Source organism: Chironomus tepperi, unplaced genomic scaffold (assembly GCF_022539635.2).
Source record: "Chironomus tepperi strain 1889 unplaced genomic scaffold, CSIRO-AGI_Ctep_v1 contig_421, whole genome shotgun sequence".
In the NCBI taxonomy this organism is placed as follows: Eukaryota; Metazoa; Arthropoda; class Insecta; order Diptera; family Chironomidae; genus Chironomus; species Chironomus tepperi.
The window spans coordinates 581,257-721,950 of NW_027226543.1; the positions used below are offsets into that span (position 1 = coordinate 581,257).

The 140,694-nt window shown below is 31.6% G+C and overlaps 20 protein-coding genes and 1 long non-coding RNA gene across 26 annotated transcripts; 12 read left to right on the forward strand and 9 right to left on the reverse strand.

Moving 5' to 3' along the window:
- Nucleotides 1–360: 360 nt before the first annotated feature.
- On the reverse strand, nt 361–3,211 carry Sse (extra spindle pole bodies like 1, separase). The gene is made up of 4 exons (XM_070649215.1): nt 2,827–3,211; nt 1,262–2,677; nt 1,056–1,199; nt 361–955 (listed from the first exon to the last, which is right to left on the reverse strand). Exons 1-4 carry the CDS (start codon nt 2,936–2,938, stop codon nt 786–788), a joined length of 1,842 nt encoding a protein of 613 aa, XP_070505316.1. The 5' UTR covers nt 2,939–3,211; the 3' UTR covers nt 361–785.
- A 640-nt stretch (nt 3,212–3,851) lies between these two features.
- SCAR (wiskott-Aldrich syndrome protein family member 3 SCAR) lies at nt 3,852–13,055 on the forward strand. The gene is made up of 7 exons (XM_070649194.1): nt 3,852–4,145; nt 9,308–10,577; nt 10,639–10,828; nt 10,923–10,985; nt 11,116–11,233; nt 11,345–11,425; nt 11,499–13,055. The coding sequence occupies exons 2-7, from the start codon at nt 9,469–9,471 to the stop codon at nt 11,675–11,677; spliced, it is 1,740 nt and encodes a 579-aa protein (XP_070505295.1). The 5' UTR covers nt 3,852–4,145; nt 9,308–9,468; the 3' UTR covers nt 11,678–13,055.
- A 3,360-nt stretch (nt 13,056–16,415) lies between these two features.
- On the forward strand, nt 16,416–23,020 carry LOC139097356 (low density lipoprotein receptor adapter protein 1-like). 2 transcript variants are annotated; one of them, XM_070649163.1, is made up of 3 exons: nt 16,416–16,725; nt 21,566–22,127; nt 22,647–23,020. In XM_070649163.1, the coding sequence occupies exons 1-3, from the start codon at nt 16,677–16,679 to the stop codon at nt 22,891–22,893; spliced, it is 858 nt and encodes a 285-aa protein (XP_070505264.1). In that variant the 5' UTR covers nt 16,416–16,676; the 3' UTR covers nt 22,894–23,020. The 2 variants fall into 2 exon arrangements, with proteins under 2 accessions (XP_070505264.1, XP_070505265.1); XM_070649164.1 differs by lacking the exon at nt 16,416–16,725 and adding an exon at nt 19,331–20,249.
- Nucleotides 23,021–23,154: 134 nt separating this feature from the next.
- On the forward strand, nt 23,155–25,666 carry Nup75 (nuclear pore complex protein Nup75). The gene is made up of 3 exons (XM_070649162.1): nt 23,155–23,496; nt 23,567–24,037; nt 24,096–25,666. Exons 1-3 carry the CDS (start codon nt 23,467–23,469, stop codon nt 25,599–25,601), a joined length of 2,007 nt encoding a protein of 668 aa, XP_070505263.1. The 5' UTR covers nt 23,155–23,466; the 3' UTR covers nt 25,602–25,666.
- A 1,008-nt stretch (nt 25,667–26,674) lies between these two features.
- On the reverse strand, nt 26,675–32,549 carry LOC139097383 (segmentation protein paired-like). 2 transcript variants are annotated; one of them, XM_070649196.1, is made up of 7 exons: nt 32,187–32,549; nt 30,284–30,340; nt 30,088–30,218; nt 29,582–29,684; nt 29,249–29,380; nt 27,565–27,954; nt 26,675–27,503 (listed from the first exon to the last, which is right to left on the reverse strand). In XM_070649196.1, exons 1-7 carry the CDS (start codon nt 32,260–32,262, stop codon nt 26,860–26,862), a joined length of 1,533 nt encoding a protein of 510 aa, XP_070505297.1. In that variant the 5' UTR covers nt 32,263–32,549; the 3' UTR covers nt 26,675–26,859. The 2 variants fall into 2 exon arrangements, with proteins under 2 accessions (XP_070505297.1, XP_070505298.1); XM_070649197.1 differs by lacking the exon at nt 29,249–29,380.
- A 16,487-nt stretch (nt 32,550–49,036) lies between these two features.
- psidin (phagocyte signaling impaired) lies at nt 49,037–52,777 on the reverse strand. The gene is made up of 9 exons (XM_070649187.1): nt 52,687–52,777; nt 52,311–52,532; nt 51,760–52,252; nt 51,593–51,698; nt 51,261–51,530; nt 51,005–51,200; nt 49,806–50,935; nt 49,534–49,744; nt 49,037–49,445 (listed from the first exon to the last, which is right to left on the reverse strand). Exons 1-9 carry the CDS (start codon nt 52,727–52,729, stop codon nt 49,222–49,224), a joined length of 2,895 nt encoding a protein of 964 aa, XP_070505288.1. The 5' UTR covers nt 52,730–52,777; the 3' UTR covers nt 49,037–49,221.
- A 403-nt stretch (nt 52,778–53,180) lies between these two features.
- LOC139097389 (zinc finger protein 780A-like) lies at nt 53,181–55,096 on the forward strand. Its single transcript, XM_070649208.1, has 7 exons — nt 53,181–53,228; nt 53,330–53,481; nt 53,546–53,862; nt 53,924–54,098; nt 54,159–54,334; nt 54,521–54,610; nt 54,678–55,096. The coding sequence occupies exons 1-7, from the start codon at nt 53,211–53,213 to the stop codon at nt 54,950–54,952; spliced, it is 1,203 nt and encodes a 400-aa protein (XP_070505309.1). The 5' UTR covers nt 53,181–53,210; the 3' UTR covers nt 54,953–55,096.
- A 102-nt stretch (nt 55,097–55,198) lies between these two features.
- Nf-YB (nuclear factor Y-box B) lies at nt 55,199–55,921 on the forward strand. The gene is made up of 2 exons (XM_070649171.1): nt 55,199–55,338; nt 55,446–55,921. The coding sequence occupies exons 1-2, from the start codon at nt 55,278–55,280 to the stop codon at nt 55,829–55,831; spliced, it is 447 nt and encodes a 148-aa protein (XP_070505272.1). The 5' UTR covers nt 55,199–55,277; the 3' UTR covers nt 55,832–55,921.
- On the reverse strand, nt 55,828–57,057 carry Polr2C (RNA polymerase III subunit RpII33). The gene is made up of 3 exons (XM_070649169.1): nt 56,793–57,057; nt 56,171–56,733; nt 55,828–56,101 (listed from the first exon to the last, which is right to left on the reverse strand). The coding sequence occupies exons 1-3, from the start codon at nt 56,876–56,878 to the stop codon at nt 55,923–55,925; spliced, it is 828 nt and encodes a 275-aa protein (XP_070505270.1). The 5' UTR covers nt 56,879–57,057; the 3' UTR covers nt 55,828–55,922.
- A 313-nt stretch (nt 57,058–57,370) lies between these two features.
- Ip6k (Inositol hexakisphosphate kinase) lies at nt 57,371–68,200 on the forward strand. The gene is made up of 7 exons (XM_070649231.1): nt 57,371–58,290; nt 58,998–59,115; nt 60,140–60,216; nt 63,156–63,236; nt 63,357–63,419; nt 63,537–63,774; nt 64,250–68,200. Exons 1-7 carry the CDS (start codon nt 57,825–57,827, stop codon nt 65,334–65,336), a joined length of 2,130 nt encoding a protein of 709 aa, XP_070505332.1. The 5' UTR covers nt 57,371–57,824; the 3' UTR covers nt 65,337–68,200.
- Nucleotides 68,201–77,254: 9,054 nt separating this feature from the next.
- On the forward strand, nt 77,255–80,161 carry LOC139097373 (uncharacterized). 3 transcript variants are annotated; one of them, XM_070649185.1, is made up of 7 exons: nt 77,255–77,384; nt 77,448–77,560; nt 77,623–77,723; nt 77,834–78,700; nt 79,237–79,428; nt 79,483–79,604; nt 79,725–80,161. In XM_070649185.1, exons 1-4 carry the CDS (start codon nt 77,258–77,260, stop codon nt 78,294–78,296), a joined length of 804 nt encoding a protein of 267 aa, XP_070505286.1. In that variant the 5' UTR covers nt 77,255–77,257; the 3' UTR covers nt 78,297–78,700; nt 79,237–79,428; nt 79,483–79,604; nt 79,725–80,161. The 3 variants fall into 3 exon arrangements, with proteins under 3 accessions (XP_070505286.1, XP_070505285.1, XP_070505287.1); XM_070649184.1 differs by having other exon boundaries at nt 79,495–79,604; XM_070649186.1 differs by lacking the exon at nt 79,237–79,428 and having other exon boundaries at nt 79,495–79,604.
- Nucleotides 80,059–81,570, reverse strand: LOC139097372 (osteopetrosis-associated transmembrane protein 1). Of its 2 annotated transcripts, none has more exons than XM_070649182.1 (3): nt 81,307–81,570; nt 80,956–81,239; nt 80,059–80,893 (listed from the first exon to the last, which is right to left on the reverse strand). In XM_070649182.1, exons 1-3 carry the CDS (start codon nt 81,378–81,380, stop codon nt 80,277–80,279), a joined length of 975 nt encoding a protein of 324 aa, XP_070505283.1. In that variant the 5' UTR covers nt 81,381–81,570; the 3' UTR covers nt 80,059–80,276. The 2 variants fall into 2 exon arrangements, with proteins under 2 accessions (XP_070505283.1, XP_070505284.1); XM_070649183.1 differs by having other exon boundaries at nt 81,303–81,570.
- A 724-nt stretch (nt 81,571–82,294) lies between these two features.
- LOC139097379 (leucine-rich repeat-containing G-protein coupled receptor 4-like) lies at nt 82,295–83,610 on the forward strand. Its single transcript, XM_070649191.1, has 2 exons — nt 82,295–82,936; nt 83,605–83,610. The coding sequence occupies exons 1-2, from the start codon at nt 82,295–82,297 to the stop codon at nt 83,608–83,610; spliced, it is 648 nt and encodes a 215-aa protein (XP_070505292.1).
- A 44-nt stretch (nt 83,611–83,654) lies between these two features.
- Nucleotides 83,655–85,051, forward strand: LOC139097369 (chondroadherin-like). The gene has a single exon (XM_070649178.1). The coding sequence runs from the start codon at nt 83,661–83,663 to the stop codon at nt 84,903–84,905; it is 1,245 nt and encodes a 414-aa protein (XP_070505279.1). The 5' UTR covers nt 83,655–83,660; the 3' UTR covers nt 84,906–85,051.
- Nucleotides 84,952–86,662, reverse strand: LOC139097371 (brachyurin-like). Its single transcript, XM_070649180.1, has 8 exons — nt 86,553–86,662; nt 86,278–86,490; nt 86,087–86,209; nt 85,961–86,032; nt 85,852–85,898; nt 85,355–85,798; nt 85,266–85,278; nt 84,952–85,206 (listed from the first exon to the last, which is right to left on the reverse strand). Exons 1-8 carry the CDS (start codon nt 86,620–86,622, stop codon nt 85,037–85,039), a joined length of 1,152 nt encoding a protein of 383 aa, XP_070505281.1. The 5' UTR covers nt 86,623–86,662; the 3' UTR covers nt 84,952–85,036.
- Nucleotides 86,663–86,851: 189 nt separating this feature from the next.
- Nucleotides 86,852–88,298, reverse strand: LOC139097370 (glutaminase kidney isoform, mitochondrial-like). Its single transcript, XM_070649179.1, has 3 exons — nt 88,025–88,298; nt 87,318–87,972; nt 86,852–87,256 (listed from the first exon to the last, which is right to left on the reverse strand). The coding sequence occupies exons 1-3, from the start codon at nt 88,204–88,206 to the stop codon at nt 86,852–86,854; spliced, it is 1,242 nt and encodes a 413-aa protein (XP_070505280.1). The 5' UTR covers nt 88,207–88,298.
- Nucleotides 88,299–88,458: 160 nt separating this feature from the next.
- On the forward strand, nt 88,459–94,784 carry LOC139097380 (uncharacterized). Its single transcript, XM_070649192.1, has 8 exons — nt 88,459–88,632; nt 88,720–88,806; nt 89,096–90,436; nt 90,491–90,953; nt 92,376–92,410; nt 93,131–93,150; nt 93,211–93,342; nt 93,403–94,784. The coding sequence occupies exons 1-8, from the start codon at nt 88,611–88,613 to the stop codon at nt 94,579–94,581; spliced, it is 3,279 nt and encodes a 1,092-aa protein (XP_070505293.1). The 5' UTR covers nt 88,459–88,610; the 3' UTR covers nt 94,582–94,784.
- Nucleotides 91,408–92,980, reverse strand: LOC139097367 (chromosome partition protein Smc-like). Its single transcript, XM_070649177.1, has 2 exons — nt 92,595–92,980; nt 91,408–92,534 (listed from the first exon to the last, which is right to left on the reverse strand). The coding sequence occupies exons 1-2, from the start codon at nt 92,893–92,895 to the stop codon at nt 91,627–91,629; spliced, it is 1,209 nt and encodes a 402-aa protein (XP_070505278.1). The 5' UTR covers nt 92,896–92,980; the 3' UTR covers nt 91,408–91,626.
- A 1,881-nt stretch (nt 94,785–96,665) lies between the features above and the next one.
- On the forward strand, nt 96,666–101,225 carry LOC139097403 (uncharacterized). The gene is made up of 2 exons (XR_011545062.1): nt 96,666–99,713; nt 100,223–101,225. It is a non-coding gene; the product is annotated as an uncharacterized lncRNA (long non-coding RNA).
- Nucleotides 101,226–109,882: 8,657 nt separating this feature from the next.
- On the reverse strand, nt 109,883–112,189 carry Gs1 (Glutamine synthetase 1). The gene is made up of 6 exons (XM_070649230.1): nt 112,036–112,189; nt 111,426–111,900; nt 110,963–111,289; nt 110,556–110,873; nt 110,449–110,476; nt 109,883–110,365 (listed from the first exon to the last, which is right to left on the reverse strand). The coding sequence occupies exons 2-6, from the start codon at nt 111,603–111,605 to the stop codon at nt 110,028–110,030; spliced, it is 1,191 nt and encodes a 396-aa protein (XP_070505331.1). The 5' UTR covers nt 111,606–111,900; nt 112,036–112,189; the 3' UTR covers nt 109,883–110,027.
- Nucleotides 112,190–125,544: 13,355 nt separating this feature from the next.
- Nucleotides 125,545–140,688, forward strand: LOC139097364 (ras-related and estrogen-regulated growth inhibitor-like protein). Its single transcript, XM_070649172.1, has 5 exons — nt 125,545–126,045; nt 134,581–134,700; nt 136,721–137,034; nt 138,321–138,489; nt 138,561–140,688. Exons 2-5 carry the CDS (start codon nt 134,625–134,627, stop codon nt 138,698–138,700), a joined length of 699 nt encoding a protein of 232 aa, XP_070505273.1. The 5' UTR covers nt 125,545–126,045; nt 134,581–134,624; the 3' UTR covers nt 138,701–140,688.
- Nucleotides 140,689–140,694: the final 6 nt, after the last annotated feature.

Here is a 140,694-nt window from a genome sequence, read left to right on the forward strand (position 1 = left end):
TAAAAATTGTATATTACTTACTTACAGCAATCATAATCCTGCTTGGAGCCTACGTTGCTACAAAATGTTTAACATCTGACTTTATTGCAAGCCGAATCACAAAGCTTGTACAAATTTTCAGTTTTGACATCTAGATGAGATTCCTTCAGAAACGTCCTAATCCATGATGTATAAACTGTAAGTGCGCACTTAGTACAGTGGTCGGTCTGCTGCGCCCTTAAACATTTATTAGCCGCGAATCGCCCTAGAGCAGCTCAGGATCACTCAATTAATTGCTAAGCCGTACAGAGTAAGTCGCACTAACTAAATGCTGTTGAAAATCCATAAGATTTGATTAATACGAATAAAACAACGTCTGTATTATTTTTTTACGCTTTTAAGTTTATTGAACACAAAAGGATCTGTTTTCTTATGATCCTTCACATTTTCTCAGCTTTGCTTCCTTTACTAAATATCTTCTTATTACTTTATACATTTCTTTCTTTACAGAAAAATTGAATATTAAAAAAAAAAATGAAATAAAATTTGCTAGAAAATAATCGTTAAAATGTAAAAGATGAAGCGTATGATTGATGATTATTAATTATTTTACTATATATAAAAAGCCGTACGTTGCGTATTTTTTTATTATTTTTTTCAATTCATTTAATGATTTGTTTTAATTTTTTTAAAAAAAATCTGTTGAGCATATTAGAACCAAACAAGGCTTTTGATTTCTTATTTTTTCAGTTTCAATTCCCGTATATTTGAGTTTTTTTTTTATTTCCTTTTTTTCAGTTGCTATTTTAGTATTTAGTGTAGGAATTCTGTATTGAACTATCACTGGCAATAACAGGTAAACCACGATAAACTAAAGACGATCTAATTGAAATCGGAAGTTCAGAATCGCTGTGCATTTTTGTGATAATTTCTGATAAACTATCTGATGAGATGATTTCGATAGTTTTTGTGAAAGCTGTAAATTTGTGTCAACAACAAGTAGACGATGGAAGAGAAAGGAAAATGTTATTGACTTGGGTATTAAAGAGAGATTTAATTAAATTAATTTTTCTCACCTAAATTGCCGTTCTTCTTCCATAATGATTTGTCGATCAACTGCCAATGTGGCTTTGACGATGATGATTTCATCCACGAGCTGAGAATTCTTGTCGCACAAAGATCCGTATTAAAATCCGTGACGGTCCATAAAAACCCGATTACTAATAATTGGAAGGATAATTAGATTACAGTGTTATTATAATAAAGTACTAATTTGCATTACCAGTCGGACAATTTCCCAGATGATAGAACATGTGAGAGCCTTTCAGTTCACTGTTCAATCCAATTGAAGTTAGACCCGTTGAGCCACAACCAAAGAGAAATACAATACCATTTGTTTTAATATCATAAATATTTTCATTAAATGAATAATCAAATCCAGATCCGTGACCACAATAAGCGAAAATGTCACTTTGTGACAAAATATCATGAAATTGCTCTTTTGATGGCATTTGATTGTACATGACTTTCCATGATGGGAGCCAATAATTGAAAAAATTCCTCATTCTATCCTCCATTTTTGGAAGTGATTGATCGGGATTTACGATTGCTTGGCAATTTGCTGTTGGTGTCATAATATATCCATTAATAATTGAATTGCAGTGATGTTCCCACAGCTGTTTAAGTCCAGTAAACGAGCAAATACGTGTAAATTCCTGTTGTGGACTGATCATTTCGAAAGGCATATGGTCAAGAAGTTCATCTATAATTAATATACAAGGGTATGTTGAAGTATCTTCATATTTATATTCCTGTTTAATCCAAGTAAGGTGATCATATAAGTCATTGAGGTCAACATCGTTATATCCAAGATTAGACTTATCTTGTAGAATGTATGTTATTGCAACAAATATTTGCTGATTAGACAGGAGATCAGTACGACGTGCAATGAGGTGTATTAATTTCTCTTGATAGTCGGTAAATTTCTTCTTTTTAAGGAACTCATGTACATTCTTTCTAATTTCATTTTCTGTCTCAATAGATTTTCGATTCTTAAAGTTACCCGTCATCAGTGCCTTCCATGGACCAAAGAAGGCCGTTAACAATTTTATAACATCCTGAATGTAACTTTCAATTTCCTTTGAAGCTCGCCAATATTTTTCCTTATTTTCTTGCTTTTCTGCTGCAGATGATAATGTTGTAGTACGAATGATTAAGCTTTCACTTATCTTCTTATTGATTTTAAAGGTCTTTTCAAATATATTCTCTAATTGTGATTGTTTCCTTACTTCCAACATAAGCATATCTTTAATAGATGAATGTTTAAAAATTGTCATCGATATACCGGTATTAAATTGTAATATATCCTCATATTTACTAGAGAGCGTTTGAGGATTAAAATTTTTACATAATTGTATAACTGTCCATTCTTCAGGAAATTGATGTCGACATGTTGATGAAATTTCTCGTTCGAGGTATTTATTAATATCTTCAAAATTAGAATAATTATATATGCTGGGCTTCTCAATACTTTGATAACTTAGCTCATTATTTATTTTCTCTAGATAACTGGATAAATCTAAATTTTCCTGATGAGACAATGTCGATGATAAACAGAAGGAAATTGTCTGATAAAATATTGCGTATTTCTCATTCTTGTGTATATTCCAGTGCTCCCATGCGCGCTGTAGTAAAATCTCTAAAAATGATAAACATAGGACAAAATACGTCAAATACGAATGTGTGATTAATTAATGTTCAAGATATTTTATGTTATGACTAAGAAAGATGAGTGAGTGAGAGAGAAAAACAGACAGAAAAATAAAGCTATTTTTTTATATAATTTACGTTTTAATGCTGGGATATTTAATTCATTTAATGCATCGCTTGCTGGATAAGAAATTCCTGGATCATCTAACATTGGCTGCATTGAGTCACTTGTTGTTCTATTACGCGGCATTTTTAAGCTATTTTTGAACTAATTAAGCCTTTTCCAAAGAATTGTTTTTCCTTGAGTTATTTTTTATTTTTATTTACACGCTTCCTTTATTTATTTATGCTATTCCAGTCAAATTTTTGAAACTTTCCAATTTTCACGATTCTTTTAAATCATCTGAACTTATTTTTCCTTTAATTTATACATATTTTGCACAAATTATCCTTCAATTTGTTAATATTTTTTTAATTCCGACTTTTCTTTGCGTTAAGTAGTTTTTCTGTTTCGTTTCGTGATTTTTAGCATAAATTTCACTGTCTTGCACATAATATGATCACTTTGACTTGTTATTTTTCTTCCATGTTGAGATTTCCGTTGAATTTTTCAAATTTTAAAAATATTGGAAAAAATTTGCTCAATTTTGCTTGTTGCTCAAAACGTTGAAAATTGCTCAGTGAATTCAGCGGATATTTTTGACCGGAAAATTTTAAAAATAACCGTTATTTAAAATTGAGGCCGCAATTCAGCACAATTTTCCACAATTCAGCAAATTTAATTTAATAATAGTACAGTAATCATTGAAAAATTCATCGTGATATATTATTAGACGTTATCATAATAAAACATTAATTAACCCGGTTAAAATGCGCTTTGTGCAATTTTCATAACAAGAGTTCCAATAACTTTAAGTACATCATCATTTCCTTCGAACTAGTTTTAGAACACATTTGAATTTTTCCAATAATCCGTTGAAGATGATGCGCTATATAAACATTAAATTTGGGCCTTTTGGATGCAATTAATTTAACTAAAACAATGGTTTTGTTCATGGAATTTTGTTTTTGGCACAATTGCCTTGCGAAATAGAAAAAGAAAATTAATTAGGTAAACCGTTGGAAGTTTAACGGTCAAAATAAATTCAAATGGGTAGTAAAGTGAAAAAACAAGATCACAAAAAAGAACAAACGAAATAAAAAAATTATTAAAATTGCTTAGTTAAAGCATTTTAAAGTAGATTCCATCAATTTGGAATAGATATAAACGCACATAAGTAGTCAAAATATTGAATAATGATGAAGATAACATAGAAATATTGTTTTAAAGGTATAAAATTGTGAAATAAAATAAGAGTAAAAGTGAGAGATAGGAAAAATTTAAAGTTGTGAGAATTTTAAGTGCATTTTGTGATAAATAAACGAGTTACGACGTGGAGAGATAGTTGATTTAAATGGTAATTGTGCAAAAATAAGTCAATTTAATAAAATGAGTGAACATTTGCGAAATTGAACATTAAAATCTTGCTAAACGCTACGTCACTAGCGACTTGAGAATTTAATTCTACAATGAATCATCTAATACGTGAAATTCTTATTATTTGTCGAAAAAAGGGAGGATATTTATTGTGACGAAATATCAAGTTGGATAAATTTGCATAAAATATACTTTTTACGGTTATAATGGGAAAGTCTATTCTTTTCGGAACTTGTGAAGAAAATATGAAAAGAGATTATCATCATATTAATTTCCTTTCTTTTCATCGCATTCATTCCAATTTCTTCATACAATTATTATTCTGTACATACACCGACAACGAAAAAATTGAATGAAGAAAAAGACGCATCAAACAAACAGAAAATTGGAACTCTTCATTAAGTTTTTTGGTTGCTGTGAATGCTAAGTGAGCTATCTAAAGTGATAAAAATGATGGCTACTTCCATATCACTTCCTTATTCCCATAGAAAAGCGAAAAAAATAAAAAATCGTTTATTCAGTGTGCGGCACAATTAATTTTAGAGTCGGAATGAACAACAGAAAAAAAAAACTTCGTGTGGTAGCGTAGAGACGAAATGGTCATATATATAAGAATAAGATGAAGGAGAGAATAAAGTAAATGAGATGATAAAAAAAAATTGTATTGTGGGATCCAAAAAAAGAATATTCACATGATTTAATAGCATTATGTTTGACTTCGACAAGTTAATAGCGGACGGCGTATTGAGAATTGGAAGAATTCTTTTACATTAAATTTTATCGCCCTTGAACTTGCTTGTCTAGCATGTTCATTTTTTGTGCTGACGACATTTATCTGAAACCTATAATTTTAAGTGCTATACATAATTCCGGCATAGTTTAGAACAAAAAAATAACTCAATTTTTTGAATGTGCATGTTTCTGTCCTGAAAAAGCAAGATTTTTTCAATATTTACATATTTTTGCCGTAACAAACACATGATGACTGACACGCATGCATACAAGAGAAACATAAAAAAATATGCTGTAAAATTCATGCATAAAGAAAATTGGTGCATTTCATGCATTCCTTCAATGAACACATTATTGTTTTATGGTAGATTTAAGATCTAGCACCATTAAGCAAATATTCATAAGTTTTTACAGTCTTGCTTAAAATAACATAATGATGAACATGAAATCAGTTCCTCTTATTTGATTTTTTGCTTGTTTTTTTTCCATCTTATTCTTAATAATATTGTGCGTTCAGTATGTTTATGTAGCAATTCATTGGGCTTTATATTTTTGCGCACACATATGCATAGTCGAGAAAGTTGTTAAGTTTTACAAGCACTCATCCACACATTTTTTGCTGTTATCAGTTTAGCTGTTCATTCAGATAACAAATATAAGTAACATAAAAAATAATTTACACCAACTCTAGATTGATGGGCGTTTTCTCGCGGCAATAAACTGTATAAATCATTTGCAAAAAAAAATGAAATTCTTTTTCCTCGTCATACTATTATTATTATAATAAAAGCTCTTAAATCGAGCACATAATAAGAGGCGGATATGTCATGTCATGCGGGTGGTTAATGAAAATTTATCATTTTATACTTTATATTATAAAGAAAAAGTTTAGTCATTATGCCTTGAACTTTGATCGAAATGATAAACCATCCCTTTCGCAATGGACGAGAATTTCATAAAGTTTTCTTTCCTGATAACAATCTAAGCGTGCTTTTTTATAGAATTTTATAATGTTTTGACCGGCATCATTGTCATAGCTCCAATCTATTTTATTATATACCTTAGAATTTAGTGAATTTTCTGTTAAAACGTGATTAATGTTTTTGAAACAAATCGTCAAAGGGTTGAAATCGGGACATATTTCCCAAACCATTATACATACCAACCTATCAGAATTAATTAAAGAGTTATTGCATTCCGTAAAGTTTTCATTAGCAATATTTCTGCTATGTTTGCTTGTTAACAATCCTTTATTTAATTTTAGCTCGGTATGACTGCATAATATTACGTCATAATATTAAAGTTGTGTGTTTTTGTTTAATAAATCAATTCCTCTTGTTGTTGTTTAATCAATACCAAAATATATAGTCGGTGACATTCGACCTATTGAATCAATTGGTTGATTTGATTCTAAACGAATTACCATCAATTTTATTAAATAAGTTCTATCAACATTTTTATTGTTTTTACTATTATTATTATTTCAATGTCGACGATTTGAGACTCTTAACATTTTCATCAGCATCTCTCATAAAATAAAAGTGATTGCAGTGCTTTCGTAAAAAGAAAATCGATATTCCATTCACTTGAGAGAGGAAACAAAGAAATAAGAAAGAGTATCTTTTTTGGATTTTTATAAATGTGGAAAATTTCTGCTATTCATAATATTTTTATCGGTCTTACATATTTTACATTCTGTAGAATATTTGCGTGAATAAGAAAATAACTTAAGCTTCCTCATAAAAAATATAAAAAACATTTTCATTATTATAAGCGTGAGAGGAAGTGTACTTTATGTACAATATAAAAATAGTGATGTTAGCACCTTTCATCTTTTGACACATCGGTAATTTCATTAGAGCTTGATTGTTAAATATTTAGTTTAAATTAGTGGAAGCACTAAAATCACTACTTTCAATAGACTATTCACATATTTATCTTTACTATCAGATGTCTTTACATAGAAAGTTACATTGAAAAGCTTTTTGCAGTGTTGAGAAACTCATACCAATGTCTTCCAAAAAATCATAGTAAAGAAGACACAAAAATTAGGTAGATCTGGTGTAAAAAAGATCAAATCAATTTAATTACGCTCGAAACAGTTATGTAAGCGGATGAGATTCACAACAAAGAACAAAGCAACTATTTTCTCATCCCGAACAGCACAACGTGTTTACTAGGGTACCGCGATGTCGCCTTATTAACAAAATGGCATTAAATTAAGACACAAACCAAGAGCTTGCACTCAAGAGCAGAGTAAGCTGAGAGCAAAGCTCACGAGCATGCTCATCTAGTATATTTAAAGTGAGCAAGCTCTCGAGAGCACGTCCAAAAATGTGTTTCGCCATATTGTGCCGCCCGGGCAAGTTTTCATTAATATCTTTGTGGTAGAGAATTTTGCATTTATATTAAATCGTGAGCATCCATAAGCATGAATTGAAAATAATGAGTTATATGCAAATTCACGGCGAACAAGCAATTTTGAAATGATACACATGCTCACATTCATATTCGCCATGATAAATTAAATGCAATAAATTGACGGGAGCCACAGATTGTGTATTTTTATTAATAAATAACTTTATGATTCATAAGTTCAATTCTGATCGTTGTTGATGTGAGGTTGAAAAGATTCATTTCAATGTCTATGTTTCAATAATTTCATGTTCTTATTCAAACATGAAGCATTTAATGTTTAAGTACAGAACCCGCATATTTATTCTACTATTTAGGGGAGTTGGTAGTATAATAACATTAAAACGTACTGCCGTAAACAAAAACGAGTAAACAATAATATGACTAGATAAACGTAATTATTGCGGAAAATGTGTAGCGTATGCACACATTCACTTCACGGTCTAATCAATAGAATTCTCACAAGCTCTAATGACCTGCTAACCTAGAAAGTATTCGGAAAAATAAATCGTATAGTTCATTGATCCAAAGTAGTAAGCTTTTAAAGAAATATAGTATTATACTGAATCACAACTTTTCATTCTGACTACTAATTGCTTTTTAATTGATCATCTTGTTATTTAAGGATTGCATGTTCAATGTAAATAAATTTTGATGAGAGGAACTTGTGCTGTTCTATTATTTTTATTATTACTCTGATTATAATATGTTCCTATTTGCATTATTTGTGATATGATGCTATTATAATGCGAACACTTAGCATGTAAAATATTATTTTAGTTTCTCTGCCAAGTTTAATGTTATTATAATGTATAATAGAGCCTAAACATAGCATTCCTCTTGTTGTGTATGCATGTGACAAATTGTATGTGTTATTATGATAAATGACACCCCAAATTATAGTAAAATTAAGCTTTTTTAAGGGCTCCTTTTGTTATTTTGACTAAACATTTTTCATTGCGATTAAGGAGCACTCATGTTGATGATATGATGGAGTAATGATTCGAAAGTAAAGCACAGTCAATTTAGAATCTAGAGATATTATCTCTGTTTTTATTGTATTCATAGTTTTTACTTAAAACTGATTATAATCCAGATTAGGACAATGTGCTCGCTAGGGCAACGCTACGTCGCCGTATTAACCGTAAGACCGGAAGTTGTCCTAATGACAACATGACGAAGAAAAATGCGATTAGCCAAATTCTGCTTCTCTGGAATAATAATTAGGATTTAATAATTTAAGCAAATTGGAAGAATAATTGACAATATACATTTCAATTGGTAATTGATATGCGTGTCATCGGGGAAAAAAATCCTTTAAACCAGCACTTGTATGCTAATCATACAAAAAATATCAAATTACCAAAAAATTAAATACTAAATTTCACCCACTTGATGGTTTCAACTTGTTCAAGCAATAGACGTATTGTTCAATGTTAAATAAAAATGAAAATCATATTATTTATTGTGGCTTCATATGAATCAAGTGACATTTTACATGGAACTTATAAATTCTGTTTTAATTGACGCTTACATGCATGTACTTATCTTTCTATTACATAATTGTGGATGTCTGTTGAATGCATTCTTATATTTTACGACACTTATTCATCTTTTGTTCTTGTGGAATTCTGTTACGCATTCATTAGGAATTATTTCTATGAAAATGATTCTATATTTAACGATGATTCAGTCAAAATGCCTGTTTAACAGCATTTTTAATGATTTCAATCTTTTGAAGTGGGGAGTCACTTGTATGTGACGTCTAAAATTTGATCAATAATTCAGTAACATAACTAAATGGACAAAATTATCCGCCCACTAAGATGTCATAAATCTAAAAAATATTCGGTCACTTCCAACCCTAGTCACCTGAAATTTAATAATATTCAAATCGACATGACGGAAGTATTCATTCATTTCAATCAATCTAAATGTTTGCTCGTCCCAAACACACATATTCACAATGATTTTCTTTCATTTATATCATTTTAGTGATCAACATTTAATTCATGATGTAAAAGGAAAAATCGTCAATTTGACACCGAAACCGAAAGAAAAACATTGAATATAGGAAAGAGAACAAAAGAAAAGTCAAATCAAATAAATATCAATAGTTGATTGAGAGGAGACAGATAACAAATTAGCAATTCATCATGCCATTACCGAAGCGTGTTATAGAACCAATTTTTGTCGCACGTTCTGTGTATGAACGTAATGAACTTCCAGGAGATTTGGAGACAGTTACCAATACGACACTTACGAATATAATGAGACAATTATCGTCACTTGCACGACATTCTGAGGATTTATTTGGAGAGTTAGCAAGAGAAACGAATAATATGGCTGATCGAGCAAATTCATTGCAAGGTAGAATAGATAGGCTATCGATAAAAGTGACACAACTTGATAGTGAAGTAAAGGATGTATCTCTAAAGGATATTCATAAGAAGAAAGCTTTTAAGAGTGCAGTACAATTTGATCAAGATATTTTCTCTCGTGCCACAATGCCAACGGCAATGCTTGAGACATATCAAACGTGCGATAAACCACCACCTTTAGATAAACTAAATTGCTATCGTGACGATGGTAAAGATGGCTTAAAATTCTACACAGATCCAAATTATTTCTTTGATTTATGGCGACAAGATATTTTGCAAGAAACTGAGAGAATGAAGAATGATCGCTATAAACAGAAACATAAGCCAAAATCGGAAACGAGTAGTGGCGGAAAGCGGCAAAATAAGCGACCAAGACAGCCAACGAATACGCGCGAGAAGCAAAGACAGATAGCAATTGGACATGGGGAAACATTGATGCCAAATAATGTAATATATCGAACACCAAATTCAATTGTAAATCAACAAGAAGTTCCAATTTATAGTACTACTGATTATTTCGATGGACGACCAAATCGTCCAAATTCAATTGAGTTAAGAAGAAGTTATCCAGAAGGTGGATCAGATGGATATGCTCCGCCATCGCCACATTATCAGCAACAGCAAATGAATTATCAACAACAAATGAATGACGATTCAGCTTATAATTCTTCCATGTACGGTCAACCTCAACAAATTGAAAGTCCTTATGCGCCAGGAACTCCATCGAGAGGCGGTAAAATCAGGCCAACACAGCCCCCACCAGCACCTCCATCATCTAATTCAAATTCAGGCACTCCAAATGCATCAAATGCTAATACACCAACACGAGGACGAAGTATGAGTCAAGGACGTGATGTTTTACCTCCTCCACCGCCAATTCCAAGGTAATTTAATTATATTTTTGATTTAATTAATGACTCATAATAATTTTTTTGTTGTAATCAGCAACATTTCGTCACCGCTTCAAGTTGCTACTAATGGAGGCATAATGAGACAACAAGGACGAACATCGATGAATCAGCGAGGAGACTCTCCACAGCGAAATGATTTAAATAATCATGTTATGGCACAGTTAAATAGTCAAATTAACAATATTGATATTAATGACCTTCCGCCACCGCCACCAGTTCCACAAGTAATTAAAAATGTTTCATCCTTCCTTCCTCTTTAAACACTGAGTCAGTGATTACTAGAATATTGACTTTATATCCTTTTTATTATTTTTTTAGTATCAAATGTCACCACCACATAGCGCGCCGAATATTCCATCCAATGCTCCTCCCGCACCACCGGTAAATATTTGGTTTTATCCTCTTACTCCTCCTCTATATCTACTTCTTTTGTTCTGAAATTAACATTCAATTGGATGAATTTTTTAATCCTAAAAATAAGCTTATTAAAAAGTATATTCATAAATTTCAGATGGCACCGCCACCTCCAGCAATGCTGAATGGAAATTTATCAAATGGAATCGCAAATAAGCCAAGTAATATTATCACGCCACCTAATCATGCTGGTCTATTAAAAGAAATAGAATCAGGTAATAAATCACAAATTATACTCTTGTTGTTTTTATACACAAAACCTACCCAAGAAGATTCAAAGCGAATGAAAAATGTAATTTGTGTGTTTGATTTCACCTCTATGACAGGCATTTCGTTGCGTAAAGTTGAGCCACAACAAAATCGTTCTACATGCAATCAAGGAGATTTGATGCGGGAAATTCGTGAAGGTGAATAAAATCAATATGAGAATTAGCAACATAATAATAAGAGTGGCTACTAATGAAAAATTTTGTTTTTTAGGCATTAAATTACGTAAAGTTGAACAAATGCGTGACGACATACGCCATCAAAAGCAATCTAATCTACATGATGTTGCATCTATCCTTGCTCGTCGCGTTGCAATTGAGTTATCAGATTCGGAGAGTGATAGCGACGATAGTGACGAAGAATGGATGGAACCAAATGAAACATCTGCTTGACCAAGCGAGAAATCTGAAAAGTCAAAAGGTGAACATAAAAAGAAATAGTTTTCACTGTTTCGTGGTAAGAGTACGAGTGATGGAAATTGACCTAAATTAAATATCCTAAGTATTAAGAATATACTCCATTGCTCACAATCAAGCATTTTTCTGTACTTTGCATCGAAATGATAAATTTATTAAGATGTATATGCAATGCATTCATGAAAAAGACACATACACACACACATTTATAGGAAAAAAAAATTAATAATATTTTATATTGTGAAGAATCTTCCCTTTTATGATGACTGTGTCAAATGATAAAATAAAATTACCAAACCTACCAGTTAATAAAAATGTAATAGTTTTCGGCAACATACACATATTAGAAATTTTAACAAGTCATACACTTTTTGCTTAGAAATTGCCATTTTAATAATTTTTTGATACTCGAAAGGGAAATTGGCACAAATCTTTTTTTTTTACAACGAAGTTTTTTTTTAATTCGTAATTACGCTACTGTGTTCTTATTTTGCTTAGTTCTGCATTAATGCATTTACTGCATGAGATTTACTTGTTAATTCAAAAAGCACAATAATCTACATTTAAATGCATTCCATCAAAAAAGCTTCATTTGTGTGACGACTTATGTGTCGCATGCTTCATGTGACAGACAACAAGTTTCTGTTGCATCAACTGTTTACTTTCATATGAATTGGAGTTCCAGTGAAAACTATGTAATCAATATTTGATTTGTTTAATAGGAACTGATTCCTAGATTCTTGTGCTGATTGAAAAGTATTTCTTAAATTTGACTTTTACCATTTGAGACTTTTAATTTCAATTTCTTTTAAGCCGTGCAAAAAATCAATCTAAATTTATTTGTAAATACTTGAATTTGTTTAGAATTGAAGAATGAGACATTTAAAAATTGTATAATATTGAAATAATTAAATTATATATATATGAAAAAAAAATGTAATGAAATTAAAAATTCAACAATTCAATGCTTTAAGCTTTTTTGAATAGTTTGTAAATTATATAGTAATGGACGTATAAAGTCGAAGGAAATTATAAAATGAGAAGAAACTGAAAAAATATAATGATGGAAATGCTTAAAATAAATGTTAAAGCTCAATAATTCACAATATATATTAAAGGAACTAAATGTTAGAATGAAATGAAATTTTTTGACAAAAGGTTCTTAAACTGAATACTCTAAAAAAATGGAGATGGATGATAATTTTCTAAACATTTTGTATCCAAAATTTTAATTTTTGGTATGTTCGCAGTATGATAATCAAAATAAACTTATGGGCTTGTTTAGGGTCATTCATTTATGCTGTCTAATATTTTTGGACATCATTGATGAATGACCCTTTAATTTTATTAGTCATTGAAGTTGTTTGATCAAAATTTAAATGTTTTTAAAATCTATTTCACAAAGAATGAAGACAACAATTAGATAATGCTGCATCACTCAAAAAGATTTAAAGTGTAATCTTATGCTACAAACCAAAGGAATCAACATTAAAATTTCTACTATCTAATTGTCACTGAAGCTTTTAATATAGGTTAATTGCAAGCTTTAAACGAAAAATTCACAAAATTCCTATATTAAGGACTCTTAATAGTAACCAAAATATTAATGCACAGCATAGAGAATCTTTATCAAACATCTTCAAGACTAATCAAGTCCTTCCCATTAAACTCGTATCTTGAATATTTCCATGAAGTTTCATAACATAAACATTACATAAAACAGCACATAAGTACCCAATAATATCATTATTCTGGAATATTTAAAAGCTTATCAATTCACAATAAAAGAAACAATGATGAAGTATAATCTTGTCTCCATCATCATTAGATTTTTTTTGGAAATGAAAAACCTATATTATCAATAATCATTTTGTAATGAAGATTTTGATCAAAATTGAATAATTAAATGAAAAAGAAATTAGTCATTTTAAACAGATTGAAATAAGTAACATTAATGAATAATAAAGTTTAAAAGATGAAAATTTTCAATAGGTGACGACAAAACAACCATTTTTAGACATTAAACGCTAATAAAAGAATTATTGAAAATAAATTTTGGTGTCTTTTTTTGTCAGTTGTGCTGACTTTTATCGCGAATATCACATGGAGATAAGGAATTGCAACCTTTTTAAATCAGTCTATATCTATTTTATTAATAAAATAATTTTATTATCGTCGTATGTCCATTAGATTTTAAAATATCGAAGTTCATAAAGCATTTGACTAGAGATATCAGAACTGAAATATATGCAGTACCGGGACTGAGTCCTTCTGAAGAAATTTCATCTCCGAGCTAGGCAATGTGCGGTAAAACAGGGACGAAGCGATGCCCTAGGGAATATAGTGTATTGTTCGGAATATACCATAACATAGAAGAATAGTTAACGACTCATCAACGTCTAATATTAGTAAAATATTCAACTGCCTGTAAATATTCGTGCATCAAAATTGCTCGATGAATAAGAAATTTATTCTAAAGTAGATAATTTATATACGCCGTAAATCAGCTACTGCATATTAAGCATTAATCTATAGATTAATTTCTGATCCGCCGATTATTTTCAAATCAAGCGATTCATTTCGATAAAGTCTGTGCTGTTATAATTATATGAATCTAGGTGTAAATTACAATTCTGTGGGTAATACGCAGAATATATCACTTAATAATTTCGCAGTAAAATTAATATGAAAATTGGCATGTTTGTCTATAATGACGTAAAATTGATGCACTTTACTTTATGAATGTAATTTCTTGCATCGCATTCTATCCAGCGAAATCTAGTTCAGTTGTCTGACTCTTAAAATTCAATTTTATTTGCCTTAAAGGCTAATTGTTATCAGTCAATAATTTATTGACAATGACCCAGAAAAAAATAAAACGATGAGTACGACTTTTGGAAGCGGAAATCTTCTATGTGCTTACTATATTGTATACACATGTAACGTAGCAAAAGAAACAAATCTAATAATAGGTGATGCGCATTTTATGAATTCAACGACCCATAATGAATAAGTATAAGAGGTAATGATCACAAATTTGTTTTACAAACAATTTGAAAGCACGGTACTTGACCATATAAGATAATTACTTATTTTCTTTATGTCGCACTTGTGAAAATGTTTGAAAGAATTGCGACGTATTTGTGATTTATTAATGATTTTTGTGTATTTGTAAGTTTTTTGGGCCAAACAATGAACTTGTTGAACTTTTCGTGTATTTGCTGGTTATGCTGAATTCATAGTTTTCTTTAAGTTTCAAGTTTTAAATTAAATTGATCATGATGTGTTTGACTTCTGAGATTAGTGACTTTTATACAGTTAACTACATTCATATACCATAGACATACATACATTAGGGACTTATTTCTGAAAGTGACGTACAGGGTGACATAAAATATCAAAGCTTTCGATGGACGTCTAAATCAGCCGTCAAGGTACCTACAGGTCAACTTGAGTCTTACAATTAATACGGCAACATACTAATACCCTAGCACAGTGTGCAGCCTGGGAACATCTTCATTACTTCAAACACGCCGATTTACGTCTTTAAATTCCCCTTATTATCGCTAGAGAACATGCTGATAGAGAAGAAAATTGAAATAGGTCAATGCATTTGAGATTCTGCTTTTAAAAAGGAGAACTTAAAATGCATTCCATTTCATGGCTAGTAATTATCTACTAAACTGCAAATTACCGGTGTACGCTGTAACTGATCATGCAACATAAAAATATTGCATCAGCATCTTATGTGTTCGTCAGTTACTTGTAAATGAAATTTTTTTAAAACTAATTATTAACGCATGTATATTGACAATTGTCTATAATAATGCTAAGTAAAAAGCTTTGCAAAATGGTAAAAGTAGCATGTTTAAAAAATAGGGGGTCTATGGTTTGAATAATTGTTTGGGATTAGTCAAATTTGTGTTTAAAAGTTCCACTATGGATTTTTCTTACATTTTGTAGCAGTTTCTTCGTTTTTAGGGGGGAAAGGTATGGCGGTCTGTGATTTGGTATGAGTTTTTTGTGTGACGTAATAAGTTCCAATAAAAATGTTTTTAAGGTCTGATTTTGTAGTTGGCAAAATATCACTTGTACGAAGACTGTTGATAGAGACAGCAATGGACTTGGTATTGACAAGCGTTAACGAGCACCAAACACCATCTAAGGAAAGCCATGGATTACAATTGATCTAGAAATTGGACAGAAGCTTCAAAAGCTACTTGGCGCAGAACAGTGATGAAAGAATGTCAGCTCAACGTGCGGACAGAGAATTTCTACAAACTAGATTATAGAGCCAGCAAAACAGTCAGATGGAAAGCCTTTTATTGTAACCTAAGCTCCACATAGGAACATGTTTGTAGGCAAGTAAGTAAAACTGAAATTATTCAAACCAAAGACCCCCTATGTGTGCTAACTAAACGTTGAATTTCAGTCTTGCATAAGACAAAATGAAATGCAAAAGAAGTGAGTTTGTAGTTAGTCTAAGAAACTAATCCGATGACGTTTAATCCCTAAGAAGAAAGCTTTCAAATTCTCGTCACAACTGAAATGAAAACTTTCAGGGAAAAATTTCAAAACGTGACTAAAAAAGGAACTAGTATTTGACAAATATGCAATTACAAGTTCCAACTGCTGCTGCTATCAGTGTCGTTTAAGTGAAATAACTTGCTTTTTATTTTGAGATGAAAAAAAAAATCTTCACAAAAAAAGCATTCAACATACGAGTTTCAAAGTGATCGGTCGCGTATTTCAGTCATTTGAGTCTTATTCAATGTTAATAAATTACGAAAGTTGATCATTTTTCAAGTGCAATTCAGTTTAATTGAAGCGATTTTTTTTATGCAACCGCAAATTTAGCAAGTACATAACACATTAGAAAGTATAAATCTAGTATACAGTTACCCCAGGAAGCACAAGACTTTTAGATCATTTTGAGGTTTTCAAGACAAGCTTTAATTATCTTGAATTATCCATCATGTCTTTTTTGTTTAAATGGAATAATAAAAACAATTGCAAGCACAAGAGTAAGTATGAATACCAAATGTGGCCCTTTTTAATTTGTGGCCAAGTGAAAGCACTTCTTTTGGTCCAAAAAGAAGAATTAATTTAATTAGTGAATAATTGACAGTATTGATTTAAAAGATATGAATATGTGCCTATAAAGTCTGATTCAACATGACAAATAAAGCATTTGAAAGTGGAAGTGCTCAATTAAAATGTTTACTGCAAAACCATTAGCGGCAAGCAATATAAGTGATTGCGTCTTTAATTGTAATGCACAAATTTAAAGTTTTTGTGTGCGGCCTTCAATTTTTTTTTTGGAAATGTCATGAACCAACCACATACCGTGTGCAGTTGTTCGCCAATACCCTTTAACAAACGCTCAATGCTGAGCTATGAAGCGACTCAAAATTTATATGGAGTCAATTCGATTTTTCCATACAAAATTCGAGTCGCTCAAGCTGAATTAAAAGTTCATTGAGTAAGTTTCTACTATCCATCACTTTTGTATCATTGTTAAAGCAGTTGTTCCGTGAGTTTTTATTTCTACATCGACATCTCTTAGCATCTAGAGCTTAGAGTGGTCGAACTCAATTTTTGACTCCAATTCCTTTTTCATGTCTTCCGGAAGGGACATGTCGTAGAAATTTCTGAATATCCGAACCCAGCATAGCATAGCTCTGACCCTAGATCAGATTCGATTAAATTCAGGCTCAAGCCAGAGTCAAGTCAATCTGAGGTCAGATTTTAGACCATTTCTAACCCATGTGCTTTCCGGATTTCCTTTTAAATCAATTTATTTTCTTTGAATTCCAAGAATTTAAACGACCTGTACCTCAATGTTCAACCTCAACACTAAACGAAACAAGTCTAAATTCCAAAGTAGTTGATGTGATTGATTGACATCAGCTTATTTCATCATCATAAAAATCAGTGAATGAGAATACGCACGTGATCCATGCTAGAAATATGATTAATGTTCTTGACTCCTTTATATTCCGTAAATAATTTATTATCATAAACATTTTCATTAATTCGCAAAAAAATCATATCTTGACCTTATATTGTTCCATTCTCACATGTACTGACAAACAGTAGCATGTGATGTACGGTGATAAAAATAGAATTGAAAATATAAATAATAAACAAAATAGCGTATGAATGATTCCTCGTCAGAACATAACAAACAGTAAATCAGCTGACAAAAAGCAGATTTAATACGTAAATTGAATCTCAAGATTAAATTGACTACATACATTATCAATTGGGTCATATATGGGACATACATATACATACTCACATATGTTGGCATTAAACTAGATTTCAAGAGGAATCGAAGAAGAAGTAGGAAGAGATTATTGCATCACACAACCATCATAATTGCAATAATTTTCAAATTAATTGTGCCTCACGAAAATATATTAAGTTGGACTTGCAATCATGTGGATACATGATTTACATACTTTTTAAGACGTAGCTTAATAATAACATAAAAGAGAAAGGCTATCGTCAATGCAAATTAATTGCAATAATATTGTGATGAAAAGTTGTCATTGGAAGTCGATTTTCAGCGAGTTTGGAATAACAAGAAGACAACAGCAATGAGATATTTAAATGGCTTTTAAGGCTTAGACAAAAACATTGAATAATGTTTTTTAAATAAAAAGTTATTGTCGGTAATTTGCGCATTACTGGTTTGAATGATTTTAGAGTATATTTTGGGACTTTAGAGATACACTTGCTGAAATGGAGTGAATATATAATTACATAAACAATATGATCAGTATGCCGGAAATGGGTTTTAGTCATGAAAAATGGCCTTTAGCTGTTCTGATCTAGAAAATCCATAGCTCCACAAAAGAGGCCTTAGGGAAGGTTCGCAACTAACTTTTAAGAGCGAGGATTTGCTTAGATTTCAAAACTCAGATCTACATCCGGAAAGCACATGTCGTCAAGATTTCATCGAATCAGACTTAGACTCAGAGTCAGACTAGTCTGAATAAGTTTTTCGACCATCTAAACCATGTGCTTTCCGGAACATTATATAGTGAAATTCAAATTACTCCTTTAACGGCATTATTATTGACTGGAGTCTTCGATGCGATACTATGAAACGCATTCCTGTATTACTCGAAATTTGTTTCATGGCACATCTTTTAACTTTTTCATACTGTCGTGGCCGCACATTTGTTGCGTTCATTTAACTACAATGATTTCTTTGGTAGGAGGGTTGAGGTGACAAAGAAAGCAACATTTTATTTTTTAAGTCGTAATACAGGAACAACCTTGAAATTCCCCAAAAATAGAATTTTATTAACAAATAAGCTTGATCTGTGGTAAACAAGTGGTAAACATTTAAGTAAATATCAATCTATTATTATCAACCTTAAAATCAATTTTTAGATTTTGTCTATTGAATTATAACGAACGGTCCTATTGCAGAACTGTTCTTTTTTTTCCAACTCCAGAAAATCAAATGCAAAGAAGCTAGCTGTGTCGTATGCGATGTGCGAATCCTTGTCATATCGACAGCACTCTATATAATGATTAAGAGATCTTTCTCTGGTGGGAATCGAGCCCACGTCCTCACAAAAGAGTGTTACTGATTTCTAGTCTGTTACCTAACCACTCGGCCACAGAATCCTAACTCTTGCACTGGCACATTTGCTAATATATGACTCGATACCCCAGATTCCTCAAAGCCTAAATAGAGAATTTAATTTTGTATCAAAATATTTTAGAAAGAACAAAAACGGAATCACGATGTCTGAATATCTCGAGATGTGTTGACAATGAGAATTGGCCGAGATTTAAACTACGAGAATCAATAACATAACCTTAAAAATCTTCTTTTTGATAAAGGAATTTTGACCTTGAAAATAATTTTCATTCATAAACTTGAATAGCAATTTTAGCACACAAAAAAGTTGATAAGGCATAGTAAAAAATGCTAATAATAAATAATAGACTAAGTACATAAATCACAGACTAAGTACCTTTAATCAAGTGTCAATTTTATTATAGGATATGGCATTGTAAAATACATTTAATTTAATCGTTGCACAATCACAGTATCCATGCATGAACAACGTAGAAAAGGTGCCTAAAATATGAATGAAAACAAAAATGAGAATAGACTTGAAAGAAAAGTGATGAGAATAATCTCAGAAAATTGCATTGCATGGAACAAACTATTTTATTTCATATTCTTCTCTATCTATCGCGAGCATCGACGTGAGTCTTTTTTTTCTGTGTATGAATAAATCGGTATGAAAAAGAGAAAATCAGAATAAGTTTAGCGAGCGTGCTGTTTGGACGTATATTTTTATTTCGTTGTTAAAGTAGTTCCCGTACCTAAATTGAGCTTATAAGAAAAGTGTTTTGAGTCGCAATTCACTTTAATTTGCCATAATTTTAAAGTTCTCGCCAAAAATAATCTCGATCATCTTTATATGATCTGTGCCTCTTAAACAGTCACATCAACTAATCAGGAAAGGAATCATGTCATTCATAAAATCGATGCTAAAGATCAGTTCAAAGCACAAAAGTAAGTCAATAGATTAGCAAAAGCTGCATAGTAAGCAGCCAAAGAATTTGTATTTTTTGTGGCTATGACTGAATAATATTTAAAAGAAGAAATAAATATTTCCGAAGGTCATACAGAGTGAGCCGCAGAATAATGGGCAATATGAATTTTTCGACGTCATTATTGTGCTAATTGCTTTTGTAGTATTGAATTTTTTGTTAACAATTGCTTATTTTGACATCGTCTTGGAACTTGCAAATTTTTCCTTTAAATTTTTCGTTTCCATTGTTGGAATTTCCAATTTGTAATTTTCACAAGTCACACCAATCATCATAAAACCAATTATTATTGATACGCAAAATTTGTCATTTTAATGACTTACTGATGCTTATTTTAAAGTTCGGCCAAAAGCCACAGCCCTGAATTTTAGATGCGTAGGTCTGCAGTACCTAGAATTTCGGTTGCATCTTATAGATAGTTCGTCCAAGTCAACAGATCTGAATTTTTGATGTCCTTACTTGCAGTTTTCGACTGTACCTTATGGTTTGCTTAAAGCTGCAAATTAGCAGTTACGGAAGAACCTTAATATATTACAGTGTTCCAAGTGTACTAGGATTTTAAATGATCAAATCGACTTTTCCATCCAAAAATTGAGTCTATTTCGAGCTCAGGTTTATTAAGTATATACAGGCTTTACCAAATGGGCAGTGGTGGACAACCTGTATTCCGCGGCACGCTAGTTCCTTTGGAAACATCATGAACCGTATGACGTGTGCGGTTTCGGTCGAGACATACTTCCAAGTTGTGCCGCGAAAATTAAAATACTGCCCACCACTGCACTAACATCTTAAAACTGCATTAAGATGAGCTAATTCTTACCCGGTACAAGTCAGTCATAACCAACGATTGTTACATTTTGAATTTAATTAAAAATTCATTAATTTTGAAATTTAATGGAAATGAAACTGTTGATCATGCAAGCTTATATAAAATTGGCGTTATGATTTTCAATGATTACTGATTTACTTATAATTAAATTTGTATAAAGTTTACATGCAATGTTAGGTATAATCGTGGGAATAAATTATTAAAATGTGTCAATAAAATGTAGGATTAATGCTATTAATTAGGGCTGCAAATAAATTGAATTGACTTGTCATAACTTCACAATGAAATCTAAACTTAGCAAACTACTGTCTATTTTTATAACCAGCATATATTTACTTTAGATTTCCTTAATGGCGTGTTATCATATTACGTCTATACTCCAACCAGCAATTAACTTTTATGAATGATAATCAGCATGATTGAAATAATTTATTCTTATCACATTTCAGAACTAAACGAGGAACTTGCACTTGCTAGCAGTATTAAAGATTTTACTGAGAGTCCACTAGATTTAAATGATGAGGAATTAACTGACGATGCTGTAGTTTATACATTGAAATTTCTTGGAAGTACGCCACTATTGCAAGCCAAACCGGAAGAGACAAAGAAAACAAGGTTTAGCAAGAAACCAAGTTTAGCAACAACAAGTGCCATTAAAAAGGTCATTGCAGCCTCAAAAAGTCAAAAGAAATTGACCGATGTCACAATTTCAATCTCACCAAAAGGAATCGATGTTTTTGATACAGTGACAGCAGAACCTGTCCTAGAAATTCCAATTTATAAAATTTCATACTGTTCCGTTGATGCCGCACATGACACAATATTCTCCTTCGTCAGCACTACAGCCGATAAAGAAGAGAATTTTGAAATCAATCAGTTTGGGTCACCAGATTCTCCCATTGGTCAGCTAGAATCTTCTTCATCTTTGGATGATGATAATGACCTTATTCTGCACGCATTTCAATGCAACAAAAGAAAACTAGCACATACCGTAACATTAAGCGTTGCAAGGTAAAACTTAATAATTATTTAATTATTTTATTGACAAACTATTGAAGGACTTTGAAATTAATTGTAAACCTGCTTATCATTAATCTGTTTTGACTGCAAAATTAATGCAGGAATCAATCAGGAAGACGTCATTAATAATGTCGACGTCTATGAAAAATGGGATTTTCCCATCTTTCCCCTCTCTGAACTTTACTCCTTCTTTCTTGCTAGACATCATGTCAAGGGTATTTCAAAGGGCATCAATTAAAACCCGAGCAGCAAAACGTGTTCGTTAGAGAATCACTACATTGTCGTACTATCGGCAAACCGTGTGGTGGCCTTGGCGGCATTGTGACGATTGATTTCGATCCATTGTCGCGTTTCCCATTTCGCATTGTGCTGCTCGGGATAGTAAACAAACTTTCGGAACATTCCAGATTTATCTTACAGAAGAAATGTGAAAATTTATTCCGTTACTTTTCATGTGAATTAAATTAATTATCGCAATTATAATTATTTATGAACCTATTTTCATTGTAGATCATTTGAGCGTGCATTTCAAATCTATCAAAGTGAGCAGTTTTTGAAAGAAATTCGCGAAAAGAAGACAAACAAGGAAAACCTTGTATCCAATAACACAGAAAACATTAAAAATTTAATTCCTACTGGTGACAAAAATGATGAAAAGTGTTTGATTGATTTGGATGATGGACCACATATGAACTTTTTATACTCAAAGGAGAGGAACAGAGAGTTTTTACAGAACACATGGGTATCCTTCGAATAGAGATATTATGAGGCTTATATTTATCCTTTATATCAGTTATTTTACGTCTTATGTTGCTTTTAATATATTACAGTTTATGTAATCTATTCATAGAATTTTCCAATAAAAAAGACTTTAAATGTTAAACTAAGAAGCTGCCTAAAAGATTTATTTTCAATGAAATGTACTATCCTTGGGATAATTTTCGTTTTTAGTCATAACGGTCAAAATTAAATTTGAAAATTTTTGATCTTGGGATAAAGAAATTTTCAAGATCAAAACAACAAGATCATGTTGAATGTTTTGGCGAAATATTGTTGGAATTTCAAATCAATTGAATAGCAATTAAACTAGAATTTAAAGGAACCTTTAATCAATACTCTCACTGCTTGGTCAACAAAGAAGCAATCTAAAGACAAACAGTGCCCTAGAATAAAAATATTATTAACGGTTGCATAAAATTTAAATTCAAATAAAAACAACCTAAAAACTGATTTTTTTGTTTTCAAAGTATTTTTTTAATAAAATTAAATTTCTAAAGGAACGAAGACGTTTTTTATCCAGGTATCATAAATAATACAAAAATTAAGCATAATGTCATCGAATGACGCAACAGTTTGTCATGTAAGTATATAAATCACCAGAAATTATGAGTTACAAAAATTTGTGCAATTATGCCGCTCGATTTTTTCAGATTTATGATAAATTAAGTGCAAAAACTGGATTTGTTGGCAAGTTTATAACAAATGAATCAGTTTCACTACATGGATTTCAACCAGTGTTTTATTCAACAAAAGATGCTCCCACAAAGTATGCCAATACAGACGATATTAATGTAATTCATGTTTCGGAGAACTTTATTCTGGATGATGAGATTTTGAGAAGCTTAGTAGCTGAATCTTGCAACATTTTTTACAATCTACAATCTCTTAAAACTAAATCAAATGATTTGTTCCTGCAAACGTCAAGAGTTTATCGTTCAGCAATTAGAGCAACACTTAACAAGTTACAGGAAGCAGTTATTGATGATTGTGATGAAAGTGACATCAAAAAGTATGAAAGCTACATTACAATATTCTATTCTATTGAATGCTTATGGCATTTGTGTGAATTTCTCTTAATTGATCGATCGACCATGTCTGTTGTACCAAATTTACTTGAATGGGTAAGAACTGATATATTTTTAATTCTTTTAAATGTACTAATTAAAGTTTATTTTCCAGACCAAATTCCACTTTCCAGCACCAAGTCAATCAGCTGCAGAAATGCTCATCAATAAGGATCGAGATCTAGAATTCCGTGAAAGTTATTGGGAGAGTATCCGAGGACTTATTTTACAAGGTCAGATAGATATAGTTCGAGCATTATTAAGATTGCATTCATCGTCTGAAACAATGACCTTCCAACTTGCCGAAAAAGAATTGCAGACAATGCCAATATTTAGTTCACATGGAGGACTTTCGATTCAAAAGTTCCGTTCTCAATGGTCGTTTTGGTCCAGTGCATTGGAATCAAAATTAGATTCTGGTCTATTTTCAACTGAAGCGGAATTGGAAAATATCATGAAACTAATTGTTGGAGATAAACAGGCATGGATGCAAGTATGTCAAGATTCAAAATGCTGGTATGAATATTTTGCTGGATATCTATTTTTCACTCAACCAGCAGTTCGTTATTTTGAGTTGGGAACATTTGCTGATAACTGGTTAAGCCAATGGTCAAGTACAAAAGGAATGAGAGGATATACTGAATTAAAATCGTTAGATCTAATGGTCTTGGCAACACTCAAAAACGACATGGCAGAACTTATTAGTTCAATTCAGGATATGGGAGACAATAAGTGGTTTGTCGTTCACTTAGTTGATCTTCTTGTCCATTGCGATCAATTGAGAATCAGTGATGAATCAAATGGTCCATCAGTAGTTGCTTTACGTGAATGTCTGATTTTTGATTACGGAACAATGTTGATGTCACATGGAAATCTATGGGAAATTGGATTGGATTACTTAAAATTTTCTTCATCTGAAGGACTTGGTGCACGAGAAGTATTGCTGCAAAGAGTTCCAATTAAAAATGACATTCAGGCAATGAAAATCATAGAAATTGCTAGAGTTAATGGAATCACGTCAGTTGAACAGGAAGTGTGTCGAGTTATGGTCAAACGTTCACTTTTACTTCAAAATTATGGAAATGCACTTGAATGGTCTATACGCTCTCGTGACAATATCTACGTGACTAAAGTTGCCAATATTTTCCTAAATCATTATTGCAACACTGGAAAGATGATGCACAAAGATCTTCTAGCTAATATTGGTGCAAAGATGTTTATTGCTCCAAGGCTACTTTTCTTAATTAAATACTTTGATTTCCATCAGTTTTACAGTTCGAGAGCCTTTTCGCAAGCTGCAGAACTGCTTGTGAATTTACTCGACTCAAAAATTATTCCCGAATTCTTTTGGCCATCATTACTAGCTGATACAATTCCCTTGCTTGAACATAATGAGCCTATAATTCCGACAAAAGAAACATACATCATAATGCATCATTTAGAAAGCGATCTAATTCCGTACCTAGCTAAAACAAAGAAGGAACGTGAAAATAATAAACAGCAAGAAGGCGAGTTGAATCTTATGAACGCTTGCTCAGATGATCTTGTTCAACTTTTGAGATTGGCATGTGCGCGAAATTTATCAAGAGCTATGATTATTGAAAATACATTAGTTCGTTAAATAATCATTAAGTATTCTTTTACTATCCATTAAAATGATCAATAAATGTTTTCTTTTAAAAATTATGTTTAAATCGCAGGAAGCTTCTTTATTTAATTAATTTTTTCTAAAATAATCTCAGTAACAAATAAATTGTAATTAATTAAATTTTAATCGAGAAAAATGATGTAAAGGATGAGAACTGCTTGTGGTTATTCCTCTGACTCAGAAGTTGTGAATCGACAAAAAGTCCGACGATCATTGGAAAATTTGTATTTAAAGATGAAGACTCAAAAGATGCTTGGTATTGGCGACGGATTCTCAAAAGAGTCTCGAAATGTGAATAAAATGAAAATTAAGGACGAGATGAAATTGGACTTGAAGCTAACGCCAAGTCGGTCAGACAGTAATCGATCAAGATATAAGTTATATCCAATTGAAGAAGTTTCTGAGAATAGCAGTAATTCAGAGACAAGTAACAGTCGTTATAGAATTGAAAGGGATGCTGAAATACAAAGAATTATTCAAAGTAATAAAAAGCTTGGGATGAATCGGCCAGGAAGTTCGTACCAGAAGTCTAGACCAGTCATTGAAATACAAGAATTGAAGCCCGTCACTTTTAATGCATCAGAAGAGTCAGTAATGGCATCAGTTTTTGAGGACAGTCCAAATGATGAAACCAATAACGATAAGAAATCTTCAGAATTTGATGCTGATCGAAAAATAGCGGAACTAAATGCCACAATGGATGGAATTTTGCAATACAAACAAAGCCAAATTCAACGACTTTTTGTCACTTCTTCGTACGAATATCACAAAAGGATGTTAAGGCAGAGCATGAGTAAAACAAGTTCCACAGAACCACTCTCAATGCCTAGAACTATATCAAGAGCATCAACATTTCACAGCTTTGAAACAACATCATGCTTTGGCAAATTCTTCTGTCCATTTAGGAAATCCCGTCGCTAAACATCAGTTCTTTTATTTTTTAACATTCCTTTATTAATAATTTTTGATCATGCTTAATGCAGTGCACAGAAAATTTATATTTTTGCTTTATATATATTTACAATTCCATTTGTTTGTGCATTTTAAAATATATATTTTGTATAGGAAACTACATTGTACATACATATGATTAAAATCTACAGCTAAAAGTAATATGAAAGACTATTTTACAGACATGCTTAAAAACTATACGAAGTAGATAATATTAATAATTAAAATATATATTATGTCCAGCATTAAAATGTATATAAGATATTCAGCAATATTTCCTTTAATACCAAGAATAGAATGGCTGCGACATTCCAAAGCTCTTTCCTGAATGTGGATGTGCAAAACCTGAGATATTTTGATGTGGCAATAAGGACGACGATAAATTATGATGAGCACCATATAAAGTAGCTGAATGATGATTATAAGAACTGGAATGTATTGGTGAATTTGATAATGGAAGTTGATGATGTCCAGTTGTAGCACACCATGGACTGTAATTATTATTATTATTATTTGCAATTATTGTTGCATTCTCAGTTGGCGATTCATTAATTCCATTCGTTCCTTCATTACTGTTGCTATTTCCAGATGTTGGTCCCATCATAGTTGTCACCAAACTATTTGGTGTATCAGGCAATTGGATGTTGTTGTTATTATTATTAGGTGTAAATTGATCAACAGAATTTGGACTTTCATTTCCATTCAAGGTTGATCCACTTTGATTGACATTTTGTGGCGATGAATAGCCAGCATTTGTACCTGAATTTTGACTAATTGTAGCTGCTGGAGACGAATGATAATGATGATAATAAGAGCTTGAATTTTGAAGAGCATTTGGTGATGCAGTATGATTAGATGGCTCTGGTGGTGACTGACGAGCTTGATTTGCCATTTGATGAACATGCGATGAGTAAAAGTCATGCACTGTAAGAAATAAAAATTGTTAGAGAAATGCCTTTAATCATTATTAACTGTTAAGACATACTTTGTGAAGATGCTGAACTAAATTGCGATGCTTCAGCCAATGGTTGCAAAATGGAATATCCAGATGATGATGTAGAATAAGCTAATGGATTAGATCCCATAGATGAGTAGCTCGATGATGATGGAATAACAACCTGTTTACGGAGACGAGCACGTCGATTGCTAAACCATACTTGAATTCTAGCTTCCGTTAATTTTGTACGTTGCGCAAGTTCCTCACGTGTATAAATGTCAGGGTATTGTGTACGTTCAAAAGCCCGTTCAAGTTCATCAAGTTGCATTGCTGTAAATGTCGTTCTCGATCGTCTCTGCTTACGCTTCAATGGAATGCCCGGTTCACTATCGCAGTCCGATAAATCACCATCTGATTGCTTCATAGCATGATTTTCGCCTATCCAATAGAAAAAAATGAACGAAAACGGAAATTAATAATTTTCCATTGATTCTCTTTTGAGTAACCGAAATAAAAAGTTTATGAATGAAATGAATGGAGTAGTTGGGTATGTACAGCATGATGAGCATTATGAAAGTCAGATAAAATTGATGTATTTCATGATTAATTACATTTTATATCGTCGGTAATTGTTTTATTGGCTTGGGGAGAATCATTACTATTGGGATGAATTTAGTAGTTCCGAATCAATATGCAGTATGAAAAGCTTCTGCAAAATCATTACCGTCAATGATTGACAAATCCCATCAATCATTTTCTTGGTAATTTAGGTTCTAAATAAATTAGATTTCCTTCTTGAATTGATTCTTTAATAATTTTTTTTATTATTATTCTTCAGACAATGAAAAGCACGGCGGTAACAATAGCTTTATAGCTACTTGATTTCACTTCCCCTATGTATAACTATATACACTTGTATATTGTACATTTTGATGATGTTTTTATTGTGTGCTACTTTTTTTTCTATATTGAAACTGTAATTATTTCTTCTTGTGCCTTTATGTGCCATAGAGGACTTTCAATTCATCATTGCTACCTCTCTCTCTCGTTCCTTTCATTTTACAGTCTGTCTTCTTCTTACAAAACCTTATTCTAATTGCCTCCGACTTGACTTGACTGACTGATAAAGAATAATAATGTTTCTGACTAATATAGTAAGTCGCTACCGCAACAATCAATGGATGTGTTGTGTGTTCATAAAAGAGTCATTAATAATAATCAACAAAAAAACAGAAAGAAATGAGATTTCACAAATCATTCTTGGCACCTTTATAAGTTTTTCATTTTATTGTAATATTCTCGATTCCTTTCGGGTCTTTTTATTCTTATTCTTATTGCTATTGTTGATGGTTGTTTTGTATGTTTGTCGTTATTTCATGTAAAAAATGAAAAGAGAGAAGTCGGCAAGTAAGCAAGTGGAAACATGAGAACAAATTGATTGAAGAAAGACCTTGATGGAAGGCAGTTCGATAGGTGCTAAAAACTAATTTACTCGCTTCTTTACAAGATATATTTTGGTCTGTTTTTATTTTTTTCGAGGGATCAAAAGGGATCATCCGAAATGGGAACTCAAATGGAACAAAATAATTTAATTGGATTTTTTTTTCTTGATATTTGTGAATGATCATGCTGACTTTACATTACGAATACGATAAGTTCAGTGACGAGAGGGAGCATTTAGTAAGATAAATTATGTCATGAATCATGCAAAATGTGTAAAAACAAAGCATACCGTTTTGTGAGGATCTCTTTTCATCATCGCGGCCTCTCAAGAGGCGGGATATTGCCGAAACAGAAGGTGCTGTCGATCTATCGCAAATTCCTTCTTTTATTAGACGATCTCTTATCTCCCAACTGAATATGCCTGTTAATTGAAATATTTTTGGATCAGTTATTAGGTTTTGGGAAGATTTTTTTTTTGTTTCTGTGCCTACATAGACTAGTGAATTTATTTTTCCATCATTTTAGTGAGTTTTTAAGGAAAACTTGTCTTCAATCAATTTTCAAACATTTCATTCCAAACATAAACATTTAAAGATCAGAAAAACTAAAAGGAAATTCATACCTGGATTTTCTTTTTTGTAGTCCTCGATACGATTTTCAATTTCTGGTGTAGCAATTCTTGGTTTAGATCCACCAATTACTCCGGGTCGAATAGATCCAGTTTCCTAAATTAAAATTAATATGTTAATAATTGTTTAGATAAATCAAGGTTTAATGGGGATTTATGATGTTGTATTAGCTTCCGAACTGCTTTTTTACGACAAACTGATGTCTTAAGTAGGAATTGATACATCACTCATACTCAATAATTAATACAAAAGCTATTCAATGTTTATTTTTTGCAAAATCTGTTAATTCCTATATATTAGAGTACTTTAAAATGGATCGAGTATCATTCCTTACTCCTTTTAAAAATAGTTCAATCAATCTTTGCCTTATACAGCCTTAAAAGGATTGAATGATCAATTTTTGAATGCAATTGAGGTTAAATAAATTTGTGTAATTCCGGAAGCTGTATCAAATCTTGTGATAGACAATCCAATAGCTGAATAATTGAAGTAAGCTTACCTGATATCGGTTTAAAATTTTCGAAACACATCCGTGAGATACGCGCAATTGTCTAGATATCTGACATGGACGAACACCGGCGGCAGCTAATTCGACAATTTTTAGACGGATATGCGAAGGCAATGGGCGGCCTAATAGGATATAAAGATTAATATTATTAGTTATGTTCATATTTTCATAATTTAATCAATTTTACCATTTATAAAGACTCCACCGAGTTGGTTAACTCTTCCTTGGCCGGCGGACATATCTCCTGTAAGCAAGAAAAATTAAACTTATTACTACATCTGCATGCCATAAGGGTATGTATATTTCGATGAAATTTTGAGCAGCATAAATTAGAAGTTCTGGTGAAAAATCAAAATACATCATAAATCTACTGTATATGAAAATTTTCTCATGTATGCAAAACTGAAGCCTAAATATGCACAATTGGTAAATCAGGTAAGGCTGTAAAATCATAAAGAGGACTTTCAAGAAAAACTACGTATGCCTTTATGACTTAATGGCAGTCCAAGAAGTCGACTTCTAATGGTGCAATAAATTCTCTTCATCATTTCCCTATGATTCTCCTGAAAATTTCCAATTTCATGCTCATTTCTTGTTCCTTTAACTGACTTTTACTCTTGCAGTGCCATTCCATTCCATTGAAATTGTTCATTGACAACATGTCTGTAATTTTTTCTGGTTTCTTCTTCCAACTTTTGTTCTTCATTCTTACTTCTTAAAATTCAGGACTACTCGAGAACCTTTTTTCTTTCCTTCTTTATGGATCATAAATTATAAACACAATAGACTAGGCTGTACGTTCTAAAGTGTTAAATTGAGGGGTCCATTAGGATGATAATTTGTCAAAAATCATCAAATATCATTTAGAATGGGATGTGATATGATTTATAAGATTGTTGACCTCAACTCATCCACGGCATGCATTAAAAGAGAGACTTAAATGACCGATGAGATTGAAACTTAATTTAATTTTTATGCAACCTTCACACAATTTTTTTCTAATTCTTTTACATTCTTAATTGGATAGACTCTTAATTGATATCACGTGGAGCATTAAAAAGAAGCATACTTTTTTGAATTGGCAAGTAATTTGTAGCATTAATTGCAATGAATACTTCGGAGTGAATTTGAATTTATTTCCATTTAATTCATAGATTTAGAGTTGCGTAAACTTGGTATTCTGTTTAATTTGTTTTTAATTCTTGCTTGTTGATTTTTTAACAATTTTAATTCCTGTCGCTAACTTTACGAAATTAGAAAAACTTCCTTAAATTGTCTGTTTTGGTCAATAAATCCGAATAGATAAGGAACATGGAAATAGTCACAAAATTGAACATGCTCAATTACATAATAGGTGAGTTATGAATTTTTGTATCCTTATTTTAAATTTAAAATGATGTTTCCGAGTGTCAAGACAAGAATGCGTTTCATCAATTGATTAGTTGGGAAATCTTAGTTGTGATATCCCTTCAAATCCATTTTTAAAGATATTTTGATCAAGTTTTATTTGAAATTAGATTTTGAATTTTGACATCATGCCGACGTTTTTGAAATCCTCAAAAGAAGTTGTTGCTCAATGTCAAATTAAATTTTGTCACAATTAAATCTAGAAAATTTCATTTTTAATTCTTGTTGTCGAGGCCGATACCAAGATTTCCTAGTGTAGGTCTAGAGCAGTGCTGTCCAAAAGGTTTTATGCCACAGCACACCTTGGTCCACATAAGACATTCGATTCATGGCGTTTCCAAAAAATGTCGGCGGCACAAAGTTTCACTTCAAAAAGTATATTTGAATCCTCAGTCTCTCGGTCTTGGTCCCGAGACTAGAGGAAATCTTAATAGCTAGACTTGGACTTTGTATAGAAAAGCCGACTCGACTCAATATGAAATTTGGATCGATGTCGATCTCTAGTTTGAAGAAAGCAAATAGCTAAGCTGAATTGTCTTTGTACTGTTCATCTTTAGATATATTGATTGACCCAAATAAATCCTGTTTAGACTTCTATCAACATTGTTTTTGAGTTTAATCACCGATGTATAATAACTTGATGCTTTGAAAGTATTCATCGATATTATGATCAAGATCCTTACCTTGTAGAGAATATCCATTAAAACAAGGTCTCATTGCGGCACTTGAAAAATTATTTGTTATCGTCATGTTTAACATTCACACAATCATAAAAATTTAACCACGATATGGATTTAAATTTTGTTTTTATATATAATTAGTTCCTTTAAGTCACTTCAATATTTTTGATATTATTCAATATATTTTTAATATCTTATAGCACTTTGTCTTTATCAAGTAATGTCTCTTTAAAACTTCATAATATTTTTTTATTTCCAACTGATGATTATCCAAGTTTTTTAATAGAATGTGCAACTGCGTCAGCAAGAAACAACAATCTCCAAAATAAATAAATGTTCTAAATACGATAAAAGGAGGCAATGAAATTTACGTCCGAACACGTTGAAGGCACTTTAAAAACTAAATTAAAGTTGAAAAGAGAAATAACCATAAATATTTTTTGTTGCCTGGCATTGTGTAGTCTGTTTGATGAAAGAAAAGTCAATTCTAAATAGCTTTAAGCCAAGCACTGCCATGTATACGCCCATTTTCAACAACTTCATATTGCAATGAATGTTGGATAGAGTGAGACGGAATGTTTGTAGCACAGAAATGTGAACATTTCGCTCACACTCATGTGACTATTGCAGTCATATAAAATTTTATAGATGACTTACGAAAATGCATTGTGGAAACGCTTATGAAAATTTTTATGAGAGAATAAAATAATAAATTAATTGACTTCAATTATGGCCACATCATCCTAGATAATTTTATGTTCTGGTTAACTGCTGTAAGTTGACAATTTATGGATAAACTTGAGATAATGTTGAAGACTGTAATTTGTAAATTAATTATTCCTTTCACTTCGCTGTGTAATAACGTTCATTTGGAATTTGAATAATATTTATTATACTTAGTTGAAACCCCCTTTTCATGTAAAATTTTCAGTCTGTTTTTGATCTCGGATAAATTAACATCTCATTTATTTCAAAATCCGTGAAAGCAATTACAAAAGGATATGTATTGATAATCATATAGACACATTATAAAGGTAATATTGCATTTTTTAATTGTCAAAAATTTGAATTTATTGTAAATACTAACACTGAAAGAAAATTGTCAACCTCTTGAATTGCAAAATTATTTTCTTTAAGTTGAAAACTATTAGTACAGAAACATTGTAAATGCTGGATTATTTATTAGTCTAACTATCTCATGTTTAAAAACGATCAAATTATTGCTATTTGTCTGAAATTTTAAAATTTTATATTCACAAATTTAGTTTGCAAAATTTCGTTCGAGTGTACTTTGTATGTACCTTGATTTGTCATGTGTTTTAATCACACCTCTGTATCTTAACTTAATGTAGAGAGATTAATCGTAAATAAGCTCCTGCACGAGTATAAAACGATCTCAGCATGATAAGAATGTCAAAGAAAACGTAGATTAAATTATAACAGTAGATTCAGTAAAATTATGTATGTCTTCAATTTATTGTGAAGGAACTACGATTTGCCAATATAACTCATTGGATGTGCAGCGATAAAAGCACTTCAGAAAGGACTTTTGTGTGCAAACAAGCATGGTTATTAGAACATTTTTAATTTCATCAAGGAAATATTTAGATTGAAGCAGATCAACGATCACAGTAGCTATTCATTTTGGCGGATCCAGAAGTATTGTCTATTCTATTTTATAAGGAACTCAAAGCCATCAAAAAGATTTTTGTTTGATGTTTGAGTACAATTCATGTCTTTGGAAGTGGATTTAATGCTTCAACATGTTAAACAAACGACTTTACACATGATGAAGTTAGTTAGAAATTCGCATGCATTTAAAATGATCAAAAGAAGTGTAAAGAACCTTCAAAATGCATATATAGAATGCTGCAGAAAACAGTATGACAAGAGAAATGAATCTGTAAGGCCTCAAAAATTGCTTCTATCCAGAAGAAAATCGCGATTTCACACTCCTCACCAAAATCAGTCATTTACACATTTTTTCCCTTCTTATTCTTTTCATTTTAATGTCAACAATATCCTTGAATATTTCACAGAATCCCTCATTGCTTCTATTCTGAGACATGATCAGCCAATAAGGACTTCAATATTGTGAAAATATTTGCTAGAATGAAAACAATAGAAACTGTTAACAGAACTCAATGTGAGAAATTCCGATTCGTTCCTTCTTCCATGAGTAGTTCATGAAAAAAAATCCAATAATGTTGTGACCTTCTTCTCAGCTGGATTGATTCTGTTGCTCCTTCTTTATGGGTAATGCATTAATGTGCATATCAGATTTTTTTTTTTTTTTCATTTTCTTTCGCTCTTCGAAATCGTTAAGGAAAAAATCATTTGCCTCATCAGTTCCTTTAAACATTTTTTTTTCCTTTCTGCTACTTCGTATATCCTTTTAAATGAGCAAGAAAAAAGAAAACTCAAAGAATAAATCAGAAAAGCAATTAGGCAGTACGAATGAGTCGAAAATAAGAGAAATAAAAAGCCATAAAACAATAAATCATTGACCCATGAAACTGAAACAAGGACAAATCATTTTTGTAATAATTTACTCATGCCAGGGATGAAGTTAGATGTTGTAATAGAATATTTATGAAAATTGTGCTTGAAGAATTCGGTTCTGTTTTCAATCCTTTCATTGGAAAGAACAAATTGGGTATTTAAGAATGGCCTGCAAAATTTAGGAACCAAGCATACTAAAATATTGTGATTCTTTTTGATATAATTCAAATCTAGTGCTTGATTTTAATCTAGGGGACAATATTATTGGAAAAAAACATCTCCCACCAAGCCATTTTGGCCCCATAGCTTTGAAACAACTAATAATTGTAGATGGGAAGAGGGTCAGAAGTATCAAGATGCAACTCCCTAATAGGCATGCTCTAAAAAGTTTTCTGTTATTGTTTTCATAAGCATACAAAATTTCGCATCAAAGTTGTTTTCCCGTTGGCTTTCGAAGTCAAAAATCACAAACCCACCATCGCCCCTAATTAAAAAACAATTCAGAACCTATTCTTAGAAAAAAATATGTTTACATCTCTGACACTACTCCAGATTGATTTTAGCAAATTAACCTTAAAACATTGGCGATCAACCTTTTTTCCGCGGTACATTTTAGTTGAAATCCTCGACTAAACCAATTCAGGGTATACTGTTCAGAGCATTTCCAAATTAATTTATCGGTACACTAGAGTACCGCAGCACATAGGTTGCCCACCACTATCCTAAAAGATGACTAAGAATCACAAAGCAACTTTGATCAATTTAAATCATACAAAAACATGATTAAAAAAAATTCAAAGCTTTTTGTATGCCGAAAAAAGTTGAATGCGGGATCTCATCAAAAATGCATGGACTTCTCAATGTGTTACAAAAGAAGCACTTTTTACAAAATAAAGTTAAATTATTCATTACGTTTCACTGACGTTGCTCATGTTTTCTGTTATTTTATTTCTTTCAATAAATAATTAGAAACTGATGACATGGCAAGTTTTGGAAATATATTTTTTTTTCTCATTTTTTCCGAGCTTCCATTGCCTTCCAATCATCAAGTCACTCAATAAGTTTTTTATTTTTATTTTTAGATCGTTTCGATTTCATTTCAGTGATCATAGATGGATGGATGGAGTCAAATAATAAAAGAGGAAGGAAAAGAAAGAAAATAAATTGGATCAAAGATCATGTCCAATAAGAAAGTTAATTAATTTCACAAACTTTTATTAGCTACCGTTTGATTTTTGAGTTTTGCCGATCATTCCCTGTTCCTGGATCATCCTTTTCTGCATTCAATCTCAGCACTTGAAAGTTTAGAGAATGTTCAATATCGCACAAGTTGAGCAGAATAAGAAGCAGAAGGAATGAGAAGCAATTTGGAAATTATGAAGAAAAGTTATTACTTGATAGACGTGATTGTTATTTTCTACTGTTCATGCACGAAATATGAATGAATGAATGGAGTGTAAGTAAGTAAGCAAGTAATAAGTATGAGGTGTGAGGTTTTCAAAAAATATTTCTAATATCTATGTATGAATGATGTGGTGAGCAGACAATAAAACAGTAGCTGATTGAAAATTAGCCGTGGAAGAATTTTTTCCTTCTTCTCTTTGCCTACATATTTTGTTCATACAGCCAGCTATGACTTGATTTGATTTTTTTCGGTTGTCGAATTTCTCAATTGTTTAGAATGTTCAAAAATGAGTTTTATGAATATGGCATGTTGTGACTGACTCATTCGTCATTCCATCAATCGACTGCTACCAACATTGTACTATAACATTCATGTTATGTATCAATATCAATCTAATCTAAACTAAATTTTCATTTTCATCAATGACTGAGTATTTTTTTCGATACAATTTCAATTCTTTCTATTTTGCTGCTGCTCATCATCCGAGATTGGAATTTTTCATTCACAAAATCACTTGGTGATGATAAATCAAGAAAACTTAATCAAATGTCCATCTTTACAAAGTCAGCGCCGACATTTTTTCATTCATTCATTCATCCACTCACATCAACTTGACTTCTACAGCTTCAATTTGATCGTTTTTCATTTGAGGACTTGTATGATGAATATTCAAATATTATGGAATGTTAAGGATCTCATGAGGAATGAATAATCATGATGATGATCACACAAGACGTGTGAATAAGAATTTACATGAAGATTGTCATGCATGAAATTAAAATTCTATCAAGGAACACGATATTGTTGTTTATATGTAGCTACTGTCTATGCCTTAAGCATGTAGATATATAAAATAAAAGCTGTACGTGATAATGTTTGATGAAAAGCATCAAATGATGAGGAAATGATGATTGAGATTGAAAAGAATCAGAACAATAGAAATGGCCGTGCTGACAATTGATGATCATTAATGTTATAGACCTTTCTTTTGTATTACATCCATTGAATGTTGTGTTGACGACGAAAGCAATCCAGCAAACAAAAGAAGCTATTTTTTATGATTTTGTCTTGAGATGAAGAACCAACCACAAAAGTCATCAATATTATTAGTTCTATTTCCTCCTGAAAATTTTCACATACATCCCTAGCTACTTACTCGTACTCATAATGATGATCATCGGTAGCATCGACAATAATTTATCAAATGCAGATAAAAGCTAACATATGTGAATCATGTAAAGCGTCATGCTGATTAATTTCATCGGCAACTTCTATTACCTTCCATATCCTGCTGTCATTTTGTTCATAAACCTACTGCCGGAAACTTTTTTTCACTTCACTTCTAGTGCTGCCCGTTTCTTTATTTTCATTTCATTTTGAGATCACGAAAATTGAAATTAAGATACGTGAGAAGAGCTGAAATCACGTCGATAATGATTGAAAAATTTTACGCAATTTTGTAACTGGAAATTTGAGATTTAGGAAAGAAATGGAATAGAAACATCCCAAAAGCACCTAAAAGAAAAACTTCCAAACCATGCAGAAATTGAAGGAGATTAGTCAAGCACAATTTGCACAAAAACGAGAGTGATGCACGCAAAATTTATTTCAAATGGTTTTCATGCCTCTAAAACAACATAAGAAAATAAACATTTTAAAGCACCGAATCGTTGTCGACAAGAAGAAAATAGGAAAAAGTATGGTGTGTGGTCGACAAATTAAGAGTCAATGGAAGTAGCATTTCACTTGAACGCATCAAATTCTGGCAAGCATAAATCGTCGCCGCATAGCTAGCTATGCTTCAACTAAATATTCTGACGAAATTCCATTTATCATTTAAAGCTGTGATCTTAGTCATGTTTTAGAAATTTTGACATATTTAATTTCTGGACCATTAACATGACAACACACATTAATGCTGCATACTGCTGCTGCTTCTGCGGTTCTGATGGAGGAATTTAAATCAAATGAATTAATTTCAAGAAGCATAACTGTGCTGAAAAGTGTCGAGTAATTATCACTCGATTAATTTTAATAATCGTCAACCGCAGCAGCAGCAACAACAACAACCACAAGAAATAGTAAACAGTATCATCCCAAAAATTATCAATTAACAAACATTTCGTGGTCGGAATTAATAAAATTGACTGCGTAAGGTCTTCATGGGAAAATTTAATTAATTGATTGATAATACATTAAGGAAATTTCTCAATCAGTCAGCATCATTGACTTTCGTAGGCAATTTCAGTTGATCTCAATAAATAATGATGCTTGAAGATGAATTTAGTTCCGCTACTGTTCGATTTGAGCCATTTGATACACAGCAGATCTTTCTCATTCGCCCAATATTGTTATTATCATTATTATTACAATTTTTACACTTGATCCAACATGTACATCGTAAACAACTACACACCACAAATCATTTAGTCTGAGACTTTTTCAAAACTATTTCGAATTTCTTTCAAATAAGCAATAAGAAGAAAATTAGATAGATTTTCAATAAGTCTTGTAGATGCACGAATCACATTAAAATGTGAGATATATGGGAAATTCGAACGTGAGCAGGCAGTGCTACTTTTCTAGTCAGCTCTAGTTATTTTCAGATATTCCAGTTCAGAGCAACCAATTGAATCCTATCCGTTGATTCAAGAATACGAAGGATCAAGCGAGCATTCAGAGTGAAGGAATGAGGAACAAAGAATTCAAAAAGATCAAAAGGAAAGAAAGTAGCTTGAAGGATAGAATCGAAAAAGACTAAAAATAAAATAATTAATGATCTATTTATGATGAATCACCCGACTAACACCGTTTTTTTTAATGTTCCTCATATCATATTGTATTATGTTATATTATGTTGGTGCTGTCTTGAAACGCGAAAATTAATGAAATTTGAGATCCAAAAAGAGCGATGGAAATAAAATTTCTGATGTGAAATGAGCGATTAATTAAGTTAAAATAAAACACTTTGTAGTTTGTAGCTGCTTCTCACTGACGTTGGTTTTTTATGATGATGATGAGAAGAAATGAGAAGCAAATTATGTAATTTGATATCTGATCTGCTTGGTGTTAGTCACGTCATACTGAAATGAATTTTTAATGAGCACTGCTGAATAATTTCTATTTAAATGACAAATTAAAAGATTAATTAATGAAATCAATGCTTGCTTGCCTGTTAATTGACAGCAAATTAACTCGAAAGAGAAAAAACAAGCAGCAGGTCAAATAAGAGTGTGAAATAAATATTATTTACAAAAAGGAAGACTTAAAGAAGGCAGCAGAAAGGATGAAAATATTTCGATACTGCAGTATTGTCTTATTTATTGGATTTTCATGTAAATTCTACTTTAATCTCATCTTTCTGTATGGGATTGTTAGAAATGTAAATATACAAATATTTTATGGACGTAAAGATTAAGGTGGTCGATGTTGTATGTGCATAGTAAGAGGTAAAGTGCATAAATTGGTTCAAAAAAGATTGTAGGTAGATAAATTTGAGCAGAAAAAAGGATTGTCCCATAATAAAAAGATTATCTTCCATGATTTGTTGGTTTTAACAGTATGACATCATCTGCTGACTTTTTTCTCAATTATGCCGAACTAATTTTCATTCCATTTGTGAGAAGTAGAAGTGATCTTTGAAGCTTGAAATCAAACTTTAATCAGCAGACCTAAAGTCAAGATCACATCCTTCATGATTCATAATAAATATGTTTTTATAGCTATACAATTATATTCATGAATATTGAATGGCAATAAGAAAATCATTCGACTGGAACTTGTGGCTTTTTTGCGTAATTTTTTGTTTTGTTTTTGTTGTTCCTTCATATAATTATTTTTAATCTCCTCCAAACTATTCTTCTGCTCTCATTGTTTCCAATCATCAATTTCAATTTGCTGTACATTTCCAATAAAGTCTCAATGTGCATTTCTATTGTTATAAAATTTCTATCGTTTCTAATTCCAACAACAACACTCACTTACTCAGCCTTCTTTTCTTCTCATAATGCTCACCATCCATTGAAACAAAAGAAGAAAAACTACCGTACCATAGTTTTAAAACAATTGCTATTTACTCATTTTTATTTCTCAATTTATTGTCACGTCCCACTATTCTTCCAACTCAATCATGCGATCCACAATGGACGATTATTTTCATTTTCATTCTTCTTGTTCTTTATCTCATTTATGGTCGGTCCACTTTGCAGGTCAATTTCCGTTATAAAGGCATTCGTTTAAAATGGATTTGAAAATTCTGAAATTGGTGCCAAATTTGTTTGCTTTGAATCTATCATCAATAGCAGTGATAGAGCATACTGATGTGCCGTAAATATATTGATTTTTACCACTGATCGAATGTAGTAGAATAGTACGAATACTGCCGGTTTGAGTCCTGCCATTAACATAAACATGCATTTTCAAGAGTATACTTATTTCACCTGTTTGATGAACAAGATGAAGACAAAATTAGAACTCTAGACAACATTTGATGAAGGAATGGGTCAGGTATTTAATCATCAAAAATTAAATTGAAATGTATTGCTAATTTTATGGGCAAATTAAATTATTCCGAATGTTAACTGGGGAATTGGTTAAGCCAAAGTCTGACTCCGAAGCTGACCAAATGTTAAATGTATTCCTTCTCGTGGTATCCCCTGATACCGCTAAATAAATCGTGCATCCGAGCTATATATCAAGTATGTTAAAAATAGTAAAGCTATCCAAATTATCTCGTCTGAATTATAGTAGATCTCAGTCAGATTAATGTAAGGTTCACTAACAAACATTGATTAACATAAAGAAAGCAACAACATAGATAAATACATGATAAGATGTCCATATCTATTTGATATCTTATTGATCCTGTATCTCTTTTAAAAATGTTAGAATCCTGTAGTAAAAATAATATTTTTGTTGCTTTTATCTCACGCATGCCTTTGTGTGGAAGTTAAAATTCACGATTCGTAAACATTTGTAAATCAAAAATGGATGTTGGAAGCTTAAAGTATAATTGGGCGGAGTTAAAGTGAAAATGAACATGAAAAGAGATAGATGTGATCAAGAAACACAAATATTTATTAAGCATACATTTTATGCATTCATTCTCTGATTTTAATCAATAGTTTGTTAGTGACACATTTAATGCTTCTATTGATAAGCAGCACGGCAGTTAGTAGCATATATATTAAACATTGAATTGTGACGAATTTAATTTACCATGAATCCGTTCACGACTTTTTCGTACAAAAGATTTGCATTTGTTTTTCATTCACAAGATTTTTTTAGCCTTATAGCTTCTTATCAGCACAACAAATGATTTATTTCTTAACAAATTCACAATTCAATATACATAAAGCTAAGCATAGATTAAATATCAATTTAAAATTTTATTTATTATGGACGTACAATACATTTAACAAGTGGAAATAATTTAATTGATGAAGCAAAACTAATTTTAAATTCTCATGCCATAAACTCATTTTTAAAAGGCTATCGTAGCCGACAAATATTTTTCATGCAAAATTAACAAGCATTGCATAACAACATAGTCGATAATTTCACGAGAAAAACCAAATCAAGAACTTTTGATTTCCTTGGTGATTGAGATAAGCATGTTTGTCATTTCTAAGATTAATGCTTAATACTTACTTAATCTTGTTGGTAGTTTAACAACTCTAGAAATTGCCAGACTTCATATCTCGACCTTAGAATAAACCAACATCAAGTAGGTAATAGCTTAACGGAAATTGACCTGCAAAGTGGACCGACCATAAATGAGATAAAGAACAAGAAGAATGAAAATGAAAATAATCGTCCATTGTGGATCGCATGATTGAGTTGGAAGAATAGTGGGACGTGACAATAAATTGAGAAATAAAAATGAGTAAATAGCAATTGTTTTAAAACTATGGTACGGTAGTTTTTCTTCTTTTGTTTCAATGGATGGTGAGCATTATGAGAAGAAAAGAAGGCTGAGTAAGTGAGTGTTGTTGTTGGAATTAGAAACGATAGAAATTTTATAACAATAGAAATGCACATTGAGACTTTATTGGAAATGTACAGCAAATTGAAATTGATGATTGGAAACAATGAGAGCAGAAGAATAGTTTGGAGGAGATTAAAAATAATTATATGAAGGAACAACAAAAACAAAACAAAAAATTACGCAAAAAAGCCACAAGTTCCAGTCGAATGATTTTCTTATTGCCATTCAATATTCATGAATATAATTGTATAGCTATAAAAACATATTTATTATGAATCATGAAGGATGTGATCTTGACTTTAGGTCTGCTGATTAAAGTTTGATTTCAAGCTTCAAAGATCACTTCTACTTCTCACAAATGGAATGAAAATTAGTTCGGCATAATTGAGAAAAAAGTCAGCAGATGATGTCATACTGTTAAAACCAACAAATCATGGAAGATAATCTTTTTATTATGGGACAATCCTTTTTTCTGCTCAAATTTATCTACCTACAATCTTTTTTGAACCAATTTATGCACTTTACCTCTTACTATGCACATACAACATCGACCACCTTAATCTTTACGTCCATAAAATATTTGTATATTTACATTTCTAACAATCCCATACAGAAAGATGAGATTAAAGTAGAATTTACATGAAAATCCAATAAATAAGACAATACTGCAGTATCGAAATATTTTCATCCTTTCTGTTGCCTTCTTTAAGTCTTCCTTTTTGTAAATAATATTTATTTCACACTCTTATTTGACCTGCTGCTTGTTTTTTTTCAGTTCTTTTCTTTCGAGTCAATTTGCTGTCAATTAACAAGCAAGCATTGATTTCATTAATTAATCTTTTAATTTGTCATTTAAATAGAAATTATTCAGCAGTGCTCATTAAAAATTCATTTCAGTTTGACGTGACTAACACCAAGCAGATCAGATATCAAATTACATAATTTGCTTCTCATTTCTTCTCATCATCATCATAAAAAACCAACGTCAGTGAGAAGCAGCTACAAACTACAAAGTGTTTTATTTTAACTTAATTAATCGCTCATTTCACATCAGAAATTTTATTTCCATCGCTCTTTTTGGATCTCAAATTTCATTAATTTTCGCGTTTCAAGACAGCACCAACATAATATAACATAATACAATATGATATGAGGAACATTAAAAAAAACGGTGTTAGTCGGGTGATTCATCATAAATAGATCATTAATTATTTTATTTTTAGTCTTTTTCGATTCTATCCTTCAAGCTACTTTCTTTCCTTTTGATCTTTTTGAATTCTTTGTTCCTCATTCCTTCACTCTGAATGCTCGCTTGATCCTTCTTGGATCAACGTATTGGAATCAACGGATAGGATTCAATTGGTTGCTCTGAACTGGAATATCAGAAAATAACTAGAGCTGACTAGAAAAGCAGCACTGCTCACGTTCGAATTTCCCATATATCTCACATTTTAATGTGATTCGTGCATCTACAAGACTTATTGAAAATCTATCTAATTTTCTTCTTATTGCTTATTTGAAAGAAATTCGAAATAGTTTTGAAAAAGTCTCAGACTAAATGATTTGTGGTGTGTAGTTGTTTACGATGTACATGTTGGATCAAGTGTAAAAATTGTAATAATAATGATAATAACAATATTGGGCGAATGAGAAAGATCTGCTGTGTATCAAATGGCTCAAATCGAACAGTAGCGGAACTAAATTCATCTTCAAGCATCATTATTTATTGAGATCAACTGAAATTGCCTACGAAAGTCAATGATGCTGACTGATTGAGAAATTTCCTTAATGTATTATCAATCAATTAATTAAATTTTCCCATGAAGACCTTACGCAGTCAATTTTATTAATTCCGACCACGAAATGTTTGTTAATTGATAATTTTTGGGATGATACTGTTTACTATTTCTTGTGGTTGTTGTTGTTGCTGCTGCTGCGGTTGACGATTATTAAAATTAATCGAGTGATAATTACTCGACACTTTTCAGCACAGTTATGCTTCTTGAAATTAATTCATTTGATTTAAATTCCTCCATCAGAACCGCAGCAGCAGCAGCAGTATGCAGCATTAATGTGTGTTGTCATGTTAATGGTCCAGAAATTAAATATGTCAAAATTTCTAAAACATGACTAAGATCACAGCTTTAAATGATAAATGGAATTTCGTCAGAATATTTAGTTGAAGCATAGCTAGCTATGCGGCGACGATTTATGCTTGCCAGAATTTGATGCGTTCAAGTGAAATGCTACTTCCATTGACTCTTAAATTGTCGACCACACACCATACTTTTTCCTATTTTCTTCTTGTCGACAACGATTCGGTGCTTTAAAATGTTTATTTTCTTATGTTGTTTTAGAGGCATGAAAACCATTTGAAATAAATTTTGCGTGCATCACTCTCGTTTTTGTGCAAATTGTGCTTGACTAATCTCCTTCAATTTCTGCATGGTTTGGAAGTTTTTCTTTTAGGTGCTTTTGGGATGTTTCTATTCCATTTCTTTCCTAAATCTCAAATTTCCAGTTACAAAATTGCGTAAAATTTTTCAATCATTATCGACGTGATTTCAGCTCTTCTCACGTATCTTAATTTCAATTTTCGTGATCTCAAAATGAAATGAAAATAAAGAAACGGGCAGCACTAGAAGTGAAGTGAAAAAAAGTTTCCGGCAGTAGGTTTATGAACAAAATGACAGCAGGATATGGAAGGTAATAGAAGTTGCCGATGAAATTAATCAGCATGACGCTTTACATGATTCACATATGTTAGCTTTTATCTGCATTTGATAAATTATTGTCGATGCTACCGATGATCATCATTATGAGTACGAGTAAGTAGCTAGGGATGTATGTGAAAATTTTCAGGAGGAAATAGAACTAATAATATTGATGACTTTTGTGGTTGGTTCTTCATCTCAAGACAAAATCATAAAAAATAGCTTCTTTTGTTTGCTGGATTGCTTTCGTCGTCAACACAACATTCAATGGATGTAATACAAAAGAAAGGTCTATAACATTAATGATCATCAATTGTCAGCACGGCCATTTCTATTGTTCTGATTCTTTTCAATCTCAATCATCATTTCCTCATCATTTGATGCTTTTCATCAAACATTATCACGTACAGCTTTTATTTTATATATCTACATGCTTAAGGCATAGACAGTAGCTACATATAAACAACAATATCGTGTTCCTTGATAGAATTTTAATTTCATGCATGACAATCTTCATGTAAATTCTTATTCACACGTCTTGTGTGATCATCATCATGATTATTCATTCCTCATGAGATCCTTAACATTCCAAGATATTTGAATATTCATCATACAAGTCCTCAAATGAAAAACGATCAAATTGAAGCTGTAGAAGTCAAGTTGATGTGAGTGGATGAATGAATGAATGAAAAAATGTCGGCGCTGACTTTGTAAAGATGGACATTTGATTAAGTTTTCTTGATTTATCATCACCAAGTGATTTTGTGAATGAAAAATTCCAATCTCGGATGATGAGCAGCAGCAAAATAGAAAGAATTGAAATTGTATCGAAAAAAATACTCAGTCATTGATGAAAATGAAAATTTAGTTTAGATTAGATTGATATTGATACATAACATGAATGTTATAGTACAATGTTGGTAGCAGTCGATTGATGGAATGACGAATGAGTCAGTCACAACATGCCATATTCATAAAACTCATTTTTGAACATTCTAAACAATTGAGAAATTCGACAACCGAAAAAAATCAAATCAAGTCATAGCTGGCTGTATGAACAAAATATGTAGGCAAAGAGAAGAAGGAAAAAATTCTTCCACGGCTAATTTTCAATCAGCTACTGTTTTATTGTCTGCTCACCACATCATTCATACATAGATATTAGAAATATTTTTTTTGAAAACCTCACACCTCATACTTATTACTTGCTTACTTACTTACACTCCATTCATTCATTCATATTTCGTGCATGAACAGTAGAAAATAACAATCACGTCTATCAAGTAATAACTTTTCTTCATAATTTCCAAATTGCTTCTCATTCCTTCTGCTTCTTATTCTGCTCAACTTGTGCGATATTGAACATTCTCTAAACTTTCAAGTGCTGAGATTGAATGCAGAAAAGGATGATCCAGGAACAGGGAATGATCGGCAAAACTCAAAAATCAAACGGTAGCTAATAAAAGTTTGTGAAATTAATTAACTTTCTTATTGGACATGATCTTTGATCCAATTTATTTTCTTTCTTTTCCTTCCTCTTTTATTATTTGACTCCATCCATCCATCTATGATCACTGAAATGAAATCGAAACGATCTAAAAATAAAAATAAAAAACTTATTGAGTGACTTGATGATTGGAAGGCAATGGAAGCTCGGAAAAAATGAGAAAAAAAATATATTTCCAAAACTTGCCATGTCATCAGTTTCTAATTATTTATAAGGAGAAAAACATGAACAAGTCATTGATACTGATATAAATTCCCTTAATGAACAAGCATGCCTGTATGATGTTCAAAATTAGCTGATGCATTTACAAAAAGTTAAAAATGTGAGAAAATCTAAATTTATTAATTAAATTTTGACAAGTCAAGTTTCTTTGAAGTTATTCATGTGCCGATTTTAACTTTGCTAGTTTTGTTTTAAAATTTTACAATTTCATCTAGGTATTTTCACTTTTTCTCAGCCGATATAAATAAAAAGGATAATTAAATACTATTAATATACAAAGTAAGAAGCTTACCTAAAAATTTCCTGAAGAAAATAAATTATTTTTTCTAAACCGACTGAAGTTGGCTGACTTTAATCAGCAAAATCCACAAAATGCGATCTAAAGTGATGCGAATTTTCAAATTTTATTTAGACGTTATATTTAGAATTTCTCTCATCCGATAAAAGGATGATAATTAGAGACAGATAAATTTCGCATCTATTTTTTGTAAATTTCGCATTTATTTTTTTTGAAAATTAAAAATTTCGCTGAAATTTCGCATCAATTAAAAAACATGAATTTTATTACCCTGAATTTACGTTATAAGCCACTACCCGTTACTAAGCCACTGAAGTTGGCTGAAAAACTTTAATCACTACCAAAAAGTCATTAATTAAAAGATAAAATAAATTTTCCGATTTTAAATGACAATTCGATTAAAAACAAACTATAAGGACTAGAAGAAATTAATAATTTTTAAGATTTCCATGAAAATTTTCGTTTTTCCTCATTTGTTTACATTTTTTACTAAGCCATTACTCGTTAATAAGCCTATTTTTGCGATTTTGAAACTGGCTTATAACGTAAATTCAGGGTAAATATTTTGGCAGAAAAAATACATTTAAAGAAATTACAAATCATTATAGCATAAAATTGTTGTAATTTCAATGTTATTTTCTTTTCTCAAAAAACTGTTACTGAAATTGATCCGAAAATTTTTTTGATGAGATAAAATTAAATTTTCTTACCAGAAATCAAAAGGATACTATTAAATTTATATTCATTCACAATTTGATTTTACAAAATTTCGGATTTTCGCTTTTATTTTAAAATTTTGTAAAGTATGATCAATTTCGTAAATACGAAATTTATCTGTCTCTAATGATAATATAATTATTTTGATCGAGTATGATCAATTTAAAAATTGTTTTCCCTAATTCATGTTGTTTATGGGCAAAAAGATCCTAAAAATTTACATTAATGCATTACCCATAAAGAAGGAGCAACAGAATCAATCCAGCTGAGAAGAAGGTCACAACATTATTGGATTTTTTTTCATGAACTACTCATGGAAGAAGGAACGAATCGGAATTTCTCACATTGAGTTCTGTTAACAGTTTCTATTGTTTTCATTCTAGCAAATATTTTCACAATATTGAAGTCCTTATTGGCTGATCATGTCTCAGAATAGAAGCAATGAGGGATTCTGTGAAATATTCAAGGATATTGTTGACATTAAAATGAAAAGAATAAGAAGGGAAAAATGTGTAAATGACTGATTTTGGTGAGGAGTGTGAAATCGCGATTTTCTTCTGGATAGAAGCAATTTTTGAGGCCTTACAGATTCATTTCTCTTGTCATACTGTTTTCTATAGCATTTTATGTACATTTTGAAGGCTATTTTATGATAATTTTATCAATTCTTAAAAATGTTTAAGTAGGTATAAATGTTAAGCTTCTATTTGATGGAAACATTTAATGAAATTTGCAAAAACTTAATCCTTAAATATTTTAACGATCTTTTAAAATTTAAATTTTATGTAATGAATTTGATCAAATTTTGAATTTAAAAACGAATATTCCGTTACAGCATTAAATCCTACAAATAGTTTTATGACTTTTTCTATACAACATTTATGAATTGAAAACCGATTATGAAGTTATAAAAGTTTATTACTTATTTAATTTCTCATAATTTTACCCGATTGTAAAAATTTTATTTCTTTACTTAGTGCCTTTTCTTCTATTATTTATCGTCTTTCTCGCACGTTTGATGATCATGATAGAGACACAAGATTTACTTTAACATGTTTTGTCTCTTTCTATTTTGACTCTCCATACTGAATAAATTGCAAGTAGGCGTATCCAAAACTTTTTCTTCGTCTTGCCATAAAACTGAACAATTTGCATTGAATAACGTAGAAGAATATGCATGAAATTTAAGATTTTCAGGAGAATCATTTGGAATATGATGAACAAAAATTTATTGCACCGTAGTTGACTTCTTGGACTGTCATAAAGCTATAAACTCTCATGGAAGTTTTTCCTGAAAAATCTAAAAATTTTTCCTTTCTTTTGACTATTTATGATTTTATGGCCTTACCTGATAACTTACTGATTGTGCATACTATGTAGATCTGAAAAATGACTTTCAGTAGATTTATGACATCGGTTTTGTGGAAACATTTAAGGCTCATCATCAGATACACGCATGCATTTTAGGTTTTAAAAATTTGAAATTTTATTTAAATCATCAAGCAAGTTCTTTCAATTTTTCATGTTTATGTCTTTCATGATAACATAATTAATTTATAATTGAATATCTTTTTTGTTCACCTTATTTTTTCGGGTTATAGAAAAAAGCTTATGCTACTTCTTAATGTTCCGCATTGAAACAAAAAACAAAAAGTACGAAAATCTCAAGATTTTCACATTAACTACCTTACTTCACGTTAATCAGTTTCAGTTTATCTTTTATTAACATTGAAATTTCCTTAACGCTCTGCTGATAATTTTCATCGAAAATAGTGTGAATGTCAATATTAACGGTCGTTATGACACTAGTTGTTTCACTATTATTAGTCTTATTAGATTCTTTCGGATTGATTGATAATGATGCAAGATACTCGTTCAGATTCTTCTCAACTTTCAATGGCTTTAATTTTTCTGTGGATTAAAAAGGATCAAATTAAGTTGGATGCTTCTAACACAGTCTGTGTCGCAGACTAATAGTCACTAAGAATCACAAACATACCTAGTGATTTTTCAGCTGTATTAAGTGCACTCTTAAGATTCCTTATTATTTCCGTAATCAATGAAACCTTTTCCTTCATCGTAATTTGCTTTGAATTTTCTTTAACTTCCGAATTTGTTTGTTGCTTCTTCTTTTTAGATGTAGTTTGTGCTTGATTATGATTGCACTTTTCATAACATAATGATAAAACAAATGAGCACAACGACATAATCTGTGGATATGAAATAGTTTAGAAAATATATTCAGAATTGATATATAAGCAGCACATGTACCTCAACACATCCAATGAATTTGGCTTGTAAATCTCGGTAATAAAATAAATTAGATGCTTCACTAACGGGTTCCAAGTTCTCAATAAAGGACTTCAAATCCAAAAAGGCTTGCTGTAAATCATTTCCTAGTTCCTTTGTTTTCTCACTACTCATCCATAAATTGTACACAAATTTCCCTAACAATGATATTACCTTATTGTAAGGCAATTGTAATATAACATGAAGCCTTGATGGCAATAAATTGACTAGAAATTGCGATGAAGTTGGTTGGTAATTAAGCATCTCTAAGAGTTTAAAATGTTCATCCCAAGTATCAATCAGAATCTTATGACTTTCGTCGCCATCTTCAACAGATGAATTTGAACTATGACCATTCTGCTCTTTGGTATTTAAGCTTCTGTATGGTGTATTAATCAATTCAACTGATGATGCAACTATTCTTAATAAAGTGGATCTAATCCGAAGAAGAACTACTTCTTGATTAAAACTTTCTTTCTCTATATCCTTAATCTTATCATAAAGTGATTCATTATTCTCATTTCTTATTGGATCCCATCGGAGCATTACATTCAAGTCACGATTATCTGTCAATTCTTCGTATTTTATACGATCTTCATTTGGTTCAATTTTCATGTTTTGAAATTGCATATAATTTTGTTGATTAGTTCCATTAAAGGCAACAATTTCCTGAAGTAAAGCTTCAACAGAAACCATTGAATAATGCAAACTATTTGATAATTTTTCACGAAAGTCCATAAATTCCTGAAGTTTTGAGAATGAGCCATATTTATATGACAATGCGAGATATTCCAAACTATCTTTATATGATGCAGTAAAGAACTTTAATGTTTGATCATAAATTGGCTTAGATAAAGTTGCTAAAGCAGTCGAAGGTAAATGAGCGCAATGAAGATATCCCATAGAATCTAGTTGGATATGCTTAATGTCCAATGAGTCATAAACTTTATGAGCTCCCATGGCACAACCAAGAATATGAAAGATTTGAAGACATAACAGCTTTCCATGAAAATTGCTTGGACTATTTTTCAATAAATAGTTGAGAAAATGAAGTGTTTCGATGAGTCGATATGATGAATTTGATTTGATTGCTATATCGTACATTATATGTGCTGAAATATAGAAATTTTGGTTATTATTCTGTTTAAATTCCCAGTTTCTTTTGACAAAACCTAACTCACCAGCTAAAATTGAATACTGATCTGAAGGTCCGATATCTGTTGACAACAAATCTTTCCCAAAAGCACTAAAGCTATGCTCATAGTGCAATGTTAATGCTGAATAAAGCGCTTGCAAATGTTCAATCGATAACGATGAATGTGACCCACATAATCGAGAGATTTGTAAGGAACAAATATGCTTTTGCAGTTGATCCTTCTGTAATGATATTAATGTCTTAATAAGTGCTACTTAAAATACAATGACTTTACTACTAACGTTTTGTGGCAAAGTAGTTGAACTAATTCCAGTATCTTGAAGTAGTTTTGAAGCAAGTTCTGAACGACGGTCAACAGGTAGATGTTCTAAAAACATTTTCAAATCGTTGACACAGCATTTCTTATTTCCAAAAATGCTAAAGTACTCAATCAACAGGTCTTGATAATCCCCAAATAGTGCATCTGGATCCAAATTATTATTTTTCATCCTTTTGTGCATTTCAATTCGAGCTAAGTATGGTCCCCTCACTTTGCTATTTGATTTTAGAATCTAATAGAAATATCAGAAATCTTATAAGAACTCCATAGATGCTTAAAATTCATTGAACTTACATTGTTGATGAAATTAAAGCTTAAATCAATGACAGAGTTGTCTCCTTCCTTTACAAGTTCGAAACATGCTAAAAGATAGTCTTGATAATAATCCCATCGATCAGGACTGAAATATAGTACAGAAATAATTAGTTAAAAGCACAAAAATTAAGTCACAGTATGCTTACTCTTCTTGAAGAAGTTCTTGAGACAAACTCATAAGATCCTTCCACTTTTTAAGTTTCTTGTAAATTTCAATTTTAATCGTAATAGGAGCGCCAGGAAATTTGTCTATACACACTTTGGATTGAAGGAACTCAAGAGCTTCTTCATACTTTTCCTGATATTCGAGGATACTGAGATATAACTGTACTTCCTGTTCGGCCTCGATTTTATCCTCCTTGATAATCTTGTCAATCATTTTTTGCGCAAGGGACAGTAGAACTTTTGCCTTTTGCTTATCTTTGGATTCTGATCCGCGTAAAGCTTGAAGAACGACGCTCATAACAGCCCAAAAATAGTACGGATTTTTTGGTTTCGCCTTGAATAATTGTAAAGCGACAGTTTGTTGAGATTTATAGTCATTGACACGTACATGAGCCATAAATAATTGTGTCAAGAGTTCTTCATTTCCCGGCATTTTCTTTGCAGCTTCAGTATAAATTTGACATACTTTATCCACTAAAATTGAGACAGTAAAATTATGTCAAGTATTGATATTTTCTCAACCAGCACTTACATTGATCTAATTCACGATAACAATAAGTCATAACTTGTAGCGTCGAATCATCTTCAGGATCTTTTTCCAGTTCATTAATAATCTGTTGACTCTCTTTTTCTCTCCCTAGTCTAATTAATGCTAAAGCTTTAAGTGCCAATCCTGTTTTCAAGTTTGGTGTTTTCTTCAAAACCTTCTCGACCTCTTGAAGTGCCTTCTTATTGTTACCCAAATCGACAGCATCTTAAATTAATTAAAATTATATGAAAAATCTTATAACCTCATACATAAAAATCAAATGTCGAGAAAATGAAAATTTTAAGTTAATAAAAAATTAATTTAGTGACATAACTGAACTGTATTTTATTATATTACAGCATAAGAAATTGTATCTTACCGAAAACAATCCTTAAACGCCTCTCGTTTACCGCGTTTTCCATAGTTTTTAATAACTTTATATTTTCTGCTAGTTTTTCTTTGATTTTGAATAATTTTTAGCACATATGAAGGAAAAATTGTTATTGCCAACGTTTTGTCTTTTCGTCTGATATTAAAATTATTTTTAATTGGTCACTTCCTCGAGTTGAAGAACATTAAAATTTTCAGTTGTGGCCTACTCAAATCTTGCGTAACGTAAAAAGTACGTTACGTTAAACTCTACGTTACGTAAACTTTACATGATGATAATTTAGGGATGTGGAGAAAACTTAAAGACGTTTGATTATTAAAGTATGTTGGCATTGGATCTGATAGTTTTCATTAATGAAATTATATGAGAAGAAAATGCGCTTTAATTCTTAATTAACTTGTTATGTATTCCATCCCTTGATTAATTCCGAATTTTCGAATTTGATTTTTCGGACAAATCGTTTGTTTTGAGTCTATTAAATGCTTAAAAGCTGCATGTAGCACACACTTTGAATGCTGTCCAACAAGCAAGTAATATTTTAAATGCGCTCTATGCGATAAGTAAATGAAACATAGAGGACTTTGTTTGTTTTTAAAAATTTTACTTGAAAAATTCAATTTACATTAATTAGGCTGTATTATCCATAAATATTATGGAATTTTTTGTGAAACCAGAACCTTTGGATTCTGAGGACTATCCTCGAGAATGTTTTTTGTGTGAAGATGGTCAAAAATATTATAACTTATTAATTAAACATTTTCAACAGCAACATAAAGATTACAGGTAAATTTATCCATTTCCATTGATATTTTTGTATTATAATTAATTAATCTTTGTTTAATTTTAGCATACATACAGACGGGCCTATTTTGCAATACTGTAAATGTCAAGAAAGTGTAAATTTCCAGCTACAAATCATAACACACCTATTGTCGCATTCTATTCTACATACCGAAGCATTTGAGTCTGTAGAAGATATTAAAGAAGACAACATAATTGAGAGTTATACAGAGGAATATTTAAATGACTCGTCGGATTATGACAGATTTGAAAGAAGTGACGAAGAATTTGAATCCACACCAACATCAAAAAGAAGAAAGAGTCGGAAGCGACGATCTTCTTCGTCTACAGGCATCAAAATCAAAAAAGAACGAAATTTGACATGTAAATTATTTGGAATTCTGTTTCATGATTTATGTTTATTAATTTTTATAACAATTTTAAGGCAAAGTTTGTTTAAAAGAATTTGACAACCCGAAGAAATATTATAATCATACAGCAGCAGCTCATCGTGACAAATTTCAATGTGACAAATGTGATCTCCAGTACAATTTCAAATATCAGCTCCGAAAACATATAGAAATTGCTCATTTAGACAGACCAAGAGTTCGTATTAACAGGTGAATGACCAAAATCTTTAATGATTCAAGGGAACTGATGTAATTTTTTCCTTTAAACAGGCCGAAGAAATTCCAATGTGATGTCTGTAGCATGCAATTCACGGAGTTAAGGATATTAAATGAGCACAAAAATATTCATTTAGATTTAAGGCCATTCGTTTGTGAATTTTGCAGCGAGAGTTTTCATAATAGCGCAAATTTACGATATCATAGAAAGCGGCATTTAAATCCTGATGGTAATTATTTAACATAAATGCCATGTCTGTTACAATATCTTGTTGCGGCAATATTTAATATGAATTCTAACGTATTTTTGTATTTCAAATGTCAAAATCTTGAAATACCTTGATTTGAATTGCAAAATTACGTTATAATTAGTCTGTATTACATGTCTAAAAATATTCATTGTTTCTATATTTTAGGATATAAATGTCCTGTGTGTAATGAGAGTTTTGTTAATCAACAAAGTTTAAGGAAGCATCACTTACGACAGCATGTAGAAGTTGATCTCGGTAAATTGATCAAATTAAGTTTAATTAGGTATTATTCTGTTATAAAACTAGTTTTAATTATTTTCAGATCCACATCGGTTTGTTTGTGAATATCCTGACTGCGGAAGTTCGTTTAAATATGAGGATCTCCTTAAACAGCATGTTCGAAAAATACACCATCGAGTTCTCGGGGAGTTTGTTTGCGAAATATGCAATTTCGTTACTAATAATAAGCAAAACTACTTCCAGCATCGAAGACGGTTGCATGACATTAGAAATCGAAAAGGAAATCGAGTATTTCCTAGCAGTTCTTCCTCCACACAATCACAAATGAACATAACAATTGATTCTGACTTTAATTAATGCTTAAAATCATGTTCCTCCCTTCATTCCAATTATTAAATGGAATCATCAGCCAATTTATTCAATTTATCTCTCAATAGAAACCTAGATTTGTAAGAATTTAACGGTTTAAATGGATAATGCGAATAAAACAAAATTAATAGATTGTAGATTCAATGAAATTTGTTTTTATTTAGATAATTTCTCTCAGTGTCAACTATTTGGCCGTTATTTTAAAATTCAAAAAAAGTACATAGTTTCGTATCCTCTTTTTAAATAAACTTTAAAAAGAAACAAAAATTATTAATAAATTGCTATAATAAAAGAAATATAGCTCAATAAAATAATGAATTCGTCAGATCAGTATGAAATGGGTGATAGCTACGTTCAGGACGAATCGGAATCAGGTACTTAATACGAGATATTTGAATTTCTATGTTTTAAAAACATTTATTGTTTATGAACATAAATCTGATAAAAATCAACATTAATTGAGCATAAATTGAAATTTCAGAACAAGGATTTTTGAGGGAACAGGATAGATTCCTTCCGATTGCAAATATTGCTAAAATAATGAAGAAAGCAATTCCAAACAACAGTCAAGGAAAAATTGCTAAAGACGCCAGAGAATGTGTCCAAGAGTGCGTATCAGAATTTATATCCTTTATTACGTCTGAGGCATCAGAGCGATGTTCAAATGAAAAGCGGAAAACAATGAATGGTGAAGATATTTTATGGGCAATGGAAAATCTTGGATTCCAAAATTACACAGAATGTTTAAGGATATTCCTACAGAAATATCGGGATGCATCGAAAAGTGACACAACAAGAGAGGAATCAAATGGACAGAATGAGGAAGCAACCTCATATAATAAATTCCATAATGGAAATCCATATTAAGTAAAATTATTTAAATTTTCCGTGTTTTTATTTGAGGATGTTCAGTTTATTAAAATTAAGGAATAAAAAACTAGCTTCTATGATTGTAAATTTAAATAGCTAGTGCATTAGTTTGTGTTTCATGACTGAGTTGCGTCTGGAGATTTGACAGTTTATTCTTTAAGACTTGCACTCCCATCAACACAATATTTTCTGGTTTTAAAGCTCCTGATGATTCAACATTAAAGAAAAACTTGTTCGGTTTTGTTTCCCAATTGTATTCAGCTTCGTCTGCAAGAAAGTAATACAAATTGTAATCATATTAATATCAACAAGTATAAACTAATGTGAAATACATACATTGATCATCTTCGAGGACAGAATGTTCACTTTTTGGCCATTCATCAGGTTTTGGGAACAATGTATGTCTCATCTCGTTATCAGGATCATATTCGAATGAAACACCAGCTGTTGGATTCCATTTTGCATGTTCCTTTCCAAATCCTTTCTTTGCATATGCTCTCAATTTCAATTCCTGTCCTTGTCGAAGCTTAACAATTAAAATTTCTTCGGTCTTTTCACCATATTCATTATCATCATCTTCACGATTTCTTGCCGTAACTGGAAGGACTCTTGGATCACTGGATTTGAGATCAGCAGTTGTCACTAAACGAGTCTGCTCATCAGAACATTTTACATCCAATGTAAACTCGACACTACATTCAGGACAAAAATCGACACATACACAATCTCTGCTGTATTGCATTCGGTCTACAACATCGTCAGAAATTAATGGAATTAATCCAACGCGATGAGCTATGAATTCATCAGCTAGAACTGTAGTGTTTGATTCCAATTGGACCCAATCGATTGCTATTGTAGGAGTTTCGGCAATAAATACTCGTCTCAAACTGTTTGCGACACTGTAAGTGATTCAAAATATTAACAACATTTAGTTCGATCGTAAAATAAGTTTACAAACCTTAGTTCTGTATCTTCGACGATAAATTTGACATTATCTCCTGACAATTCGCTTATTGTTACTACTGGTTGATTAGCAAATGGCATTTTAGTTGTTTTCTTGTCTTTCTATGAGTTTACTTTGATTTAATTTTATTCACTAATTATTTATTGATGGTTTAATTTAATTAAAGTGACTTGGTAAGTGGTAAATGTGCCGGAAAATTAAATAAAACAGCAACACTTTTTGTTTACTATTTGCGCTCCAAATACAGAGTTGTTAGCAAGGAACTTGTCAACAATTCTTGACCTATTCTATAGAATGTCAGTGAAATTATTAATTAATTAATTCTACTATTTTCATCATCAAGTAACCTCATTAGATGGAAACCTTTGGACTTAGCTATTATCTAAATCTTGCATGCAATTAAAGAAATATTGAATAACAACTCTGAAGCAGCGTGCTGAATTCGTTTTTTCGCGGATTTTCCAAATAATCCACGGCAATGATTTAATTTCTTGAGAAAAAATACTCAACTTAAAATCAGTATGAAAATTTTCTCTCTGTAATATTTTAGTTTTTTAGTATCTTTATAATCGAAATGTAACGCTTAAGTAATTTAAAGAAAATTTAATACTTTAAATCTAACAGAATGAGGATAAAAATGAGTCGAATATGAGATGCTAAAAGGAATAAAATTAAAAAATAAAAAATTGATTTTTTTGAAAATTCATTGTGAAAAAAAATTTTTTTGAAAAAAGGAAAAGATACACGATTTAAATAATATAGTGCTGCTTGCAAGATTATTTAGACGTTGTGAAAAAATATATAAAAAGAGTTCCACAGAAATAGAATTAAAGAATTGTGAGTCACGGATCGACGAAGTGTGACATTAATTTTATAAAGTGAAAGTTTAATAAAATATAAAAAAAATTAAGGAGCTAAATAAGACACATTAAGTGCAGTGATTCCAACAAAAGTTGCAAAAAAATATATAATAATAATCATTATTATTGTTATTTCACATTTTCGAGGCAAAAAAAGGCAGACTGAATGGTCTTAAATTCACTTATACCACTTATGGATGAAACGACATTGTCAGGAATATTAAGCAAAGAAACGCATCTTCAGCTACCGAAACCAATTTTTCATAATGATCCAACACAATTGAGTTCAATTTTTAAAGGCACAACGACGCAAATTCCTTTAGAATCTCCAACATCAGCTGATCAAGTCCATAATAGAAATCGTAAAAGTTTATCATCAACAAATAATCATCTTAATGAATTCTTAAAACCTCACAGTATTTTGACAAATAATAATTCATCCGAGAGTGACGACGACGATGCTAAGCATGACGAGATTAATTTATATCCACTTGCAAATCAAGTAGGGGGACACACAAGATTACTATTATTAAATGATAAAACTGTCATAAAGCCACTCAACATTCGTGAATTGGAATTTTATCAAAACATTCCCGGAAATGACATTCAGCATTTTGTTCCAAATTATAAAGGTATCTTAAATATACAGCAGTCAACTCGAAAACTATACAATTTCTATTGTGTTTAAAGTCGTCATTTCATGGTGACATGTTAGACAATAGCTTAATTTTTATGGTTTTTAAGTCGACGTTCGATCTGTGAATGATGTTTAATGCGTGCTCAAGATGATGTGATGAATCACATACGCAGAAAGGGGTTTTTCAGAGCTCACGCTCGAAATTTTCTTATTTAATAAGAATGATGAAAACTTACATGACATACATAAGAAAATTCGTATCTCCTATAATAATAAACATACAACAACACGTTCTGTGTATGAATGAATGAAAAGTTTTGTGTGACACAATGATGAAGGAATTTTCCCCATTTTCATTCACTCGCTTGTTGTGTTAGTGTAAATGAATGAATATATAAGGAGTGAGGAAAACAGTTTTCCTATGACTGAAAGAAATTGTGAACTCTATATGAACTGACTGTTTTTTATGTGAATGTGAGTGTAAGGAAGGAGGAAAATCATTGATTATATTTTTCCATTTCCACTAAGCGTAGTAACCTTTAAATTTTTATGGCTTTGACCTTGATATTCTATGTGCAAAATAATGTCTATGTGTGTTATGTTATGAAAACATCATCATTGAGGAGCATTCATGAAATATTTCACATCTCAGGAATCCAATTTATAAACGTGTGTAATTTCCTTGTCATTTCTGTAAATCAGGTGTGATGCAAGCTTCAACGGGCGAGGAATTTGAGAAACGCTACAGCCCAAATTTTAAAGTTGATGAATCATTAAGACGTCAAAGTTCTACAAAACGTAAACGAGACGAAGTCCTCCGGTTAGTATTATTGATCATGTGTTTATCATATAAATATTTTTTTTATATTTCATTCATCTATTTATCATCCTGTTCTTTTTTGTTATATTGTTAATTTATTGCTACAATCTTCATTGTTTGTTTAGTTTATTGTCATTATTTATTTACATATTCATTCAATCAACCAGCTGACTAATTAGGTTTGCCATTGAACTATTAGTTGCTCAATATGCTCAATTCTTTCCTGATAAGCTCTGCCAACGAGTCTGTGCTATATTTGCATACAAACATTTATATCAATTGCCTACAATAACTCGGTGCAATTTTCTCGACTTAATTATTGTTATAGCTTTATTTAATTAATATCCTCCCTCGTTATATGACCATCAGCTTTGTATGAAAAGCAAAAATATTTATAAAATTCTACATAACGCGGAAATGTATTCAAGTGTTAATTTAATTTTGCTTGTTAAAAGGAAAACGACAATTTTTCCATCCTATTAGCGTTAATTCTTATTTTTTGTTTATGTTCAAAAAGTGTGTTCTAATCGTGTATCTATAAATCCATTTGTACTACACATGTCAATTGATTGTTATGTGAGCCTATTTATAGCGTTTGGTGTGCTTTTGCATTTATCGGTATTATAATGTATGCTTTCAATAAAACGTGGTTTATGAATATTCAATTAAGGATTGGCTAATCTTACGTATAAACTTACCTGGTTAAACCCAAATTAACTTCCGTTGTAAATAAAAAAAATGCGTCAAAATCCGCAATGTTTTAATGACATGGACAATTATGCTGATCATACAGACAAAAAAAATTTTGATGAAAAGAACGCTCAAGTCATTTGTGTGGTCATTGACTATCTTTGCTTGTTCGTTTAATCTCACAATTTATTTACTCATATATTTCTTTTGTTTCGTTCTACATCCTTATATCATTTATTTTGTTTTAAGTGATCTCGAAAAAAAAAAAATACAAACAAATATTAAAGACAGTTTCTAATCGAAGACTTTTTCTTTTATCTCTATTTTTTTACAGAATGAAAATTCATAAAAATGGAAATGCAACAGAAGTACTGAAAAGTATTTCTACTTTCGACAACAGTAATAAGCAATGTGCGTATAAATGATTGAAAAAAAAAGATCGGGAGGAAAATGAAAAAACGAAAAATTTTCTGATTTGCTTAATTTAGGGCGAAAAAACAGAAGAAAAAAACTCTGAAAATTTTAATCGATTTTCAATGAGTTAGAGTTTCGCGCGTGTCCGTCCAAAATGTTCTGTTTACATGTTTTCAAAGAAATATCTCAATTATTTGTAAACACGTTGAAGGAAAATACACATTAGATCATCAATAGTTACTCACGTCATTTGTTGACTTTAAATTGAGATGAGATTTCATTAATTATCTGTTCTTCTTCTTGTGCTTCATGGAACCTCAAAACTTCTATGTCTGATGACTCGTTTGACGTCATTGTATCTCGTTATTTATTTAAAATTGAAAAGAGAACATTTAAATGCTTTGTATTGTTTATTTCTCTGCTGATAGAGTTTACTTAGTAGACATTACGTCTAGCATGAGAATAAGTCATAAAGTGAACACCCATTTAACCATTTATCGAGGAAAATTGCATATCATCATCGACTGTACTGTACAATTTGTCTCTTGAATGACTCTTTTTGGGGATTTCTCATTGAAAGCAAAACGAAGTATGTGCGATTTCGTGCATATAACTAAGATTCGATGATAATATCGCATGGCAAACTCTTTTCAATTTTTTGCACAATTTTGTATACAATTGTACTTCATACATGTTACGTATGTATCTCATTATTATTTTCAATCGTTTGCTTTCTCATTCTCATTTTTTTCTTTCAAATGGCTTCTATACCGCTCATACATACGTTTTGTGTCACTATGTGTCAGTGAAAAAAGCAATAATAATAATTTAAATACAAATCAAACATTTCTGTTACGAAAACAAAGAAGCGTCATACTCCATAAATGCTAAATCGATACAAATAATAATATGAAAAGGCGCAAAAAGAAATTTGTTTATAACATAAAGCAGCATGAATCATTTTGTCAAGACATCCATAAAGATCATCACATTGTATAATTTACCGACGAAAACATTTGTCAAATGATTATTCGCGCGCGTTCAAGATGTTTCAATTTGTGTATAAAATATTATATTGTATCCAATTGTATCAATCCGTTCCGATAAGTGATATTTTAAATGAATCTAAATAAAATGTGCTTATATGTTTATCTGGCTGTAAAGAGCTATATTATAAGCGAGGTCATTGTAGCTCTAAAGTGGTACAATTTCAAAACCTTGAACTTTTTTTCTCATTCTTGGCGTTCTTGATTTTTTTATTATTTATGTAAGCATGCTTTTTGTACGACTACTCTTTTCCGGATTTACTGACGCTGACGATCATTAAGTTTTTTTCTGCCTTTCTACTAAGAGTGAAATTAAATCCATAAATTTAAAAACAACACCTCAGCTTGAAATCAGTAGAATATTCACGAAATTTATAAAAATAAACAGACATTAAAGTTGTTTTCTGTCGACAGGTTGTGAACTGGAAACAGATGTTTTAACTCGAAAGCTCTCAATAAACACCCTCAAATTGATTTTTCGTGAAATTAGTGGATATTTCCGAAACAATAATTTCCCATGTAAAGTCAGTGACTATGAAAATTTATTGCTTTACACAGCCTACAATGATTTAATATCCATGCATATGATTGTTATAGTTTCGATCATATTACGTCCGACATTAAATTGACACTGTTAAAATTGTAATTCTATTACTAAGTGAGCAAGCATTGCATGAATCATTTCACTCTCATTTACATGCTGTTAGTTTCACTCGTGTATATATAACAAGTTGGATGAAGAAGAAAACTTACAAGGCAAAAATCCATATACATGCTATTATTTAATTTATTGGCACACTTTTGCATTGAACTTGTATGTTTAGATGATTCTATTATAGATTTTATTCATAAAGATTAGGGCTTCTGAATCGACTGAATTCTAGACCGAATCGAGGTACCGTAGTGGTATTTTGAATATCGCAGTGGTCTTTTGGGTACTGTAGCGGTCTTTTGGGAACCGTAATGGTTTTTTGGATATTTTAGGTATGGTCTTTTAGGTACCTCAGTAGTTTTTTAGGTTCCGAAGTGATCTATTAGGTACTTTAGTGGTCTTTTAAGTACCGTAGTGGTCTTTTAGGTACCGTAGTGGTCTTTTAGTTTCCGTAGTGATCTTTTAGGTTCCGTAGTGGTCTTTCTGCATCATGAAAGTAAGATCATTGCCTGATAAGGAGAGTATTCGAGGAAAATCCATTTAATGCCATAAAGTCTCACATTTTCGGGACAATATTAAACAAAGACGAAAGATATCGATTTGGGTATGCAATAAAAAAAGTTCAATGTAGAAATAAAATTGAAAATAAAATCTAATTAAGCTTTTCTTTTAAATTCCGATAAACGTCCATTTTACCCTAATTATAAACAAATCATCGACAGTTTAATAAACTTAATGTGATGCACGTGTATCTTTGTTATGCATTTACGTTTGAAATGCACATTTGATTTGAAAAATTAATTTTGAGTGCTGTCACGAGCCGAAAATTTGTTTATAGGTGATTTATAGGAGAGAAATAATATTTAGAAGAACTGAACGACGACAGCACATGAGAATTTTCTGAAACGAGTTTAACTTCACATTATTGTTGTCTGTCGTATTTCCAGCTGATCGTACGAAATAAAAAAAAGTTTCTCATACATTCACGCAGCGATGATGTAAAGCCTCTCTTTTTTTTGTATTATTCACATGCACACCTCCTAGCTCGATTACATTTTCGCCTTGCAAATCAGCTGATGGAAAAATTTACAATTTTACAGTTTAAATATTTAAATGTTTAACATCGAAAATAGCTACGAAAAGTACATAATTATTAAGCATACAAAAATCTTGGAAAAATGCATCGTGTTATCTTGTTTAATTAACGAGAAAATATTTGTTTTTCCGTGTACTTACAGATTTTTTGATGCTGGAAAATATAACATCAAAATTCAAACAACCATGTATTTTGGATCTGAAAATGGGAACGAGACAACACGGTGAGTATGAATCGTGCTTATTGATTCACACATGTTATCGTGTGCAACTAAATGCGGTGCACAAGAAGAAGACAATTTGTATCAGATAAAAATTATAAAACTCATGTCTTTCAATTATAGGCGATGATGCATCAGCTGAGAAACGATCAAAACAAATGGCCAAGTGCGCGGCAAGTACATCAGGTCAGTTAAATTAAATATTTTAATTTTGATTCAATTACTTTGTCGGTTTACACGCGAAATCCTAATTATTTTTTTTTCTTCATCTTCATCACATGCTTAATTTTCATTTATATGTAGGCTCACTTGGCGTACGATTATGTGGACTGCAAAAGTATAATTATCATGACAAGAATTTTGTGAGGCGCGATAAATATTGGGGTAGACAGTTAAGTGAAGAGCAGTTCAAAAAAGCAATTCATGATTTCTTCCACAATGGCATTCGTCTTCGTACTAAAGTTATTGAAAAAGTGCTGGCACGACTTGAAAACTTACATACTGTGATAGAGAAACAGTCTAGCTACCGATTTTATTCATGGTGAGTTGAACGCCGAGTAAAAAAAAAAGAGCATTGAGAGTTTGAATGTCAATGAAAAAAACTGGAACGCATTCAATTCAGCTGTAATTTTATTCCTTAAAAAAATAGTCAATGGTTGCTGTTCATATGTGACGTCCAAATTGAATTTAGTAGAGAAATTGTTTGGAATTTAGATTTTGTGGACGTCATTTGTGTACAAATTATTAGTGGAAACTAAAGGAATTTATTTTTATAACACCTCATCTAAACTAACTGAGTCTAAAGTTTATTCATTCAAAACGAGCTAGAGTAAAGGAAAATAAAACATAAAGAAAAGAATTCTAAAGGAAGGAGAAATTTTTTTGCGTTTTATAAAAAAAGAAAAAATGGAATTTTTTTGCGTATTTTAAAAATAAAAGTAAAAACTCTTTCTTTTAATATGTTCAGCATTCCTTTATATATATTTCTTATTTTCTCTTTTCTCTCTCTCTCACAGCTCCCTACTATTAGTGTACGAAGGAAGTGATGCTGAGTCAGAACGCGTCGAAGCAATAAATAATTCCAATTATGATGCTGACATTTCCAATTGTTCAATTGATTTAGAGAATTCACATCATCATCATCATCATCATCCGAATGATGAAAGTGAAAATGATGGTGGAATTGGTCATGAAGATGAATCAAATATGGATCAAAGTTTATATGCTGATCTTCGAGCGAGAGATTCAGGAAATCTAGAAGATATAGACAAGGAGCATATAGATGATGCAAAGTATCTTCTTTTACCCGAAAATCGTGCACCTTCGCCACATTCGATGGATTCGTGGATAAATTATAGTAATAGTAGCGATGAATATTCAACGCAAGAATTGATTGTACGGAAGGGTACAAAGTTGAATCTTCATGATGATGACGTCACGCAATGTAATGACGACGTGGATGTTTACGATAAGATTAATTTTGTCAATGCCAAATCTATGACTTCATCGTTTAAGAAATCGAAAATTGATAATGATTTATCATTGTCGAGGACAGAAGAGGACACTGCCAAAGTTCATGAAAATCCATTTCTACAATTATCCAAAGACAAAGATGATAAATTAATGACATCGCCGACATTGTGCGACGGAAATTCTAGTAGTAGTAAGACACATGAAACAGATGATGGTATTGAGGTCGAGGAAGACGTTGAAGAAGATGATCAGTTGTCATCACTTAGTAGTAATATTGACACAATCATCGTGAGTGAGAGCGGTGAAACAAAATTTTATAATGCGTCAGGTGAGCAAGAGGAGCATCCGAGTATAAAGAAGAAGAAATCATGCGATAATGACGTAATTATGGGCAAGGAACTCAAACATAGTTCTCACACAAACGGACATAGCAGTAGTAATAAAAATTCTCCACTTTTTGACGTTCGTATTATTGATTTTGCACACACGACCTTCACCAAAAAAGAACCATCACCATTTTTGGATGAGAATGAATCTAAATTGATTCATCACGGACCTGATGGTGGATTTCTCACCGGAATATCATCATTAAAACGAATTCTCTCTGAAATATTGTTTGAAGCTGTTTAAAGTGATGCTAATTAGACAAGGAACAAGAAAAGCGGAAAATTAGTCAACACTGCAAATGTTTCTGTTCGTCGTCGTCGTTTTTTTTGTTGTCGTTTCTTATTTTTTTCTTTCTTCTTTTCTACGATCATTTTTTACGACTAAAAATAATCTTCAAGTGGCTATCAACAGACATAAATAGCTTGGATATTTTCATCAATTTCTGATTAAACAGTAGCAAAAACTTGAATACACAAAGACATCTCCAGCGGCATTCGACTTATACCTAAACAAGCAAAATATAACAAAAAAAAAAGTGTTAAACAGTTGTTTCTTGTCCACACAAGTTTAGTCAGTCAGCTGATTGAAGTGCTGTTCAACCAACCTACTCACTTATTTACTTACATTACTGATTTTTATTTATTTGTATGTGAAGGTGAATCGGAATCAAATACTAATCTAAATTGTATTTCTTTTATCAATTTATGCGTCACTTTAACTATACAGTATGACAAATCGACGGTTAAAGACATGAAGACTCGTCGATGATTAGAAAATAAAGAAAAAATGTCAATAATCAATAAATTAACGACCAATAAGATGCACAATAGAGATATTTCAGTTAATAACCTCATCAAGCAGGTTGAAATGTAGATTATGTCCTATTTATTTTTTGACATCAACAAAAAAAAAATAATGATTGATAAGAATAATCAGAATCTTATGTGATTAAATGAGATGAAAGAAATAATATATTAATAGCAAGTGTGCTGCAAGTACTTTTGAGACTAGAGAAGTCATAAAGGATTTATTTGTTTTTTTATCTCGAGTGGCGTAGAAGTATAAAGGCACTTAAGTGATACAATATTGAATCAGCCAAAAAAAAATCTGATTATTGTAAGAATTTAAGAATAGCTTTAATAATATGGAAAGACGAATACTGACATGAAAGTTGCCATATACCTAATATAATAAAAAAAAATAGACGATATTAATATTGTACCTTAGGTAAATTAAACCTACACGATGAATGAATAAAGCTATTTTTTAAAAGAGTAGCTAAAGCCCTTTCTGTTTCTATGCCTTCTTGATGAACCTTGAGAAAATATTATCAGATTTTTTGAAAAAAAAAAACTACGAATTTATAGAAAAAAATCATTTGTCAAATTAAGAAGAAGTTGCGACTTATAAGTCCGTAGCCAAAAAAAATTCTTCATGTTATCGCAATTCTAAAAATATTGTGTCAAAAATCTAACAATATTTTCTCAAGGACAAATACTTAATAATAACATGTATGGAAATTTGAGAAATATTTGACTGCCCACAAGATTCATACAAGGCGTCATCATCCATCATGTGTTTAACAGGAGATATTCTCACAAAAAAAAAAAATCACAAATCTCTTCTCTAAAGTGCAAAAAAGAAAATAACAAGTATAAGAAGAACTTGTCACAATATGTGTATATGTATAAATTATTCTCGATGATTGATATGGATTTTTCGGTACTTGAACGTACTTGACATTGGCACGAGTTACAACAAAAAAAAAAATGAGAAAAAAATTAAACTGGAAATGATTTATTAACTACAATAACTTTTATTATTTAATTTTTATGTGATAAAAATTCAGCCTTGGAAAAGTTTTGCTAGATTCTTGCTAGACATTTGCCTCATACATTATGATTAATTTTTTACTCAACGGCTGCTCTGTCGCAAGTGACAAAAAAATATTTGTGAACATTGTATGAGTGAGTTCAAGACATCAGCCAGATGATTAATTTGCGTAGACCTTTGGTTATTAAGTAAACATTCCCGAGCAGCATAGTAGTTGAGCTCGAAGTTGAATCAAATTTTCATACATCGATATCGAGCTCTGCAATGTGATCATTATGGCACTGTTGCGTTGATAGCATGACATAAAGCTCCCGATCGACACAAATGACAAAGGCTCGGATCTTTTAAGGTTCCACCCTGGAACCTTCTCCTTTACTAATATTAAATGGAAGCCGCCTCCGATTAATAGTTATATGGACACTATCTGTCCTCCACATGCTGGCAGTTTCCATTTGGTGTTAATAAAAGTGGTTTAGCGGTGCCTTCTTCATTTGTGTCGCTCGGGGTTTGTCCTTACCGCTACATGATCGGCTTGTTTTTATTGGCAAAAAATTAAATTTTCCATTATCCCAGTGAAAGGCAACCTGTGTGCCTTAAAAAATTATTGGAAATGCCATGAACTATATGCCGTGTGCGGTTTCTGTCGAAGCCCTAGCTGACAAAGAGCGTGCCCTCAAGAGCAGAGTAAGCTAAGAGCAACGCTTACGAGTTTGCTCATTTAGTATGCTTAAGGAAGCTCTCGAGAGCATGCCCATTGCTTGCTAGGGTGTCGCCAAGAATAAAAGGTTGCTCACTACTGCGCTATCATGTTGTTCGGGTTTAATCTTATTTTATGGCTTGAAATTAAAGCAAGAATCTTGTTGAATTTTTTAACAAAGACTGCATACTTATGGAAATTTCATTACAATTAAAAAACCGACAAATTACAAATTAGGTGCATATAATAATATTAAATTCATAGAAATAATAGAATTTTTTTTTAAAAAATTTAATTAATTAATTAATAAATTAGCAAACGTTCTCCTCTTTATCATCTCTATCTCTAGTTGTGATGATTATATTCATTTTTTTATTATAAAAAAGATGATTTTTAATTATAATTTTAAAGCTGTCTTTTAGTTTCTTGCACTTCGTGTTTTTATGGAGTTACTCTTATCACTTTGTTTGTATTTCTTTATTTTTAAGTGATTTTTTTTTCTTCTTTTATTTGATTTGTACGTCATTTATGTATATGTTTGATTTCCTGATATATAAATACAAATATTAAATTGAAAGCATTTATTCTTTTTATTATTATCTCCACAACCTTTTTGTTTTCCTGTGCGTAATTTTTTATCAGTTCTTATTTTCTTTATCGTATTTTTTTGTAGGAGGAATATACACACTTTTTTGTGTGTCACTTAAGTTTGTTTTGATATAGAACTAAAATATTTGAAGTGCTCCCCGAGCGACACAGGTGATGAAGATGCCACCATGGAGCGTTTAATCCTAACAGGCAAAGATAACACTTTTAAGGTACATTAGTGGCATTTCTATATCATGAAAAGATACTCTTTACCTGTTGGAGAAGCAGAGTTGCAGAACCACTTGGCCGATTGTGGTACGGTATAGTATGTCCGAGCTCGAAGTCGACTCGAATCTTATATGGAATGAAATCGACTCAAGTCGATTTTTTACTACAAAATCCCAGTCGACTTCGAGCACTGGGCATGATACAGTACAGTATAGGTACACCACTGTTACACCTGGTATGGCAAAGCGGCGTACCTGCATGATACCATTACTACAAAACACCGATATTGTACCATTGCATCACTATGCCGTACTACCTGTGCACCATTGGTACGGTTTAGGTATGCCACTTTGTCGTACCAGGTGTGAAAGTTGTGTACCTATACCCCTCTGTATTGTGGCATATCGCACTGTACCACCTTCTGAGAAATCGGCTGCCAAGTCCCTGTGACAGACTCATGCGACAGTACAAAAATTATCTTATTATAGGCGGCTGACAGTTTGAGAATCTGCTAATAAGACTCCGTGACAGCACCTTCTACATTTGTATCGCTCGGGATGTGCTATTTCCAAGTCATTTCAATATTTTTCTATAAGACATCACTCCAGTTTGCGAAAAATAAATTAAAATTTGCGTGGAATACTTTTTCCGCTAACTCTTGTGAAGTATAACATTTCGTACAAATTTTAACCCGTTCATAGTGAGTTCAAGTCATCCTCAACCTCCGTAAAGTAGTTCTCTAGAAGTTTAAAAGATGAAAACATTGCGTAACCTCTTATCGTGTCATTTGTGAGACAAATTTTTAAAGGAATGCGTCACGTCTGACAGCAATGTGACGTACAAACATATTAAGGAATAACAAATAACGAAAAAGATTAATGAAGTGCTTGTACTTGAAAAGTTCAGTAAACTTTTTCATGACATAATCAAGCAAAAATAAAAATCCTAAATTATACTTCCCGATCATTATTTGTCCACCCATAGTGTTCCTATTTATTATCTTTTTCTATATCAATAAACTTATATAGCACGACTTTATTGTTGTTAGTTATACAAAAACAAAACTTTTTTAGATTCAAAGTACGATAACGGATTGAGCAAATCAAGAAATTCTTTGTGGACTTGAATGACAAATTAATTATGTCTCGTTCAACGGTTACATGATCTTTAGCTTATCTAAACTTTTTCTTTCTTGTTTTCACTTTGACTCAGTGGCGGGCAACATGTGTTGCGCGGCACACTAACGTCACATTAATGTTACACAAACGTCACATCAATGTGCCGCGGCACATTAGTGTCACACTAACGTCACATCAATGTGCCGCCAAGAATTCTTTCGAAATGTTTAGACTTGCAACTAAGGTGTGCCGCGAAAAATAAAAAGGTTGCCCACCACTGCTTTAAATTTAATGTTGTTTGCTATAATTAACAAGCAAAAAAAAAAAAATATCACAGTAATAACAATTAAGCGAAATGAGACAAATTATAGGATAATTCACATTCGAGTCATGTCATTTTTGTGTGATTTGCAAAGTTAATCACTTCCTAATTTTACACATTGATCAAAATTTGTTTTCAACACATCTAATTTTCTATTTTCAAGCAGGTACTTGTTTTCTTAAATACAATTTAATTAAATTTAGTGAATGAAATTTTCCTTAATGAATTATTGTCAAGGTGGATAAACTTTGAATTAATTAGAATTCATTACATGATCTAAAACTGTTTTAATTCTTCTATGATTCCTTTGTTTCATTCGACATAACAATACACACGTGTAGTACAAAGAACTTTCGTTCATAAAAGAGTTTGACACAATAATGTCTGACTTGACTTTTCCCGAGCATGCTAGTCGTTAGGGCGTCATTCCGTCATCATGTTGATGACAAGACGTAGGGGTGCATTTGAGGCTACTTATCAGTTGATCTCAGCTCATTTTTAAGATAAAGTGAGTCGGAGGGGTTTGGTGATGCAATGGATAAATACTTCGGTATCTTATTATAGCAATACCGATCCTGAGATCATTATTTAGAGACTCGACAACAGAAAATTTTTCAATTAGTTCTGTTTCGAATCATATGCCGTGGAAACCGCAGATCACAACCCCTAAAAGGCAAAGAGCATGATCTCGAGAGCTTGTAAAGCTCTTATGAGAACCAGATGAGAACGAGCTCTTTGTCTGCTAGGGAGCATTCATTTAACTGATATAGGCAGTATTGCCATATCTGTTAGATTTGTCCTTTGGTCCAATACAACGATTAGATCTGCATAATGACCATTGAATAGAGAAAGCATGTTTAATTATAGACTTTGTACCACGCAACACCACAAGCTCAGTGGTAGGGGCATGCGATGTTCCTGATCGGATTATGTTGTGGGGAGTTTTGTCTCTAGAAACTTAGAAGCAGCAAGATTTACTTAGAAATCATTCAAAAAAGATTGAGAAATTTTCAATTAAATTGGATGAAATTTGAACTAAAATTTAATTTGTTGTGTCTTAAAAACTACTTTAAACTTAAAGCATTTGCATCAGATCATAAAAGTTTGACAGAAACTAATTGCATGATATGATTCTGAAAATCCCCTTAGTTTCTTTGTAAATTACGCCATAACAATTAAGCTTGATCTACAATTATGAAATTGCTTATTACTACAGAAATCCCTTAATTCTAGTGAAAAGTATGATTATATGAAATGTCAATCAGTAAATAATGAGTCATTCAAATGTCTAGAATTGCATTGTTTGAAAAAATTCCTTTGTGTATTCCTTGTACATGTCAGTAGGACAACACGTGTTCAAATATATTAAACTAATTTTAAACAAAAATATCCAAAACATTTACTTAGAATAAATAAATTTGTAAAGTTGATCCACCTTGATTCCGCTAACCGAGAAACAATAATTTGTAGTGATATATAAAGTAAGAATGAGTGATGAAACACGAGAGTGAAATGACATTAAGATTTTGAATGAAAATTTCTCATTAAGTAGCATTTATAATGCAAAAAAATATATATTTGCAGCATACACAAATAATAATGTATGTAGGTAGTGTGTTAATTTACTTACTCAGAAATGAAAAATTTACTTAGTATCATTTAGTTCAATTAATACACACATTTTTAATAGGCTAACGTTGAGTCGTCATTATAAATGATGAAATAAAAAAAGGTCAAATTTTGTGGTGTTCATACTTTTTAGACGAATGAGTTACCATCAAATTATTATAATAAATGACATTAATGGAATGGAGATTGCTGGTTAATTCTGTTCCGTATATAAATTGTAAATGATCATTTTTTCGTCAATGTTATCGGAATTGAAATTTGTAACTGTTAATTCCTGTCTTTTTCAAATAAAAAATTAATAATAATCTAAACAACGTATAATAAAATTATCAACTGTCGTCAAGTGAAATGCACAGACATACGTAATGCAGGTTAATTAGCAAGTTTTTACATCTATGCAAATTAACGTTTCACATCAGAAAATTAGGCTTTTATTGCTCATGACAATTTCATTTGTGATTTTTTATTTCGCTCTCTCATTTTTTGGAGCAGCTAAATGCGTTTAAATATTCATTTTGGTTGATATACTCGTTATATCATGGAAATTTCCATTTAAAAAAATTATTCAATATTCTATTGTAAATGCCAAGCTTTTTTTTCATAATCGATTCTGAAGATGGATTTAAAATAACTCTTTTTTTTTGTTTTCATAATGCTTTAAACAAGTCTTAGTAAGTCACATTGGATGGTGTGTTGTAAGAGTTTTAAGTTACTGTTCGAGAATATTTTTAGTTGATTAAATCATATTTTGACATTTCATGGACATTCAAAAGAATATCCAAAAATCCAGATGCGCAGTATAAAATTTTTAGAGCGTATAAGGAGGGTCCAAAAGTTTATTTTCATACGTAGCTTAGCGTAGGACTCTCTGAAGCACGTTTTTTATTTATTTTTTCAACTCAATTTTAAACTGGATCTAATACATTGTAGAATCTTGAGTAAAGCTCATAAAAAATCTTATTTAATTTAAATTCACAAAGAGAAAATTTTAAATTTAAACTTTTAACAAATTTTACAATTTAAAAATTAAACTTTTAAGCAATTTAAAAATTAAAATTTTAAAATTATCAGATTTTAAGGAAGAAATTTACTAAGTCAAATATTGTGACTTATGGTGAAATGTTTTAAAACATTACATAATGTTTTGCTTTGAAAGCTTTGGAAAACGTAGTGAAACGTTGTGAATTGTGGTGAAGTGGTTTACAACATTGTTTAATGTTGCGCCACATCACAAAAAGTAGTAAAACATTGTAAATTGTCAAGAAGTGTTTCAAAACATTGTTCAATGTTGCGCAACATCACAACACGTGGTGAAGTGTTTCACATCATCACAACACGTGGTGAAACATTGTAAATTGTGGTGAAACGTGTTGAAGCATTATTCAATGAGATTCAATGTTGTGCAATATCACAGAACGTAATAAAACATTGTAAATGAAAATCCGTTTTCCCTTCGAATTTTCTTCAATATTGATTATTTGGATATAAGAAAAAAAGGTTCTTTAAAAACTGATAATATGAAATTAAACATTTTTGAACTAATATTTATAATTAATGCATTACGTAAGCAAACATTCCTGATAAGTTGCTAATAAGTTGCATCGGCAAAATGCACTCTAATTACTTGCATGCGATGACATTACTGTTTTATCTTTTTATGATACTTATCAATATTTACTTTTACGTATATCTAAATCTCTTGTTCTTTCCTGTAATTATCTACCTACATAGAACGAAATCGAATATAACAAAAACAAAAAACAGATAAATATTTTTGTATTAATAAAAAATGAAACAAAAGAGAAAATTATCATGAACATATTAAGTATATTAATCCATAAACGAAATAATTCATATAAATCCAAAACTAAAGATAAAAAAATTATAATTAAAATGTTGTTAATCTAATTAGCACAAAGTAAGATGGATTATAACGTTTTGTAGAGAATAAAAAAGTATGAAGCATTTTGAAAAAAAAATTAGCACGAGCCGCTCGACATGTCAGTTATATTTTCATTGATACATCATATAGAAGAATTATTGTATCACACGAATTACAATTTTTTCTTGAGAAATTTGATGAGAAAATATTTTTAAAAGCATTCGTTCCTGAATGGAATGAGCGCATTTTTGGCATATTCGGATATTCAGCATTTTTGAATTTTCTCACGTTTATGGATTGGAAAAATATATATTTTTTAAAGTCATCGAATATATGACTTTTTCAAGAGCTTGAAGTCGACTAGGATTTTGTATGGAAAAGTCAACTCGATTCCGTATAAAATTTGAGTCGACTTCAAGTTCTGCTTTTAACAAAATAAGGCAAAGTCTTCTAAACTTAATTTAGCTGCCGTCAAAGTTTTCGATCTAGATCTTATCCAAAAATCTATCAAAGTCGTCAATTGTGATCGACCCACATAATAAACCATGTTATCGATAGTCTAATTAGATTCCCGTAATCCAAGACTTTACTCAGTAAATTATGCAGTCAGCCAGTCAAAGCAAAATAATTGCACAATATAATTGTGTTGTTATATGATGGAAATGAAACATTTTCTTCCTCGTCATTAAAATGAAATTTCAAGAATTTTCTCAGAGGATATAACATTTTCATAGAAAATGAAAATTCATCCACAAAAAAAAAAGAAATGAACAAAGTGAAATGAGATGAAAATTTGCTGGCGCCTCTATGTTTTTACTTCCTTTTATAATCATTCTTCATCACTCTTAGTAATATAGAGCGAGGAAGTAAATAGTGACGAAATAATCACTCAAGAAAGTAAACAAACAATTTGAATTATTAATGATGTTTATCTTTTTTTTGCTCTTCTTGTCATTCCAAGAATAGTTTTTATCACACACACAGTAAATAAGCATTTTTTTGTGAATCATGCCTGAAAAACTTTTTAATTTCATATGAAAATTTTCTTTATTTCATTTTGAGAAAAGAATTTATTGAGACATTAAAAATGAAAATAAAATGTTGATGACCATTGGTAATTTTTCAAAAACTATTAATAGATCCATAATTGATCTATTAATGGATGAAAGCGGCGATGAAAAATCTGAAAGGCTAATGTGGATATGAAAAAAAAGTTGTATAAAAAGTAAATAAATCGAAAATATTACAAAAATAAACTCAATTCTTATTTCATCTTCTTTTTCGCATTTTCTATAGAAATTTCAAGGTTTTAAAAGGGCGGAATTAAAATGACTGGAAGTTTATATCTGTAGAATATCACTTACTTTAATGAATTTTATTACAGGTTGACAGTAATGAGAGAAGGTCTTTCTCTAATGGAGGGTGTGCCCATTTGAATTCCGAGTGAACTAAATAAAGGAAGCTCTGCTTAACCTCATTTATTAACACCAAAAGGAAGCTGTCTCGATTTGGATGCCATATGCCAGCCATTTGGTTAATAAAATGGTTTAGATGAGTCTTTAAAGTTCCGTGATGGAGTCATCTTCATTTGTATCACTAACCTTTACAGTCCTACTCACTATCTGCTAAAGGGGCGGTCACTTATTACGTAACATGATACCTCCCTAAAAGCGTTACGTAATTATTGAAGCCTCCCGTTACTTAATAAATAAACGACCCCTTAGTGGTCACAGTAGTAAGTGAATGGCTCCTTAGGTGCCACGGAAGTAAGTGAACGGCTCCTAAGGAGTCGCCGTAGTAAGTGAACGACACCAAGGGATCGAGGTAATAAGTGAACGCTCCCTAACTTCTAATCAAATTTTTCCTTTATTCCGTGTGTCAAACATCACAAACTTCCCGTGTCGTGTGTTCGTGAAAAGTTGATTCATCCATCGACCTATTCTAGTTTTCTTTATAGTTTGTATGCTTTAATTGCAAATTTCGCTAATAATTTATGGTTTCATTTTCAGCTTAATGGAGTCATATTTTCCCTTACTTAGGATAATTCACAATGGAAATTTATTCACATTTTTTGATGACAATGATTTCTATCAGCACATCTGGACATATAAAAAAGTTATTAACATTAATTGATCGTTTGCATTTATTTTGAGATTTGTTCTGACTCATGCCACCCGTAATTGAAATGTTTGCAATTTATCTACAATAATTCTCTCACGGGCGCGTTCCTTTAATATATTTGCTCAATCACTTTTAGCCTGTATTTTTGATTAATTTACCTTTTTAATCTCCACCTCATAAATAAACATTTTATTTACTTTAATCTCTCCAGTACTCAGCAACTTGATTTCGTTCTTTGATATCATTTTTACTGTTATTAATAATAAATTCATTGGAACTGATGATTACTCTTAAGCTTTTGATGGATACAAATGAGCTGCCAGGTGCGTAATAATCTGGTTTTAAATTTTTGTATAAAGATTCGTAGGTGCTTCATTTTTAGCTAGAAATTACTTCACTGATCATCCAAAACAATCTCTTGGGTACATCCATAAATAATCAAAAGTGGGGAGAAGTTTTGGAACTTTTGTACCAATTTGGGGAATTTAGTCCACTGAGGGGAGCTTTTGACACCGAACATCACTTTTTTTTAGACATGTCCCATGTTCAATTGTGATTCATGGGATCTGTAAGATAGTACCTTTATCTAAGTTTCATAGCTACCTCTTGACAATTATCAAAATCACGTAATACGTTGTTTCTATGAGTTCTATGTTACCCCTTAATTTTGGGACTCTTTGATGATGATCAAGCATGTCGATAAATTCATAAGTTCATACCTGACAACGCGAACTGCACAATTTGTTCGCTAGGGTACCGCTACGACACAGTATTAACCACTCAGGAAACGTTTTGAATTATTATCTTATTATGATAAGTTTGTGTACCTTTTCATATCATGTCATATCAAAAAGCTTTACAATTTGTTTTAAAATAACAGACATTTATAATTTTAAAATTGTAATGTGAACTTTTTAGTGCTTTTGATCAGATATGTATGATCAATTAAAGCTTATTGTGGGAAATTTATATCTTAAGTATATAAATACCCGAGAGACACAAATGAAGAGGATTTGTGAAGAGGCATTTTAAGCCTCCATTATTTTAAAAGCATCAAATATAAGCTGCATTCACGCGGCATCCAAATGGCATCCACAAAAGGGAGCTTTACTTGTTGCAACGCACGTTGGGCTACATGGGGGCCAATTGCCGCGATTAAAGAATGTGTAGACAGCTCTATCTTTCAATAACTTCTGCCAGTTCGGGACATTGAGAATTCTAGCGTTCTTTTCAACACATCCAATTCAGGAACTTTCGGTCATTAGACGAAAAAACCAGTTAAAAAGAGCTTTGATAAGACTTAAAAGCTTCCATGGCAGAAACTTCTTCATTTTATCACTCGATAAATTAATTCTGTTTCTTCAGTATCAATCCAAAAATGCTCCAAAAATATCAGCGAAAAGAAGAAGTCAGACTAACTTAATTCACAATTCGTCTGCCAACGCCATGTTAAAGGTTATACATAAAATAGTTTGAAACTGTGCGAGTCGTGTATGAAACAAAAAGGTGTGACTTTGGACATATAGCAAGGAAGTAATTGCAGTGTTAACCCAGTTAGAAATGTGAATTTACTTCTGTACTTAAATTTAGAAACTTATGCCATAGAGGCATGCTCCTCATTGGGAATCATTCTCTCTAATTCAAATTTCATGCAAATTGGGGAAAGCGGGGGCTTCGTAATGACTATTTTCACACAATTTCATTAGTTTCAAGTTAGACAGTAAAGTGAACAGTAAAGCGATAAGGATGGAAAAGTTCAGGAAATTAATATTTGTAAATTTGTTAATTGGATGGATGCATCTTGTTGTATTCTCATTGTGCATTCTCTTGACATTTGGATCAATTATTTATTACATCCACGAGATAATTGACCGTAAGAATTGCTTACTTTTTGACATGTCTATAGAAATTTTAAGCTTTTAACAAATTTTTTAAGAAAACAAACAGATCCAAAATTTGGTGCTGGTTTTTGTTGCTGGATTCTTCTCACTAACAGTTTTTGGAAGCTTGACTTATGCTTCTCATGAATTTGTCCGTGGATTAAAAACGGTAAATTATAAAACTTTCTGGATTTACTGAGAAACTTTAGTAATCTTGTGATTTATATCTAGCGTGATCACACTCGAATGCTGATGTTTAGGATTAGCATAAGCATGTTGTTTATCCTATCATGTGGATATGTTGGATACATGATAATTAATGTTTATGGCAGGTAAAAACTGATTAGATTGGTAGTCGACACTGTTACACTCCCATAGACTCACACAATTTTTGTAACTGCTGTGAAAAGCCATTCGCTTTAATTTTATTGTCCATTTTTAGATCGATATCTCTAGATGAGGATGGTATGGTGTTTCGTATGGCTGCAGTATTTAGTTTGTCAATTTTCGAGTTTTTAGTATGGATTTTGGTATACATAATATACCAAAAATTGCGAATGGAAGCAAAACAGAAGCGACTAGAAAAGCAGCATCGACGAAAGTTGAATACTGTGGCAGAACAACTAACGATTCTACAGCCTGCTTATAGTGATTTACATACTAAAGAAGTAAATAAGGACAACAAAATTGTCGCCGATGAAAATTTTGCAGAGGAAGTTCCATTTGAGAAAATTGACAAAAAGATGAAGACACCAGAGCAGCATAGAAGTTTAAAAAACTTTATTGAGAATGAAAAGGAAGTCACTGAGAAAGCTTTCCAAAAAGTTAAATCCGAGCAAAAGAAGATTTTGGAACCAGAGGAAGTAAAACCAGAAAATTTACCTTCACCGCCAGAAGGATTTTAAATATATTCAGTACTTAATGCTTTTCATCACATCATCCACCAGTTCCTTATCACATATTTGATGTTTTCCATTTGTTTCATCACAAATCCACGAAAGTTGAAGATCATCTTCTTCATCACAGAATTCTAAGGCAAGCTTCACAGCAACAGCAAGCAACTCCCGCACATTTAAAGCTTTGAAGTCAAGTCTCAATAAAGCTTCTTTGATGTATTCCTTCTGATGACCAATGACGCATCCAAAGCATTTATAGTTTTCTCCATTTGCACTGACTGTATATAACTCACATTCGTTTTTATCTGTCCATGATGCCAAAATAACTTCCGGATATGACGAATCCATTTTTCTCATGAAATCTGATATCCGACTTGACAGAATGATGAAGGGCATAGGATTATAAAATGACAGTAAGTAGCCTCTTCTTTCATCTTTGATAGCACCAAAGATGAGTTTTCTTTCTTCAGAATTTCCATAAGCAATTATGACTGCATTTCTATTATCTGTCGGTGATTTTATTTCACATTTCCGATTTTCATTTAAAACTTCAGGATTGCATTTTACAACTTCCAAAAGCAACTCGTCTTGATCAAAATCATCAATTTCATCTTCAATTCTGCGGTGCTTATTAACCACAAAAATACACCCATTGGTTCCACACATGGCTATAGAAAAATCACCCATGTTAAGGCTTGAGCAATTAAGCAATTCCTGAATACTTTTGAGATTAAATTTTTTTACGATAATTTCTTCCAAGCCTGCTTTAACTAAATTAAAATTATTGATTTTCATAAAGTTGCATTGTTCTGAAAGCTTGCTTAGTTGCTTAAAAAAATGCAAATAAACTCCCAACTCAATTTCCCATGATGAGTAAATATTATAATACGAAGCCCTTCCCAAATTATTTTTGACCATGCTAAATGAATATTTTCATTCTGCCTTTTAGTCAATTTTGTGTAAAGCTAGAAGGAAGGCGGCATAGTGTGCATCATGTGGAGTAAATTCAGGATATTACAAAATTTATCAAAAGTTGAAATTTGTGCGTTAGTTATAGCATGGCTATATTTATGTACTTCCATTATTGTAGTCATTGTTGGATCAATTTTGTACGCTTTGCTTATGCTGGATTATTGGAAAAGTATGTGCCATCTTTAAGAAGTTATTTAATATTTTTGACATAAATAATTTATAGTCTTCATTGCAGTTAGAAGTGAGCCATTTCCTGGAATGCTGATTCTAATGTGTGCGATTACTATCAGCATGGCAATATTGATTATTTGGATATCCTTTGATATGCTATATGGAATTAAAAATGTAAGTTCATGACCTTCATTGTAAGGGTTCTCGAGACCGAGTTCATGTCTCTTCAGTTTTGGTCTCGAAATCTGTCGATGCAATTTGGACTTGGACATAACATTTAAATTCTCATTCCAGAAAAATCACAAGGAAGTCTGGAAGTTCAGGCTGTTTTCGCTTTTGTGTCTAGTTGTATCTTTCGTCTCACTTCCAATATCACTGTTTGAGCTTGAAAATGTGTCAAAATGGTTGTTTGGTGGAATGGATCGATCATTCAAAATTCCAACGGTCGATGTATTGCTTTTGATCCTCGTTTATCACATGATAATATTCATTCTCGTCGATATAGTTTATGATGATTATAAAAAGTACAATCCAGAGCCGCAAAAGGATGAAGAGGTTCATGTATCTGATTCAAATTTAAGTCAAGGTGTTGATAACATCATGCTGCATACTGTTGAAATACACTAAATAGGTTTAAAGTCTTTATTAATCACAAATTTTATATCCAGAGATTCTCTTTTATCTTATAAAAAAATAATTAACGGTAATTAACATATCCTCAATTAACATAATAAAATACAAAAAATGTAATTTCTAAAAGCGTTTTCGATTGTAATTTGGATATTCCATCATTATTATATGACATAGTACATAAAAGAAGTAAATTAAAAAGGAGTTAACTACATTTCAATTGTCTAGGATTATTTGATTCCTATTAATTGAAGGAGAAGATAAAATATTTGGTTCATCATCGGAATCATCGTCGTTAATAAGCATTTTCTTATCAGACTTTGGCGTTTCCTTTGATGAATTTCCAGATCCAGTAGATGACGACGATGATGATGATGAAGTGTTTGGTTGCATAGGTTGATTATTTGATATTTCTCTAGCATCTAGAGTTGTAGTTTCTGTATAGCTCGATCCGGTAAAATAAATGGTTGAATAGAAAACAAAAGTGAGGATGATAATTGTAGAGAAAAGGCTGTAAAAAGCCTTAAGTGAGTCTCTCTTGTTTTTGCAGCATTTGTAGACAACAGACCATTCCTGTCGTGTCTTGTTCATTATATCTTCTAAATCAAAGCAAATGTGGCCTTCTTTTTTTGATTTTTCAAAATCAAATAATTCATTCATTCTGAGATAGTAGCTCATGCATTTCTCACAAATTACTGAAGCATTCGAATTTCTGGAACAATTGGCATATTCTGCGTGTGCTTTTTGGAACTCAATTGTATGGAGAGAAAAATTCTGATACAAATTATTTTGATCCATATAGCAGTCATCACAATTTCCAGACTCCCAAAGTCCTATCCAAAACAAAAGTAGAGATTATTTGTCAATGGATTTAATAATTTGTTTCTAAGCTTACCTTTGGATGTAGCAACTATATGTCCAATCACACTCATCCGATTTTTATTTAGATACTCTTCACTACAAATAATTCCAGTCTTTTTGTCATAGTTCTCTTGCAGAAGATTGAAGAAATATGTTAAGTTCCGGTAATATCCAAAAGCATGCTCATTTGTACATAATGTGAACGGATTTGCTGTGTCTAGAGCTACTTCTATAAATTTACCAGTACATTTATGGAATAATTGGAAAACTTCTGAGCAAACTACAGTATTATTAACTGGCTCAATAAACTTTTCACCGCTGAAAAATTGAGAACATCCAGTTTCAAAAATACAAGCAAATGAATAATTGCAAGCTGAATACCTACCAACCAGCATTCTTTCCAGTAATTTCTATGGCTGACATGCTTAATATCACTAAAATTATCAATTTGTGAATCATTTTTTTTCACAATTTTTCTTTGTCTTTTAAAAATTATTTCTTATTCCTACAAATCTCCAATTATAGTCACTTGCTTGATCTTGACTAAGCTAACTACTCATCACAAACTTTCTCAATACTATTTAAAGTAATTAAATCAAGGAATATTAAGGAATTTTTAATAAAAATATTCCAAAGGATATTTGATCACTTTTTGTAAACAAAAACAAACTCTGAAATTTTTGAATATTTTCTGACCGTTAAATATTTAGAAAATAAATTGAGCATAATAAGCGGCATGTGACAAGTTAGAAACAGAACTGATTTTTTTTATGCTCCAAAAAAATTCAACACTCAGCAATTTTAAAAATTTAAAATGCTTGCTTCCGAATTCATGCACATTGAAGTCATAATCATTAAAATTAAATTAATTCATTTTTTGTTTTAAAATTGCGGCTGCTTAAAAGCTTAAACATATGAAAATAAAATGTTTTATATAAAGTTTCATACTCAGAATGAAAGGTATTAAAAGTTTAATAGGTCTACTTTTGATTATAAAATATACCGAAGCGGTTTACAACTGCACATATCAGATTGGTATCTGTTCAGTAGAGAGACAAATCATTTCATCATCAGATCCATTTGAGGTAAACAGAGATGAATCTTCTTCAGTTGTGGTACTAGTAATTTCGGATGGTTTAATGCCGCAAATTCCTCAAACAATATTTACTAAATATCCAGAAATCAATTTACTGTCTATAGCAAATGTGAGCTTGCAGGAAATATCATCAAACCTGTGTTCAAATGCACAAAATTTAACAACTCTTTTAATATTGAAAGGATACCTAGTAACACTAAATGATGGAACTTTTATTACGTGTGACAAACTGCAGAATCTTCAAGTCACTAATCAGAAATTGTCATCAATTGACATAATGGCCTTTGAAGGATTAATTGATTTAGAAATTTTGCATCTTAGCAATAATTATCTAACATTTCTACATCCATTGACTTTATCAGTACTTCCAAAACTTATGAATTTCAACATTGAAAACAATTTTTTAACAACAATTGATTCTCAACAATTCATCTATAATCCATTACTGTATGTTGTGATAATAAGTGGTAATCAGATCAGAACACTTCCGAATGATTTGTTTCAAGCTCAATCATATATAGGAAGCTTATATGCAGACAACAATCAATTGATTGCAGCGCAAACGTTTGGTGCAAATTACGTATACTTTAGGAACAACACAATCAGGAATTTTACAATTTCAAGTGGAGAAATAACAATTCACATTGAGAATAATCTTATTGATAAACTAATATGCAACAGTACAAGTTTGTTGACAGTACAAAGATTTTATGCTGATAATAATCAACTTACAAATTTTGAATGCATTCGTGACATGATGAATTTGACGGATTTAAGTATTAATAACAATAATATTTCAAAGCTTACTACAAAAGCTTTCGCAAAATTGGTAAACTTAAAAGAACTGCAAATCTTAAATATGATCAAACACGTCCCACCAAAAGTTTTCTCTCCATTGGCATCACTTGTTAATTTACAAGTAGACAGCCTGGAGACATATAACAACTTGAATACAACACTTCCAAATTTAAAAATACTTGGCTTATCAACATTAACTTGGAATTGCACATATGTATCCAATGTATATAAAACATTAAATTCACAAAAAATACTTTTGAATCAAAATTTAGGGATGCATAATGTGATTTATAAATGCTACTCGTATAACAATCCGAAACGATTTTGTCAAGAAAATAAGACAGATTTTGTTCTTAGCTGCTCAGCATTGGTATGGTTTTGAAGATTTTTCTTTTGTCCGTTGTTAGTTTTTACGAATTTTCATTGAAGTCAATAATAAAATGTTAGGTATTTATTTGAAACACAAAATATTGAATTTATCTATCGTATTCCATTCGAACGTAATTTGATTTCGCTTTAGATTGGCTGCATATCGAAAGAATATTGAAACCCATAATCCAAGTTATACGTCGATTTACTTCCGTATAAGTCAGTGGTGGGCAACCTTTTATATCTCGTGGCATACCTTAGTAGTCAGCCTCAATCAGAGCAGTACACGACATACGGTTCGTGGCATTTCTTAAAATTTGACGGCACACAGGTTGTCCACCACTGGTTTAAATTAATAGATATGAACATTAAAATCTAATTAATTTTTTACACTAACCATTAACAATGTTTAAATTACAGGTATAAAAGCCTTAACATTGTTAACAGTTTACAACTGTTAAAGTGTTATTTTCAAAATGAAAGGTATTAAAAGTGTAATAGGATTACTCCTGATTCTAAAATTTTCCGAAGCGGCTTACAACTGCTCATATCAAACTGGTATCTGTTCAGTTGATAAACAAAGTATTTCAGCATCAGAACCGTTTGTGGTAAACAGAGAAAATGCTTCATCGGTTACGTTACTAGTACTTTCAGATGGTTATATGCCGCAACCTCCTCCAACAATATTCACCAAATATCCAGAACTTAATTTACTATCAATAGCAAATATGAGCTTACAGGAAATATCATCAAACGTATTTACAAATGCAAAAAAATTGATATCTCTTTTGATAATGAGAGGACAATTAACAACACTAAATAATGGAACATTTAGTGGCTGTGAAAATCTTCAGAGTCTTCAAGTCACTAATCAGAAATTGTCGTCAATTGACATAATGGCTTTTCAAGGATTGAAAAATTTACAAAATCTGTATTTGTCTAATAATCAGCTTACATTTATTCATCCGCTTGTTTTAGCAACTCTTCCAAAACTTATGAATTTCAACATTGATTACAATCTTCTAACGGAAATTGATTCTCAACAATTTATTAGTAATCCTGTATTATATGGAGTTAATTTCAATTCAAATCAATTGAAAATTCTTCCAAATAATTTATTTCAAGCTCAGAAATTTTTAGGTAGCTTCTATGCAGCGGATAATCAATTGATTACAGCGCAATCTTTTGGTGCAAGCTACGTAGACGTTAAGAATAACAAAATCAGGAACTTTACATTATCAAGTGGTGAATCAACAGTTCACATTCAAAATAATCTTATTCGAAAGATCATTTGCAGCAGCACAAATTTGACAGTACAAAGATTTTATGCTGATAATAATTTTCTTACCAATTTTCTATGCATTCGCGACATGGTAAATTTGACAGATCTAAGTGTTGTTAACAATAAAATGCCAAGGCCTACTAAGACACCATTCCTAAAGTTGACAAAAGTAAGAGCTTTCCAAATGTACAATATGACAAGATTTTCAACTGTGTTGCCAAAAGTATTTTCTCCAATGGTATCTCTCTCAAATTTAAGAGTTGATCGACTTGCTGCATATAAAAACTTGAATATTACACTTCCAAAAGTAAGCATTCTTGCTTTGACAACAACCACATGGAACTGCACATATTTATCTTCTGTAAATTCTATTCTAAAGTCTCAGCGTATAATCTTAGTGTTCAATATAGGATCGGACAGATCACGCTGTACACTTTAAATGTTGATGTAAAAGCACAAATTTTTTTTATATATGCACAATTAAGTTTGTATTAAAAACTTTATAATCAAAATATTTAATGATTTCCTATATTACATGTAGTAGTTTTACTTAAGTATCCATACCATTTTTTAAGCAGACTCATTTGGCCAGACTATTTTTTCAATCCAATCTAAATAGTGATAAACCTTAGTGTAGATCGCGGGAACTCCAGGAAATCCACAATAAGCATATCCAAAGGATGTGATTCCAACAACCGTGTACATGCAATAAGTGTCATTGTTGTAAATTTGAAGAGGTCCTTAAAAGATAAATTCAATTTAAAGATCATTCACAAATGCACATAATAAAGTTTCTTACCTCCTGAATCGCCCTTTAAGTTTTGGATTAAAAATATAATGAATGTCAATACATCAAGCTACAAAGCAATAAATCTCAATTCAACTTACATTGCATGTATCACCTGACTTATTTGTTGAACCAGCACATACAGTTTTATCCCAGTTTATTTGTCTGTTTGAAAATCGTCCAGTTCCTTCAAATGCTGAATCACATGTATCACGGTTGAAATATTCAATGACCACTTTCATTAGTACGTCACTAACATCTTCCATAAATCCTGTTTTTCCATATCCAGTAGCAATAGCATTCTTTGTTATAAGTATTTCCTTGTCCGGTAAACAAATAGGAATGACATATGAGTTTAAGACTGCAGGTTGTTGTAGTTTGAATAAGGCAATGTCATCGTCAGCAAATCTTGAATCATAATTTGGGTGCGGAATTCTTTCAGAAATTTTATACGTATACGAGTTTGGTGTCTCAACATTTCTTATGATGTACCCAAGCTTTGCAAAATTCGCCGGTGATCCTGCTGCGTTTAGACAGTGTGCAGCCTGTTTAAAACGTAAATTTAATTATTTTTAAGAGTATTTTAATTTTAACTTACGGAAAGAATCCATTCATTAGAAATGAGGGAACCTCCACATTGGTAATCTGCAACAACACATGAAGCATCAGGCATGAAGTTTTCCAAGTAATAAGAAAAGTTTACTTACCTTCTGGTCTACCCTCTCCAAAGCCGATTAACGCCATATGAGGAAATTCTCTGTCTTTTGCCTCAGTTCCACCTTAAAAATAATTTATTCCTGTTAATGTCAATGATGGTAATATTTATGACTTACCAACAATAAGTTGAACGACCTCATGATTACATTTCGGTATGACTTTTTCTACTGGAGGTTCACCAATTACTGGATTAGGAACAATTTGCTTTTCAAAAATTAATTCACCATATTCTCGACATTCTGCAACACAAAAATTTTCAATGGGTCATAAAAATTCGGGAAATACCCAAAAATTGTTTTGTTTATACTTTTGACACTGATGCGGCTTTCTGATATAGATGTTTGTATTACTGGCTTGGCGGTAGTCGTTTTCACCACTTTTATTGGACAACAAATTGTTCTTGTTTTATTATCACAAATTGTTGGTCGTTCCTTACGCTTTTGATATGCCATCAACACTTCCGGACAATCAGTAATGAACTTGCATTCACCTGTTAATCCTGATTTGTCAACCGTACATGCTAATTATTATTTACAAACAATTAATTTGTCATTCAATTATTAATTGAAGATAACGCCTTACATATAGCCTTCGTGAGGTCAAATGATGCCGAAATGACTATCAATAAGATTATTATTTTACTTCTATTCATGACGACCGGTACAACGAGACTGAAGATGAGATTTTAGACAAGAGTTTATTTATAATAAAGGCTTTTGAGAGATTTGTTTGCTCTTAGAATGACTTGAGAAATATATTCGCACCGATATACATTCACTGATATAGTTCTCAAGTGTCATACATGTATGATATTTAAAGGAACTGGTTTCACACAAACAAAATTTTATTTAACAATTAGTTGAAAGTAAATACAGCATCCATCACAAAAACCAATCACTACCGCGATTAACTGATTTTCTTGTAATTGAATGTCTCAAATTATCATAAGGATGCATTGCGTAAACCTTCAACAATTCTTCACAAAATTGAATACCACGAACGGAATTTCCATGTTCATCCAATTGAGGACTATAGCAACAGATTCCAGCCAGATTTGGAATGGTAAGCATAACAACTCCAGAAACACCAGATTTAGCAGGAAGTCCTACATTGAATGCAAACTTTCCCGAGTAGTCATATAGTCCGCAAGAATGCATCAATGATAAAACATCACGGCATGTTTCTGTTGAGAATATTTTTTCATTCGTCAATGGACAAACACCACCATTTGCCAATGTGCTAGCTACAACACTAAACGCTTCCGCAGTCGTTTGAATTGAATTTAGCTGTAATTAACATTTATATTTTATTGAAACGTATTGAAGCTTAAAATAACAAATGTCTTACTTGAAAGAAGAAATCAAGGCACTCGAGTAAATTAGCTTTTTCTGGGAAAACCTTTTTCTCTCGCATGAAATATCCCAATGCAAAATTACGATCGGCAATTTCCCGTTCAGCGAGGAAACTAGACTCATCCACATTGAAATATTCATTGCCTGCTGCTCTTTCCATCCATGACTTGATCAAGTTAAGTTTCTTATCCATTGACTCACTATCTCTTTCAATTAATGTGTAAAGAAGTGATGCAATCACAATGGCTCCAGCATTTATCATTGGATTATGTGGCTTATTATTATGATCTAAAACCATTTCATTAAACATTCGTCCTGAAGGTTCTTGTCCTACATATTGATGAACTACTTCCGATGTTAGATATTCAAGAGCAATAGCATAGCTTAATGGTTTGCTGCAGCTCTGAATTGAAAATGGAACCTTTGTGTCACCAATTGAATATCTCTGGCCATCAATAGTACACATCGAAACTCCAAAATAATCAGGAACTTCAGATAATTGTGGAATATATGTAGAATTTTCGCCAGATGTATTTCCTTTACACATCCAATAAATTTCTTCGATTGTTTTTGTGAAGCTTTGGAAATCCGGAATGATGAATTGACATTCAGTCACCTTTTTAAGTAAACTCGACAAAGGATTCATGCATCTGTAAATGAGAAATGATTACAAAAGAAATTAATATTTCTGAAGGTAAATACTTTGCAAAAGTGTCGAAATCAAGTTTTTCATCTTCAGCTTCCTTTTCAATTATTGTAAGTCTTTGCATTCGTGGATCATCTTCCTGTATTCCTTGTGTTTTTACATCATTCATAAATTTTTGTAAAGATCCAGTTGTTAAATATGACCTGTAGACGTTATAAAGTGCCTTTTCATCCGACATTGCGGCTAATTAAATTGAAAAAGCGCGTGTAACTTTGATTGATGAAAAATTAATAAAAATTTCAAAGATAACTCAGTAACAAAATTAATATTGCAAAACACCATAATGTTAAATTGATTTAAAGTAATTTTGAACGAAATTCAAATGCTTAATTAGGGTGAAATAATTAAAAACAATATTTTGTAGGAATTCAGAATAAAATTTTAAAAAAAAACTGTAACGGATTTTAAAAATTTGAAATTCTACCGTAACTTACGAATGTGGTCAAATTTGTGAAATCTTCGGATGAAAAAAGAAAATTTAATGAATTTAATAAGAAATTCATAACTATTTTAGCAGAAATCTCCGTAAATAATTAATTAAAGAGCATTAAAAATCATGTAAATAAACAGTGAAGCTTAAAAATGTTGAAATTCCTTAAAAATGGTAAGAAATAATTTATAAACAAAACGAGTTTTGTGTTTTGTATGTAAATTCCTTTAAAATATTCAATTGTGCTAAATGTATCTGCAGACAACAAAAAGAAATCTATTGATGACGAGAAGATTCATGACAACTTTAGTTTAGATGAAGCGGAGAGGATATATTTTGAAAACAATGGTAAATTAATTTAATTTTATTATTCCGCATCAGAAGAGATTTTATTATGCGTAACTATCGATTAATGAGCATAATGAGATCATTCGATTGGTCAGTGCCTTAAAAGAAAGAAAATAAACATTTCAATAGAATCGTACAAGTGGAATGTGTCGCGATGGCAAAATATTAAAAGTTAATTTCTGTGTTTTGTTTTACATCTTCATTCTCAAGGCCATAAAACTTCTCTTCATGTTTATTTACATTTTCATGACTGTTTCTTTTTCATTGCATTTCTCACCTCCGTTTTTAGATTGTGCTGGCACGCATAATAACGATAAAAAATTGCACAGGAATCTTCTGGATATTTTAAACGATAAAGCAATATTATCGTTCTATGTACAATACCTCGAATCAAAAAATGGACTGCCTTTAGTAAAATTTTGGCTTGATGTTGAGACATTTAAAGCAGTCGGTGATACAACATCAAGTATCTATACTGATCGTGCAGAATCTCGAATTAGTAATTATGACAATGTGAAGAAGGATATCCGCAGAAAGTCAATAGATACTGGATGTGATACATTTAGAGATTATGATTCAATATCGACGACCACAAGCATTAGCAATTTCGATGAAACAGAAGAAATTCATTCAAATGTTGAAGATGAAGTTGACAATTCAAGAACATCCGAGATAGTCGAACGAATGACACAATCTCTTACTGATGATGAAAAATCAAAAATATGTGAGATAAAAAGTCGTAAGAAGGATGATTGTGATTCAAATGAAACTAATAATAACAATAGTATTACTAAAAATGGTGAAAATGAGGAACCGAGGAAATTTAAGCCTTTAATTCTTGAGGATGCATTAAGAATTTACCGAAAGTACTTAGTGACCGATTCTACATATTTGGTTGAATTGCCAGCAATAATTTTATCAAAATTATCTTTAGCCCTTTGCGGTAAAGATTCTGAAACAGAATTTGATTTTAATAATTTATGGCAAGCATTTGACGAAGCACAAAAGTATGTCTTTGAAGTGATGGAAAAAGAATATTTGAGTGAATTTTTAGAAAGCACATTCTACAGTAAATACACTATTGACATACTAACAAGTGATAATTTGTGTTTCGAGGAAATTTTATGCAGTGAATCAGCACTGTTTTATTTTATGGAATTTTTAGAACAAGATCGTGAACCTTGTAAACTACCGTACTTGGAATTTTGGTTGTCAGCAACAAATTTTCGTAAGCAATCGGATCAGAGTGAAGATTGGAACGATAATCAATTAAGAACGGATGCACTTGTGATATATGAAAAATGGTTTTCACTTCAAGCTACAGCACCACTTAATTTTTCCAATAAAATTCGTGTCAAAGTTGAGGAACAAATTTGTTCATCATCAACACCAACGTGCTTCGATACACCAATTAAAATTGTTGAAATATTTTTAGAACGGAACTGCTTTAAAAGATTCATGAAATCTCAATTATTTTTCAAACATTTAGCGGAAGTTATGAGTAAAGTTGATATGAATGATAAGAATATGCACAACTCGAGTGGGATCATCAGAAGGAATTCAAGCTATTCATTGAAATTTCAATCAAATGGAAAGCATCGTCGAACAAATTCCGAATCATTTGAACATAGTAAGCATTTATTTAAATTATGACACCATCAATTTTAAATTTGTTTCTTTTCAGGAATGACTCGAAGCATTTCCGCACAAAATACGCTTCTTGCAGGTCTTGATTATAAACGAAGCAATAAAAATTCAACAGATTTGCAAATAGATTCACGGCAACTCGTCGATCCTGATTTATTATGGCGCAGACAAAATTCAACGTCAAAATTAAGCTTTGGACGTGTTGATGCATATGGAAGATATGAACGGGATTTTGAAATGCCAACAACTAATCACTTTATTCCTACGTCAAGATCATTCCAATTACAAAATGAGTCTATTGATATTGAGAATCCTCAGTCAATTTTTGATCAATCAAAATGGAATAGTACACAAAATAAGTTGAAAAATGCTGTGAGGAAGTTTGTTCATTTACCAGAAGATACAGTGCAACAAGAAATTGCATGGCAAGTTGCTGAATTAATTGTTAAGGATGTTACAAGTATCACGTTACAAAATGAAAATTTTAATAATCATTCTTAGTTATAGACAAAGAAAAAAAATGTTAATCTTCCGTTTCCCGAACAAATATCTACGTAACTCCTTTTTATAGTCCAAACTACTCAAACTTGTTCTTTACATTCACATATATATTTTTTTATGTTATGTTAAAATTAACTAAAAATCTCATTTTTCGTACTGTAATGTCTTTGTTATGTCTGACAATTTGTGCATGTTTTCATACAAGTCCAGTACAGGTATTGCTATGGACAATGAATTCAAGCATCAAATTTAGTTCCTCAATATAATAAACTCTCTAATTATTTTTAACATTATTACCGATATAAGTCATATGATAGTTGATAAGTAATAGAATCTATCCAGCACTCTATATATTCATATGACAAACGTATAGTAAAGAATAATTCAATGAGCATTAACTTGAATCTCTTTTACCATATTTATTACATTCTTGTAATTGTGTCAAAAGGAATCTTTTAGATCTACCTATCTGTAAAATATCTCCAATAAAAAGGTGCTTTTGAATTTGTAACTTTTGTAAGATATAAGAAGAGATGAAACAAAATTTATTACTACGACAAAGATCTATTAGATATTAAAACCGGTACATAACATGACGCGCAAAATGCTTTATAATTAAAGAGAATATTTATAAAAAAAAAATGAAATTAATTTTCAAATAATAAAGTAATTTTAACAATCATAAAAGGAAGTGCACATCTGTTTAATGACATTTGATGAAATTTTATAAAGTAGCTCGAATTCATCTTTAATTCTCTGCTTTACATCTAGTAACTCTTCTTCCTGTATAGCAAGTTTACGTAAATTACTGGCTTGTTGCTTCAGAATTTGTAAATTTTCTTTATCTTTGGAACCGACAGTAGCTTCAATTTCATCCTTCTTTTTGTTGAGTTTGACAATGTTATCCTTCTTGACCTTGATGTTTTGAGTAAGTGACTCAATTTCAGCAGTAATTTGTGAAATGTTTACTTTTAGACCGTTGAGATTTCCTTCTGAATTTATCATGTTCTTCCTAAGAGTCTTTACATCGCTGGTATCGAGGACAAACTCGGAATGAATATTTTCCATCTTGTTAGTTATAGATCTAAGCCTTTCAACTGTGGATGAATTTTCTTTAAGCTTTTGTCTTCCAGCCAATATGAAATCTTCTTGCTCCAGAAGTTGTCTTTCTACAGACTCCTTGGTCGCATAAATCGTCTCAGCCTCTTGATCATTTACAATATTTTCAGTAATGGCTGATTTTCGTGACTTTAGTTCCAATAGAACCATTTCAGTTTTTTCGATGTCCTGCTCGATTCTTTGTATTTCTCGCTTCAAACGTTCTTCCTTCTCTTGTAATGTGGCGATTGTGCTGTTCTGTTGGGGGATTCTTTTTTCAAGATCTCTAAACTGTTTAACACAATTTTCTTCCTCAATTTTAGCTTGTTCAATATCCTTTCTCATCTGATTCTTAATGGTACGCAAGTTGTCACGCTCCTCAAGCTTCTTAGCACATTCGACAATATTATTGGAATACATCATGTTGACGAAAAATGAGTAATTTAGGAGATACCTTAATGTATTAAATACAACTTTAAATGCTGAAATTAGAGAAGACAAGAGCTATTACATGTTGATTGTTGATTAATACTGTAACTTACTTGGATTTATTAGATTGCAGTAATTGAGATCCATTTTCTTTTGGCATGTTGGAATTGAAAGGAAGTAATTGACAGAAGACATCAATTTAAAACGCAAATTTCTTAATCGTGATCCAATTTCATTATTCATGCCGTCATAGCTGGATGTATCAACATGTAGTTGATTTAATATTTGAATTAAACAATGTCTGAAAAATACTTCTGTTGGTTTCTTTAATTCTGCTTCTGTTATTGGAGTATCTGACATGCACTCATTCCAGGACTGTAAAAACTCTGCTGACGGTGATCTTTTTTCACTCATTGTGTAAGTTTAATAATGTTAAATAAGTTAATTTATTAAAAACAATATTTTTGTAAAAATTGTTGAAAAATACGTTACACTCAAATTTAAAGTTCAAATTTTGAACTTGGTCATTTGAAAATTAGAATCCGTTATGAGTTGTTTTTCCCCTAACATGTGCAATTGTTTATAACTGAAGTTGAAAAAATATTGAAATTTTACAAATTTATTTTTGATAAATTAAATAATTTTTAAGCAATGGCGAAAAAAAATAAGGTAAGAATGTATTAAATCTCATTAGTGTACAACAGAATAACATGAATTTCATATTTATAGGATCAAACAAAAAATAAAAAAGCTAAAAAGGTTGCAGAAGAAGTCGTGCCGAAAGATACAGAAGTTGAAAATGATGGAAGTCCAGAGGAAGAACACGTTGAAGATGAAGTAGTTAAAACGAAAAAAATTAAGGTAAGAATACATTAAAACTTATTAAATTACAATAGAATTATATCAATTTCGCATTTATAGGATAATAAGAAAAAGAAGAACAAAAAAGCCAAAAAGGCTTTAGAGGAAATTGTGCCGAAAAACACACAAGTTGAAAATGATGGAAGTTCAGAGGATGAAAAAGTTGAAGATGAATTGATGGAAACAACTGACACAATCATAAAATCAATGGATGAATCAGAGAGTAAGCCAGATAGTGACGATGATAGTAATGCAGAGGATACGAAAGGATCAAATGCAGAGGAAGATGAAAAGAAGCAGGTTTATGACAAGGAGGATGAGTCAAAAACAGTTTTTTGTGGAAATGTTCCGAATGATCCAAATGTCACTAAAGGAAGGATAAAAGATTTATTCGCACAGTATGGTCCAGTCAAGAGTATAAGATTAAGGACAGAAAATGGCAGTGTTATTTTCTCAAAGAAGGTCAAGAAGTATTGTAAAAGTTTCAATGCTTACGTTGTGTTCGAGAATGAGGAAGACGCAAAGAAGTCAGTGGAACTAAATGGACATAAACTTATTGAGAACCATTTGAGAGTTAATATGGCAAATAATAAACAGTCATTTACAAATAAAGGAACAATTTTCGTTGGAAACTTACCTTTCGACTCTTTAGAAGCTGATATTCATGAATATTTCTCACAAATAGGTGAGATTGAGTATGTAAGAAAGCTACCAAAGAAGGGCATTGCATTTATTTGTTATAAGAAAGGTGTCAGCTTAATTAATGCATTAAAACTTAATGATACTGAATTCCAAGGTAGAAAATTAAGAGTATCCAGAAGTGAGTCAAAGGACAAGCAGGAACGAAAGAAGTTATTTAAAAAAGATCCCAAAACTGGAAAAGTCGTTCGACAAAAAGTCAAGAAATCACATAAATTGAACGAGAAGTTGCTTAAAGGACGTCCAAATATTAACAATCCGATTGTCAAAAAAATCAAAGACTCACAAAAAGCAAAATTCAACAAATTTACTGATTCGGAAGTAACGAAAAAGGAATTATTCAGACGTGGCGGTAAAATGGATAAAGATAATCGTGAAATCGTTCGCGAAAAAACTGATAAGAAGCAGAATTTCTTCGGATCTAAGGTCGATGACACAAACAAAGACAAAGTCAAGAAGGGAAAAATCACAAAAACTGCAAAAATACAAAAAATTAATGCTAAGAAATTGAAAAGCGCTGCATTGAGAACCAAGTCATAATGCAAAAAACTTTGTGGAAGGTCAGCAATAAAGAAAAATTTATAAACAACTCATCCATACATGCCGCGCATAACGGCAGTAAATAATTGTCTTTGTCAAAAATAAAATTTATTGCAAGTTCCTTTTTGTTGCTGCATTAATTTGTAGTACAACTACTTTTGTGTCATTGAATTTTAACACAAATCTAGTCTGATCAAAAGGGAATTAATTTTAAACTATTTTTGACATCATGAATATAAAGTAATATGAATAAATTTTTGATAATTAACAATCATTGTGGCCTTATTCAGCTATAGATTTAAGGGGGTCAGTTACATGTGATGACTAGTTTCTATCGGCACATTGGGGATAGTGGAACATTTACAAATATCGTCAAATAGAATTTTCGAGCGTAGCAGACAGCAACGTGGCTGGAATCCACAAGGGAAGAGCAACATGGCGTAGGACGGTAATGAAGGAATGCCAATTAGATGTCAAAACTGAGACTTTTTTACAAGCTTTGTGATTAGGCCAACTGGAAAGTCTTCTGTAGCAATCAAGGCTCCATGGTTCCAGTAAGTAATGGAGTAAAGTTCCAGTAAGTAAGTCCTGAAGCTCGGTGCCAGTAAGGGAGACCCGGAGCATGGTTCCAGTAAGTAAGACAGCCACGTATCTATTGAAAGTTTAGTGGATCGCAGGACATTGTTAGAATTACTAACCAAGCATTGATATTCAGATCAAGCTTAATCCTCCGAGAATAAGCTGTGAAAAGTGCAAAATATGAAAAACGCAATCATGTACAATCTGCATAAATTACATCAAAAATCCAATTTTTATCCTGTTAGTACACATTATGCAAAATTTTCCAATTTTCCATATTTTTCATTGAACTGCGTGAAAAGTGTCGATGAACTTATCTTCGATATGTTGAAATGATTTTTCCTGCTTTTCAATTCTATCCAGTATTTGAATAATGAATAAAATTTTTATTCTGCTTAATACGACGAACGTGTGCTTGTCAACTAAGTAAACGGTATTCATCGCAAATCTTTATATTTGTATGTGCAAATAAATTCGTTTTTTTTTGTTCCCCATAACTCATCATATAAGGCATGTACAGCTTTTTATAAACACAGCACAGCTTTTATCCATTATTTTTGTTTTCATTTGTGCTTTACAGGATATTCACTATAGCTCCGATACACCCACGTTATTGAACTGTACTGATATGCTATGGTCAAGGGCAGTCATCGATAGGTAAATGCACTTTCATCTCGAATTGCAGAAATTGTAGCATAAACTGATACTTTATGTTGCACATTATTGCATCTCCCTCTAAAAGCGTCATTTTATTGGAGGAACTAGTAAACGTGTAAATGGGCATGGATTGTAGTGCAAATAAATTTACAATGGTAAACAATTGGAAAATGTATTAATAAACAATGAAAAAATTTTCAATGTAGCTACAAATATCGTGTAGATGAACTTTGCTAATTGCCTATCATGAACAATGTAGTTTCAACAACAGTGCCTGATAATGGAATGAATGGAATTTGTTCCATTTTATTCAAAATTTTTGACCTCAAATAACTTCCTTCTTCGCTAAATTTATAATGTTTGATAATTTATTCCTAGTTTATGTCAATTCCAAGGACATTTGAATGATTGTAGAATTTTTAATCAGCTAGGTAATCAAAACTGGAAATAGATTACTGTGACGATCAAAGACGCATTTCCTCGGACAGCATTTGCTTATGAAATAAAGTTGAATTATTCTGCTAGGCAATTGCTTACGTAAACTCACGATCTGAGTTATTCAATGAATTCCTTTTAGTCCACGCAAACTTAAGAAAGCTTTCCTGAAGTCTCTGTCTCGGTCTCGGCATCGGGAACCCTTGGATGGAATAACGTTCATCTGAGATTTGAATAATATTTATTGTACATATTTGAAAACCCCCTTTTTCATTCAAAAGCTCAGTTTGTATTTGAACTCCGAAGAATAAACATCATTTAGTAAGGAAGTCGTTTTAATTAAACTACATTTAAACAATTACTAAAGTAAACAATCAAGTTACGTAATTTTACGCACGTATTTTTACGTAACGAATGTAAAATTTTTATCAGATATAGCCTCAATAAACACAAATTAGGTTAATCCAGTTTTTTACACCCGGAATTGACCTATTAAAGGAATCTTCTGCCATTCCTTCCTAATCCGACAAGAACTGTTTATAATCTGTACTTTTAGACTAAATTTAATGTACACAATCACAATTTAAGACACAATCTCCACAGTCCACTTCTATTATGAGTCATATGACTCGCTTATCAAAATTACTCAGCCATAAAAACTTAAAAATAATGTCACTGGAGATTTATCAAAATAAGTGTGTACTTCTAATAATCAATCTTTGGTACTTAGTTATGTGGTGATAATAAATGTATTGGCAATCTCAAAGTCCCTCGCTTGAGTTCTTCTTTTAATTGCAATCTACAACGCTAAAACACACGTGTGCGTTGTTAATCACAAAAACAAGTAATCCTATAATCATCGTCGCTGCCGAAAAAAAAACCTGACCTATCTCAAAATGTCAATAAAAAAAATCTTTAATGATTCGCTAGTATTCACGCGTAGCGTTGCTGATTTTTCACATATGGGAAGTGGAATAAAGTTTATATGACTGTATACATTTCGTTAAGCATGTCAATGACTCATTTGACTCTTTTCTTCTGTTTCTTTTTTGTGACGATTGAAATAGAAAGAGGAAAATTTTATTATTTTTATCTTATGAAGCCATTCGTCTATTTCTTTGTGGATTCAGAATGTTTGCACAATGCAACTGCAATATTGAAGGCTGTATGGCTTATGAACTAAGATTTATTATTATCATATAACTGTTCTGTTAAGACAGAACCTTATGCGTTTCATTGCCATACATCCACAATTGTATCATAATCAATTTAAGCGTGACATTTAAAAAATCCGATGAATGTTACCAATGAGGCAATATGGATTCATTTCATAATAAATATGCAATATGTATTTATAATGTTATTAATTTAAATACTGCCGTTTGCATAATTTTGAGAAAGAAAAGAAATAGGAATATAAACAAATGATACGTAATTCCGCAGTATGTTCACAACAGAAGTACACAGTTCTATCAGGAACTTGAAAACAGACAATTATTAGAGGCTGTAAGAAATTAATTAATAATCATCTTGTTTGTCATCATCAGAACTAATAATTGTTCATAATAATGATTTTTTTTTTATTATTTGGGACACACTTCCAATATGGACTGTCGAGATTGTACATTTTACAGCAAAAATAAAGTCTGCAAGTGAAGTTGAATGTACAGACTGAATAAACACAATAGAACAAAGAGATTTAATTAAAAATGTTCCTTATTCAACATGGACAAGGATTTTTTTCACATACTTTTCGATAAGTTGCATGGTTAAGCACACGGAAAATCACGTTGATTACAAGAAAAGTCATGAAAACATTTGCATTGCCATGTGAAAAAGGAGTAATGAATTCATTCAGAATAATTTACAAAACAGTGCATTAATCCATTAAGCCTAATAAATGCTGACTTGAACTTTTACAATTATTTTATAATTCGCGGTTCAATGATCACTTTTGTGAACAATAACTTTGGACTTTTACTCTGTAAAATACCTATAAAAGTAAAACCAAGCTTACTGATAAGATACAGAAAAAATAGAAATTCAAAAGCATTCCTTGATTTACAAAAATAAGTATGTAATTTATCATATAATCAAGTTTTTGAGCACGATAAAAACTTTCCAGTGTGGGATATAAAGTGCAATCACCGCTAAAACGTCATAATCTATAATGCTTTACGCCCAATCATTAATTATCAAGTCAATTCAATTAAAATTATAGAAGTAAAGTTCTATTTCAAACGATTATGTTCCTGAGGATGGTTTCCTTTTATTCCAAAAGTCATAACCTAAAACAATGAATTTTAACTCCTACTTAGTTATGGTTTAGTAATGATGAATGAGAGACTTCCTTATTTCGTTGTCATTAGAATTGTTGAGAATATGTCAACGAACTTTTAATATTTAAAATGCATGTGTATATAGTTGTCAGCCCCTTTTTGGAATATTTAGTTTGTTTTTGAACTCCGAAAAATAAACATCAAAGATATTATAAATAATCCTTTGGGAATTCTTAATTCCAATAACATTATAGATAAACAAGTTTCAAAAATGCGATACAAAGCCTTTAGCCATTCATATCATTCAGATCCAGAGTTGCAATAGAGCATTTTGTGGCTAATAATTGTTTAACGAGTAAAAGTGAGCCAGACTTCTGCAATTAGTAGACGTACAGCTCATATTATGATCTTAACCACTCGTTTAATGACATTACTGCGTGCAACCTATAATGCAAGGCTGTGAGTCACATTTCCACTACATATGATTCGAATAAGTAATACTTATATTTCAGACACAATGCATAGACATAGTTATCAAGAATCTATTGTATTGTGCCCTAATAATACACATAATACCGAGTATGTACTGATATTATGATATCAACAAGTCATCAATAGGAAATCAAGCATTTAATTTTGCCATAGGAATCGATGCGGACATTTGGTTTGTTTGTAAACACCTCAGCTGCAGAAGCCTTTCTGTTTCGCCTACATATGACCTAATTCTTCAAATTGCTCTACTATACGACACAGCAACAAAAAGGAAAGAAGACAAAATGAATGTTTTCAAACGTTTTAATTGTTCTGAAAGATTCGATAAGAAAGATATAACTCTGTAAATATTGCAGTACCTTAACTATGTGAAAATAATAAGTCACAACTTTTATTATTTACACTGAAAGCTAATATGTGATAAAAATATTGCGAATTTGCTCAACAAAAATACAATAACAGGTGGCGTAGCTAATTTGTGTTCCTTTTGTATCATTTGTACTAGTCAGACTGAAGACATCCATAAATAAATAAGTAAACAAAGCAAAAATATTCAAAAATATCGCTCTAATTTCAATCGCAAATTGACGCAAACATTGCGAAAATCGCTGCCTGATTATAATAATTCTAATTCCATAAATAAATTGACGCAAGGTAGCATATCATAATATTGTTGTTTTGGATAAGAAGGTAAATTTGTTAGCATCTTGATCCAAATAGATTATAACTATCTTTATCACGTATCATAGCCTTTTTATGTAATTATTGCTTCAAACTCCAAGATTAAGTAATTTAAGTAACTTTCTAAATGAAGGAAGTTCTATAAAATGAGTGAGAAAATTTATTGTTGATAACAACTTGATATATTACTTGATGCCACGTTTATCAACATGTTGTTTATTTCACACAAAATTTGCCATGACATCCGAAAAAAACAAAAGTTTTTCCTCATTTAATAATCTATTTTCATAATACAAAGTTGTACACATCCATTTGTTTCCTATACTTAGGTATTTAAAGAAATTTCTCAAATCTTTTTGACTTATTCGTGTGGACAGTGATTTAAAATGCGAGGGAAAATTTTCCCATTGCGTGTGACTGATCATCCTGTTGCCGTTCTAAATTAATAAATGTGTTTTGTCTCGGGTTGTTGTTTATGGAGGGATTTCACAGGTTTCTTTGTCTTTTTATATATTTAGAATATAACGACCAAGTTTGCTGTCTCATACACTTCATGATCTTGATCTGTTTCTTAATCCAACGTTGCCTGAAGCTCCAGTCTAATCTTTATCTCGTTCATGGAGACGCAGTAATTAATCTTCTGAAAATACTACATTCGGAGTTACTACACCAGAAAAAGTTGTGAATATCAAGTGGAGCTTAAAATTACTGCGTTACTGGACCATTTCAGCTCGCCTCAAAAGGAATATAAAGTATTACAAATCTATGTATATGCATATTGTCAGATAGTCAAATTTAATATTTCCATATTACCAGACGTCACCAGTCACAGTGTAGAGTGATATTGCAATATGTATTAAGGGCAGAGATCGAAACTCAATCGATCTTCCAGTACTCGAGTATAGATTATTGATTACATAAATTTATTGAATAATATTGAGTAACTGCAATACTAAGTATGAGATAACGAGAATGAGTAAAATATCAATCCCTGGATGAGTATGAAGAATGCTGGGGTTTTACCCAGAGAGTCTTTTTGGACCTTCGATACGGACATTGATGGGAAGTTCAGATACTTTCGATCTGCTTCGACCCAGAGTTCGTAGTCGACTCGGAGTTTGTATGGAAAACTCAACTCGACTCTATATATAAATGTCGTGTCGACTACAAGCTCCGCTCCGACCTAATACTTTAAGTGCGTATCTCTCAAAAGCAGATTGAGAACACTGATTCAGATTGTATAGCATCACACAGATCATCAAAATCGAGTTCTCTTGACATAGACGAATGAACAACCCATATTGAATCTCTGATCTCTACAGACTCGATTCCCTAAATTCATAATTAATCATTACAACACGAGCGAGTAGAAGAAACCAACGAATGAAACTTAAAACGAGCCAGAAATTACTAGCATGTGGAAGCATGTCAATGATTTTCATACGAGAAGCTGAGATTGTATTTTTGATGTCGCTTGCTGTGGGACATTGTGAAAAAAAAACTGTAATTCTAAATGATAAACTTGTGAGTTTTTCCTTTTTATTGTGGAAAATTAATAATCATTACATTTATATACCCACTGAGTATTCATATGCAAGGCAATGACATACTAAAAAGTGATCTAGAAAATCATCCTCATCGATGCATCATTATTGCATCTGTATAAATGACCTCAATTCACGCTTGTTTTTTTCCTCTCAAAACTCTCTATTGGATTCAAAATATTAAGCTTCTATTTTGTTCCTTCATATTTTGCTCTCAATTTTCCTTAAGGTTGAATGATATTTCAAGGCAAGGATAGAAAATTTGACATACATAAGATTTCTATACAAAAACAAAGGAAATTGAATCCTCGAACTTGACCTTACAGCATATTGATTTTACTTAGACTCAAACAATAACACACGCGAGCTGAGAGAAAAACAGTTGATGGAGGTAATACATTTTGGGCAAGTGCCAAAACTATGTTACCAAGTAAGTTTCCATTCCTCTTAAATACAAAACAAAAAGTTATAAAAAAAGTCAACTGAATGAGTAAAAATAAATCACAAAAAATTCGATAGCTGTTATATCCGATGCAGAGGACACAAAGTATCAAAAGAAGCACATAAAGTTCTTACACTTTTTTTTATTACATGATCAAAGTTAGTTGAATAAAGGCTGTAGTATTAGGTAAATACTCATTCTTATAAATAGTGATTGAATAACTTTTGTTTACATTCCTCAATATGGATTCAGTTCCGTTTTTTAATCTAAAAAATTCTATTTATGTAATTTCCTATTTCATTATTGTTTGCATTGCGTCTCCGTCCTTATGCAATTTCAATTCGTGACATTTTAGAATCTTAGTAAGTATTGTTTAAGCATTACTGCGAACAGACACTTGCAACTTTTGTGTATTTTCATCATCTAAGTGTGACAAAGGTTATTTTTAAGAATTGGAACTTCGTGGGAAGTTTTATGACAGATTAAGAGAATACCACGATTTTCAGATATGTTTAGAACTTAATCCAACGGAAAACAACAACAATAAAGTTTATATTTAGAGATTAAGGCTTACAATCTATATTTTACAAACATTAAACTGGATCATCAATGTACATTAAGAAATATAATAATCGGAAGAATCTGGAATCGGTTGATTTTTCGAGAAATTCATTGAGAATGCCAGCTATTGTCTTCTAAGAATTTTTAAGTCTTCACCTTGTCACGCAATTGATAGACATTTACTTCCTTGACGGGTTTACATGGAAATATTGTTGCATTCAGATCTCGTGGAAAGCAAGCTTCATCTAACAATTTTGCAACAATGCTAGCTGCTCCATGAGTTCTTCAGTCTAGGTCAGTGGTAGGCAACCTTCATTGTGTCACGGCACAATTTAGTGGTAATCTACATCCGGAATCGCATATGGCATGCACCATACTAATATGACACAGGACCAGGTTGAAGTTGCTTATCATTCTCAAAGTCAATTGATGACAACCGTCAAATTATAAATTTTAAAAGCAGTGGTGGGCAACCTTTTATTTTTCGCGGCACACTTTGGTGGTAAGCTTTGACTGAAACAGCACACTACATACGATTCAAGGCATTTCCGAGGTTCCACAGCACACAAGTTGCCCACTCCTGTTCTAAAGCTTGATAACCATGCAGTTGTTCAATGAAAACATCTAGTCTTCACGACTGGTCGTAAAAATGAGTATAAAAGTCAGAGATTTCGCAAAAACAGGCTATAAAATTTATGTAAACTGATAAGATTGACCGATTGATAAAAAATATACAATCCTAGTTTTGTTTCATTTTTCTTCAAGCGTTGCTATCGTGTCAAGTTAATATTATTGTTATTTTTTGGAAGAAACCACTTCAAAGCACTTCAACTGGTTTTATTTATTAAATGACGTGCGTAACTGATTATTGTTTTCTATACATTGCAATAAAAATGAAGTTCAATACAAAAACGATTTCTGTACATTACTAGACTCTATAATGTCATCAGCTAATTAAGTTTTTGTGCTGATTACGATAATCGTATTGCTAGGTTACTATGGCAAGCACTTTAAGACTTCTTTTTATTCTTGAAATAGAGATTCGTTCATTGTAGGGAATTCCTTTGTTCACGTAATTTTAAAAATTCATTTTACGGTGTATTTATTTATAGGAACAATGTCTATCCTTAATAAGAATGATATTACTAATTGTCAAGGCAACAATCTTAAAAGTGAGAACTGCCACAACGCATTAGATGATCTATTTATAAAATGAATCCAGATTGGAGATTTATTGCCTCAGTTAATCACAGCTGATGCTCTTTGTCCCACACTTTACAGTTTTACAGTTTTATGGACTATGATGGATTTAAAGGCTTACTGAAAGGATTAAGCTCTTAATGTTTTTAATTTAATTAAGATTAAAAAGATTCACTCAAAAATAGAACTGAATAAGGGGACTGCAACTAAGTTGAGACATTGTAAGGTTTTGAAATTTAAATTATAAAAATACGTTGAAATTCTAAAGAAAATGGACTATTTTATATTAATGCTGGACGTAATACGTGAATGAACCCTAAATTAATAGTTGCTGCTGTGATGTTCTTTCGTACCCAAATTCTTCCTATCACTATACATGCGCGGTCTATTCTCTCTTAATTCAGCTTGACACTAACTGTTAATTGAAGTGGATAGATAATTGACCCCAGATAATCTTATCTCTATGCCATAAATTTTGCGATACGCGATTATTCAGAACTTGTTGAAAAAGCCACTTCCAAAATATTCACTTCGCGAATTTAACTGCAAGCAAAAAGTCGTCATGTATTGTTGATAATCGCACGATTATGTAATCGATTGATGGAACCACTTTTTGTTGGCATTGCCAAATATTTGCTATAAAATTAAATATTTTTATCTTAGGCATTTAATTAATTGAGATATTATGGATATTAAAATATTCTTGCCATTAATTCATCAGTAAAGTTGATTTTCAGGTTCATTTTGAATACCAACGGAAAGAAAAATGTTGGAGTCACCTCATCATTCTAAAAATAAATGAAAAATCTCACCGTACAACTTCATATTTGACATCTTTATGTAATGAATAGAATAGAATTTTCCATTGGTGAAGCCGATGGAATGAAGAGATTTATTGTTGCTTCTTACAATGTTGCTGATGTACCTGAGAGTAGCTTCAAATTTATGTCAGTGAATATGTATGCAGGAATACCATTTATTGGTTGTTAATGGAGACAGTATGTCATTTAGTATTGGTAGTTGGCAAAGAGTAACTAGCTATAGAGCCAGCTTCAGATGCCAACCAAAGGAGGCCATCCCCAGCGACAGAAATGAAGAAGGCTTTGCCACGGAACTTTTAAAGCTCTGCTAAATTTCTTTTACTGACCAAATGGAAGCTGTCTCCTTTTGATGTCCATATGACTGCCAAAAACAGGCAGCTTCCAGTTGGTGTTAATTATTTAGGTTTAGCGGAGCCTGTGCGCAACGATACAAAAGTACTATGAATTAGAAACTGACAGAAGTTATCTAAAGACAGATCCAGCTTTCGACGAACTCTAAATGAGGGAATGGATCCTCTTTCGCCTTCGCCAAAGAAGCCAGTAAGTTAACGGAGCCTTCTCCATTTATGTCGCTCGGTTTTGTTGTTGTCCGGCTTATTAAAAACAAAATTATTGGTCTAATCAACAACAACAAACGTTTGTTTATTTATTATTTCCAACTGATGACGTTGAAGGTATGTGCGAAGAAATTAAGAATGTGATAAAGAGAGAGTCACGAAAATTATTGAAGCTAATCCAATCAAGCATTACAAATATACTAGGTAAATAATATCAAAATTTGAAATGCTAAATTGAGATTTAAAGCACAAAAATATTCCCAATTAAAGCCTTAAATATTTCATCTTTAAAGGTTCAACGTTCAGCATTTTACAGAATTCAATGCCAAGGTCAAGATTAATATTTGTATATTTTTCTTATAGCGACTACATTGTTATTATAGAATTGGCTTACATAACACGACTCTTTTATTGAATGATTCATCCGAGCGGCACAATTGAAGAAGGCACTGCCACATATGGACGTCAAACGTAGGCAGCTTCCATTTGGTATTAATAAAAGAGGTTATCGGAGTCTTAAAGCGCCGCGGCAGAGCATTAAAACCTCCGTAGCGACGCTTTAAATTCTCCGTAGCGGCGCCTTAAATGCTCCGTGGCGAAGCCTGCTTCATTTGTGTCGCTCGGGCAAATCAATGCGTACATCTATTTTAGACAATTTGTTTAAATTGACTTTTTACGATGCTTACTTCATTAAAGTTTTATGTTTCACTTAATTAGATTTTTATTACTTTTCATTATTATGCGATGTAAGTGCTGTTTGTTATCAAATATCTTACATTTGCGATTTTTCACATATTTTAATACTCTTGAAATTCAATTATAGTGAATGTGACAACATGTACATGAACTTTAAAGTATTTGCATAATCATTAGATAGAAAAATGGCAAATTATGAAACTGTTGATGTTGCTGGAAATTTTTTAGTAAAGTTTGCAATAAATTTGCATAGATGGTTAACATTCGATACTATGCTGTAAGAGCAGAGTGGGATTCGGAATATCAAATGATATGTAATGGAGTCTGCCACGAGCGCGAAGAAGGTCTTGGAAGCAGACTGCTAATCTGTGGCGACATAAGTTTGATTATTATCAGATCTTTCAATGCTTACTTCTCGATTGGTATATGATCAAGTGTTGTTCACAAGACATCAAGGTGGCTATTACGATAAGATCCAAACGGAGTCACTGTGACAGTGGAAGCCACTATTCTGTTCCTTAAATGAAGTTTAACTTTAAGTCTTGAAAAGAAGATTTACTTGTCACGTTATGCAAAAACCCAAACCAAATGTCAACGACGCTAATGCACAACCGGAAAAAAAAATCCGGAATAAAGTCGTTTGGTACCTTTCTATTGCAAAACATATGCAGTGATCATGAGTTTGAGATTCGGAATGGAAAGTTTTTTGTTTGAACATTTTCGATGCACATGTTCTGAAAATGAAGCTCACAGCCTTCCTTTGTAGTCTACATTCTGAAATGGTATCAAAATAAAGGAATAATTATTTCTGGAAATACCATGAACCGTATGCCGTGTGTATTTTTGGTCGAGACTTACTACCAAGATGTGCCGCGAAAAATAAATGGTTGCCCACCACTGTTTTAAGCTGTAAGTTTCAGACGCAGATCCGAGATGACAAAAATACTTTAGAACTAGACATCAACTAGTTAAAACTTATTTTTGTCCACTCGGATGAGCGATATGTTCATCACAGAGCTCATCACATTTATGCTCGTGATAAGACAGACTGTCGAGTCGACTTGATTCGAGTTTTCCATAAAAAATCATAGTCGACTTAGAGATCTACTTGAACATGCACCAAATGAACAAGACACTGACCTTACGTCACATTTTTGGATTTTTCCATCATATCTCATTGTTATTCCGGAATACACAAGAAATTAATTTTCATTACGCAACGGAACTAGCTAAAATATCTTCATTAAAAAAGAGTATCCAATCCAACAAGCAGAACATTTATTTAGGTAAGAGAAAAAAAGAAAATTGGGTCAAAAAGTTATTAAGACAATGTAAGTGGAAGCCAATGACCGCTTTATGAGCACGTCGAGAGAGGATGAAAGAAAAAAAAGCATTAATTCAGCCTTTGGTAGCATGATAAAAGGCTATAAAAGTCACAAGATATTTAAAACAAAATATTGAACCGGATTCAGGGATAAATAATAGTCGTTGATCAATGTTGTACATATAAATCCTGCTTATGCTCTGGCACATGTATGAAATATACGCACTTCTAAAAGAGATGAAAAGCAACAACATCCGAGAATCGCGGGTCTATAAATAAATACACGTATTTTCTTATACTTTTTATATATTTTCTTTTATTTCTCATTTCTTATTCTTATTTAGCGAAACGAATAATGTTTTTTATATGATTTTTTTTAAGTTTAAGTGTGCGGTAAAATGGAAGAAGAAGTTGAAGTGTAATAACTCAATAAAGTCTCAATAATTTTCCTGTTGAGATTATTTTAATCATTTTATAATGATCAGCACCTATCGAAAGGTTGATAACAATAAAAAAATATTTCACAAGACTTTAGACTGACTTTTTAGCGCATTTTTGAAAAATTGATGCTTAACAATACTTTTTGTTCAAGTGGATCGCTGGCTGGGTATACCCATGTAACCAAAATGATCCATACGTATTAACATTTTGGTTACATGAGTAAGGGAGGAGATCTCGACAACCCGACATCGATGGAAGCTCTAGTTTGAAGCATTAGCTCCAAGCCATCGTGTTATTCAGGTATCGATAAGCCTGGAAGCGCAAAACCATCTCTATATACGTTAATTAATGATTTTTAATTTCATAAACAAACAACAATTTTCTAAAGCGTTGCTTTGATTAAATTCAAATTTTTAGCAGCCGTTATAATATTTGAATTCTAAAAAACCGTTAAATGATAAAATCGTTTATAAATTCATTGGCAAATTTATTAACCAATCACTGATCGCTGAGAACAAAAATGCGCTGTAGTCGCTTGATAATGTCAAGTACTGTGATATATTTTTGTTTGTTTTCCATTCCGCGTCTTCATTGTCAATAAAAAAGTCAGATTTTCATCATCATGTACTGTCTGTAGAGTTCATGTTTTTGTTTTCTTTTTCCTTTTATGGACTTTAAATTCGGAGGCTCGTTTGTGCCACGTATGTGTCCATCTCATCTTCAAACAACAAAATTAAAAAAAATTAATACAATTTATCTCATTCTCACTACTTGACAACAGCACGAACACAAATTCCTTTTCATAGAGAAGCATTACGACATTGAAGTAAATATAGACACAACTGCTCCACCGTTCCTATAGTCAACTCTAAAATATTTCTTAATTTTTTTTTTGATGTTCTATATTATTTTATTAACTATTTTTTTCATTGATATTTTTTCAATTGTGTACTATTGACTTTATATACATTCAGTAATCACTTAAGATAAAGTCAATACACCTTGAATGGAAAAGTTCCTGATACCATTCTGTGAGATAATTTTAAAGTGTTTACAATTTTGCAACATTCTTGGATACAGTAGCTTAAGTCTTGCGTCAATACTGTGATTGTTCTTGTCATTAATTCAGATCTATGTGCTTATTGCGACAAAAATGTATTAAGTATCCATAATAGACTTCCGATATTTCGATCCGAATAGCTTGTCTTGAGTATGTTTCGTGATCAATATATCGGAAATCTACTTGTAATCCACAGAATGATGAGAAATTTTTCCAAAGGTTACTCATTTAGATACAATTATTATTTTATTAGGGATCATTCAAAAATGACGTCTATAATTAACATGGGATTTTAGGGACGCGATATGCACTTTGTCATAATGAGACATAGCTCATAGAGACAAAGGACATAGAGTTTCAGACAGTCAGTTCCCTAAATGTTAGGACATCATTTATGGACGATCCCATTACGTCTTTTCTCTTTTGTATTTTCACAAAATAAATTTTCACTTCTAATTGTTAGTATTATTAAACTTTCTATTTTATCTCGTAAATGCACTCCAAAATTATGTTTTTTCTTTCTTTTCTGTTCATTTGATACAAATACAGTTTAATTATGTATAAATATAGATGATCACACAACAGTCCCTTCTGTATGTATTATCGATAATAAAATTGCAAATGTTTATTATTGTTCCAATTTCCATTCTATCCATTTTTTCTCATTTAATAGTCAAATTTGTTAATTTATTAGTAATTTCTAAAAAAATATCCTAAATATCGTTAGATTAGACATTGCATACAAATGCAAAAAACAGTATACATTGAAAATATTAGGCATGAACACATCTCATTTAACAGTTTTTAAAGTTAATGCAACGAAAAAAAACACAAAATTTTACTACTGTCCTCGACGAAAAATATTCATTCCTGAGTTAAACTGAGTAAACATTTTTTTTAAGGTTTTCAACAAGTGCTCTTCATTAACTGGCATGACAATGAGTCGCTTGAAATATTTTTTACAACAATATTTTGATGTAAAATAACAGAAACTGTGTTTATATTGGAAATAAACGAAATAGAACTAGACGGGTGACTATTTTTAGCACATTTTTTTTTTGTGAATAACATGCTGTCATATTCTCACATTAGTCGACTGACTGAAAAAAATTATTAGCTAAATTAATATAATTTAGAATCCAGCACAGTCAACATTCCGGTTAGTCTGAAGCGAAGACAAATGCACTCGTATCCATTCACCCATCATGTTTAAGACTTAAACTTGTTTGCAGCCTAGTTATGAAACTTTGGTTTTATAATAGGAAACAAGATTTAGCAACAACAAAAAAAAACTTATTAAGCCTTGAAAAGCAGCATACACAAAAATGAGTGTCTAACGATTTGTTAAATTTCTCAATTTTAAAAAATAAAAGCATGTAGGCGGAGAAATAGAACTGCACTAAATTTATAGTTTCGTTCAAGTAAGTAGATGCAATCAAATATTTTTCTTCTATTTTCGTATGTCCATCAAGGCGTTTAAATTATTATCCATGGTTTCATCATTAGTCGTTTAACAAATTAGAACAAAAAAATATCGTTTTACGTATATATTCATCCTTAATCACAATTAACATTATATTATTATTTCAACTTTTTCATTTTTTTTTTTCTTTTTTCTGTGCCTTTTTCACCTTGCATTAAAATTTTCAACATCTGATATAGTAATTTTGTGCTGATTTAGTCTACTAGACAAGTGGTGAGGATTGCATTGCAAACACTGTATGGGTCCATGTTTGATGATGGACGTCTGTCTTCCAAATAACCTTTTTGGGCCTTTGCAACTCCACGTGGAATTCTTACACTACAGCTACGATCAGCAACACCCCATGTGAATTTATCAATTGATGATGTTTCCAAACGACCAAGAAGACGTCTCTCATTATCTTTGCCTCCACGTGGATCGTATGCCTTAATGTGTTTTGGATGTTGCTTTGAAAGCTTCTCAATTGCTTGCTCAATTGCCTTAATTCCGCCTTCTTCACGCATTGGTTTTGTTGAGAAGTTTGTGTGTCCACCTGTTGCATGTCGAGAGAGAGAAGAGAAAAACAAAAAAATCAAAATAAATATAGATCCACTCCATTAATCATGTGTTACATACCGGCTCCGTTCCAATTTCCTTCCATTGGCTGTGGGATGAAAATTGATGAAATGATTTACATTAATTTTATCGCACGTACAAAAAAATTTATTTTAATCATCAAGTACCTTTGGATCGAATGTCACAACAACGCCAAACTCTTCAGCGATGCGCCATAAAATGTAACGTGATACCCAGAGGTCATCAGCAGCCTTCATTCCTAGTGATGGTCCAACTTGATATTCCCATTGTGCTGGCATAACCTCGGCATTTGTTCCAGCGAATTCGACACCGGCATATAAACATGCCAAGGTATGAGCTTCAACAATGTCACGTCCGACAGCTTTTTCTGCGCCAGTTGCGCAATAGTATGGTCCTTGTGGTCCTGGGAAACCATTTGCTGGCCATCCGAATGGTCGTCCATCAACATCCAAGAATGTGTATTCCTATTTTTATAGTTAATTAAAGGAAATTCCCATAAGTTCATTTCAAAGTCACATAAAGTCATCGTTTATTTTGAGTTATTGTTTTTTACCTGTTCAAGGCCGAACCATGGCTCGTGTTCCTTTGTTTTGTCATAAGCAGCTTGCATTGATGCGCGATGATTTGTCTCACATGGACTTCCATCTGGTTTGTATGTGTCACAAAGGACAATTACATCATGTTCACCAATTTTGAATGGATCTTTGTATAATGCACGTGGAACGATTGCAATGTCTGAGTTACCGCCTTGTGCTTGATATGTGGAGCTTCCATCGTATTGCCAATCTGGGCAGTCTTCTGGACGTTCTGGAATTTTTTTGAGTACACGATCCTTCAAACGAACATTTTCACCAGTTCCGTCAATCCAGACGTATGTTGCCTGTTTATCAAATATGATGTAAATATTAGACACGATATTTTCGATAATTTTTTATATGTTTGTTTTTTTTAAAAAACAAGTAGTTGTGACACAAAAAAATTATTACACATATGTCCACGTAGTCACTAGAACTTACCTGAATCATTTTTGGATCATACTTTAGACGTGTATAGCGATTCAAAATACTCTTATTGAGAAATGCATTTGGTGATTCTTTCAAAAAATTGGAACGTGATGCAGTCGTGCTGATGAGTCTGCGCGCGATTCCACCAGACAGTTCCTTAGTAATCAATACACCAAAACATCTTAATGCCATGATTATTTATTTTAATTATTTTTTTTTTGTTTTATCCTCAAAAATGCAATGCACGAGATGATTTATATGATTATTATAATCCTTTAAATGCTTTTTTATAAAAGTTGGCCTCGCTGGAAGTGCTGCTTTTTTTTACACTATATTATTATCTATCGTAAAATGCTTGTTATCACAATTTTTTGTTGTTTATTATATCATTTGAATGCGCAGCGTGATATCGATTTTCTAACTTTTTTTTCTCTTTCCTTTCTGTTCACTTGGTTATGCTTTATTTTATTTGTCTCGAAACCTTGCACTTGAAAAAGTAGAGAAGAAAAAAAAATATTTTTATTTTTCTGTTCACTCTTGAAGCTTCTGTTCGTTACTAAACAGTAATGGATAGTAATGGATAAAGGCTTAAGGTATATAAAAGAAAAAATTGATATTTTACACTATATTCAACAGGCTAATCTTATCTACAGCACAAAATAACTTTTTTTGAAATCAAATCAAAAATAAAAATTTTGAAAATTGACTTCTTTCCTTCACCGAATGAAGAGTGCGAATGGAGAATGGGGCAGAAAAAATACATTTTTATGTGTGAATTTTCCTATCCCATTCTTTGATTCTCACAAAAATTTCTCCTCTTCCTTCTCTCCGCTACGCTCAGAAATTTTTTTAATCTATGTTAACGTTTGGCTGTAAATGCAAAAGACATATACACAAAGGAGATTTATTTCTTTTTCATTCACCATTAATGAATACTTTTGTGTAGTTGTGTGCTGTGTTCATATATACGATGACCATACAACATCATGTTTGTCTCACATGTTAAAGCTCTTTTTTTTGTTCTTCTCATTTTCTCACCTCACTTTTTTTTTGTGTTGTTTGTTTGTACTTTATTATGAAATTTTTTTAAGAATGAGCAGGTTCGTAATGTGTTATTGAAAAGAAAGAAAGTTCATGAATGTGATTAAATGTCTGTTTTTGAAAATAGAATTTCTAGAAGAGGCACAGCACTCTTTTTTTATTCAGCATTGCTGATTATGTTTTGATTCTGTTGAATCGTAGTACTGCTAAATGTCTAGCTAAAGTTCATCGACTCTACATTGTTAACTTACTAAGGGCTCATAAACGTATTGCGCTCACGATTTAGTAATGGTTGGCGTTTGCCCGAACAACGCAACGTGTTTTCTATGTTACCACATAAAGTGTCTCTGACGGAACCGTGACAACAAATTTTGACCGATTTGTATGACAAAAATGCAGTTCGTTACATTGTGCCGCTCAGATTGGCTACCATTTAAACTCAGACGACAAAAAGCATCATTTGAGAGAAATAAGGAGCTTAAAGTTCTTAAGAACTGCGTATGGATTCCATCGCCTACTTTATGTTATTCGAGAAAAAATTTGCTGTCTGGAAGATTTGAAATTTTTGTCGAATTTTCGACTGCAGCACGTTTTTTTCATTGTTACATTATGGCTAGACAGTAATTTGCGCTGCATTACTAGTGGAACAGTCTACGATTTTCGAAAATTCAATTTGGTGTGAATATGATTGATTTCTGTGCAATTCATTATGATGAGACCAAAACTCGAATATCACAAATTGGTTAATCGATCAAAACCTGACCCCAGGTAGGCACTGACAGTCAGAAATCGAAGTGAACTCGAGTTTTATATTGAATCAATCGACTTTTACCATAAGAATCTGACTCGATTTCGAGTTCTGACTGTCAGAGTTGTACAGAATTTGACTCTTACTCGGTGTCGGTCTGATGCCGGGTTTTTGAATCGATCAATCGACTTAATCGAGCTAGTCTTGGTCTCGAAATTTGTCGAGATTGAGATTTCAAAGAAATTCCTTATAGTATCAGTTCTCATCTAGAAACCGAGACTTTGGAAGCCCTGTACGTTTGACTAATCGCAACCTATTCTACTCGTGCATGATCTCTCCCTGATAGCTATGAAAAATTAGATCACATGAAAAATTTGTTTTGACATTCAAAAAGATTGTTTTGTTCAATAATTATTGGATTTATATAAATAAGTTTGGTGGTACCTTACGCAATAGGTGAACGACCCTTACCTAATTTATTGTTTATTTTTAAGTTAGTATATAGAAGAAAAGTGTGAATTTATTTAATTAAACTACATACTCGTCAAATGTAAATAAAGTCAACTACTATACGATCAAAACAATGCCTACATTGCCTACTTTGATAGAAACATTTATTAGGTTACTAGGTCTTTATAAAGAAAAACGTTTTGTTTACAATCCATATCTGTAAATAGGCATGAACGACTTGCAAAAAAGTCCCAGACACATCTCAAAATGATAATGAATTACATTATCATCGTAATGCGTTGAGGAGTTGACTAGTTATGCTAATATTGACACATATTTTAATCATACAAGATTTATTCTTTATGATATAATTTAGTTATAGTAAGTATGCATACAAACTTTCTCTTTAATTAATTACATTAAAATAAGCAATAAAACTTGTTTGCAAATCTCAAAAAAGAATCACACAAATAGAAGGCATTGTATTAATGCAAACAGATGATTTTTATTACATTTCGCGGAATGGATTTTTTGAGTAAAATTTTTGACGGCGCTCTCTCCCAAGTTCTCTCAACACCCACACAAATGTACAGTTTTGGAACATCAAAGTATGCGTTTTAATACACTCATATGATGAAAAGTATTTTCGTGGTTCCACATGACGAAAAAAAAAATAAAAGCAAAATAATGAAGAAAATAAAAACCGACACATGATGATATACTGCTAAGTATATGAAATCACATTGTATTTATTTTTAGGAAGTACTGAGTTATCAATACTTAAACAGATGACTCTTTTTTAGCAATCGTGGAAAGACACATTTAACTTCGTTGATCATCTGTAAATGAGCGTAAAAAAATAGAATTTGAAATCACGCGTTAAACAGTACGTGCAATAAAACTTTTATTGCTATTGGTTAAAGTCTACAGCTCATAATAAACATAAGTGCTCATTAATTGTTCTTCATTTATTTTCATCTTTAATTGCTTTAAATTCTCTTTGCATGCAAGAATTAATAACAAATGGATTTGTTTTGGTTGCGCTTCTTTTGTAAACAGCATTGATACTAATTTAAGATTTGTATAAGTAATCATGAATTATTCAGATTAGTTCATTAAAACTCTTATTTGACGTAGATTGCAGTTGATTAATTAAGACATGTAAACAAATCGTCTCCTTTTCTCTTTGAATTGAAATTTATTCGACATTTTGACACATATGCAAGCTGTTGTTTGATCTTCAGCAGTTTAATTTTAAATTACGAGTCTCAAGTGAACTTGAACTTGCTTGAATTTAATGTCTTTTAAAATTCGGTTGCATCTCCTGTCATATGCTTTTACTATTGAGCTTAACTGGGGTTATTATTACTTATTGCCTACTATAAACATGTTCCTATATGGAATTAAGGCTACAATAAAATACTACATCTGACTTTATAATCTACCCGAGCAACACGTATCGGCATATATCATTCATTATAAAACAGCCTGTGCCATCCTGAACAGCACACCGTGTTCGCTAGGGTACCGCTGTGTTGCAATATGCAAAGTTGTCCTGACGACAAAAAATTGTGCTGCTCGGGCATCAGACCATCTGCAAGTCATTTTCATGTTTTGTTGACAACCGATAATGTATCGGTGTCTCAGCGATCATGATTTATCTATCAGACTTGCTTGTGCTAAATTTCCGTTCGCACATTTAGCTAATACTCTTTCAACACTGTTCTATGCCAAGGAGATTATAATGAAGATCATGATTGAAATATTTGTTCCGATGATCCTAAACGGAATAATAACAAGTATGACCTAAAAGATCCGAATGCGATAATCTTGCAAGTGAAGACGTTTTGCTATCTAAAGTCTTATAGTCCTTAAATTATTGCACTATGGATTAAAATTAATCTTTTATAATTTAATCAGAAGTACACGCCTGCATACATCCATATAGGTTTTACGATAATCGAATGTGATAATCGTGAATGTTTTGCTATCTAAAGTCTTATAGTCCTTAAATTATTCTACTATGGATTAAAAGTAATCTTTTTATAATTTATCATTTTTGATATAGAAATAATCATCAAGAGTATACTGACCTTTAAAGCATTTATGTTGTCATTCTGAATGATTTCACAATTCATATTATACTTTTCTGTTTATTGATATGTCAGAAACAATTCACCCATACCCTTAAGCTGATAATGACTCAAATAAATTGTAAATAGGTACTTAAAATGTTTTAATGAATTTTTAATTAATTCGTTAGGACAATAAAAAGAATAATTTTAATGTTATTCAATTAAGCGTGTTAAGTAATGAGTTATAAAATTTAAAAATAAATATTTCACATGCACAGCACAGAAATTATCTTAGAGATTTATGTGATAACCTTTTTTGTTTTAAAGATTCATTTACATTTGAATGACTGTCAAAAATTTAAGCCTGCTCTTGTGATAACAGCGAAATTGAGATAATGAAGCTAATTGGGTTACCAAAAATTAAATCAAAATATTTTGGAACTCCAGACTGTACAAAACTGATGAGGCTTAAAAATGAGAAGAACGAAACTAGAACCGGATTGAATATTAAATCAGCTCATGTGAGAAGTGGTTCTATTTGTTTAAATTATGTGCTTAAATTTGCATCAAATTAGCTATATCATCCTTATTTCTGCTAGCTAAACCTGTAATTTCCATGTATGTTGCCAAGAATAACAAAAATGACCTTGAATTTAAGTTTCGTTTGAGACAAAAATTCTTCTTTTGCTCATTTTTTTAAAGACGCGACAGCAAAGCCATGATATTTTCTCTTGATTTAAGATATAATCAAACAATTTTGAAGTAAATTGCTTGGTTCTATTGACATTTCTGTTCAAATGAAAAATAATGAGAAAACTTTTTCCTCCTTTTTTCTTCTCTGAAGTATCATTGAAATGTTAATACTGTCGTCTAATATTTCTACGGATTTTCTTATCAGAACTTGGTTGTCATGTAAAAATTTGTGTTCATATTGACGATTCTGACGTTATTAATTAAGGTATCAATCTTTCATTTTCTAAGTTCAAAGAATTTTTGTTAATTTTTACTGAAATTTACCTTATTTATGATTATTGCGTACAAGATTCGTAAAATTGTGATGCAAGACCTCCTTTAGATGACGTATGAAGCTGCGTCTATCGGTAACTACTTAATTTTATGGTTTTTCACGGTTAAAAACAGGAACAGCACACTGAAGACGAAACACAACTGATTTTCACCACAGAAAATTGAAGTTCAAAAAGCAGATTTTTTTCACCTCAAAATTTTTCAAATTTGAAATGTACGTTAATTTGTAATGAAATTTCTTAGAAGATATTCTTCGCTTTAACTCACAGTATCCAATTAAAATTTATAAAGAACCAACAACATTGTAGACGCTACTGACAATTTTATGCAAAATGTACCTGTTTTCAGATACGAATCCTGTCGAAACTTGATTTTATTTCAAGTCCTACTAAGTAAAAAAAACTTGAAAAATTTACATTTTCTTAACATATTAAAAATTAAATTACTTCCACGTATATGCTATCAAGAATGGCTTTAAGAATTCGTCGAATGTTCGTGAATTGGAGCAAAGGATTTATTAGAATAATCAATACTGTATAAAATCTAGGCTGAAGATAAAATTGTTATAAACAGCATGACACTCACAAGTCGATGGATGTTTTGAGCTGCTCATAAAATGATTTATAGACTCAGAAAATATACAAAACCCAAATAACCAATATCTAATTGAGTTTTTTTTGCCATTCATGCAAATTTATGAGTACCAAAAAAACCAAAACACAGAATATCAAGAAGAATTGTGTGCCCTACATAAGAATATAGCCATATTCTATAGAAAATGTCAAAAGGATGTGCTTATCCATTAGTCTTGATTATCATAAAATCCTTTTGAATTTGGGTGATGTGAACACACGAAAACAAATGGTTTTCATCGTTAGTGTTACTGCATAATTAAAGTAAGTTCAACAAACCGAAAAGTGTGTCAATTTGGCACGCGATGTTAAAGGAACTGAATCGTACAATTTGATGATGGTTAGAGTAAATACAAGATTATTGAAAATTGCGAGAAATCATACGAATCATGCTATTGTTTTAATTTATTGTAAGTGCTTTGAAATTGTTACCGATAAGCATCAGTTCCAATATTTTTGTTTGATAAATTAAGCACATAGAATACCTTTCGAGTAGGAACAAATACTTATGCCCGAGCAACACAAATGAAGAAGGCTTTATCTCTGTGTTCCTCTATTTGGCAGTCTTACGGAATCTGCACGAAACAAACCTAAAAGCTCCCCGGTGAAGCCTTCTTCGATTTGTATCCTTTAGCTCGATTTCCCAAAAGCCTCCTCTCTCACCCTCTGGTTATAGCCTTGATTAAGAATCTAAGAAGCTTCCAAGAGCTTTCATCTTCTTTTTACCAACTGAGTAGCCCAGAGAAGCCTTCCAAGTGTTGACAGAATATCTATTTTTAATTTTATGGGAATTTATGTAACTAAAGGTCAGTTATGTTTAATTAAGAATTCGTTATCTTTTCTGAAGGACATCATAATTTTTATTGGAATTGACTTCCTTATAATGTAATTTCATTCTTAAATATGTAGGAGAGCTTTATACAGAATTCATTTGCATTTCTTTTCATGTAAAGTTCATGTTTTAGGGTTTCATCAAATATATCAGTGGTGTGCAACATTTTATGTGTCGCGACACACCTCAGTCATAGAAATTTGTCGCGATACATCATATCAAACACAATTTTTAACACAGCATACCAATAAAGTACATCTGTTTTACCCGACGAAAAATGCTACATGACGCAGTGTGCCAGGGTTATATTAAGCATAAAGGTCTTATGAAGGACCAGGCAGCACTTAATTGACAATTTTATTTGGGTTTTCGAACAACTCTTACGGCACACACCGTCACACCAGTGTCGCACCACACAGGTTGCCCACCTCTGCCACATATACTTATTACGCATTACGTATTACGTCTCATATTCATTTTACAAGGAAATGTTTAACCTTCATTTTTAAAAAATCCTATAATGGTTCAATTTAAAATTATAGTCGGTTGTTTATAAAGCCTTCATGTCATGAACTTTTATTTAGCTATCAATGTCTGTTTACAAATAAAAACACTATGACATGATGCTAATAAACGTGACAGTTACTCTGTTAATTTAATCCTTTAGTCAGAATTGAGTATTGTTTAATGAATTGAATCAATGAAGCATGAACAAGGGTCGACAGCCGATTCCTATATCCACGAAAAATGCGTTTTATATCCAATATTTTTATTTAGCATTCAGACAGCATTTTTTCTACGATTTAATTTCATATGAAGTACTACAAATTCCTATTGATCAGTTCTTTTATTAACCAAAATTATAAATGGCATTGGAATTGAAAACAAAAATGTAGAATTTATGTCTTGAAAAAAGGCAAAAACAGCGTAATATTTTTGGGGTCAAAAACTTTGAAGAATTTGAATCGCTTAAAATTAAAGCTAAAATTGGAAGTACATCAACAAAGATTCTACAGCTATCAAAGGTGATTGTGAATTGGGATTTGACAAAAAGTAGGCCAGACTTTAACAAAAGTTATGAGATCAGTTGAAAAGAGACATCGGCAGGTTATTATATTCCCAAAATGCGTTGACATAAGGCTTGACATTTATAGCACACAAAAAAAATTCAATTTCGTGAAGACTGTATGTGTCTTATGCATTATAAACCATGACCTCAATCTACTGTCATCAAGAATATTGTAAACTGACCTTATTTTTATGGCTGTATGAATTGGAATTTTCATATTTAAGTCGCAATTGACTTTAAATCCTATTGTTGACATTCTCAATTGAGATAATATTATAGAATCTCTATTGCAATAGCTGGATTTGAATTCTAAGTTAGATCCAGTTGAATAGAGGCGCTGTGTCCTTGATGATGAAATTGCTTCTTAGTTTATAATAATATTACTACCTAGAATCGCAATATAATGTCTATAAAAAAGGAAGAAACTAAAAGCAAATGTCAATCACTTGGATATAATTCATACAATTGATTAACGCCTTTAGATTATGCAACGGAAATAACTCTTAATGTTTTTAAATCTAATGTTTTGTGTTATTTTTAAAATTCAATGTTTTTTATTTAAAACATGCAGAATTTCCATACGAAAGCTTTCTAAAACAAACAGGATATTATAAATATTCCGCGCTAGGAATTCTAACGATTTGATTCACGTAGTAAAAATATTAAATAATAGAAGAAAAGTTGTGAAAAGACGTAAAAAGTTTTATTAAGTGTAATTATTAATATCTAAATATAATACAGGATAATCGGTATCAGAGTGCTGAAATAAGACACAATTGACGTCTTTATGGTATATAGATATTCCGCGATCTGGATTACCTGCTGAATGATATTTGTTCCATACCTATTTTTTAATGCTACTAAATACGTCATCCGAAAATCAATCAAATCCAATAATTGCCTTCCTGAAGCTTCTAGATATATTGATGAGAGGGAAAATACAAAAGCAGCACGACACAATATAAAGTTTTGTTATTTCCCTTCCTTTTATTTCGCCATCTGATGCACAATGTACAATTGAAGGCACAGAATACAATTGAAAACAAGATTTCTTTTCTCTTTTTTTAATGTAAAATTTTAAAGTGGAACTGGCAACAGAGTCATCTGTTCATGTATTATCTATGAAAATGACATATATTCTATCTACCATTCAGTTCCATTCATTCCTGTTCAAAAAACTTTTTTTTATGTATGTTTTTTTTTCTTCATTCAGGAACACATAATGAACTATGACATATTTTGATGGAACTTGTTCATTTTACAAAGAGCAATAATGATTAATTCTGTTGTTTGTTCCTTTTCTTTTAGGAAATCCTTTCATGTGTGAATTTCTCTTTATGATTACTATGATGTTTTGAAATTTTATGAATGGTGGAAAAATTCTTTTTCTCGTTGTTACACATGTCATGTTTCATTAGTTAAACTACAGCTGTCCAATGTGATCTTTAACCTTTACTAGAGCGCAAATGATGAAATGTTTACACCATTTTGCAGTGAGCGTTAGAGGTTGATGACATGAAACAATAATATTGATGTATAATGCAATTTCACCAAGGATTTCACCATATTATGTGGTGTAACGTTCATTTAAGATTTGAATAATATTTATTGTGCATAGTTGGAAGCCCCTTTTCATATTAAAATTCATTCTTCTTTTGAACTCCGAATAATAAACATCAATTAAGATTTATCTGCAATATTTACTGCTTAAAGCTGACTTTTTTGCTGGAAATCATCTTCTAATTGTCCATTTGCAAGTCTACAGATACTAAAAAGATTCTATTGCAATTACTGCACAACTTATATTTACCAACTTCTCTTAATGATCAATTTTGATCAATGTCTTCCTTTAGATGGCGATTGTAGCTGACTCTCCCACTGGCAATTTCCAATATTAAGTCCAATACCAATTTAATTGCCTCCTAAACATTTAAAGCAATATTGACATTATTCCTTAACCTTTTCTTCAAGGATAAAACTTGAGGGAAGAAAATAAATTGTTCAGGGTTGAATAGATAGCTTCTTCAAATTATTTTTCTTTCCTCTTAGCTAACAATCCAAGTACAATTGTTAGTTTAATCCATTACCAGCAAAAAGTTTCCGATGAAAATTCAAAAGTCAACAGAATCTAAATGAGCTATTACTTTTCATTTTTCATATAAACTTCCTTGAACCATGGATGTGTAAATTTACTACAAATTGCATGAAAAATGGGAAATTTGTCTTTAAATTGTCGTCATTTGTTGTAATTACAGCGATTCATACAGTAAATGATAATAAATTTAAATTTCTTTGGCGCATCTTTGCATGTTAAGTTTTTCATGAAATGTTTTCATTCATCTGTAAAGCGTTGAATGGCCTTGAAAGAATTTGTAATTTACTTCTTCTAGACATTTTCTATAAGATTTAAATTGATTTAATAGTTCTTATTAAGTGCCAGTTTTTTGATCCCCTACTTCTGAGTAACTAGAACGTTAATATGAAATCATCTAGGCTGTAAGCTTGCTTTAAGTCAACATTTGAATGTGTGTTGATAGGGATACGGTTAATTAGGTTCTGGGATACACTAAACTTAGAATCCAGTACCAGTCAATTGGAAAATGTTGTCGTCAAGTGTTTGGCACATGATTTTATGGCATGATGTCTCATGTCCGAACAACCTAATGCAGTAGCCACGGTGCTGCTTCGTCGCTAGGGTGTCGCTATGACATCATGTTGACTGTAAGAAGTGAAGGTTCTTTAACGGTTACTTGATGGATAATATCATTTAATTGTTTCTTGCTCCTTGAGGAATTCGTAAAAGTCGAGACATCTTGAGCAATTTTAGGTTATCAAGATCATGATCTAGTCAACGTCGAGACATCCAGAACATGCAAATGTAAACTTTTACATATGTTCTTGTCTAAAGATCACCAATTTAAAATGAATATTTTATTCAAATAGCTCCATAAATCTATAAGAACGACCTTCAATAAATCAATTCTATCCTGATACAATTTATAAGTTAATTAAACTCATTTAATACCATAAATACAATCCAACGCATTAAGACGATGACGATTAACTTTTAAAAGTATAAAATAGTTACCTATAAAAAATATGTCGCAATATTTATCCACAATTCCATCTCACTCCTTTAGTTAAATATAAAACAAATTAGGTATACAGTAATGATCGTGATGATAAATTTATTTGCTCTGCAAAATTATTAATTTCCTTTACTATTACGCTTCAAAAATCATTTTTCATATCATCGATTTCAGCGCATACATAGAAAGTGGACTAGAAAAAATGTTTGATTTTTAGCGGAGAAAATGATTCTTATTAATTTCACTTTGACGTTGTCTGAATTCTTAGTTCCCATCTTTAAACTGCTATACTTAAGAAGTCGAAGTATCTAAACTTCCGAAGAATTACTAGAAAAATTATCCGTGAGTTCAAATTCAACACTGATTTTCGTGACCTGCATCTTACTAAGTGAACTATCAAGGGACTTTTGCTTCTTTAGCTCCGTCTTATCGGGTTGCTGTCTTGATCTGGTAGCTTAAAATCATCTCTAAATGCTTTAATTAATGATTATTCTGCAAATTTTTGAATTTATTTACAAAATTGTTCGAATATTTTCCCTCGTCAATGATTTGATTTTCATTTGACCGTTATTTTTCGAATATAATTAGACCGTTATTTTTCATATCTAAGTGCTGATCGCTGAATAAAAATGCGCTTGAGTCACACAATAAAACGAGGAATTTCCACATGATTTTTTCAAAATTTTCTTAATACTGGATCGCGTTTCAGGCGCCAAATTTTCGCTGCTCTATAATCGCAATTTATTCAACCACAGAAAAATAAATTCTTTCATCGTGTTTTCATCTCTTTTTCCAATTTTTTTTATTATTAATTTGACAAAATATAAACAGAAAAATTGTATTTAGTGTAAGTAGAACATGTCTCATCGGACGTATTCACACCTTTTATTAATAATTTTTTGTCGTCTTTGTAAATTTTAAAATAAATTAATTAATTAAAACAAACAATTGTGAAATTTATTATGTGAAAAATCTTATGATTACGATGTAAAGGAATTCATATAAAATATATTTGGCTCCATACTTCTTTGTTTCGCAACGTGTTTTGAGTAAAAAATCAACTTGTTATAAAGAATATTTGAAATTTTCAGATCAAAACATCAATTCTCCGTTGATACTTTTCTACTTCTTTTTCTACATTGTTTCGAAATCATTTTCGCTTTGCATACTACATATGACTAATGATTCAAATATTTTTTGAGGAATTCTTCTCGTTGTGTGATGAAATATAAAATTTTGTGTGATTTTTAGTGAATCTTTCGAAGATGCAGGGTAAGTCATTGGCGTCCTGTTGACTTATGAATATTTATTTACATATTAAAGGAAGGTGTGATGTGGCAGCAATAAAGACAGTTTAAGGCGCCAACTAAGAAAGGTCATGGATCCCAGTTGATATGTTCGTCTAGCGAAGTAAATAAGGAAGAGATGTATTTAGCTAGGGAGTGGGAATTGTTCTTATTACACCCAATGGCGAACCATTGGACATTGGTTATTACAGCATCCAATTCCAACAAGGGACATAACTCTATCGCTGACTATCGCTTTCCAATCCCCGATTCCTTGATTGTATTCATCCTGAATAAAAGAGACATTGAACATGTTGTTGCTAAATACCTATTTTAAATTACCTACTCGTGTACATTCAGTAGACTATTTTGACAATCGCGATTTAAAACGTATGAAATAATGTTTTGCAAATATTACTAATCAATTTTTTTCCCTGACTAATTCCATACAAAGTAAGGAAATTTATAACCTTAATAAACTTGATGTAATTACATTATTAAGGAAGAGATGTATTTAGCTAGGGAGTGGGAATTGTTCTAGCGAAGTAAATAAGGAAGAGATGTATTTAGCTAGGGAGTGGGAATTGACAATAGAATTTAAAGACTATAATTTTACAATTATTCATATATTGAAAGTCATACCTATTTTAAATTACCTATTGTATATTCAGTAGACTACACAATGCATAATAATTGTTTTGAAATAGATTCTGATTTACTGTCTTTTCCTTCAAAACGAAATAAGAAAAGCGGTGCGAATTTCGAAAGAAATGTGAATAATGATCATGATAATATGTCTGGAATTCGCAAAGCAATAAAAATAAACTTACACATACAATCAAAGAGTAAATTCTTTACTATATTCATCATCATCTTCAGTTCAGTCACTAGGTGAGGAAGTTTTCTGATCATAATTACAATAATAATTGGAAAAATATCTTTCAGCAAAACAATAGTTTACTCAAGAACTGAGAACTGTTTAAAATATGCAACTGTTTTGAGTATAACTACTTATTAAGAAAAAATCTTCACGTGGAATAATCTGTAGAAGAAGTAAGCTTGTTTTTACTAACGGGCAATTCCTTCTTTCCGATTCAATAGTCATGATTTCAACAACAATAACAAGACTTCGGATTTTCTTCATTCATAATAGTTGAATTTGTTTACAAGTAACAGAGGAATGCTGTAAATATGTGAGAGCTAAGTGTTATGGGGATTAAGGAGTGGTGTGATTCTGGGGATCAATCCGTTCATGCTGCAAATTGAATTTTGATGTATTTTTAGAAGGTTTTAAAGGTTATTTTAAATTTAGACACTATGGACATTATTGAAACTTAGATACGCTCTCGAATAGCCTAATCTGTTTCATAGTGCACTTATACGTAGTCGTGGCCTTGACAGTACCTAATGGCTGATCAAGATCCACTTTTATGACAAAAAAATGCAATTTGTCAAAATTGGCTGTTCGCGGCAGCTTCTAGTAAACAATTCAATAATTGCCCCTTCTGATGCAATACCCGAGTCCATGACCCACGATCAACATACGCTAACGTATACAACCTCCCATCATGAATGCTAACGAAGAGTTATTAAACCTACATCAATCAATTTTAAAGAAAATTCATAAAAGTCATATGATGAATAACAAGAAGCAATAAAGATCTGGAATTTCCTGTACGTTACAGTTATTGAATAACAACAGACATATGCGAATAAACATGCGACAAATTGCTCGCATGCGCACTACAAAACATGCGAATAATCATCTGTTGAATGAGAGAATTTACGAAAGGAAAATGAGAGAATTTAGAGGGAATATTTTGTATTTTTGGTTTATAACAAACGATACGATCGAGAAAATTGTCAGTTACTTCATGCTCCTCTAACTGTTCACAAGCTCTTAAAAGAAAAGAAAAAAGAGAAAAGAAAAAATTAGAAAAGAAAAAAAAAAATTGGAGAAAAAAGTGAAAAAAAGGAAAATATTTTCGAAATTTTGAAGTGAAAAACCAGATGAAAATTAAAAGAAAAAATCAGCAGTGTTTTTAAACTTCATCTCAATAGAATATTTTGGTGTGAAAAATTTTATAAAAGTGTAGGAAGACGACCGGCTCAAATGTTTACAATAATCATTAGAGAATTTTATAATATCAAGTTAAACATTCAAAAGTAATAAAGACGGAGATAAAGAAAGATAACTTAGAAAATATATCAAAAAACGCAAAACTCAATGAAAGACTTAATCAAGTGCAATTTTTTTCGAATAGACACAAATTGTTAAAAAGTTGTGAAGAAAAATATTTACATTTGGAAAAAAAAGTAATCATATCCTCTGGCTTAATAAAATCATACCCAGATCTGGAATTTCCATAATTTTAAATAAACAAGTGAGTATGAATTTTTTATTGACATCTTCGAGGTTAATACCAGACATAAATAAAGCTGTGCATTAAATTCTAATTTATTTGAGATCGAAGTCGACTTTGGTTTGCTGAAAATTGATTAAATTCCGAGTTTACACTCAGTAAACACAGTTTTCCACTTTTGAAATTTGCTTGGAATTTTTTCTGTTTTCTTGTTAAGTACAAATTTCGATTTTTAGCCAACTATGATTTGTGAAAATTATGAATTTGGTGAAATTCCTCAAAAAAATTTCTGCTATCACTTATGAAGTATAAAATTTCATACAAATTTCAAAATACATTTCTCAGCCAACTGTGATGAAAATTAAATTTGATTTCGATCTCTCTAAAATAGTCCTAAAGTTTGAATGAATGAATCACAAAATCTGACAAATGACGATGAGTTCAGAAATTTGTCAAAATCTGTCAGTTTAAATATTTAAAGGAAATGAGAAAAAGAAAAGTCTTAAAAGATCAATTGTGAATGGTTAAGCAATTTATTTAAAGCACAAAAAAATGTTCAAACGAGAGAAGATTTACAAAATATTTACACTTAAAATACTTGCTGAATACTCCATAGACAAGAAAAAAATTGTTTGGGAATTCACAGCACATTTAAGCATCTCCAAAAAAAGAAAATTACCTCAGTCTGAGTAATCAAATCGGAAATCCATCAAGTCGAGGAAGCAAAGAATTATTCCTCAGTGTGTTTAAAACTTCTCCCTGATTAATTAACTAGCTCATATCCATTTGACCAATTGGTCTATTAAATTTTATGTATAAACCTACAGGAATTTTTACTGTTTTAAACAATTCCAATCGTGTGGAAAAGTTCATACGCCTACATAGAAGAGCTCTAACATTTGGCTTGTATGGATTCTGTTGAGTCATAGTTTCTGTTTCAAATCATGCATTTTAAGGATTTCACATCATAAAAAGTGACCTAGAGCTTTCCAGCATAAATTTTATGTTTTAGAAACATTTGAAATAGAACTTCTAGAACATTTCAAAATTCTACTTAAATAGATCCAAATTCCTGTACATTTTACAGTATTTAGAGGTAATAAATACTGCAGGCTATAAAATCAATCAGTGCCAATTACAAACTTTTAACTCACGTTTATCAAATTACAATATTAATTGATTACTCAATCCAAAAATAAATCGGAACCGATGATAAATTATTTATCATATTTAATGAGCAATTAGAAAACATTGTTTTAGGATGGTTCATTTATTTTTTTAAGCGAAAATTCATGAATATTTAAATTTTCTCGATTTTCCTTTAAAATGAGCATAAATTTGAAAATATTAAGAAAAAATTCGAATTTTCTTCGAACACTAGTTGTAGCCAAGTCAGCCACATGGGGTAGAAATAGCTGAAAATCCAGCTTCAGATCGACTTTTCTCTGATTTGAGGTTAGAATCCTGCCTGAGGCAAGAGTCATGGTGGTCTGGGGTCAGAGTCATGCTGGCCATGGACTGAATTCTCAATCATTCCTACGTCGTGTTCCTTCCTGGAATTTGCAAGACACTTGGGGTTTAAAAATGATTTTCTTCGCCTACTTTGTATTGTTCGTGTAGGTTTGATAGGGAAAATTGAATAAATTCCTTGATAAACCCTAACATTAATGCCAGACAACGCACTTCACACATGGTTTTCTCATTGTTTATTCGAAAAATGTTCAATATATCGACATCCAGCTTGGATTCATAACATCAAATCTTCCCATAATCACAGATAATCTCAAGAAACTTTCAAAACCAATAATACATAATAGATAAAAGTTTAAGCAGTTAATAATCCAAAAAGTTAGTAATCGATGTGCAATATTTGGGGTAAATAAACTCATCAATAAGTTGATTGAGAACAAAGAGTTGAAGATTCGCTAATAGAGAAGGAAAATAATCCTTTTATTTGATGAAAGCATAAACAAAACAAAGTCTTAACATTGCTTATCGTTCACTGACTTGATGCATGTGGGTGTACCATATATATCATGAATTTGATAGATAATATGTATGTGATACTCATCCTCCTATTAAAGATTGATAAATGTCAAGGCATCAACTTTCAGTTATACATATGTGCGTAAATGATTCATTGGAAATCGTGCAAAACTTTTATTTTCTTCTTTCCGCACAAATTGTACTGTTTGAGGAAAACAAAAGAAAAATCGAGAAAAATAAGAAAAATTCCCAAGTGATGAAGAAATAAAAAAATTTTATTTGCCAGATGTCTTTAAATGGGAGGTACTAAATGTCGAAAAATTTGCATTTAACAAAAAAGTTCAATACAATTAACCCAGTTAAAGGAACACACGCGACTCCAAAAAAGACAAATAATGTTTTCATATTGTCGCGACATGTGAATCTGTGTCGAGAACATTAGCTAACAAGAAAATCCATCAACAAACACTTTAGTCGTCAAATTTATATTGTGGGGACGTGCCTCTTAAAACTATTTAGTGTGCTGCACACAGACGATTGGAATGTTGACTCATTATTTAGTTTAAGAAAATTAGAACAAGTCAAGATATCGATTAACATAAACATAGACGAGTATTACCTTAACATGAAATCCTCTTTACCCATATTCTGTTCTCGTTATCAAAACAAATAGGCAAAAGACCTTCACAGGTGATGATGAAAATGAAAATTTTTCATCTGTGCAGATTATTTTTTTGGCTACTTCTTCTTTAATCACTGCAAAAGTGATAATTAACAGCTTCCTCAAACAATCTTAACTTAATTTCCTCTTAGGAGTATCTCGCATGCCAATAGATCAATTTATCCAAATGCGTGTGTTGTGTTTATACTCAAGCAGCATGCTAATGCAATATGTCTATCGGAGGGAATTGAGAGAGAGATAAGAAGAAAATTTCTCAATGACTTTACACAATCCGTGCTTAATTAGTCGTTTTTTTTTGTTTCGATTCTTCTTCTTTTCGGGAATGAATTCTTTTAATCTATTTGCTATTTATATATCCACATTTCAATGTGGCATGCATAAATTATTGTGCATCGTGGCGAGAAGCATGGGAAACTCCTTTAAGATAAATACTTTTAGGTTAGTTCTATCAATATTTCCAATTGATAATTCCTATTTTTCCAATTTTTCCTGCACTTCAAGTTTCTGCTTCAATTTAGTTTTGATCTCCTAAGCAGTTGGAAGTAACTAAACTTCTGAAAATCCAAATTTGGATATGTTGGGATTCGAACCGATGACCTACGATACCATCCGAAATTTGAGCTAAACACCTTACAGTATACTCTACGGAGACATTTAACTACATTGATCTAGGTGGGATAAGCAAAGAGATCATGTTAAGAAGTGCTTTGGGAGTTTCCACATCTTGGCATCGTCTATCGTGAATTGCAGCAACAAATAACTTTACAAATGTTTTTGAATTCCCCAATTTTTTTAATGAAATCTTCTCAATTTCTGATCGCATTTCTTCCCTTACATATACCCTATGGTATGCCATATAAATTGGGTAACCTAAAAAAGACGAGAGATACCTCTTAAATGCTTCGAAATAGAAGAGGAAAAAAAATAAGATCAATAAAATTTACGACATCAAAAAAATACACATTAAGCAGATTAATTTCATTTATGGGAGAGTCTCGCTTTTTGAATTAAGCTGTAAAATGAATATTGCAAGGAAAAATTGACTGTTTGTTGCTTGGCGAATTCCTTCAAAATTTATTTCTCAATATTTTCTCGACCAAAAAAATATAGTTTAAGTTGCCAAGCTGAAGATCTTATTTATCTTTTCACATCTTTCAGTGCCAATTAAAGAGACTGTTTTTACTTGAACACAAAGGACAATTATCAAGTCATAGTGAAAGTCAAGTATGCAAATTTGGTGCGAAATCAGCTTTGCAACGCGAGCTTGACTCACGAGATCTGTAAATATTTAAAAAGATCAGGAAAATGCCTCAAAAACCACGTCATCGTTTACTTTGAAAGTTTCTCTCATTTCCTTATAATTTTTGAGCTGACTTGAACTTCTTTTCGTCTATCAAATTCATTTCTAATTTGAATTGGGGAAGGTTTGGAACTACGTGACACTTATGAGAAGGGAAGGAGGGGCATGCAACTATGTTTAAATTTACATTGGTTATGAAAGGGCAGTGTGTCAAAACTTAAATGTCATAGTGTGCCATGAATAACACTGCAATAGGAGGAAGGAAGTCTGAAAAAGCTATTCTAAGCGAGACATAACCTCCAAACATTCCCTAAGAGACAAGAAGCAATCAATAAAGTAATTTCAAAGAAGTTAGCAACAACAGCCATTAAATGCTTTTTATTCATAATATTAAGGTTCTGAAAAGCAGAAAAGTCATGAAACTCATAAAACTTGACCGAAAAATCACCAATAAAATATGAATAATTCACCTTATCGCATTGACCTAAAAAACAAGGAACAATAATAATAAAATGTCATTTCCTACGCCTAAGTCTTCTTCTTACTTAATGGTATATAAGCTGGAATTTTTTTCAAAATAAATATATACAAGAAGACATGAATAAATAGCAAAAAGGCAGTGAAAATACTTCACAACAGAATGAAAGAAAAAGATAAGTCACCCCGCAAAATGAAAAGAAATTTTTTTCTTTCTTTTCACTGCTGACTTAAACGATGAAAAACTAAAAATAAATGCACAAGAATTTTAAAAATGTTCATTCGTCGTCGTCTTCGCTGTCGAATTTGTAACCAGCACCAATTTTCATTATGTTTGTTTTTCTTTTAACGACTGCAGCTCATCGTGAATGAGACATTAAATGTATCGTCTTGATTTCGTCTAAAAAAACCTAAGTAGTTACAAGTATAAAATATTTGTTCAAACATTGAAACCTTTCATCACACGATTTATGTCTTTCTTGTTGCTTTATTTTCATTATTGAAAAGAGTCATTTCCCTAAGGCAGTGGTGGGCAACCTTTGTGTCGCGACACACTAAATGACAAGAATCAACTGTCGTTTGCAGTGTCTATCAATGCTTACTACCAAGTTGTGCCTCGAAAACCATAGTTTGTCCACAACTGCCCTATATAAAGGGAATCAAGTTGACTGGCAACTAAAGTTTAATGTTTAAGAAGAGAAATGTCGCACATAATTAGGTTTCCATTCGCTATTGTCTCATAGAATTGATTTGAATCGTGTACAAAACGAATGGCCTTAATCTTCATTATGCAATGCAATTGAGAAGAAGAAAGTTTCTATAAAAAAAAAAGAAAGATCAGCTTGGGTTGATTTCTGTGTATGTACGTGAACAATTTTTGATGAAATTCCTGATTAGGATACAATAAGCATATTGAATAGAATGAGTTATTACGTCATTATGAACATCTGGCATTTTATCAATTCCTTTCCACTCAAAATCGATGAATCAGAAGTTTATTTTTGATTTATGGGCAGAATTTCTACGTAATAAAGAGTCTATGACGAATTGTAATGATGATGAAGAAATAGGAGAAATACCTGACGTGCAATATAAGCTTCCGCAATAAAGGAAAACCAAAATAATCATAATTTTATTCTTGCAATATTAATTTGGACGTGTTGTTTATAAATGTGACGCTTAGAGGTGCTATTCACAGCATTAATTTACGATGATAAAAATGTTCGCTTTTCACGCTCTCGTGCCTGATTTTTGTTCATTTTCATTCCTACAAATATAGAAGGAATAATATGAAGATTTTGATTTTTATTTTCATTCACAACTTTTAAAATCTTCTGGCGCCTGATGACATTTTTTTCATTCAATCTCATACTCATCTCTCAATCTTCATCATACATATATTGATATTAATTGAGTGATGCTCTTAAGATGCTCAAGCACTTAGATACAAAGTCATCAGAATAAACTAGTAAATCGGTTCAATTACTGACATATTATTAGATTCTTATGTTAAGCATGCTTCAGCCCATGTATATCAATGGCATGCACAAGAATAAAAGGTTACAGACTAGGAATAAGGACACATGAGCGAATAATTTTCGTATTTTCTAAGAAATCTTGCTGAGTAATGTCCAACATTGCCATGGCAAATGAATGCAAGTACAAATCAATCTTCACACAGCGGTATCTAAGAGGCACTGTTTCACTCTTCATTCCTACTTTTCTATTTCATGAAAGAAAAACAAACACGTGGACGAGTGAGAAATGATGAGTGGGGAAATAAGAAGAAAACGTAAGAAAATAAGAAAATTGAGATAAAATTTCCGGTGCATTAATTTGGCATAGAAAATGTGAATGATTGAAGGATTTATGAGTTTCAAACTGCTATTAGGTCATCTTTTTCACTTTTATATTGACAATCACATCCTTTCTAGAATTGTTACTTATAACTCAATTCATCATTCATACGAAAAAAAAAATTGAATTCACCACCCTTCACCTCCAATTCACCACCCCTTCTTGCCATTTCACCACTTTCAAAGTCACCTCCAATTGACCACACGTCACCTCCAATTGACCAAACCACTCCTTCAATTGACCACACCAACCAATCAATTCACCATCCCTAACCTGGAATTCACCACCCCATCGATATCAATTCACCACCCCCATTCCAATTACCCCTGCAGCTAACAAATTAAAAAATCTACAATTTATATAACAATTAATCAGATTTTTCAATCCGCAAACAAGTTAATTGAATGGATTACAATTTTTCACAAAATATGAGCTATAAATAACCATCATCGATACATTTCATCACATAATCTCAAAATGGCAAATCCATCAACAAAGCCATCAATAGAGGAATTAAATAAATACCCACAAAAAAAAAGTTTACAATATTATTGCCGATCAGATGGAAAAAAAGAGAGAAAATCTGAAAAGCTTCTTATTTTTTTTTTTGGCCATACAACATTTCTTGATTAGCAACAGATGTTTCAATTTTTCATCGCTGTTCGCTTATGAACTCGTAATGCCATTGGCAAGGTTGAAAATTCCTATTGGCTTGAACAACAAGAAGACACAAAAAATATGTTTGAATCTCATTAAAATTTTCTTCAAAAAAGGTTCCTCATTCAGATTAAGTATAAAGTTTAAAGTTCACAATTCCCAAAAAGACCGGAACGGACTGCGAAATTTATTGAATAAATTTGTTTGATTTCTTAAAAATTCCCACTTTTATCTTGAGTTCCGCTAATGAGTGCACAGGAAAATTGAATGATTTGATAAGAGAAATGTTTGTATCAGGGGTGCACAACCTGTGTGATGTGACACACAACATGTGTGTCGCAACACATGAAGAAACATCATGAACAGTATGCCGTGATGAGGTTTACAATCAAAGTGTGCCATGAAAAACCAAAGGTTGTGCACCACTGCTTTTTATTAAAAATGCACTTATCTGCCTAGCCTCTGTAATTCTCCGTACAAACGATTTGTTTGTTTGTTAGTCAATGGATTCCCCGAAGCATTTTCTTATTCGCTTTAATTCATTAATGCGAAATAAGATGATGAGGAATGAAGGGATGGGAAAAGTAAACATTTAAATATTATTATTATTTTTCCATAATTGTTATGATATAAAAATTTCCATGAAAAATCAATATTTTCCCCATTTTTCATCACATTAAAGATTCTTTCACTTTTTTGATTCCACTGTATTTATTATTCAACTTTAATTGGATGAAAATTCCGTTAAGCATCACATCGCGCTCAAAAACTGTCATAATGAATTTATTTCGAATATTCGCGAGTCACAGCTTGCGTCAATTTCTTTAATCGTTTGAGCATCAAATGCGATATAAATAGTTTTAGATGAACAATTCTACTCTGGCTATATCTCCTGGTATCCTCCCTCATTTCCTATGGCTTTTTTGTGATCAATTAAGATAAAAACAACAATCTTCAATGTCAGCTTATATGCGACTTTAAATGCTTTTAAATTATGTCCTACGCAAGGGATGCATTGAGTGCAGATTAATTCCTTAGTTACGTCGATAGTCATAGTCATTTACATAGAGCAGTGGTGGACAACTTGGGTGCCACCAAATATTTGTTGGAAATACTAAGAACTGGATGCCGTGTGCAGTTTCGATTGAAACCAACCATCAAGGGTGGCCATGAAAAATAAAAGCTTGTCCACCACTGCTTTAGAGGAAATACCGAGTTCTAGAACCAAAAAGCGGAAATGAAATTATCAATTTTATTAACCTTTGCTGAACGAGAATGTACGAGATGATAAATGTCAGTAGCTTACGGAATTTATTAGTCAATATCCACATCATCATAAAACATATCGTTCAAGATGTTCATTATCCTTCATCCATCTATAGTCGAAGTTAATTCATTTTTTTGCCTACACGTGCTCGATTTTATGTGTTCCATTATAGTTGCGTCGGTGCTATTATGTTAATTCATTAAAAATAGCAATATGATTGATATTATCATTCTACAAACACAGCTCATTCATTTTTATTGCTTCAGCTTTTTTGTTGTCTAGTGCTTGATAATAATGACTCAACTCTCTACTATTTTATTTTCATTTCAGATTGCATTTTTCACTGTACTGTGAAATACAAAACAGACATAAAGATGAAAACAGAAGAGAAAAGCAACGTACCTAAAGTACGCATAGCTGTACTCGGACAAATGAATGTTGGAAAATCAGGTAAGCACCTTCATAAAAAAATGTTCGACCGAGATTGTTTAACATTGAAAAAAAAGTTATATCCTTTATATCCTTTAATCTAACCTCAAATTAACAAAACATAACCTACTTTTTTGAGCTTTTTTTTATTCTTCTTCGTCATCCTTAATAACACAATATAAAATATATATTTTTGGACTGTTCCTAAAGCAATTTTTATATCTGACATACCAAAAAAGTCATCTCTTATAACATACATTGAATGACCCAGTTTCACAAACTTTTATTTCCACTTTCATCATTTTTAATGATTGTCATGGGCGTTTGAAATGATTTATATCGTTTTTATCTGATTCCAGTAACATTAAAGTGCTGTATCCTTCATGATTATTATTAGTTACAAATAGCAATAGACACAGATTATTACAGGAATTCTATTTACCTTAAAATGAATTTGTCATACAAAAACTGAACTACAAACACATTTTTCTCTGTCAACCTACTTTTGGCCAGTTGTGGGCAACCTGAGTGCTGCCAAGAATTTTAATATGTCTTGAACAGTATGTGCGTGTTTGGCAAGTGTTCAGTTAAAGTTGACACTAAGATGTACCGTTAGAAATAAATAAAAGGTTGTCCAGCACTGCTTTTGACCAGTTCTCGTGTCTATATTGAAAAGGATTCCAAGTACAATCATGTATATTTAATCATTTAAACGAATAAAATGAGGAATTCCTTTGAATGCTTTATTTTATGGAATTTAGGTTAGAATTTCCATAATTTTTGTAGCCGTTGGCTTATACAAATTGCTCATCGGAAGTAAGAAAGGTGAAATTAATTTGATTTTAAGAGAGATTGTCATGTCCGTCGAGTGCTATTTAGATATTCCTAAAAGAAGCATTTCGCACATTTTTAATAATTAATTGAGGTTTTATTGTTCCGTGCGCGACCTAATTTTTATATCAAAATAAATGATAATAAATTGAGGACATGCTCATTTTTCAGATAGGATATTATAAGACAGCATGACCTTTTTCATGCTTTAAACTTTCTTCAATTTTATCTCTCCTTTCGCCTTCCATTATTAAATTATAAAAAATTATTGGAGCACAACTTTGCCTTGTTAGCGAGACTATCTATGATGTCCCGAGCGACACACACGAAGGAGGCTCTTCCAAGGACCTTTCAAGTCTTTATTAAACTTCCTTCATTCACATCAAATTGAAAGGCACCTTCATGTAGCTTCCAGATGGCAGCTATGGTAGAGCCTCCTTCATATGTGTCACTCGGGCACAAATAGACACAATAGACTGAAAATTCATTTTTCATATTGTCTGCTATTTGCCAACAAATTAAAATCAAATTAATTTGATAGATTTTTCATCACTGTACATGAATGAAGTGTAGTACGATGAGTAAAATGAGCAACAACAAAAAACACATTTTACAGACTAGCTTATGCTCATTTAGGTGAAGGTTGCTTGGCTTGTAAAAATTCATTTTTATTATTATTATTTTCTGTAATTTTCAAGAGGAATAGGAGAGGAAAATGAGTTAAGTGAGGAAACAAGTGAAAATAATGCAAAGCTTGCTTAACAATGACATTAATGTAGCTAATAAATTAGGATATAAATTGATATTCCTTTTGTAAAATATCTGAAACATTAAGGATGATGAAAGATGGAATCGAAACAGCACTTCCATTGTGCAAAATAGCAATAAAATTGATTCATTGCCAACAGAAAAAATTGAAGGAAAATTATGAAAAGTAAGAAGTTGTCTGAACTTTGGCATTGTCAGTTATATATCAGTCTAGGGAAGGAATGAATAACAAATAATCATTTGCACTTCGCATAATGTTCAGTAAAAGTTTTCATTGTCTATTCAAAATAGCATGCATCATTGCCAAATTAAATAGAAACAAATGCCAACTATCCTTTTTACTTTACACAATAATGTCTACCTTATTCTCATGAAAGATTTATCTCAAAAAGTGCAAATTAATTAAATTTTCTCTATTTTCATTTTCAAATTTTAATTGCAGCATTGACCGTACGATATCTAACTCGGCGCTACATTGGCGAGTACCGTTCAAATACTGATTTACTTTATAAGCAAACTGTGACACTCGAAAGTGGTCTATTAGATGTTGAAATAATTGATGTGTCTGTTGATGATGACGATGGCTTTCCAATCGAGCAAATCCAATGGGCAGACGCTTGTGTTATTGTTTACAGTATCGTCGATAGACTGAGTTTTGAATATGCAACACGTTCACTTGGCGAGCTTCGTCAATTACAGAATGGACCAGCCGCATATCTCGTTGCAAATAAAGCAGACTTGGATCACTTAAGAGAGGTAAGTTTACATACATGAATGTCCATGTTGAAAGATGAACAAAGGATGTAGCTAGGAAGAGTATAAATCATGTCAACAATATTCAGCATTTTAAATAAATCCCGACTTTACGTCTCGATCATTCCACTTAATAATTGACTGGTAAAGTTTTTTAATATATTGAAGTGGAAATTTCCCATAAGGCAATATGCATGTATAATGCAGTGATGCCGCTAATGAGATGCATGATATGTGCTTGATGATGTTTAAAAAATTTTCCATTCGTTTAATATAAAAAAAAATTGAAAAGTTTTTAATGTACTTTTTAAAATCAAGGCAAGAAAGAGATTACAATAGTTGTGGACAACCTGTGAGTCGCGGTACACACGTGCCATGTCACAATTTGTTGAAAATGCCATGAGCCGTATGTCATGTGCAAGGCTTAAATTGTGTGCCATGAAAAACAAAAGGTTGACCACCACTGTATTACAAGTACTGAGCCGTGCATGTGGAAATTATTCTGCAATTTGTGAAAAATTCCAAACGATCAGTTTACGGATGCATTCTAACAAGTCATAAAATATCATCAATTAATATCCATGTCGGATGAGAAAGACGCAAAAAATATTTAATTAAATGCCATCGACATGCTTCCAATAATTGTACTTTTGTACTTCCTTGCTGACGAAAATTTGCTCTTTATGCCTGCCTCATTAAAAATTTATTGCGTTTTTAGTGGCAAATCATTTCGATTGTTAGGACAATGAACCTCAATGTCCCTATTGAAATCAGTTCATTTGTGCTAAAAACTACGATTTTTGTTCTCAATAAATTTCACGCGTAGACTAAATTTTGCCAATTTGGACATCACTTGACTGTCATGAACGTCCGTTAAACTGTTGTATATGCGTTGTACTCATATATTAACTATGATTGACATAATGTACAGTAAATTGATTCAAAGGTGGCAAATAAATGAAATCATCCGATTGTCACGCATTGCTGTAATGATGATTCTCTTTGGGGTTCGTTTATAAATGCTGTATGACTTTAAATTGATGGGATTGAATGCTGTTCATTGGAAATTACATTGAATAGAGGCTGAAAAGTTCAATTTTCATGGACGTCATTAATGAATTACCCCTTTACATATGTAATGCATATGCGTGGTTGCGTCAGGTGCTCCTGGGTTATTGAATTATACTGAAGGACATAGCAAGAATATTGAACCGACATGATTCATCCTGCAGATTTAAATCTATTAAAAATATTTACTTAATATATTTATTGCTTTTATTTATTTCCAGATCCCAGAAACAGAAGGTGCATCACTAGCAGCCTCACATGGTGTCGGTTTCTGTGAAGTTTCAGTTGCAGAAAATTCACCAAATCTCTATAAAGTTTTTGAAAAATTACTGATAGAATCTAGAGCGCGGCCTGTTAAACCTCGTAAATTCTCAGTTAGCAAAATGATAGGTAAGGCTTTCGCAGCTTGAATCTCTAATGAGCATAATGACTAATATACATTCTTTCTTTTAAATAATTAGGAACGCTAATTGGAAATAATGGTACAAGACAGCCTTTAGTAAATCAAGGAACCGTTCAAGTGTGCAATAAAGGTGAATTGCAAAATAAGAATCGACTTTTAAAGCGTCGTCAGGCATTTACAACAGCAGCTTCACTATGACCGAGTGCATGTGTAAATGAATGTTCTGATAATGCAAATTAAATCTAGTTAAACATAATTGTATTATGCCCCATTTATTATGAAGCTATTATGCTAGTTTGTAAGTATCATAAGGATAGTCAGCAACAATTAGACGAAAACTAAATTTTTTGCATGAAATTTTTATAAAATTTGAGTCGAAAAAATGAATTTGATAGCAAGATTTAATTGAGCATATGAATAATATCGTTTTAGATAATTATTCATTAATTAACTTAAGTAGATTTCGCACTGTTTTAGTCATGTAAGAAATGCAATTTTTTTTTTTTTAATTTTTAATCAATGGATTTTCCTTTTGAGTCCATGCGAAATATTTCTGGATCTTGATGATTGAAATTTAATCGATTTTGAGTAAAAGGAAAGATTTTTGTTTTCGGATATAACCCGATTGACACATGTTGAAATATTGACGAGATGGTAATATACTAAGAACCAAGTGGCTGCGACGTGGTGACAACATTTCTAAGTTTTTCACTTAGTGGCTGCGACGTCGTAGCATCATTACAAAATTAAAACTTAGTGGCTGTTACGTGGTGGCAACATTTCAAAATGTGTCACTTAGTGGCTGCGACGTGGTAGCAACATTTCAATATGTGCCAATCGGGTTAGAATGTGACCGAACTAATTTGGCTAATTTTTAAACTATAAAAATGAAATTTTGTTCTTATTAATTTTTCACGAGCGACACAAATGAAGAAGGTTCTGACACGGAGTTCTTAACACTCTGTTAAATCTCTTTAGTAGAGACCAAATAGAAGCCGTATCTGTATGGCGTCAATATGGGTTTAGTAGAGCCCCAAAAGCTCCATTCCAGAGTCTTCTTCATCAGTGTCGCTCGGGTTTGAAAATTAAATTTGTTAACTCTCGTCAGACATAACGATAAAAAAATCCCTAATTATGACTTCAAAACCTTGCATTTCAAAATAAAAACAGAATCATAAAAACATTAATTCCACATCAAAAAATTTTGTGAGAAAATTGAGTTCAAGAACTACTTCCTCATGTTTCGGAATCATTGAAAGTTGTTCAAAAAACATATCTGGATTCAATATACTCATTTCTCCTTGAAATCGGAAGCAAATGAAAATAATCAATTTACAGACAAACAAATGGCAATATTCAAAAAACATCAATTCAGTTAAAATAGTACGAAAGGAATTCCAATGACAAATAGATTTCATTTCCCGAATAAGTTCAAAATGAAATATCTAAACTAGATACCCCAAATGAATCACGTCCAAGTCAAAAAAATTTTGTTTACGATATTTTTTGTGATGATGTTTCCTTGACGTTCCTCACTTACACACTATATAGACATATATATACACGAGTATATTATGAAATAGATCACAGACTTAATGATCATTCAAGGTATTTTTCACATTAATCAGATGCAGACGTGACTAGTTTTTCCTCATTCAAATCATCAGCATGTCTCCAAAAATTGAAATGTCAGATGAGATTGCATATTAGGAAACGATGAGGCGACGTAGTTATTGCGACATTAAGATGATCACTTTCTATATGAAATTGTCAAGCATGAATTATAATATAAACAAAAATATACAGGCTGAATCGCCATAAAATATTCACTGATCATGCCCACCTTACTCATATCGTGTTGATTCCCCTATTAATTTCGACGCCATTGTAAAGAAGAAAATAAAATTTTTTTGATGTTAATGTTGGAGTACTCTCACTGCGAGATATTACAATTTAAATTTGTGGCGCCGCGACGCGTGACAATAAATAAATAACCACAAAAAACATGAAAAAAAAGTCTTAAATTTTCTCACATTCTTGATGATGGAATTTAATCGGACGCCGTTTTGCTATAGTCTAATGATATTTTATGATTTACATATATGTTAATGTGGACTATGCTCCTATGATTTATGCTCACTTCCTCACTTTTGGAGGACATTTTAATTTAAATTCTTTTGAAATGCACGATG

Bases quoted from the DNA above. Each gene is read 5' to 3' on its own strand.
- Sse (XM_070649215.1), bottom strand. From the start codon at position 2,938: ATGCCGCGTAATAGAACAACAAGTGACTCAATGCAGCCAATGTTAGAT. The intron at 2,678-2,826 runs GTAAATTATATA...TATCATTTTTAG, and splicing joins AAATATCCCAGCATTAAAAC to AGATTTTACTACAGCGCGCA. The intron at 956-1,055 runs GTGAGAAAAATT...ACAAATTTACAG, and splicing joins GAAGAAGAACGGCAATTTAG to CTTTCACAAAAACTATCGAA.
- SCAR (XM_070649194.1), top strand. From the start codon at position 9,469: ATGCCATTACCGAAGCGTGTTATAGAACCAATTTTTGTCGCACGTTCT. The intron at 10,578-10,638 runs GTAATTTAATTA...TGTTGTAATCAG, and splicing joins CCTCCACCGCCAATTCCAAG to CAACATTTCGTCACCGCTTC. The intron at 10,829-10,922 runs GTAATTAAAAAT...TTATTTTTTTAG, and splicing joins CACCGCCACCAGTTCCACAA to TATCAAATGTCACCACCACA.
- LOC139097356 (XM_070649163.1), top strand. From the start codon at position 16,677: ATGTCTTTTTTGTTTAAATGGAATAATAAAAACAATTGCAAGCACAAG. The intron at 16,726-21,565 runs GTAAGTATGAAT...ATCACATTTCAG, and splicing joins AAACAATTGCAAGCACAAGA to AACTAAACGAGGAACTTGCA. The intron at 22,128-22,646 runs GTAAAACTTAAT...TTTTCATTGTAG, and splicing joins GTAACATTAAGCGTTGCAAG to ATCATTTGAGCGTGCATTTC.
- Nup75 (XM_070649162.1), top strand. From the start codon at position 23,467: ATGTCATCGAATGACGCAACAGTTTGTCAT. The intron at 23,497-23,566 runs GTAAGTATATAA...CGATTTTTTCAG, and splicing joins ATGACGCAACAGTTTGTCAT to ATTTATGATAAATTAAGTGC. The intron at 24,038-24,095 runs GTAAGAACTGAT...TTTATTTTCCAG, and splicing joins TACCAAATTTACTTGAATGG to ACCAAATTCCACTTTCCAGC.
- LOC139097383 (XM_070649196.1), bottom strand. From the start codon at position 32,262: ATGTTAAACATGACGATAACAAATAATTTTTCAAGTGCCGCAATGAGA. The intron at 29,685-30,087 runs GTAAGCTTACTT...ATTTTAATTTAG, and splicing joins AAATTTTAAACCGATATCAG to GAAACTGGATCTATTCGACC. The intron at 29,381-29,581 runs GTATGAATTTCC...TTCAATTAACAG, and splicing joins CTACAAAAAAGAAAATCCAG to GCATATTCAGTTGGGAGATA.
- psidin (XM_070649187.1), bottom strand. From the start codon at position 52,729: ATGGAAAACGCGGTAAACGAGAGGCGTTTAAGGATTGTTTTCG. The intron at 52,253-52,310 runs GTAAGTGCTGGT...TCTCAATTTTAG, and splicing joins TTATCGTGAATTAGATCAAT to TGGATAAAGTATGTCAAATT. The intron at 49,745-49,805 runs GTACATGTGCTG...TCATATCCACAG, and splicing joins AATTCATTGGATGTGTTGAG to ATTATGTCGTTGTGCTCATT.
- LOC139097389 (XM_070649208.1), top strand. The intron at 53,863-53,923 runs GTAAATTATTTG...AACAATTTTAAG, and splicing joins AAAAGAACGAAATTTGACAT to GCAAAGTTTGTTTAAAAGAA. The intron at 54,611-54,677 runs GTAAATTGATCA...AATTATTTTCAG, and splicing joins GCATGTAGAAGTTGATCTCG to ATCCACATCGGTTTGTTTGT.
- Nf-YB (XM_070649171.1), top strand. From the start codon at position 55,278: ATGAATTCGTCAGATCAGTATGAAATGGGTGATAGCTACGTTCAGGAC. The intron at 55,339-55,445 runs GTACTTAATACG...TTGAAATTTCAG, and splicing joins TCAGGACGAATCGGAATCAG to AACAAGGATTTTTGAGGGAA.
- Polr2C (XM_070649169.1), bottom strand. From the start codon at position 56,878: ATGCCATTTGCTAATCAACCAGTAGTAACAATAAGCGAATTGTCAGGA. The intron at 56,734-56,792 runs GTTTGTAAACTT...AATCACTTACAG, and splicing joins GTCGAAGATACAGAACTAAG to TGTCGCAAACAGTTTGAGAC. The intron at 56,102-56,170 runs GTATGTATTTCA...ACTTTCTTGCAG, and splicing joins TGTCCTCGAAGATGATCAAT to ACGAAGCTGAATACAATTGG.
- Ip6k (XM_070649231.1), top strand. From the start codon at position 57,825: ATGGTCTTAAATTCACTTATACCACTTATGGATGAAACGACATTGTCA. The intron at 58,291-58,997 runs GTATCTTAAATA...TCTGTAAATCAG, and splicing joins TTTTGTTCCAAATTATAAAG to GTGTGATGCAAGCTTCAACG. The intron at 60,217-63,155 runs GTGCGTATAAAT...GTGTACTTACAG, and splicing joins CGACAACAGTAATAAGCAAT to ATTTTTTGATGCTGGAAAAT.
- LOC139097373 (XM_070649185.1), top strand. From the start codon at position 77,258: ATGGAAAAGTTCAGGAAATTAATATTTGTAAATTTGTTAATTGGATGG. The intron at 77,561-77,622 runs GTAAATTATAAA...ATTTATATCTAG, and splicing joins TTGTCCGTGGATTAAAAACG to CGTGATCACACTCGAATGCT. The intron at 77,724-77,833 runs GTAAAAACTGAT...GTCCATTTTTAG, and splicing joins ATAATTAATGTTTATGGCAG to ATCGATATCTCTAGATGAGG.
- LOC139097372 (XM_070649182.1), bottom strand. From the start codon at position 81,380: ATGATTCACAAATTGATAATTTTAGTGATATTAAGCATGTCAGCCATA. The intron at 81,240-81,306 runs GTAGGTATTCAG...TCAATTTTTCAG, and splicing joins ACTGGAAAGAATGCTGGTTG to CGGTGAAAAGTTTATTGAGC. The intron at 80,894-80,955 runs GTAAGCTTAGAA...TGTTTTGGATAG, and splicing joins TATAGTTGCTACATCCAAAG to GACTTTGGGAGTCTGGAAAT.
- LOC139097379 (XM_070649191.1), top strand. From the start codon at position 82,295: ATGGCCTTTGAAGGATTAATTGATTTAGAAATTTTGCATCTTAGCAAT.
- LOC139097369 (XM_070649178.1), top strand. From the start codon at position 83,661: ATGAAAGGTATTAAAAGTGTAATAGGATTACTCCTGATTCTAAAATTT.
- LOC139097371 (XM_070649180.1), bottom strand. From the start codon at position 86,622: ATGAATAGAAGTAAAATAATAATCTTATTGATAGTCATTTCGGCATCA. The intron at 86,491-86,552 runs GTAAGGCGTTAT...AATAATAATTAG, and splicing joins TGACCTCACGAAGGCTATAT to CATGTACGGTTGACAAATCA. The intron at 85,899-85,960 runs GTAAGTAAACTT...GTGTTGTTGCAG, and splicing joins TGGAGAGGGTAGACCAGAAG to ATTACCAATGTGGAGGTTCC.
- LOC139097370 (XM_070649179.1), bottom strand. From the start codon at position 88,206: ATGTCGGATGAAAAGGCACTTTATAACGTCTACAGGTCATATTTAACA. The intron at 87,973-88,024 runs GTATTTACCTTC...TCTCATTTACAG, and splicing joins GATTTCGACACTTTTGCAAA to ATGCATGAATCCTTTGTCGA. The intron at 87,257-87,317 runs GTAAGACATTTG...TGTTAATTACAG, and splicing joins GCCTTGATTTCTTCTTTCAA to CTAAATTCAATTCAAACGAC.
- LOC139097380 (XM_070649192.1), top strand. From the start codon at position 88,611: ATGTTGAAATTCCTTAAAAATG. The intron at 88,633-88,719 runs GTAAGAAATAAT...ATGTATCTGCAG, and splicing joins GTTGAAATTCCTTAAAAATG to ACAACAAAAAGAAATCTATT. The intron at 90,437-90,490 runs GTAAGCATTTAT...GTTTCTTTTCAG, and splicing joins TTCCGAATCATTTGAACATA to GAATGACTCGAAGCATTTCC.
- LOC139097367 (XM_070649177.1), bottom strand. From the start codon at position 92,895: ATGAGTGAAAAAAGATCACCGTCAGCAGAGTTTTTACAGTCCTGGAAT. The intron at 92,535-92,594 runs GTAAGTTACAGT...CTCTAATTTCAG, and splicing joins CTGCAATCTAATAAATCCAA to CATTTAAAGTTGTATTTAAT.
- Gs1 (XM_070649230.1), bottom strand. From the start codon at position 111,605: ATGGCATTAAGATGTTTTGGTGTATTGATTACTAAGGAACTGTCTGGT. The intron at 111,290-111,425 runs GTAAGTTCTAGT...TTTGATAAACAG, and splicing joins ATGATCCAAAAATGATTCAG to GCAACATACGTCTGGATTGA. The intron at 110,366-110,448 runs GTATGTAACACA...GACATGCAACAG, and splicing joins AGGAAATTGGAACGGAGCCG to GTGGACACACAAACTTCTCA.
- LOC139097364 (XM_070649172.1), top strand. From the start codon at position 134,625: ATGAAAACAGAAGAGAAAAGCAACGTACCTAAAGTACGCATAGCTGTA. The intron at 137,035-138,320 runs GTAAGTTTACAT...ATTTATTTCCAG, and splicing joins ACTTGGATCACTTAAGAGAG to ATCCCAGAAACAGAAGGTGC. The intron at 138,490-138,560 runs GTAAGGCTTTCG...TTAAATAATTAG, and splicing joins CTCAGTTAGCAAAATGATAG to GAACGCTAATTGGAAATAAT.